A 144179-nucleotide genomic window follows, 5' to 3' on the forward strand; every position below is an offset into this window, starting at 1 on the left:
GACATTCCCATGGATGGTTCAGGTGCAGAGAGTTGGGAATCAGCCCCAGACATTCCCATGGATGGCTCAGGTGCAGTGTTGGGAATCAGCCCCAGACATTCCCATGGACGGCTCAGGTGCAGTGTTGGGAATCAGCCCCAGACATTCCCATGGATGGCTCAGGTGCAGCTCTGCCTTTGGGAATCAGCCCCAGACATTCCCATGGATGGCTCAGGTGCAGAGAGTTGGGAATCAGCCCCAGACATTCCCATGGATGGCTCAGGTGCAGAGTTGGGAATCAGCCCCAGACATTCCCATGGATGGCTCAGGTGCAGAGTTGGGAATCAGCCCCAGACATTCCCATGGATGGCTCAGGTGCAGAGAGTTGGGAATCAGCCCCAGACATTCCCATGGATGGCTCAGGTGCAGAGAGTTGGGAATCAGCCCCAGACATTCCCATGCATGGCTCAGGTGCAGAGAGCTGGGAATCAGCCCCAGACATTCCCATGGAGGGCTCAGGTGCAGAGTTGGGAATCAGCCCCAGACATTCCCATGGAGGGCTCAGGTGCAGCTCTGCCTTTGGGAATCAGCCCCAGACATTCCCATGGATGGCTCAGGTGCAGCTCTGCCTTTGGGAATCTCCCATCACACGAATGGTGCAGATAATGAAGGACCTGGAGATGCCCCAGGAAGGGGAGCTCATAAAAGGTCCCCAGTAATGTGCTTGGGTTAATTATTGATGGGGATGCTTGATGGTCTCATTACCAGGTCAGCCACGACCTCTGGGCAGTGTCTTCATCTTTCCAGATTAATAAATTATTGTGACACAAACAACACTGGCAATTACTTCCTTAGTGCCAGAAATCTATTTTTTTAGCTGAAGAGAAAGGTTGATTTTAACACAAGCAAATGTCCTTTAGAAATGGACTGTATTTATACTCAGGAGGCCAATTACTCATTTTCAGTAATTTTTTTAAAATCCTGATTTCTGCTTTATAAGACCTGGGCAAAGTTGTGAGGGGTTATCTCGACTGAGGCCCTTTCAATGTTGTGCATAAAATGTGTAAAGGGAATTTTAACATGTAAAAAACTTGTCAGACTGTTGGAAAATGCATGAGGCAGCACCTATTTTTAATTCTAACTTGATAAATGAAAATATTTTCTTATTAATCTGCAGAACTCCTCCATTCTGCACAGGCACTCCAAGGAAAGGTAGATTACAGGACATCCCATCCTAGCAGGTTTTTGTCCAGCTCCCCATTTGGGATTAAATTCTCCCATGGAGTGAGAGAAATATTCTCAGCAAGAAAGGCCTTGAGGGGAAAAAAAGGCAAGGACCCACCATAGGAAATTATCCATAAATTTTGGATATTGATATTTAGTTGTGATTATGAACACCCTAAAAATGCTGACCTGCAGCAATATGAAAAGATAATCAGGAAATAATGGATGGGAAGACACACAGTGAAAAATAAAATCCCTCAGCAGAGAGCGTGGGATGAACCTGGAAATTCAGGTTCTATTTCGGGCTGTGTTGTGACTAATCCCTCCCCTGTCTGTTCTCACCTTGCCTCCTCCTGGGACCAGGATTTTGGGTTCTGGCAGGGCGGGAACCTTGGGAGACGTTCCCCAGCAGGAGGAAGTGGCACCAGACCCCCGTGACCTCTCTGGCCCCTAGAAATGCTGGTTTATCAGTGGAATCCTTGAATTTAATCAAAACAAACACAGAATCATTGTGAGAAATGTCTAACCTGGGTCTTCTCCTCACGCGGAACTAAATCCAGCAGCACTGCAGAAAAAATCCAGGAAAAAGCTCTTTGACAGCAAACAAAATCCAGTAAGTAAATAATGTTTTCTCACATTTATATAAATTTCTATTTATTCTATTGAGAAAACTGTTTTAGTCTATTATTTGAGTGTAATTACAGGTGCTCCAGAACCTGTAATAAGGAAATATTTCCAGTTACCACATTTATTTACCTGAGAGGTTGGATGTACCCGTCACAACTGCAACGTGCTTGATGGGCTTTTCATAGAATCACATACAGAACCTTGTCTTTATCTCCATCATCTCAGCACACACTGAAACAGCTCCTCAGGACCTGCTTGGGTCTCTCCCATACAAATTTTTGGGGGACTCTCTTTTTCCTCCATGTTATCTCCTAATTGTCCCACAACTACTTTGGCAAAATTTGCTTCAGCTCTTTTATTTTCTGACAATAATGACAGAGAATCCCTTTTGAGCTTTCAAATGCAGCCCCAGATCAATCCCCCAGAACTCTGAGGTGATTCCTTTCACCCCTCCACACAACTCTTCCAGAAAAGGATCCATGAGGGAGTCACCTGGACAGCTCCATTCCCCTAGTAACTGAGAAAGAGAGATGTGAAGAAAACGGGCACCTGGATTCCAGCATCATCAAAGATTAGGACAAATCATGGAATCCTGGAATGGTTTGGGTGGGAAGGGACCTTAAAGCCCATCCAGTGCCACCCCTGCCATGGGCAGGGACCCCTCCCAGTGTCCCAGGCTGCTCCAGCCTGGCCTTGGGCACTTCCAGGGATGAGGCAGCCACAGCTTCTCTAGGTTCCTTGCTCATTTCTGCCTCAACTCTATGGAACAGGGATTTATGGATTTCAAACCTGCTTCTGTTTGAGAAGACCCTGATAAAAACCTGCCGGCGTTCAGCCCCTTGGGGCTGCACTCAGCAAGTTAAACTGTGCTTTCCTTCAGCCTCTGGTTCCGCTGGAGCCGTTCCAAGCCCATTGCTGCACCGGGAGGGTGGCGCTGGCTGTTGGAGCAGTGGGAATGGCAGGGTGTGGGCAACGGGGCTTGCTTCCCACAGCAGCGCAGGGTTGTCCATCCTCCTGCTGTTCCAGCCACAGACGATTCCTTACTGCACCGTAACACAGGCAAAGCCTGACCCAAAACCCGATTCTTTCCTTCCTAGAGCTCTGCGAAGCCTCTGCGTGTTGGTAAAGCAGAAATGGATTACAAGAGGCCATACAAAGAGTCAGTATTTCCCTCCCATCCCACAAAGGGCGTGAGATTTCTTAAAAACACCACCAAGAGACACTTGGGTCACATCGGCCTCACATCAGCCATGGACCAGCTCCTGCCAGGACTCACAGGGTCACACCAGCTCAGGAGTGCGTCTGGATTAATTAGGTTTGCTGAGACACAGATCTAATTAGCCCATGCACGATGTGGACACAGCTTCAGGAGACTGAAGCCAACATGGTGAAAAACTGGGGAGGGGCTGCCCGGGTCTGTCTGGGTGTTAAAAGGTCAACGATGGCCAATCCCAGCGGGTGGGGAAGAGGAGAAGCGGCCCCACAATCATGGATTCTGCAGATAACAGCGGCATTGATTCAGGTAGGAAATTGTAATTCTGCACATTGGAATTCCTGCTGGCTGCATTTGCCTCTCTTTCCTCCTCACCTCCCTGCCTGCTCCTGCTGCTCGGGTGAGGCTCCAAGCTGCTTGGCTGGACACATGAAAGCTTCATTTACATGCCTGCAGCAGCTGGAGTGGAATTAATATTGGGCTCATTATCTCTGCTTAGGAGGGAGAAGCCCCCGAGTTTGCAGCGCATACTGATGCAAGACAGAGAGGGGGGAAAGGCAAAAAAGCTGCTGTGTTCACATGGCAAAGAGCTGAGGAAACCCCAGAAAGGAGAGAGTTAATCTGGAGTAATCCCCGGAAGTTAATGGCACCATTTATTAAAGGAAGGTGTTGGAGCACACAGCCCATGCCACAGTGCTTTTAATTAAAAGGTGGAAGAAAAGTGAAATCATTTATCCAAATCACCCTGCTTAAAGTTAGGGCCCAGTTTTGAAATATCCATTTCCATACATCCCCAGCCTGGGCATTAGCAATTCCAAGATTTAAAAATTCAAGAGACTATTAAAAAAAGGATTTATTGGCTGCTGCTGTTTAATGAGGCGGCAGGATTCACCCAGGTCAGCTGTGACAAACCCCTGTCCTGCAGCCACACAGAGCCAACACAGCGTCCTGGGGCAGGGGGTTGGGTATCCAGAAAGTGATGGAACATCAGGAAAGTTCTCCACAAAGTCAGGGAGGGGATTCTGCCCCGTGCCCTGCTCAGGTGAGACCCCACCTGCAGAGCTGCCCCAGCCCTGGGGCCCAGCACAGGGAGGAGCCGGAGCTGCTGGAGGGTCCAGAGGAGGCACCAGGATGCTCAAAAGGATGGAGCAGCTCTGCTGGGAGAAAAGGCTGGGAAAACTGGGATTATTCAGATGCCTTAGGATTTCAGCTTTTTTATTTCCATCTATTTGTAACCCTGCAGTTCTTCAGTGCAGAACTCTGAACTCCAAACTCACTGGGAGCTGCTGCTTCCCCATTTTGGGCAGACACAACAATTCCTCTCCAGGCTGGGAACCAAGGACACCTCACTGCCTCGGGGCCCAGAGATGGAAACAAAAGTGACCTGGGGGCAGCAAACTTGGGCTCAATGACTTCATCACCTGAAGCTGGAACTGGGAGATGAACCCCAACATGCCAATGGACCAAACTTACAAAAGTGTGAAACCCGTGAGCCGCCGTCCATTTTTGGGTGTAGCCCCTGGGGGGCTTTGTCTGCCCTAAATGTACCTGAAGGCCCTTCAGTAAATAGAAATGCTTTTTATTCCCTGAATTTTGTCTGGCTCTGTTTTTAGGTAGCCCCAAAAGGCATCAGTTCAGCCTGGAGAAGAAAAGCTTCAAGGTGACCAAACTGTGACCTTCCAAGGAGACAGGAAAGATGGAGAGAGACTTTGGACAAGGGTCTGGAGTGACAGGACACAGGGAATGGCGTCAAACTACAAGAGGCGGGGTTAGATGGGATTTTGGGAAGGAATTCCTCCCTGTCAGTCTGGTGAGGAGCTGGGATGGAATTCCCAGAGAAGCGGTGGCTGCCCCTGGAAGTGTCCAAGGCCAGGCTGGAGCAGCCTGGGACAGTGGGAGGATGGAGGAGGGTCTTTACAGGCCCTTCCAACCCAATCCAGTCTGGAATTCTCTGATGACAGACAGGAGGGGAGTGCTTTGCTCACAGATCCCCCAAGTCAGTCCCCCCTGATTCCCATGGATCCAGCCCAATCCCACCAGCATGCTGTGAAACATGGAATAAAACAGGATTTAGAGCTGGCTTCACAATGAAGAACTGAACCAATTGTTTAATGATTGATGAGGGAAATGTCAGGTGAATTATTTGCCAGATGATACTGGTCCATCTGTTGCAGAATTTTGCATGTAATGACAGAAAGAAATTAATTATGTCTCCTTCAGAGATAGAAACATTCCGAATTGTGAATCTCAGCTCTCTTCATAAACAAGTCCAGCATCATTATCTCCACCATCCAAGTACAAAACCGGGAGCATCAGTGGAAGGGGAGTCACAGGCCTGAACTTCAGAGAGATGAGGAGCCTAAATCCACAGAAAGTGCTCCCGGGGTGACCCAAAACTCACTCCTTTCCCAGAGGCTGCAAGTCACAGAGGGACCTTCCTGTCTGCAGGTATTGCCCCTGAGATTCAGCCATGGGAGCGCCCCAAAGTTACCTGGACACCAGGCAGAGCCAGCAGAATCCAGGGCTGGGACTCCCTTCCCTCCCTGCCTCCTCTACAGCTCTGCCTTGTCCCCTGATTCTTCATGCCACTCCAGTGGCCTCAATTCCCAATTCCACTGGTGTGCTACATCAAAGGCAGTTGGATTTAACACCATTCAGATTTCAGCAACATTGGAACTGCAGCATTTAATACTTTTTGCCTCAAAGTTAACTCCTTGCTCACCTCCATCTCTGAGAGGACACCAAGCACACAAAAACTACATTTCACAGCACGTTCCCCAAACATATGGATCTTCCAATCCCTTCATCTACTGGGATTTCTCAGACTAAGAATGTTTTGACATTAGGGGAAAAAAAAAAAAATCTTGCAACAGGAGGAGCATCCTGTGGCACAGGGTGTCACACTCCGTATGGTGCCACATATTGACAGTAACTGGGAGGTGCCAAGAGGTAAAATACAAACATTTAACCTCTTTTTGGTTTAGTTTGGGAATGAAAATTTCATCCTGAGCCACATTCTGCCCTGATTTTCATTAAAGCCACATTTTACCCCTGATGATTCACAGAGGAAGGGATCTCCTCATCTCTGTGCTACACTTGGGTTTTGAGATCTTTACATTCAGGTTCCTCCAGGCTGTCTCAGCGAAATTTCTTTGCTGTATTTCACATTTCTACACAAATAAAACCCCCAAAGCAGCAACTTGACCTATTATAACCCAGCTCCACTCACTCCTCATTTTTAATTCATCTATCTCCTTTGACTCCAGAAGACAATCCTTCTTTACAGGCCATGAAAAATTCAGGAGATGTAGAAAGGGAGATTGAGAGCAGCCCCGTAAAGAACAATTTGGCAAAGCCAAGGTTTAGTTCAGGATTGAGGATGTCACCGGGCAGGTCGACAAATGCTAAGTGAGGCGAGTATAAGTCACTGGAGAGAGAAGATTTCACATAACAGATCTGCAGCTCCTGGGAGGGGGCTCCAGGAGTACGGAAAAGCTGGGAATTGCTGAGGTGGGTGCACTGAAGGGAGCAAATCAACCTGAGCATCCCAGTCTCTGTCAGCCCTCCTGTGGGTGCTCTCTGGGGGAAGAGAAGTGCTCTAAATCAGCTGCAAGCTGGGCCCTCTAAGCCTGCTCAGAGGCTTAAGGCTAAGAAAGCTTTGGGTTTTGGTTAAGCCTGTCCCAAAAGCCTTTTCAAAAAAAATGATGGAACTAATGACCATTTAGAAAAAAATAGAAATTTGTTTCCAATTGTACAGGCACGGCCAGAAGGCTCTGGGTTTATTTTGAACCCAGACTAAACATGTCAGATGAATTAATGTGACAATTAATATCAGATTAAATAAATTTCATGCACTGAAGATGTCAGGAAAAGGGTGATTCAAGAATTCGCAGGTTTGATCATGTGGTCTGGAAGGGTTTCTGCTTTGCCAGGAGCAAGGCTGAACTTTTAAACCCTCAGACCAAACATCAGAGTTTGTCCTGCTGCTGATGCTGAGGCAGCCTCTTATCAGCACATCTCTGCAATGCCCAAACACACGCTCCAAGCCTCATCAGCGCAGCTGAAAGGGGAAAGCCAGAGCCACTGAGGCCAGGCCGCCACAGGAGCTGTCTGGAGGCACCATCTGCCACCCAGCCCCTGCCACAAACCCATCTGCTCCTCACGTCCCCGTCCCCAGCCCGGGCTGGCCACAGCTCGCACACCCAGTGGCATCCTCTGCTGTCCCTGGCTCAGGTCACTCTGCCCTGGAAAGCAAGGATCTCCAGCTGGGAAATCCTGGAGCAGGTGTGGGGCAGGCAAGCTGCAAAAATCCACACAATATTTCCGTGCAGCTGTGATTTGGGTGACGCTGCCAGCCCTGGTGCACGGAGGCAGATTTGGGCTTGGTTTTGTTTCCTCTGTTGAGTGGCGAGGAGAGACACAAGGGAAAGAGAGGAAGAGCAGCAAGGAAGGAGGTGAGAGAGGGAAGAATGGCACAGTCTGGTCCTGAAATATTGAATCTAGGAGATGTAGCAGCACTGACAAAATCCTGCTTTTGTCAACTTAGCTCACATCATCTGAGCAGCTCGAGGAGCGGTGCCAGCACAGAAAGTTTTGCTGGCATATGCTGAGGTTCTACAGGGAGGAGCTGCCAGCAGGGCTTTGCAGAAATAATGACAAAAGCAAAGAACGAGGCTCTGCTGCCCTTCAGCTCCTTCGGGGAGAGCTCACATTTGTTCTCCCTGCTCCCTTCTCCGTCACCTCTGAACACGGTCCTGCAGCAAGAGCATGAACAAAAGCTGAAGAAGTTTGGTGTTCCCACCTGATTACTGGGTGCACATGGGATTTAACAGCTATGCCCAGGGATTACAGAGCAGTGGGAGAACCTCAGGCACCTCCCAGTTCTCCAGCAGGAGCTGAGCATCACTAAAACCCTTTCCAGGTGAGTAACGTGATGAGGAAATCTGGTTCCTTCCACCACCCTTGCCTTCAGAGCAAGGCACGTGGGACAGTCCCCTCCTTAACAATACCCAAGTTATTGCCTCTTCCCATCCTACAAGTCTATTGGAATAATTATATTTTGAAATATATTTAATAACACATAAGCCTCAAAACCAAGGTAAGGATGGCTGCTACATTCTTATCCATTTTTCCCCCCCAGAAATCATACAAATCTGTGTATCAGTGCAGGGAATTCCAGCAGCTGGAAGAGCTGGATGAGGTGCTGAGTGTGAGAGGTGCTGCACGTAAAGCAAGACCCCGTTTGATTTTCAGAGCAGGGCACAGGGAGCAGACAAGCAGAGCTCTTTGTTTATGAACTAATCCTGTTGCTGGTAATAGGATTAGCAGCAAGAACAGATGCAGAGCAATTCCTGGTGTCTCTCCCAGCCCCAGAGCTGTGCAGAGCTGTTCCTGTGCAGTGCCAAGCAGGTAAATGATGTCTGCAGGTACCTGCAGCACAAAGGAGCTCTCTGTTTGCAGTGCCCACCCTGCTCTCAGCACATTCCCAGCAGACAGGACAGCGTGGGACAAGGCAGCTGCAGGCACTGTCACATGACAATGGCAGAAGCACAAGAATTAAATGTTCCGTAAGAAATGCTGCTTTTTTTTTTTGAGAGAGGAAGCATATTGTTAAGGTATTTTTGGCCTGTGCTGGAGATAATGACACCTCTGCAGGCTGCTCAAACCTGCAGACAGGCACATTTCCATTAGGGCAGGTTTAACTACAGTATTTTTGCACCCTGGCTGCAGCTGCTCCCTAAAACCCACCAGCTCCAGGAGGATGTGGCCAGCAGCAGTGCGCCCAAATGCATTTCCAGGAAACCGCAGCCATGAAGAACAGAAATCACGAGTTTCAGAGACCTGTTTTCACCTCCTGCACAGCCACACCAGTGGAGACCTGCCCAGCTCTCCCCCTACAAAGCCCCACTCCTCTGCTATGGATTTAATCACCATTTAATGACCTGACACCCGGCCTGTGCTGTCTGGCTGCACAGGGCTGACACGGGGCTTGAATGAGGAGACGCGGCAGGGCCAAAGCAGGGACGGATTCCAGAGCGGCCGCAGAGGCACCGAGAGCTTTGCCTCGACCTCCGTGGCATCAGAAATCCTGGCCCTGCTGGCCCCCGGCTCAGGAAGGTGTCCCTGAGCCCCACAAGTGTCCCCCCATAGAGGTCAGGCTCCATCTCTCCTCACCCACACCAGAAGAAGAACCCATGGGCCAAATTCCGTGTCCAAGGAGTCTGGAATGGCTCCGGCCCCCACACCAGCTCTGTAGCCTCAGTACCAGTGCCAGGCTATCCCAAGTGCATTCCAGGAGTCCGGGTGATGCTGGAATTGCCTTCCCGTGCAGGATGTGAGGAAGCAAAGCCCAGCAGCGCCAGCCTGGTGTTGCTGCAGCAGCATCCTGGCTGCTTCAGGTCCTGGAGTTCCAGCTGGGAATCTCCAGTTAGAAATTTAGGAGGGAAAAAAAAAAAAAAAAGCTGAACTTCCTGTGCCACTAAAACCACTAAAAGGAAGGAGCATAGAGCTGGAAGAGGAATTTCCTCTGGATCATCCACATTCTGATAAAAAATATCCTTCCAATTTTGCCATCAGCCAGGAAGAGGGTGCAGAAGGAAACATTAATTTTGGTTCTTTAATTTAATCTCCCATTTCACGCCCCAAAGCCTGAGGAGGGTGAGGCAGCCAGACATGCTGTCAATAAGTGGAAATTGAGGTCAAGTTGTCTCACAGGGCATTTGAGTTTTCATAGACAAATCCTGTAAATTGGAATCACAAACTCAAGTTATTATCCCCATTTTCACAAGAGAAGTAATAAATAATATTTGGTGTTTCCAGCATGCTCCTCAGCGAGCAAGCTCTGTGACACATTCAGTGAATTTTAATTAATTAAGCCCCTCATGGGCTTACACACATTTTATGGCTTCAGTCAGATTGACCATGGCTAATTACATAAAGAACCTCCTGGGGGACCTCTCTGAAATCCAAGGCCAGGGTGCTCTGGGCTGTGCACAGGGCAATAAGTGACAGACCTTGAAGAACCTGGAATGTAAATGCAAATAAAGAGAAAGAAGAGAGAACTCCCCTCCCCAGTATTGCCCTTTTCTAGGGATGGAGAACTGAGTCTATAAAATCGTGCAATCAATAGGGTTGGAAAAGACCTCCAAGAGCCTCAAGTCCAACCTTTGGCCAGATCCCACCTAAACTAAACCATCATCACCAAGGGCCACATCCACTCATTTTTTGACATCTCCAGGATCTGGGACTCCACCTCTGCCCTGGGCAGCCCCTTCCAGTGAAGAACTTTTCCCTAAAATCCAACCTGAACTTGCCTTGGCATAACTTGAGGCCATTTCTCCTCATCCTAGAGGGGAAAAGATGCCAGGATTCTGGAAAAAAACACATAAATTCTCATGCAAAGAGCAGAAATTTGTGTTTCCAACTCAGCATTTAGGACTGTAACAAGTCAGAATTCCAAATGTGCTGAGCAAACACCAAATTCCATCTACACCACGGGCTTGTCAGTCCTGGAAAACGAGGCCGTGCATTCCAGCCTTCCCGTGGAAGCTTCCATTGTTCCATTTTCCTCACCCAAACAGCGGCTCCGGGCCCAGGCACTGCCAGTGGGGAAGGTTTGGAGGGGCAGTGCTGATCCCCCACCTCTCCTGCCTCAGGCTCAGCCTCCCAAGATGGATCTAATGCCTCTTTTTTCAGATTCTCCACCTCTCTGGAGCTGCCCAGATGGAGCCAGCAAGGGCTGACACGCTTCAAGTTCACCCACGACCCAAAGTGAGGAGCACACGGCACACCATGGAGAATTTCCATTTGTAGAGCTCCGGCACAGGCTGGTCATTCCCGTCCTTTTTAAAATTCCAATCATTTTGTTTAAAAGCGCGAGCTTTGTGGGGAGTTGGCTCCTTCTGCACTGGGATTCTTTGATTCAGAGCTGTGTGTTATTCTCTGGAGGAATGCCACACGTGTTCATTTTCCAGTCATTAATTTCTGCTAACAGTTCAATCTTTGCAAGATCAAAGGTAGTTTTGCTATTTAGGTCAGCCATATTTTTCCCCAAATGAACCAAATGAAAAGTTTATGTGCAGTGCTATTTAAAAATAACAATTAAAAAAAATATATAAATTAAGTATTTCAGGACATTTGCATGCTCTGTAAGGAAAAAAAAAATCAGTAAAAATATCATTTATTACAAAACTTGTTGGGAGTAAGAAGAATCCCAAGGAGGCACAACTCAAAAGCAAAGTAGAGGGGGAATGGCTTCCCACGGCCAGAGGGCAGGGATGGATGGACTTTTGGGAAGGAATTCCTGCCTGGGAGGGTGTGAGGGGCTGGGATGGAATTCCCAGAGCAGCTGGGGCTGCCCTGGATCCCTGGCAGTGTCCAAGGCCAGGCTGGAGCCCCCTGGGACAGTGGGAGGGATCCCTGCCATGGCAGGGGTGGCACTGGGTGGGCTTGAGGTCCCTCCCCACCCAAACCAGTCCATGATTCCATGAAATCCATGAATATTTCTACTTCCCTTCTGCCCTGTGGCAAGCACATTTCTCTCTCTCTGTCAGGATTTTTTATTGAGGTGCACGGAGAGAAATGTAAGGGAAAACAATTTCTGTTTCTGCTCCTTGCTTTTCTCTTGTGGAATGTGTTTGGAGAATTGTTTACCCAGAGTGAGCGCTTGGTGGGATCGTGGTGGATTGTTTGTTCCTGACAGCCAGTCGGATCCACCTATGTCTGGGCTCTGGAGAACAGGGTCACGAGTTGTGAGTGAGTGAGATATGATAGTCAGAGAAAGTAGCATGTAGTATTTAGTATCCTCTTTTATATAGCATATTAATGTATTATAACATAATTATAATAAAGAAATCATTCAGCCTTCTGAAATGGAGTTAGACTCCATCATTCTTCCCATTGGGTTCGCCGACATCTACAACACTGCCCACCCAGAGCGCCCCTCCAGCTCCCTCTTTCTGCCCCCAGGGTCCCCAAACCCAGGCTCCCTTTCCGCGTTTTCCCATTTTAAGACCAGTCCTTGTCAATATGCATCAAACTCAACTTTTAGCCACAGCTTTTCTTTAATATTTTATGAGCAGCAGATTTACAAATTATTCCATAAAAGTTCTGCTGGATGGGCTTTCTGATGTTGTAATGCTGTCAATTTATCAACTTGTAAAATTAATTAAAGGGAGCTCAATGCTATGGACTTTTTAAGGAAAAAAAAAAAACCCAAACCAGGCGTGCATTTTCCCAGGGATTTCACATTCTGTGTCTGTATCTCAAAATGGGGAAGGGAAGGGAAGGGAAGGGAAGGGAAGGGAAGGGAAGGGAAGGGAAGGGAAGGGAAGGGAAGGGAAGGGAAGGGAAGGGAAGGGAAGGGAAGGGAAGGGAAGGGAAGGGAAGGGAAGGGAAGGGAAGGGAAGGGAAGGGAAGGGAAGGGAAGGGAAGGGAAGGGAAGGGAAGGGAAGGGAAGGGAAGGGAAGGGAAGGGAAGGGAAGGGAAGGGAAGGGAAGGGAAGGGAAGGGAAGGGAAGGGAAGGGAAGGGAAGGGAAGGGAAGGGAAGGGAAGGGAAGGGAAGGGAAGGGAAGGGAAGGGAAGGGGGCTGCTGTCTACAGGCCTGGTCTCAAGTATTTCATTACAGCTCATGCAAAGAAATAATTTTGATTCCCTACCATTTCTCCTCCCCCACCATGAATATTTTTTTCCCAAGAATCCTCATCACTTTGCATTATTTTAATTACAGGCAATTCTCCTGTTGTCATTGCAGGAAGGAAAAGGCAATGAGTGTTCACAGCATTGGAAAAGGGAGATAATTTCTTTATTTTTATATAGACATCAACAGCCAAATGATTGTGCTTAGTAAACAGTGCTACAGAAATGCTTTTAGGAGTGGAAAGGACTCCAGACTTAATGAAAATATTTAATCTTCAACCCCAGGTGATAACACCAAAGTCACTGCTTCCACTGAGCTCCAGACAAGGCAAAGTGCTGTAAATGCACTGTGAGGGTGGCAGGGGCTGGGATGGAATTCCCAGAGCAGCTGTGGCTGCCCTGGATCCCTGGAGTGCCCAAGGCCAGGCTGGACGGGGCTTGGAGCACCCTGGGACAGTGGGAGGTGTCCCTGCCCATGGCAGAGGTTGGAACTGGATAATCTTAAGGTCTCTTCCCACCCAAACCATTCCATGATTCCATGAAACATGCCAGGTTTGGTTCCAACACAGAGTTCACAAGTTTTTATCTCTTCCTTCTGCCATGTTCTGCTTCACTTGCTGGGTGAGGAGGGTTCCAGAAGGGCTCGAGGAAATCTGTGTTCTGGAAAGGCAGAATCAGGAGCAGGCCCTGGGAAGGCTGTTTGTGTTTATATATTAAAATATACACTTTTAAAAGGCACAAGCGCCAAATGAGTGGCCCAAGGCTACAAATCCTGTAGGAAAGCCAGGACTTGCTGCCAGCCCTCCTGTAGCTCTCCCATTGCCACAAGGCCCCTCTCCTTGCAGAGCCAAATTCTGCTCTTAAGGAAAGAGAAAGATTCCTTTCAGGAATCCTTGCAGGGGAACTGCAGGATTTCAGAGCTGTTGTGCAGGAAGAACTTCCCATGGATGCTGGCAGTCAGCTTGGTGTCCTGTACAGACAGCAGCTTCCTTTGCTCTCATGAAAAATGTTGGTATGAGTTTAGTTTTGTTTACCTTTGGGAACAGAAAAGGGAATTCCTTCCAGCAGGAAATGCTGACAGGGATTTAGGTGCTCCCTGGAGTGACAGGAGCCACCAGGCTGGGCCTGATCCTGTGCTGGGTGAAGCCTCCCCTGACATCCAGGAGGAAAAGGAAAGGGAGCAGCGGTACAATGGGAATTGCTTTAATAACCTCACGGAATCATAAAATCATGGAATATCCTGAGCTGTGAGCAACCCCAGGGATCTCTGATCCACCTCTGTCCTGCACAGACACCCCAAAATCCCACCCTGAGCATCCTTGGTGCCCAAACACTCCTGGAGCTCGGGCAGCCTCGGGGCCGTGCCCATTCCCTGGGGCAGTGCCCGGCACCCTCTGGAGGCCCTGGCTGACTGGGAAGCTGGAATCTCAGATCGGGCACTGAGTTTCAGTTAAATTTAGGCCCTAAACACCAGCATAGATAATTTATGAGCAGCTGACCATTATTATCATGTTCCAACAAGGCCTCGAGCCAAGCAGAGCCTCCCTGTCGTGGATGCTCCCAGTGTCTGTGAGAAAGAGCCACAGGGACAGGGATTGGTACAAGGTACAAGCACAGGAAAAAAATCCCCCCAGGTCGTTTTAATCAGCCCAGAGTTTGCTTTTCATGGAATCCTGGAGTTGTTTGGGTGGGAAGGGACCTCAAAACCCATCCAGTGCCACCCCTGCCAGGGCAGGGACACCTCCCACTGTCCCCGGCTGCTCCTGGGACACTTCCAGGGACCCAGGGGCAGCCACAGCTGCTCTGGGAATTCCATCCCAGCCCCTCCCCACCGTCCCAGGGAAGGATTCCTTCCCAATGTCCCACCTGGATTTGCCCTCTTTCATTCTCACTTGGAGAAATCCCACCACGCTCTCCCTGCCTGCTCGGCGCGGTGCTGGTGTGTTACTGGGAGCACTGGGCGACTCTGCCTGGAGCCCCTCATCTCCTCCCCTGCCCGAGGACCAGGAACAGTTAAAAGAGAAGAAGAAAAGCCCTGACAAGGCCAGGCTGCTGCAGCTTTAAGGGCTTTGGCACAGAGGCAGAGCTGAGGCTGCTGAGCCAAATCTCACACAAGCTCCTTTTATTCCGTGTGCTGCTCGCTGAGGGGGGAAGGAGAGCAACTGTGGCAGAAACAACGTGTGACATGAACACAAAACAAACGCCTCAATTTCAACGGAATTCCCCAAATTCACGGGACTTCGGCGCAGGACGTGGAGAGGGGAAAGCGAGGGACAAGAAGGGTTTGTGTGCCCCACAGGCAGAGAGGAGAGCTGACAGACCAGCCCCAGGGTTTGCAGCAGGAATTCTGCTGGGGGAGCCAGTCCAGAGCTCACTTCCAGAAATGCGTACCCAGAGGAAATCCACTGCCAGGGGAATTGAGAGTGTCCAACAAGCAGCAGACCCAAAGGAACAAATGGGCCAGTCTGCCAGTGAGCAGCACAATGGAGATGGCAACAGATCGTGCAAATCCCTATTTTAGCCCCCAAAAAGGGCTAAAGATTATCCAATTCTGTGAGCGTTGCCAGCATTTATGTGCTTAATCTATTTAAAAATTCCAGCCGGGTTACTACGGATCCTTTGGCACGTGCTGGGGTGTAAAACACCACTTACAGATGATCGTGGCTAAAAGCCTTATCAATAACTGATGGACTCAAAGGAATAGAAAGCATTCCACTGCCTTTCCTCAGCCTGGTTTACCCACATGGGATGGATTTGGCTGTGACCAGGTCACATCAGCATCACCATGGTTTGTTTAGGTTGGAAAAGACCATTAAAACCATTGAATTTTTTTTTCAAAGAGATGGCAAAAATTCTGGCCAGGCACAATATGAGCAAAACTCACCCCACAGCCCAAAACCTCATGAATGTTGTGTTCTGAAAATCACCCAAACACTGGGCTTCGGTAACCTGAAGTGGAGCAAAAGGTGTTTCCCTGACCCCATTTGTACTTTATAACACTTAGTAAAATATATTTTATCAAACACAAAAGAATTTAGAAGTGACACCGTTTCAATGGCAAATCAACCTTTTCTCTTGCTTATCTTTCTCAAACACAGATTTAAAGATAAAACTTCTCAGGATATTCAGAACAGCTAGGAAAGTTATTGACATCATGTCAGAGAAATGAAAAGTACATTTCTGTAATCTCTGAAGCTGCTGATCATTAGACTTGTCATCTTATTACAAACCCGAATCAATGCTGGGTGGTTTTTTTGGTTTTTTTTTTTTTTTTTTTTTTGCTTTTACAGCATAATCTGTGCTGAAGAAGAATTCCACTGATTGCTTTGTCAATGCCTGATATGGAACCAGACAGGGACTTTCACAGGAATCAGCTCCCCCTTTCCCCTCCAAAATCTGTCAGACCCCCAGACCTGATATTAAATTCTTTGTCTCCAGACTCCCTGGCTGGCAAGGACGAGCTCAAACAGCAACTCAGGAATAAAAGCGATTTTTTTATTTGATATAAAACAAACAGGAATCTTTCTATGGATTTCTTTCTATGGATTTCCATGACAGTCTGTATTTTCAGCTTTGAGAAATTAGCTCAGTTCTATGAGCTACATGAGCAGAAAAATGTTTCAAGTGCTAAGTGTAAAAAAATCCTTTTGCCACTGGAGAAATGTCCTTCAGTACAAACCTGGGTCAGACCTTAAACTTGAGGCCTCTGGAATAGATCATCAAAGTCCAGCACTGTCAGTAAAAATCAATGAAACTCAGCAAAGCCCTCAAAATTCACAGCCACAACCACAGCACTTACACCAGGACTTCCAGAAATACCTGTGTGAACACACCCAGCCTGTGTGAAAAGGGAGAGGAACATCAGGAATTCTCAGGGATGCCACTTGTTAAAAAAAAATGTGGAGAAAAGACATGAGGAGATTCCCACAGGCCAAAAAACAGAGAATAAATAACATAATGTCATTGTGAGGGTGCACGGGTTTGAAAGATTAGGTCTTCCCTCAGGTGATGCTGGAGCCCATCATCTTCCCTTGGTCCTGTGCACATCCAGGGGCTGTCCCACATGGCAGAGGATCAGGAGCTGCTCCGTTTGGAATACAAGCTGTGAGAAACTGCAAGATTGACCCCGGGGCCTTTGGGGTCCGATCCGGCTAGCCCTGGACCCCCGGCCCCTCTCAATCTCACAAGGACAGAAGTAAAAGGCCAGAGGCACTCTTTCCTCTCAGGACCAGAGTCCCACTTTATTCCTTGATAGGAGCTGCCTGGGGATCAAGGCAACATCCCTGGGGGAAAGAGAGGGAATGCCTGATGGTGGGAGATTTAAACCCTGGGGAAAAGTGAGGGAATGCCTGATGGTGGGAGATTTAAACCCAGGGAAAAGTGAGGGAATGCCTGATGGTGAGATATTTAAACCCAGGGTAAAGTGAGGGAATGCCTGATGGTGGGAGATTTAAACCCTGGGGAAAAAGAGGGAATGCCTGATGGTGGGAGATTTTAAACCTGGGGAATGGGGCAAAGGAAAAGGACCACAGCCAGTGGGATACAAGTGAGGAACCACTACCAGTGGGGCTTAGTGGGGAGGGGAAAACCATATAAACATACTATTCAGTCCCAAATACAAAACCCAGTGCGAAACAGCAACTAAATAAACTATTTATTGAAATACAACAAGAAATGATACTCACTTTCAGAAAATTTGAAAGGTTTGTTAAAACCTTATAAAAAATGTTAAAAATGGGTTAGAGACTGTTGTGAAATAGCTGATAAGTGTTAAGCGTGCTCTGTTAGGTTGGTTATTAGAGTGTAAAGGGGTTTAAAGGGGGGTTGTCAGAAATACGGTACTCAATGTACCGCATTACACCTGAGTAAAACACACCACCCCCAGCGAAACGAGCCAGCCTGGCCAGAACTGGAATGGGCCAATCGAGCACCTTAAACCTTCATGCAAATGAAGGATCCAAACAGAAACCAATCCAAAGGGACAAAAAGTGGCCCAAGGCTACAAATCCTGTAGGAAAGCCAGGACTTGCTGCCAGCCCTCCTGTAGCTCTCCCATTGCCACAAGGCCCCTCTCCTTGCAGAGCCAAATTCTGCTCTTAAGGAAAGAGAAGGACAGGAGTCTTCCTTGCAGGGGAACTGCAGGATTTCAGAGCTGTTGTGCAGGAAGAACTTCCCATGGATGCTGGCAGTCAGCTTGGTGTCCTGTACAGACAGCAGCTTCCTTTGCACTCATGAAAAATGTTGGTATGAGTTTAGTTTTGTTTACCTTTGGGAACAGAAAAGGGAATTCCTTCCAGCAGGAAATGCTGACAGGGATTTAGGTGCTCCCTGGAGTGACAGGAGCCACCAGGCTGGGCCTGACCCTGTGCTGGGTGAAGCCTCCCCTGACATCCAGGAGGAAAAGGAAAGGGAGCAGCGGTACAATGGGAATTGCTTTAATAACCTCACGGAATCATAAAATCATGGAATATCCTGAGCTGTGAGCGACCCCAGGGATCTCTGATCCACCTCTGTCCTGCACAGACACCCCATGTTCCAACAAGGCCTTGGATAAAAAGGATAAAAAGGATAAAAAGGGGCATCTGACCCACTGAACCTGTGCCGCTCCACCTGGACCGTCGGGGACGTCGCTGCTCAGCAGACCCAGCGCCGGCGCTGCAGCATCCTCGACGGGAACGCTCCTGCTCAGCCCGGACGAGCCCCCTTGCTTTAGGCCTTTCTTTTTATTGTAATAAATGCTGAAATCACTTTTAGTACCGGGAGTGTGGTCCCGTTTTTAACAAAAAAATACTGCAGAAGATTGAATCCTCTGCCAGGAGCAGAGGATTTTTCCCACCATGTGCTCACCCACACGATGGAGGTTTTGCCTTTTAACCCTTTGGCTCCTCCCAAAGTTCTGTCCATCGACTCCTCCTTCGCTGCCCAGTGGTGGAGGTCACTTCCTGACACCTGGATTGGAGCTCAGCTGTTGCCGTGGTAATGAGCCGACCCTCCCAAATGTCCCAAACCCAGGGCACCCCTGATAACAACGCAAGGGGGGTAAAACATAACCAGAAATCTATAAAACTTCTCCTGACATATATCCATGATATTTGCCTTTTAATTATGACAGTCAATCATGGCATTCCTCATCTACCACAAAGCTGATTTATATTTCAATTCCTAATTGATAAATGAAAATAGTTATTTAGCAAAAACCCCCTGCTTGTGTTCCAGAGGTCAGATCCTGCACTTGAAAAGGACAGCAAAGAGGAAAAACCTCCAGTTTCCCATCCTGATGTTGGGAAGGAGCAGCAGTGACCTTCTGCAATGATTCCCATCTGAGCAGAATCCTTCTGCAGGCACGAGACCCCCAGGGTCGACATAAATACAGCAGTCAGAAAAGATCATAATTATTGCTGGCTTTTAATGATTTTAATAAGCTGGGAGAATGAAAGGCAGGTTAACCATTCATCTGTACCTGACAGATTTCATTAAAAGCGCAGAGCCTCTCCGTGCTGAAAGGTCTCATTTGACACATTTTGTCTGCAGGTCAGAACACAGCCCTTCCATCTTTCCAGCTGCAGTCATGTTGCATTTGCTGGATCTCTGCTCTCCATAACAAAAGAAGGTTTTAAGAGGCAAACACTGCCTGACAAATGAGCTTTAAACCAGGCATAATCCCTGTGGCACCACTGAGTTATTTGTTTCTCTTACTTTGGCATCAGTTGCTTGCATGGCACTGCTGGGGATGGGGAGGGTCCAAAGGGAGGGAAAATAAATCCAAAAATAAAATTAATCATCTTTCCACGATGAAACCATTGCCCTTTTTGTTGTATTGATAAAGCAGGGCAATATAGAGTGATGCAATAAATATCTTTTATTATTAAAAAACCCCAAGATGAACCACACCCAAAACCCCAAACCAAGCCCTCCCTCCCCAGTGACTCAACTCCCAACTCATTTCTGGCAATATCAAGGAAATCAGATATCAGGGAATGGTTTGGGTGGCAAGGGACCTTAAAGTTCATGTAATTCCAGCCCCTGCCATGGGCAGGGACATCATCCACAATCCCAGGGTGCTCCAAACCCCATCCAGCCTGGTGTTGGGCACTTCCAGGGATCCAGGGGCAGCCACAGCTGCTCTGGGCAGCTCAAAATTGGGCCCATAAAAGGCTCATCCGTGAGGAATTCTGGCCACAGACCAGAGCAGGAGGTTCTGAAGGGTGTGCTCACAATTTGAAAGGTCAGAAGTGACCCTAAGGGTGACCCCACGTGCCCCCAACACCGAAATTGCAATTGGGGGCCCAGGAATGCATTCCAGGACTTTGGTAAATCACTTCCCTACTCTATTCCATGATCTCCTTCTCTCCTTCAATCATTCCAAGCACAGGAAGTTTGCTGGCAAAGCTCTTTGTTAATGTTGACTGAGGCAAGGCATTCCGGCTTCAGCAGGAAAGAACATGACGGGTTCCAGGAATGGGAACACAGACACTCTCAGGAGGTGCCACCAGCAGCAGAAGGTTTTATTGGAGACGCTCTCTCAGTCCTGCAGCAGCTCCTTTTCCTTCCAGGAACACTGCCACAGTCCAGGCAGGATTTTTCCCTTTCTCGATTGGAACGGCAGAAGAATTCCATGAGGGAAATCAGCAGCCAAAGGAAGATGATGGCAGGGAATGAGCACCGTGAAAGGGATTAGCTGTGCTGAGCTAACAGGATCGCCGTCACCTCCCAGGGAATGTGGGCAAACCCCCTCTCCTGCCTCCCCTCCCAAGGCAGCTCCAGCCAGCCATACCCTTGGCATCTCCTCAGAATAAATGTGCCCATTTCAGGCTTCTAGGAAATAATGACTTGCACTAATTACTCTAATGAGGATTCTACTTTGACTTCCCTCTTGCTGGATTTCTTTTCTCTTCCACATAAAGCCATGCTGTTGGAAGAGCCGAGTTTAATGAGTTTCATGGTGTCAGTCCAGTTTCTCTTGGAGCAACCTCCATTAGCACCAACCCAATCACACTAATTAGGCCCCTGGTTGCCACTGTCTGCAGTAAAGCCAAGGACAGGAGGGATATTAACCCACCTCCTTTATGAGAGCAATCTCAGAGCGATCCCCACAGATTTAAACGGAATTACACTTGCAGAGGGCCGGGGAGAAAGAAATACACTGAGAGTCCTCACCTCAGGTTGAGGACAAATCAAATATTCTGAGGTTTGATGCATCCCTGCCCAATGCAATTACAGCTCTGGTGAAGGTCGTTATATTGATCTGAGACAGGGGAGAACAAGGGAAGATGTTCCTGCCCTGCTCAGACAAAACTTTGGAGGAAAATCTCCCAAGCAATGTGGGAGGGAACTTCAGTAATCAGAAAGGATTGTGTTGGCTTTTTAAATCAGAGAGGAGAAAGTTTCTGCTGTCTCCAAGAGTGAATTTTCAGCAGAGGGATGGGGCAGGAGAGGAATAAATCACCTTGGCAGAGTGGGAATGTGGGGCTGTTGAAGACATTCCCACTTGCTTCCTCACGCTGGTCCCAGGTCAGGAATGCTCAGGAAAGGAAGGAGAGAGCTTGATTAATGTCTAAGTTATCAACAGGGATCTTGGGCAGAGACCAAGATTTGACCTTACCTGGTTCCAGCCACCCACAAATAAACACCGCGGACAGAAAGGTGAGGACAGCTCCAAGTTCAAACCTCCCTCCTGTAAATTATTCCAGACTGGGCTGCCAAACCCAAAATAAAGCTCTGAGATCAGCAGCCCCTTCTGGAAGTGTCACCCCCCACTCCTCAGCTGCGCTGAGCATGGCAGGGAAGCTGAAATCAATAGGACAATGACAGAGAGTCTTTGCACACTTTGTGACATCCCCTTTGTCTGAACACTCCGAAAGGTATCCTGAGAGTTGCCTAATACCACTGTAATTTTTGCTGGTTCTTTTACAATAACATTTAGAAAATTAAACACAAGGGTAATATTGTGATCTAAATCCTGTTTTAAAGAACACTGGCTCTTACGAGGTCATAAAATTTGGAAAACATACAAGAGGAGAGTTCCCCAAGGAACTGGAGGGATCTTGGAGGATGAACTGAAGGCAACATGTGCATTTGCATTAATTAACAGTCAGCTGGTGATCGTCCTGTCTCTGTTTTTTAAACACCTCAGAAAGTGTCAGCAAACAGAGGGACACGACAGAGCTGAGCAGCACCACAGCCACGTTCTGCCCTTGCTCTTCATGGTCTCCTTGTGAAAAACGCCAATCACTTGGTTTTCAAAATTTTTAAAGTTTAATAATAATAAAATGGTTATAAAAATAGTAATGCAATTAGAGTAATAAAAATTTAGAGTTAGGACAATTACAAGACAATAAAAAGCAAAGAATTACGGACGTCCGGATGCTCTCGGGCACTTAAACCACCACAAGCATGCCTTGTGAACAAAGGAATCACCTTAAAAGCAATAGCCTGTTGCATATACAAAACACTTCATGATTATGCATATATTTTATTTAAAACAAGAAATTCATATGGTACTTGTCAAAAAGTTTCTGTTAATCCCCAGGCACCTTCAAGTCTAAGTCAGGCTTGAAGAAGTTTGTTTCTCTTGATAAGGAAAACCATAAATTCCTCTTCTCTGGAAAATTTAGGGGTTTCTGTAATTGTTATCTCTGTGTGAAGAATTCCTTGATTATCTTCTCCTTTTCTAAAAAAAAAGAATATCTCACACACATGGTTTCTATTTTAACTACTAATGCTTAATTTTGATTACAAAACTACATTTACTATATTATTAAAATGTTAATACAGCATAACTTTCAGCATAATACATATAGTAAATATCTGCGTAGAGCCATATAATATGCATTTTTCACATCCTCGAGTCCACAAAGGCACTGAGCAAAGGGCAGGTCCCTGCTGCAAACATCCAACAGCCCAGCAGGAATTCCACGGGGACATCCTGGAGCTGTTGACTCCTGGAGTACAGAGGGGCTGGGAACTGAGGTGCGGCAGAACTCAGGCCAAAGGGGGGAAAATCTCAATTGCTGCTGCTCGGATACAAACCCCCCTGAAGTCAATAAGGATTTTGCAACAAGAAAAGGAAGGTCAAGCAGGGAATGCCAGGAAGAGCGGAGCAGGGAGTGGTGATCCAACAGCAGAGGTTGGTCAGGGTTAGAATCAACAAGAAAGCACCCTGCTCAAGGGTATTTGCATTTTTGGTCAGATGTGCTTTGAGTCTTCCTTTGAAAAGGTAGATTAAGCCCAGGACTTCTTCGTCTATCAAGGAACTGGGGGGAAAACCCCTTGGAATGTAAGCATCCACCTTGGTTTAGGCTGTTTAAAATCTACCAGTTCCTAATCTCCTTTCAGAAGATTTAGTTGGATTTAGATGGAAGAAGGAAGAAAAGGGTGCAATGGGCACGGGAGGAGTGGAAAGAAAGGGAAATCTTTAAATTGCCATCGATGATCAGAGGAAGGAAAGCAAAGGCTGCTGCCCTCGGGGCAGGATTAGTTACAAATCCGCATTGGGAGCAGCTGCATCCTCTGGGGATTGGCAGGGGGAGGGGAGCCTTTCACCCTTTGGGGTCTGGTTCAAAGCCGGGGCACGGGTGGCTTTAAGCAATCACAGGGACAGGCTGGAAGCTGATTTTCCCTCCTAATCTCAAAGCACCGAGGGATCTGCTCCTCGCTGCACGGGGAGCTCCCCCTCCTGTCCTGCTCCTTGGATATTTGCAGGATATTCCCTCTGCTCCCTATGACAGAAGCTGGCATCTCAGCCCTTGTACTGAACCACTGTTTAATGGTTTTTGTGGTATTTCCATCGGCAAAAAAAATTCCAGTTACTCTGGAATATGCCATACAAGGCTAAACCAAGAACCAAACAAAACCTGCTCGCTCCAATGGTTGGATTTTTCCATCAGTTCCATGAATGACTATGAAAGTGTTTTTTTTATGTGAAACCGGTTCAGTTCTGCTCCTTTTTCCCCTCATGCTACTTCACAGGAAACTCTGATTATTCCCTATCATTTGGGACAGGAATTGTTTCAAAATACCAGTTTCCAATGGAACAGATCTCCTCAATTCAGCAGGGAGACAGAGATGAAGTAAGGAGCTGGTTCACAGAGGAAGGAAGAAAGAAGAAAAATCTTAGAGGCTTTTGTCCTACCCACATCCCAATTGTGGCAAGTATTTACTGCCCCACTGAGATCCTTAAAAGGCTCCTGTCACCCACAGAAACGCCCAGACCCCTCCCAGGCCCAGGCAGTGGTGGCTCCTTTCTTCCTTAGCAGGAACTTTTCTTGTTTTCATCCTTCAGGTTAAGAAAGGTTTCCCTAAACCCTTGGAGCTGGATTGTCCTTCAGTTGTCCAGAGGAAAAGCAACCTAAAACCACAAACCCACGGCAGCCAAAAGTAATGTATGAGCAATTGCATGGGATTCTTTTTAATGAGGGACACAAATTCCCAGGCTGACTGAGCTCCAGGAGCCAGGCTGCGGGGCCACCACACTCCTGAGCAGGAGCAATCCCATTCCTGGAGAATTCCAGTCCCTCTGACTGCCAGCTGCTGGAGGATGCTCCAATTCCTTTTTTTTTAGCCATTTCTATGCTGGAAAAGCTCCTTGCAGGAATGCAATTATTCAGCACAACAAGTTTCCCCTGGTTTTCTTTAGGCCCCTTCCCTCCTCTCCTTTGCTCCTGTGTGTTCTGGCAGCAGCAGAAGTATTTCCAACACCATTTTTCCAGCTTATGTTACACTTTATCAAAGGAGGAATTAGCAAACATCCTCAAGAAGAGCCCCTAGGGAATGTTCTCTGCATGCTCTCATTAGAGCTGGCTCCAACTTTTATTTTCATTTTGGTTGAGATTATTTTTTCCAGTTAAAAAGCACCTGTCCAATGGATCAAACGGGGCATGGAAGCGTCCAGAGCTTCCCATTTTTCACAGAGTCAAAGAGAAAGACAAAGGAGAGAAGGGAGATGGGACAAAGAAAGGAGAAAACACACAGAGAAACCAGGATTAACAAATTTAATTAAGTCAAAGGCCCAGAAGAAGGCAGAGGATCAGATTTATTCACAAAAAAAAACAGGATCTTCATCCTTTCAGCCAGGAATGAGGGCCACAGGTGGGGCACAGAAATGACAGCGGCACAATAAAGAGCATTTTGCTGCTATGTATTTTGAAGACATCCCACCGGCACAGCTGAAATTTCCACGTGGGGACTTCATTCAGGGCAGACATTTCCCTGCCCCACCGCAGCAGCCCACAGCTCTGGCAGATAACAAGCACAGCTCCCTGTGTTTTATCCCGTTTGCAGGTGTGGGAATCTTTAAAATCAGAGGGTTTTGGGAAAGCTGCAAAAGGCAGGCCTCAGAACCAGCAGAACTGCAGTTAGAGTAAGCAGCAGCCATAGGATTTGTCAGCAGGAAAGTTATAAAACAAGTAGAAAGTAAGGACAAATAGAACAATGGGCTGTGTATTAACGCTTGTCTGGAATAACTCCCTAAGCCACAGAAAAGTGTATCTAGCGAGATATTAGGAAGTTCTAAGCCTAAGAATGGAGCCCTGTGCATTGTGTTTTAAGGCTCACAAGCAGGTATTGCATTCGAAATAAGCGAGCGTTGTTTTAACCAAAGGTACGTGTGCTTGCAGTGGCGGGATAGAACGGGTGTCAATATGCTTTTGCTTCGTGTGATTGGTCAAAAATCTTAATGTTAGGATTTACATTAAAGTTCTTTGTCTGCTGCCGGGGACATGAGCTGCTGGCATCTTCCCATTGCCATAACCATGGCATGAGAGCGATGCGAGAAAATGAACCAGCTCGAGACGCCTTCCTCAGCAGTCCCGTCCCGTTCGTGATTTGTACATAGACCCCCAACCAACAGCAGCAGGCACTGAGCTCCCGTGCAAGCAGCTCCAGGGGATTCAGGCTGGCCCAGGGCGGGGTGGGCAGGTGGGAAATTCACATCAAGATTTTTTTCTAAGCATAAAAATGCAGCAGTCGCAGCCTGTGCTCTGATCACCGGGATCGCCGTGATCTGAGGGATCGCTTTCTGATCTCAGCTGTCCCTGTGCTGCTTTTCATGGGGAGAGCAACGCTCTGAGAATTCATGAGGCAGATTTTGGCCACAGCCACTTGTTTGCTTCCCACAGGGCAGATCAGGGAGGTTATATCTCCAAAGACCCCAAAGTGGGACATGCCCTGACCCCTGTCATGCCAGTGCAGTGCAGGATGAACCTGCCCAAGCACAAGGGACTGGAGAGAGGCACAGTGATATTCCTGACCACAGAGATAATACAAAGAAATCAGTCCCCAGAATAAGGGCACAATTTCACATGGACAGATCTGAGGACTGAGTTCCTGCACACCCAAAATTCTCAGAGATCCCACAGAAAATTGCAGGGATCCTGTGGGATAATCCACACCTCACACCTGCTCCCTACCCACTGAATTGTTTTCTACTTCAAGAACTCCTAATAGCCTCTGAAACCCCAGCTACCCAAATCTTGTCCCTTTTTTGGAGGCCCTGCATTAATTCCCATGCAATTTGCACTGTTGCCTAGGACAGAGAGAATTCCTAATGATAGGCAAGGTTTGTCGAAGGCAGCAGCTCATTTAGGCCTGGATCCCCTTAACAAACCAAGGCTCTTCATCTGTCCTTTTAAGTTATCCTCAAAAGGCCTTATTTCAACCGTGCAGATGAAGACTAAGTCTTTTTAAGTAACTGCCTTATCCTCTTTGGGAGGCAATTAAAGAGTGCAAGAAATTACCACCTTCTGTTTCTATTCTTGTCAGGCCTGGATAATTGGTTTGTTTTAAGGGAGGGAAAACCAGTTAGACATTGCCAACTTCAACATTTCGAGCTGCTTGGAGAAGAGCAGGGCAACAACAGAGCTGCCAAAGCAAAGGACATTTGGGAGAGGTGCCTGCATTTCCCTGCAGGCAGGTGAACCCTGTCAGCTCTGGCATCACCTGGATCTTCAGAAAAGCAAGGAGTTCCTGTAAGAGCCAGAATGAGAGATGTGGGACCCCAGGCGGCTCTTCAAAATGCAGTTTATTGTACCCAAGACGTTACAGCAGTCCAGGGTCGTGGGTGACAGAACCTGTGCCTACAGCTGTCAGCCCCAGCTGCAGACAAGCCTGAAGACCCTTTAATTTTGGTTACAATGCATTATATACTTTTCTTTGCTGAGCATCTTAATACAGAAGAACCAATCTATACCTTTACTTTTACCTACAGCCTATCATAACTACTATAATCACCATATTCATGTTGCTATTCTCCAATCACTAGAAGTTAGTTTGTTACAGTTTAAGCTAGAAGTTGTTTTTCAGTGGAAAAGTCTGAGACCTTTTTTCTACTTGCAACACCAGCAGTCTTGTGTGCCTGTGCTATCTTTCTGCTTGGTAAAAACATCTTGTTTGAGGTGGGCTTATCCTTTGCTCTAAGCCACAGAAACCCCTTCTAACTAACACACCCTTTGCCTTCTTAGTTATCCAGTAGGACTGGCTCAGCAATTCTTTTCTTCTATATCAAAACTTGCTCCCATCTCTATTTCATTCTCAGGTTCTGCATTTCAGAAATCTTTCTGCCAAGCATACGAGTATCTGTGAGACTTTCTTGTCAGACTTCCATCTTTCCCAACGAGTTCCCTCATCAGCGTCCTGCCATCCTCTCCCCGTCCTGCCTCTGTCTGGGACACGCACAGAGTTTTCGAGCACACTCAGGTAAATTTTTGCATGACCAGGCCCCTGGTGAGCTCTCCCTGCCCTGCTGTGCTGCTTTCCGTGCCTCTCCTCAGGGCTGGGAAATGCAAAATAAAGCCCTGTAGGTCCCTCTGGATCCCTGTTTCCCTGCCAGCCCGCTCCAGGGGCTGGGAACACCCTCCCGTGTGGCAGCAGCCCTGCAGGCTCCGGCAGCAGCAATCAGCAGCCTGACCCCCCTTAGCTGGCTGCCAATAATGCAGCTCCTTGAGCTGCTGCTCTTTAACTACAGGCTGGGAATCAACTGCTGGAAAGACAAATCCATACAATCACTAAAATCGATCAAGAGTGGATGAGGGAATGACAGAAAGTATTCTGGGCTGAATGTATCCACAGTGCACACGCCTCAACTTGAAAGCTTTGAAATTCAATTACAGAAACTGAAATAAATGACCATAATGTTTTCTATTATCAGATACATACAAATCATCTTCCCTTCCTTCCCCTGCCCCAATAAAACAAATTTCAATTACTTTTTCATAATCAACAAGCTTGACCTTCTATCAGAGTCCTTTGGCAGTGCAGAACTTTGGAAGTTGAATCATAGATCAGAATAGGACAACACAGCAGAGGATCTGCAGCTTCCAAGTGCAGCATCTTGCTTTAAAAAAACGAGGATCAAGTGCTTAAAATGCAGCTGGGGCAACCAGAGGAAAAGCTGAGCCTGGCACGTGCTATGGAACACCAAAATCCAGGATAGTTAATGGGTATATACAGAATTTCTCATGTTTATTCAGTCTTTGTGTGAGACTGCAAAACTCTGGGGTGTCCACAAGAAATCCCCATCTTTGCCAGTCAGCTAAAAAGTCATGGATGTGACTCCCCCTTGGAATCTGCAACTCTCAAAAAGGAAAAGTATTTATCAGGTGGCTAAAGCCATGGCCTTAATGGAATTAATTAACTGAACTAGTGCTTGGTGCAGATGTTTGAGCTGGTTTTAGGGCTGATATTGAGCTGGTCCTAAACCCCCCCCCATGCTCAAATCAAAGAGGTTAATTTACATGTCTCAATAACGTGCTGCCAGAAATAGCAGAGCTAAAAATAAGATTTTTCCTCTGCCAACTGAAATGAACAGGGCTAACGCCTTTATTGATGTTCAGCTCTTTATTAAAAAGATCAGCTGGGCAGGGGGCTCGACGCAGAGCTCGCCCCCGCGGTCGTAGCTTTCCCAGGCAGCCGGAAGGAAGGAGGCGCGCAGAGCCGGTCACTGGAGTCCCGAGCAGCAGCTGTCCTTTCTCCTTTCCTTGTGGCACACCGGTGGCCCGAGGATGAGGAGGCGTGGTGTGCAGAGTCTGTTGCTGAAGTCCAGAACAACAGCTGTCCCCGCTCCTTCCGTGGTGGCAGCACCAGGGCTCTCTGTCTCTATCTCCCTGCTTCTCACAACCTAACCTAGTCTGTTCTTTCTTAGGTGATGGAGACGGTTAAAAGCCAGTCAGGGGATGTGTTTCCCTCTTCCTCAGCTAGGGTATTTATCTAGGCCCCTCTACTGTATTCAGTTTTTGATTTATATTCCTCTTTATCTCCTAAAAATACTCCCATGATCCTAAGGGGTTTCTATTTGCATGTTAGTCCCAGAGTGGCAGTGTGGAGGGGTGGGGGGCCGGTTATCTCCAGGTAGTTTAGAGAAAACAAACAGAGCAATTAGCTAATAAGCATTTCAGTATCGGTACTTAGCTAGAGTTAGTAGTTTTTTTTTAGTGTTGCCATGGGAACTAAGAAGGCCCTGCCCACAGAACACGTGGAAACTGTTCATTACAAATCCCTCCTCTATTTCTTTGATCGGGCTTAAGCATCAACTTACAGTCTTTGGCTTTTGAGGGCTAACTTCTTTTGGCATTTGTATGCTTTTACTTATGTCTGATGGTAATTCTCGTGTTCTTTAGAAACTAAGACTTAATAATATTCTAATTAAAATCTTTTCAGTTAACTCCTTTGGCTAAAGGACACTTAGTCTTATTAAACAATTGCCAAGTACTTAAACCTTTACTATGGTACTTTAACTCAGAAACAGTTATTAACACCTTACTGTATGTCAGTCTCTAGCAAGTCTTCTTTAAAGTTCATTTTAAGTCCTCTGGTTTCTTAATTACTGTCCATGCACAAGAGGAGGTGGGTGACACTGTTGGGTCTGGTCTGGCGTCCCTGGGTGACTCTGGTGACCTGGGTCCAGCCTTTTTCACCGCAGTGTGTGTGGTGAGTAGCACCTGGAAAGGTCCTTGGAATTTGGGGGTTAATGGAGTGGTGCTGTTCCAGGACTTTATCAACACCCAATCCCTGGGACTGATGTTGTGGGGAGTTTGGGGGAGATACCCCTTCTTTCTGAGGCCTTCTAGGGATTTTCCTGTGACCTCTAAATATTTCTGAGTTGCTGCCTCCCCTTCCAGATAATCTGCTGTACTGAAAGGGGTGATTAAAAAAGGGAGTCCAGAGATCCTTTCACAGGGAGAGACCCCTCTGTTGGACCAAGGTCTTGTTCTGAAGATGAAGGACCCCAGCTGGGCTTGCTGCAGCCTCTGTCTTCACATCCTCACAGGCCCACAGCTCTGCTGAGTCCGCGGTTTTGGTATTGCTGGGGGATTGGAGAATCATGGAATGGTTTGGGTTGGAAGGGACCCTAAATCCCACCTATCAGTTCCTCGAGGTTGGGATTGAAGGCACTTGAGACGGCATTCCATGTTCGGACTCAGGTGTTTATTATTTCTTACCTTTGTTACAGTCTCACAACCATGAGTTCGGCAGCTTTTCATTAGCAAGGCACAAAATGGCTAACTAGCTCTTGTTACAAGCTCTTGTAAAACTAAACTATCCAATTAAGAAAGGACACCTGGATTGTTTTCCCTTTTAACCCAATCACTGATCCCTGGAAGCCTGCAATGCGGACCCTTCTGTCCAATCACAAAGCATCGCCAAACCCATGAAGAAGAAGGTAAAGAAGAACAACCTATCTCCACCCTAAAACCTCCATCTTGCTTCATATTTATTTCTATATTCTAAACCCCCAAACTCTAAGTTTTCCACCCTGTGATATTTCACACTTCAACCAACTCCATACCCAGAAATCCCAGTGCTGTCAGAGGCTAAGGAATAGTGGGGACTGATGGAGACCAAGCTCAGGAATAAAGGGAGTGCGAGAAATTCAGCGTCTGCAGGGGACAGAGGCTTTGCCTTGTGACTCCTCTGATCTGAAATTCCCCTCTCCAAGCCATGATTCAGCATCCAGCTCTCGGATTCCTCTGACTCAGCTGCCTGGGAGTGAGAACACTTGGAATTTGATGCCTTTTTTCTGCCAAGTGTCACTGGAGGAGAGTCTTGTCCAACAGCAAGATGAAGCTGTTCTTTTTCCATTTCCAGCTGCCTCTCCCAGTGCCACTCCTGCGATTCCTCTCTCAGGACTGGCAGAGCACACGAGCTTCAGGCACCTCTTCAATTCCTCTCTCCTAATGTGTGCTCGTTTCTGGAAAAACTCTTTTTTTTTTTTTTTTTTTGCCTGTTTAACTCATGTATTAATCTCCATTGAACTCTCCAAAAATAAATTTCAATCTTCCTGGTACAAAAAAAAAAAAAATCATTTTTGATTCACACTCTCCTTGATTTTCATCAATCAACCTCTGCTGCTCAGGTACTGTTTAATCAAAAAAAGAAAAAAAAAAAATCCCAGATGGCTTCTAAGATTTATCACTGGAATGGAAAATGCTGAGTCTCAGCTCCCACATAGAGTGGCTCCTGAGACCAACTTAACTAATCAAAATTACAGAAAAAGAAATAAAAGCCCCACTAAAACAGGGAAAAACCCCAACCCTACCTCCTACCCTTGTGTGTGCCAGACTATTGGATATTTCTATGCAGCTGGATGGATTTTATAGGGACACCGGTGTGTCCAGCAGCATCAAAAGCTGCTCCCAGTTAAACCTGGGCTTGCACATTTCTTTAAAAATTTCAGGAACTGCAAATTCAAGGCCTTTTCCAAAGCTCAGTGGAGTCCCGGAGCTCATCCCTTCTCCAGATCCATGGGGCTGAGTTGTTACAAATCATCAGAAATCCAAACTGGCAGCTTTAATAGTGCCCAGGGGATTTGAGCACTCAGCTGCCATTAAATCTCAAATTAACTCGGTTATCTGAGATCCTGATAAAAACTGTGACATAAACAAGGTCCGAGGTGTGTTAAAGCACAACAGGAAACCCAAAGAGAGAATAAATTAATGCCAGATAAGTAATTTATACAGCAGGTAGTGCCAGGACAGCGGGGAATGGATTCCCACTGCCAGAGGGAAGGGTGGGATGGGATGTTGGGAAGGAATTCCAGCCTGGGAGGGTGGGGAGGGGCTGGGATGGAATTCCCAGAGCAGCTGGGGCTGCCCCTGGATCCCTGGAAGTGCCCAAGCCCAGGCTGGAGCCCCCTGGGACAGAGGGAGGTGTCCCTGCCATGGCAGGGGTGGAAAAATGATCTTTAATGTCCCTTCCCACGCAAACCATGCCACGATTCCATGCGTTTATTCATGATATTGGAACAACTGGGATAATTTTCAGCCCCTCATCTCCTGCAGAACACGTTGGTGAGGCAGCAGAACCTGTCTCTGGCCAGAGATGTGTTTTTGAAAAGTCACATTCGTTGATTTTTCCTTGAAGTTTACCACTGAGAATTTCAATTTAAAAATGAAAACCGTAGTAAATTGACAGAAAATGCAGCACTGAGAGAATTAGAATGAAAAAGAAGCCCAATAATCCTGCAGCTCCAAATGCTGCACAATAAATAAATGGTGACCATATGCCACAGGACTATGCCCAGCTCAGGACATCTACTGCAGGGCTTGCAGGTGCTAAAGACAAACGGCCTTTGGGAGCCCCTGAATTTCATCCCAGGACTGGCTGAAGATTCCAAAGGCCCATCCAAGCACTCACAGATGGACACACACACAAATGTTCCTCCTGGGGGCAACTCTGATGGCCAAAAAGCATCATGCAGGAGCAGAAATTTTGCCTGTCTGAGTTAAAAACGAGGGAAAGAGCCAGCAAGATGCCTTAAATCCATCTTGGGAGTCTCCACAGTTTAAAATAAATGCAAATTAATGTTAACATTCACTACCTGCCATTAAATCAGAACAAAAATATTTTCCTACCTGCATTTATTTATTATTGTCTACACCTGATCTGCAAACCCCCTCCCAATGGGAGATTTGCCCCCTGAAATCTTGTCCTTACAGCAATGTCAAAATGTTGGGAATTTCCAAATTGCTTAACCCCCAGTGACATAATGGTGAAAGTTGAAACAAATTTCATTTTCACTCCAATTCCTGGACCCTGAATGAGGGAGTTTAACACAAACCCTGTGTGGGAACAGAACAGGGAAGAACAAACAGAGAAGAACAAACTGTTCTGCCAAAGGTTCTTCTGACTCCCAAAAGCTCCTTTCCCCCCCAAATCTGCAAATGTTGTTTTATTGCTGGACTTTCCATGGAAATATTATAATATCCATGGGAAGCAATATCTGACTCAGCAATCTGGATCCATTTTATTCAGTTAATCTGAATAAAATATTACAGGTTCGGGCTTAGAAAGGTAATAATTCACCAAGTTTTATGCATTCCTTACTAAGCTCTAAAGCTGTCCTTCTTAAAAATTATTTTTTAATAAATAAAGATTCCCAAGGACTGACCTCTCTGTCAGTTTTTGTCCAGCTCACTCTGAAATAACTTCCTGCCATCTCCTGGAAATGAGAATTATTAAGGCTGGTAAGAGAGGAGCTCACAGCTACCCCCATCCTGCCTCTAGCAGCACAGAGAACCCCAGGAATGAGGAGAAAAGCAGGACAGGGCATGGAGGAAATGGACTTTGCCTCCTCCAGCTGAGTGCCCCCGGATCACTGCTGTACCAGGGACCTCCTGGGCCAGCGGTGGCCGCTGGGCTGTGCCTGGAGTAGCCAGGGCTGCCCCTCTGGGCTGCTCGGTGCTGCTGGCCCAGCCCCAGGGATGGAAAACACCCCAAACTCCAGGGCTCCTCAGTGATCCCAGTCCTGACCCTCTGCCTGGAATTCTGCCATCAGTCCATGAGTTTTGCCTCTGGAATTTAAGATCTCTTTGCCATTAATGCCACATATTCTTTAGCCACGGGAAGACAATCTCCCATCCATTTTAATTCTATAAACATCTCCCTTCTTGGAGATGTTTTTGTGACCTTTTTCCCCTTCTACACCACTTCCTATCACAATTCTTTGCATATACAGAAATCAGTCTGCCTTAAGCTATGCAGCATTGTCCAAAAAGAGACATTTTGCTTCTCACTTTATCATTAGAGACCCCCTTGTTTCTCAGATTTATTTATGGCATTAAACCCCTCTTTGTTTTCATTGGCACTAATTAAATAATTTATGGCATTCCATGACAATAAGAGCTGTTCTGGATTTTTTTTGGTTTTTTTTGTTCTGTTTAACAGTTCTTTAAATAACTTTCATCAGCTGTGCACTGCTTTTGAAGACCTGTATCAGTGGAAACTGTCAACCTCCAAGGACAATTCCCTTCCCTTCCCAGGCTCCTTGCTCGTAGTGGTGAAGTCAAGTGGGCCATTCCTCCCAGCTCTGACTCTGAGCTCAGCTCACGCCTCTCAAAGCCCTGCCCTGCCCTGGACAGGTTTTTTTGCGTGGCCATCACTCAGATAATGCCACAGGTGATGCATTAGAGGATCCCAAACCAGGATCAAAGTGCTCCATCCTGATTTTGGAATATGGGGATGCACAGAACCACAGAACCAAAGATGTTCTTAAAATGAATCGATGGGCACAGGACAGAGTCATGAAACAGAGCCACAAATGCCATTTCGTGGCAGAAATTCTTTTTTGTGCATTAATCTTGGGGGTCAGGAGTCCTCCAGTCATCTGCCACAGTCGGGAATAAACTTAGCATGAAACTTTACCTGAATTTACCTTGATGGGGACAAGTTTTCCCAGGGAGAAGACACACGAGGTCCTGGTGCTGAAGGACACACGAATTCCAGGATTAAGCCTCAGTCTCCTCCTCCCTGACCCCAGGTTTGATCAATACCTGGTCCTTGACCAGATCAAACATTTTCACAGAGATTTCCCTCCTCTTTTCCCAAGGGTTTATCCAGGGACAGGGGGTTTGTGTCACTCATGCCATTAATGTGCAAATCACCGGAGGCATCCCCAGGTCAGCCTGGGAAATCAGGCCCTGCATTCCCAGGATTTCACCGAATTCCTGCCATACCTTCCCACCTGGATCAGGGTGCCCAGGTTAACTGTCACCAGAGGTCACCACCGCTGCTTGAAGCGGAGGAAAGAGAAGCAGCACCTCTGCAGCTCTCAGGTGATTCCCAGCCTGCCTTTCCCATGGATTATCCCATGGAAGTCCCTCCCCAAAACAATAATTCACTGCTGACAGTTCACTCAGCTTCAAGGTAAATCCCTCATTCAGAACTCACGATGGGGCAGCTCCAGCTCAATAAAAAATACAGGCAGCTTTTAAAAAATACAGGATGAAATCCATTTTCAAAACAAGAGCAGGAGCTTTTTAGCTTTGTACAAACATGGCATGTGGAGTAAATCCAGTAAAATTCTCTTTCCTCTCCCCAACAAAACACACCAATGGCAGCAGCCGCTTCAGATGTGTTCCTAAAAAAATAAAATTTGCAGGTTTTTTTCTCCTTCCTTATGTGCCGAGCCTGGTGTGTCCCAGAAAATCCTCACAGATTTGCATGTGCCCGGATCAGAGCTCTAAAAGCCCGTGTCATTAAGTGATATAAAATAAAGAATTCCATTATCAGCACCACGTTCCAGCAGGAGAAAAGAATGCAGAGCAGAACTGTGAACCCTGACCACGAGGAAGCATTGAGATTATTGGTGCTGATTAATTTAGAGGGAAAATGACTGAAGCAAGATATGATAATCACCTTTAAATATGAAAAAGATTTCTGCAAGGAGAAAGAGAATTTATTTTCTAGCACACGTTTATATTGAATTAATGGAAATGTAAATGAGGCACTGGGAAAAAACTTTTAATTGCTCTGACACTGGCACTGAAATGGGCCCTGGATGAAATGCTGGGGAGACAATGAGCACACAAATCCATGAAAAATGCCAGGAACAGCACATGGACACCACTGACCTCAGGACCGGGACATGGCTGAGTAATTTCCCACATCCCAGCACCTCTGTTCTCCATGATTCTGCAATAGGATCCGCACAATTTCCCTCCAGAGGAGCTCCAGAGGCTGCTTTCCGTGGGAACTCCCCGTGGAGGAGGGAGGTGGATGGCCAGCACAAGGGACGGGGGCAGCTCAAGGAAAGATTTTGTGGAGAGAAGATTTTGGTTCCTGCTGCCCTGGGAACCTTTCCTAAGCTTCATTGATAACCCGAGCTACAGAAGTCAGTCCTGGATTCCCCCCACACCCCATGACCACAGAATGATGGCAGGCATGTGACACGTAGAGAAAGGACAGTCCAGTGGCATTAGGGGAAGGTCTGGGATCTCTGCACTCTTCGTTCCCTAAATGTTGAATCACCGTGGGTCACTGAAGTGCTGACACTTCCATTTGCTTTGGGAAGTGCTGAACACCTGCCCCTAGCATGGATACAGCTAATTTTAAATATTAGAATCTACAGATAACCCAGGATTTATTTCAGTTATCTGAGCGCAATATTTCACCTAACTTTTCATCTGACTGAGGAACTTCCCATCTGTACTAAGAAAGGCTGCCAAAAACTTGAGTGAATTCCCCAAGATGAATTATTAACATGGCAATGTGATCAATTGATCAATTGGGAATTCTCTTTTCTAGCAGAACACACCTGCCCATCACAGATTCAATAAATGTGACACCAAGAAGCAGAAGAAGAGGCAGGAGCCATTCTGAGCTTCTGCAGCAGGGGGGTTATGTGCAAGGACATCCAGTGGCTTCATTCAGGTTCCAGGGCTTCCAAAGCAAAGCTGGAAAAATACAATTTTTATTGATTGGAATCTTCCCCCAGACCAGGCAGGTGAAACGCCAGCAACACCTGAGGTTTGTTAACCCAGCTGGATGAGTCAGGGGCTGGAAAAAGCTGAGGATTTCATGGCCCTGCAGAGGAACAGGGCATTTCCCCGGGATCCATTCTCCCTGCTCCAACCAGGAATTCTCCAGGAATTCCACCTGCAGTTGCACCTTCACACACACACACACACACATTCCCTCGATGCCTTAGGATTTCAGCTTTTCTATTTCCATCTATTTGTAACCCTGCAGTTCTTTAGTGCAGAACTCTGAACTCCAAACTCACTGGGAGCTGCTGCTTCCCCATTTTGGGCAGACACAACAATTCCTCTCCAGGCTGGGAACCAAGGACACCTCACTGCCTCGGGGCCCAGAGATGGAAACAAAAGTGACCTGGGGGCAGCAAACTTGGGCTCAATGACTTCATCACCTGAAGCTGGAATTGGGAGATGAACCCCAATATGCCAATGGACCAAACTTACAAAAGTGTGAAACCCGTGAGCCGCCGTCCATTTTTGGGTGTAGCCCCTGGGGGGCTTTATCTGCCCTAAATGTACCTGAAGGCCCTTCAGTAAATAGAAATGCTTTTTATTCCCTGAATTTTGTCTGGCCTCTCTTTTTAGGTAGTCCCAAAAAGGCATGACCCTGGAAGCAGAGGAAAATGAGAGGAACTCAATAATTCCGGCGTTGTTTCGCGGGCGGCTCAGCCGGAATGTGCAGGGGTGGGAACCAGCCCAGGGTAACTCACGCTGGAACGTTCCTCCTCCAGCCCAATTCCCCCTGGCACCATAAAACACGGCCCAGGAGCATTCCCTGGCGTTATTAAATGAACACTGGAGAGGGCTGCATGTGTCAGGATGCGGGAGCCTGGAAAATCCACAGCTTCCCTGAGACAGCATCCGGAGCTGAGCCTCCCAACCCATTTAGGACTTTCCTTTCAACCTCGGTGGGTTTTTAAGCCTTATCTGATGAGCATAATGATATTAAAGTGTTTTTCATTACCCATAAAAAATGAACAAAAAGGATAAAGCTGCTCCAGACTGAGGCTGTTTGAAAGGAATCAATAGTCTGAATCCCTCAGTAGATCCTGCTCAGAAAATAAAGCTTTTGCTTGAAACTAAAAGGAATTATTTGGATGTGAGAAGGAAGTTTCACCAGAAGTATCTTTGCGAAAAATAAAAATCCTGCAAAGATTTAAGAAACAAATGGAAAGAACTTCAGATAAATAGTTAGTAATAGGTATATTCATGGATATTCCTGTTTGTATGTGTGCAACAAAAATCTCTGCACAGAGAGGCACAAAGCCCCCAAATTCACCACCCTGGAGGAGGTTTGGAGGCAAACAGTTTTTAGTTGGAACTCATGGAAATCTGATGGAGTTAGCACAGGGCAGAAAAGGATACACTGAGCCTGAGGCACAAGGCAAACAAAAAAACTGCTCTGTACCTGAAAACCTAAAAAAAAAAAAAAAAAAATCCTTACAGTTTTGGAGCTCTATGTTCATTTTGCTACCAGGCAAACCCACGATCCCACAGGGGAATATCTCAGTCAGGAACAAGACCCAGGAGCAGCACTAACTGTGAATTTTCTGCTCTTTTTTTTTTTTTTTTGTTGTTGTTGTTGTTCAAAATATATTGATTTTTGGAGCTGCAGCTTTTCACGGGGATGTCTCCACTTCAAGGAACACTTGTCACAGAAATTTGTTCGCACCTGACAAATTCTGGGCGAAATGTGAGAAGGAATGTTTGTAGCAACAAATCCTTGTTTGGAGAATTGTGGATTCCACATCCCTGCAGTGCCCAAGGCCAGGCTGGACGGGCTTGGAGCAGCCTGGGACAGTGAGAGGTGGTCCTGCCATGGCAGGGGTGGCACTGGATGGGATTCAAGGTCCTTTCCAACCCAAACCAACCCAGAATTCTGTGATACTTCTCAGATCTATAAAGAAATCAGGCTCTAAACTCTGCTCCTGCCTATTTTTCACATTATTTGCCCAACTTTGGGCTTCAAGAATGGGTTGGGAATCCTGGGAACCTTCTGGTGTCAGCTTTCCTGAAATAAATGTTCCTCTCTGTTTACAGCAGGACTGCAGTGGATTAATTTAGTTTTGATTCGGCGTGGGGAAGAAACGTTTTTCATGAAGAGAACAAGAGATTATTTCTCATCATAATCAGAGGTGTCACCTTCATTGTGACACGGGCCACGCTCTGCGCCCGTGGGGGAGGGAAATGGGGACAGGCCAGGAGGCAATTAGGGAAAAAATCAAACCTGTGCGACTGGTACAGGATCTGTGCTGCTCCAGCTCCCACCTCAAAACTACTGAACACCTCCTCCTGGAAACACACCCTGTTGCCCACTGAATACTGAATCTCCCTCTTTGATAAAGAACTTGTCTATGGCAATTGAAGACATCCAGATCTGAGCACAGCGAGGATTAATTCTCCCGTGGTGTAAGTAAAGCCGAGCCCTTTCAAGCTGCCTGAGCCAATTTACAGCAGCTCAGGATCAATCCTGGCCGCCCTCAAGGCTTAATTAACCCCGGGCACCTTGGCTATCGGGAAATGCTCTCCCAGGCGTCCTGCGGAGCTGTTATCACCTGTGGGATGCACTGCTCTGCTCAGAGCTGCAGGAACAGGATTTTATTCTCTTCACAGGCCTGGCGTGGCATCCCAGACCCAGGATGAGCTTTCCTTGGGAGGAGCAGCAAAAATTGTTGTATTTATGTGTTCAGTTTAATAAACAAGCACAAAAAAAAAAAGGAAAAAAAAAATCACTGAGGAGCCAGCCTGCCCATGGGTAGTCCTCCCAACTGAAGCACTTCTGGGGAAAAAAAAACCAACTCCAGCCTCAAGTTTGCAAACCCAGCTCAAAAACCAAAAATGAAAAAAGAGTCCTTGCTGCCATGCTATTGGAAATATCCATAATGGGTCATTTTGCAGCTGGAGGGTGGGGGCAAAAAGCAACAGTAAATGCAGTTACAGCACATTTTTTTCCCTGGCTTAGGGGGTGGGGTTGGGGGAGTTAATTATTAACTTCTAGCTATCAATACAGCTTACTGAAAAGTTCATCAAGGCCTTTATTCAGCCCCTGGTGTCCCTCCCAGTGCCAGGGAGTGGCTGTGGCTGTGGAAGGAGCTCTGGAACATCTCTCCTGTTTTAAAGGGGTTTAATCCTTATTGCTCCCATCTCTGGTTAATTCTGGAATATTGTCTCGTACCAGAGGGGAAAGCACCTGTCCTTGTGAGGCTGGATAATAAATGTTCATCCCCAGCTGTTGCAGACGGGTTTATAAACTAATTAAGTACAACAATCTCCCAAGCACCGCTTGTGTCTGAAGAGTCTCGGATCAAGCAGCTGAGTAATTCCTGTGGATAAAACCCCAAACTATTCCATGGGAACGCTCCAGAACCAGCCTCAAATTATTTTCTGACTGATGCAAACCAGCCCTCGTGCAAACCTCTTCCCAAGTGATTAAATTATTTGATTTGGGAACAAAACCCGTTGGAAATGTTCTTTCCCCTCCCCTATTCCTGTCAGCCCTTGGTTTTTCTAGTTCAGCACAATGAAGTTGCTCCAGACAGCACGAAGTGGCATTTTCCACCCCCCAGAGCTGGGATATTTTGTTAGGCTGGGCATGGGTTGGGTACAAAGAGCATCTCAGACTATTTTTATTCCTGTCTCTGTTATTTTTCCCCTGTGCAGGAACACACCAGCCTCAGTTTGTTGCCTGTTTGCTCCCGTGTCTCACACATATTTTCTGCCTCCTCAATCACTTCAATTTGCTTGTTCCTCACACAAAAATTCCATAGCAACCTGTACTTAAGGAACTTTTTTTCCTCCTGCAATTTTAGTGCAAACAGGCATAAAAACGAAAGTTTTAAATCACAATTAGCTGATCAGAAAACAGCTCAAGCTTAGTTTTTTCCTGTTGTTTTTCCAGTATTAAAGACAGTCTTTTATGATTCCCTGTTGTGGATTTTGATGGTTTATAAGGAATTTTCCAAGGGGGAAAGATGTTTTCTCCATAGAATTTAACTCAATATTATTGCTGTGGATGCTTGGGAAAATCTGGAGATTTCTGAACTCCCACATTGAAAATGGGCTCAATTCTGCCCAAGGCTGCCCTGACAGCCCTCCCCTGACCCTTGGAATGTGCAAAAATCCTTGGATTTGTCGTGACTTGATCCAAGTCTCTCTTCCTGCATCCAATGCCAGTGGGAATACAGAGATGCAAACATGCAGGAGTGCAAGAAGTTATAAATCTGCTGTCCTGGCAATTCCTCTGGAGCTGGGGCAGCTGAAGAGGTTTCTCCCCAATAAAAATCATTTAAACTCGAGCTGGGTTGTCCCACCCCGCTCCAGGGCTGGCTGGGGGAGCTTCTCTGTTAATAAAATAGAAATTATCACCAGCAGCTGTGTGTAACACCCTGACTGGAAAAGGCACAGGACCACACGTCTGGCCTTTCGACAGGCATGACTCACTCAGCCAATACTGAGAAGTGTGACTCACTCAATATTGGTAAGCGTGACTTAGTAAATATTGATAAGCATGACTCAGTAAATATTGATAAGCATGACTCAGTCAATATTGGTAAGCATGACTCAGTCAATATTGGTAAGCATGACTCAGTAAATATTGATAGGCATGACTCAGTAAATATTGATAGGCATGACTCAGTAAATATTGATAGGCATGACTCAGTAAATATTGATAAGCATGGCTCAGTCAATATTGATAAGCGTGACTCAGTCAATATTGATAAGCATGACTCAGTCAATATTGATAAGCGTGACTCAGTCAATATTGGTAAGCATGACTCAGTCAATGCTGATAAGCATGACTCAGTGAATATTGATAGGCATGACTCAGTAAATATTGATAGGCGTGACTCAGTAAATATTGGTAAGCATGACTCAGTAAATATTGATAAGCATGACTCAGTCAATATTGGTAAGCATGACTCAGTCAATATTGATAGACATGACTCAGTCAATATTGATAAGCATGACTCAGTGAATATTGATAAGCATGGCTCAGTCAATATTGATAAGCATGGCTCAGTCAATATTGGCAAGCATGACTCAGTAAATATTGATAAGCCTGACTCAGTCATATTGATAAGCACGACTCAGTCAATATTGGTAAGCCTGACTCAGTCAATATTGATAAGCGTGACTCAGTCAATATTGGTAAGCCTGACTCAGTCAATATTGGTAAGCATGGCTCAGTAAATACTGATAAGCATGACTCAGTCAATATTGGTAAGCATGACTCAGTCAATATTGATAAGCATGACTCAGTCAATATTGGTAAGCATGACTCAGTCAATACTGGCAAGCATGGCTCAGTCGATATTGAGAAGTTGTCACGGTTTGACACTGGGACAATGCCAGCGCCCCCATGAAAATGCACCTTCCCCAACTGAATGCTGTGAGATCCAATCAGGAACAGAGCAGAGCAGGCCCAAGCTTAATAACAAAAGAGAAAACTTTATTATCCTACAACTACACTGAAATCAACACACAGAATCCGGAATGAAAACCCTCCAAAACATTCCTCCTCCCCCCCCCACCCAAACTCCAACAAACCACAGTGAGACACAACAATCCATTTCAATATTGGTGCAGCAGAGAGAACAAAGCTATTTCTGTGATCATCAGTCCCCGTCCCATAGATGCTCCCAGGACAGTGGAGTTAGTTTAATTCAGTTTATTTGTTTCTGTTTATTTCAGTTTATTTATTTCTGTTTATTTCAGTTTCAGTTTCTTTCAGTTTCTTTCATTCCGGGGGAGCAGCTGACACCAAACTCAGGCATTTCAGGTCTGGTTTGTGGAGCTGCAGCACAGAGGGATAACAAAGACAGATTCCTCTTCCCCCAGGAAAGGCGCTCCCAGGTAGAGCACCCAGCACAGGGACAGGAACAGGCCAGGGTGGTTCCAATTCCTGATCGCATCTGCGATATTTAGACAGCTTTTCTGGATTTATTAGATATGAGGAGAACAGAATTTGTCCCAGAGTGCCTCAGATGCAAATAATTCGATGATGATCTAACATCTGCCCTCTTCCCCAAAAGCCTCACCTGGTTATTTAAAGCCAATAAATGGAATAATGCACAACTGTAATATTTAATTGCTGGGCATTTGTTTATTGTAAATCTGCTTGGATGATAATTTCCTATCCCTTCAGGTGACACACTGAGTGGAGTTTCCAAATTCACATTCTTAGGGCAGAGAGTTCTGCATCCTGTCCTCCCTCAAGGTCATCTTTCACTCCTGAAATGTGGCCACAAATCAGACATTTGGCAAAAAAACTTCCTAATTTTGAAGAGGAGGTTGGCTCTAAGCAGGTATTTGGATTTCCTGCTCTCAGCACTCTCAGGAAACCTGGGGATTGGGAAGCAGATGGGCAACCAAATTCATCCTGAACCTCCAAAACCCATTTTGGGCAAGGTTGAAGTGTATAAAGCAAAGTAATTGATCATCATTTCATCTTACCCATTGCTGAAATTAGTTTTAAATAATCTTATTAAGAAAGGGTCTTAAAGGCATTTGGGTTTGGGGGTTTTCATTTAATTCTTTATTCTTTGGGGGGACATGGGGAAGAATTCTGAGTTTAATTTTTCTGCTCCACCTTTTTTTTCCCGCTAATTAACATAAAACATTTATTATATTAGAAGAGATGGGGAATTGCTCACAGAACACTCACTTCTTCTGGCAGTGAAAAACTCTTTTTTTTCCTTCCCTGCTAATCCTCAGTTAATAAAAAAGTCTTTGAATATTTCTATTTTTTTCAAGAGCAGATTGAATCCATGAACGAAGAGTGAGAGCAGAGCTGCAAACCCCTGGATTTGCTCCTCTGGGCACTATCCCTCCTGTTCCCCTCTGTCCATTCCCAGGACTAATTTAATCAACTTCCCCACATCTGCAGTATTTATCATATGCTCGCCGACTTTAAGCTAAAGACTCTAAAAAAGACATAAAATCGTGGCATTACATTAATCAGAAATAAAGCTTGTTTAAGCCCGAATAGCTGTGATTTAAATGCTAATGAGGCTGACAGCTCCGGAGTGGCAGAAGGGGAGCAGGAGCACCCCGAGCTCGTCAAAAGGATCTCAGAAATGGACTCAAATCAAACCCTAAACTCAACTATTACTCTACAGACTAATATTATAAATTTATCTTATTTTTAAGAACGTACCAAGATTTATTTAATTTTTCCCAGATAAGGTTTGATGGTCCCTAAAAGAAGAATTCGAAACACTAAAAGCTGTGGATACTTTAAGGCTGTGACACCAACACCAAAACTTTCCAGGTTTTTCCTGGCTCTGTAATTGATTTTTTTATATTCTTGTGCTTGTTACTTGAATAATTTCTTTTAAATCTTGCTTTTGAGAAGGCCTACAGGGTTTGGTGAGGGACTGGAAGCCAAACTGCAGCAGGCAGTGGATGCAGCACAAAATCAGATCACCCCAAAAGGCTTCCAGTGTCAGTGAGAAACACACACAACAAAATCAAAAGTATTAATGAAACTCTGAAAAATAAGGAAATTTTTTTAATGTTCTGAAAAACTTTCTTTGCAAGCAAAATCTCTTGTTTGGAAAACAGAATCAGAATAGGAAATGCGAGGAGAAAGTAATACTGATTTTCCTGTTTTATCACTATTTCTTCTGGAAGTTCCTAGGCTCCCTTTCTATTTATTCCCTGTTTTTAAAAAGACATATTCCAACCACCAAAAGGCAGTGCACAGAATCCTGGAATCACTGAGGTTGGAAAAGACATCCAAGGTCACCAAGTCCAACCCTGACCGCGCCATTCAGTTTGGTTTAAAACCCTTTAGTGAACATCCCTGCAGGCGATGAACATTTTCTGCCCCTAAAACTGTGGTTTTGGGAATAATTTACTGAAGAGAAAAATTAACTCCAGGTGCAGCTGAACAAAAAGACAGTAAGGCACAGGTGGAAATATTCAAAGGCTGGAAAAGTCAACGCCTTCTAAATTCCAGGTATTTTTTCCAGCAGTGATTTATTCCTGGTGTACGGACATTTGACTCCCGAAAAGCATCTCCAGGTCCCAGGGATCCCCTCTGGTTTTCATGGATCTGTAAACGAGCAGGGCTCAACTGCAACCCGGTGCTGCCTTTAAAGGGAAAAATGTCTCCTCTTGCCACTGGAAACATAAAAAGAGACTGGAAACATAAACAGAGACTCAACTCCAGCAGATCACACTGGGGGAATTTTATACACAGCGCTGGAAAAGGAAAAAATTGAGTTTCAGGTACATCCAGAGCTGAGCTGCCCTGCACAGTTTGGTGTTTAATTAGTAATAAACACCCTTTGATGACCCTGGCAGGCAACTTCACCCCCATTAGGCTTTTGAAGTCAGAAAATAGTATTTTAAATGGAGAGCTCCAAGCCTTTGGCCTCCTCCCTGACCTCCCACTCCGATCCCTCCGCAGCGCCTCCGCTCCTGCTCACCTGTGCACTGTCCTTTCAGCCCTGCTGTTAAATGTTTGTGTCACCTGCAGCCCGGGGCTGGGGGCAGAGCACGGCCTGGGGACTGCGGCACCTCCCAGAACAACCCGGAGCAGCCCTTAATTGGCCCGGTAATGACCAGGCTGTAATGCGTGAGCCACACGGCGCCGCTGGAACAAGGAAAAGCCCCTTCAGCCAGCGCTAATTAAGACAAAGCTCCGGGGAGGTGCCAGAGCCGCCGGTTCGCAGAGGGCGCCAGGAGCCAGGGGCGCCTCCCTGCAGGGGCAGCAGTCCAACATGCGGAGCCAGGGCCGCGATTCTGCAGCGGGACGGGCAATTCCGTGTCCCCAGAAACCCTGCGGGTCTGGCACAGCCCGGCAGCGATGGCGTGCAGCACGTGTGTGCCACGGGGCAGCGGGACACGTGTGTGCCACGGGGAAATGGGACACGTGTGTGCCACGCGGCAGTGCGACATGTGTGTGTTATGTGGCAGTGGGACATGTGCTTGCCACATGGAAATGGGACATGTGTGTGCCACGGGGAAATGGGACACGTGTGTGCCACGGGGAAATGGGACATGTGTGTGCCACGGGGCAGTGCGACATGTGTGTGCCACGTGGAAATGGGACATGTGTGTGTTATGTGGAAATGGGACATGTGTGTGTTATGTGGCAGTGGGACATGTGTGTGTTATGTGGCAGTGGGACATGTGTGTGCCACGGGGCAGCGGGACATGTGTGTGCCACATGGAAATGGGACACATGTGCCATGTGGCAGTGGAACACGTGTGTGCCATGTGGCAGTGGGACATGTGTGTGCCCTGTAGCAGTGGAACACGTATGCCAGTGGAACACATGTGCAGCGGGACACATGTGGCAGTGGAACACGTGTGCCATGTGGCAGTGGAACACGTGTGCAGCAGGACACGTGTGCACAGGACATGTGTGCACAGGACACATGTGCAGTGGAACACATGTGGCACAGTACACGTGTGCACAGGACACGTGTGCACAGGACACGTGCAGTGGAACACATGTGGCACAGTACACGTGTGCACAGCACACATGTGCACAGAACACGTGTGCACAGGACACGTGTGCACAGGACACATGTGCAGTGGAACACGCGTGCACAGCACACATGTGCAGTGGAACACGCGTGCACAGCACACATGTGGCACAGGACACGCGTGCACAGGACACGCGGGCAGAGCACACATGTGGCACAGGACACATGTGCAGTGGAACACGCGTGCACAGCACACGTGTGCAGTGGAACACGCGTGCACAGCACACATGTGCACAGAACACGCGTGCACAGCACACATGTGCAGTGGAACACGCGTGCACAGCACACGTGTGCACAGAACACGCGTGCACAGCACACATGTGCAGTGGAACACGCGTGCACAGCACACATGTGCACAGAACACGCGTGCACAGCACACATGTGCAGTGGAACACGCGTGCACAGCACACATGTGCACAGAACACGCGTGCACAGCACACATGTGCAGTGGAACACGCGTGCACAGGACACATGTGCACAGAACACGCGTGCACAGCACACATGTGCAGTGGAACACGCGTGCACAGGACACATGTGCAGTGGAACACGCGTTCACAGCACACATGTAGCACAGGACACGCGTGCACAGAACACGCGTGCACAGCACACATGTGCACAGAACACGCGTGCACAGCACACATGTGCAGTGGAACACGCGTGCACAGCACACATGTGCACAGAACACGCGTGCACAGCACACATGTGCAGTGGAACACGCGTGCACAGCACACATGTGCACAGAACACGCGTGCACAGCACACCTGTGCAGTGGAACACGCGTGCACAGGACACATGTGCAGTGGAACACGCGTTCACAGCACACATGTAGCACAGGACACGCGTGCACAGAACACGCGTGCACAGCACACATGTGCAGTGGAACACGCGTGCACAGCACACATGTGCACAGAACACGCGTGCACAGCACACGTGTCGTGCACAGCACACGTGTGCACAGCACACATGTGCACAGGACACGCGTGCACAGCACACATGTGCAGTGGAACACGTGTGCACAGCACACATGTGCACAGGACACGCGTGCACAGCACACATGTGCACAGGACACGCGTGCACAGCACACATGTGCACAGGACACGCGTGCACAGCACACATGTGCACAGGACACGCGTGCACAGCACACATGTGCACAGAACACACGTGCACAGCACACGTCGTGCACAGCACACGTGTGCACAGCACACATGTGCACAGAACACGCGTGCACAGCACACATGTCGTGCACAGCACACGTGCCGCTGGCGCTGTGCCCCGAGGCAAGCAGGGCTGCTGGGCCGGCTGCCGCTCGCGGCCGCGGCCGCACCTCGGGGTCAGCCAGGGCCCAGGGCTGTGTGAGCAGCAGCCGCAGCCAGGGCACGCCAAGCGCGGGGGAAGTCACGGACGAGGCAGCAAAACCCCCGGCACAGCCTCTGCAGTCCCCGCTCCCGGGAAGGGCTGGCTCCCTGAATCCCCCAGTCAGGGACTTGTGCCCTCCATGCCCCAGGCCAGGACGGAAAAATCTCTGCCTTGGAAATCTGCAGACTTGTTTCATTTATTCCTCCTTGCTCCTTATTCTATTTAATCGAAGTTCCTTGCTGTCCTGGGGAATTCCTAATCTTCCTCCTCAGCGCTGGCAAGGCTGGACAGGAGCACAGATGGGTTCCGAGGATTTGAATTTCAGTAGGAGTTGCTAGGTGAGGCACAGGCTCAGCTCTCGAACAAAAAGCAATGGCAGATATTAAGATTCAATTGCTCCTTAAGATGTTCTTGCTCTGCATTTAAATATTCTCATCCTCTGGATCCCTTTTTCCCATCCTTCCCATTCGTGTCATCTATCCCATTACAGAGATGAAATTCAAATGATCCCAAAATCAATACAGGGACTTGTCTGATGCTTTCCAGCCATTTTCAATCACACTGCCCCAGTCCAACTCTTCCTAACTTGTCTTTCCCAGGTAATTCCCCTATCGCAGATTCAGCTGAATAACAAAATATAATAACCCATCTAAATGTATTTATGCTCTAATAATATTTGAGAATAAAGCCCAGTCACTCCCTGCTTTAATCCTCGCCCTTTCCTTGGTGTTGATTTCCCATATTTGGGGGGAAAAAGCAAAAAACCCCAACTCTCAGCACCCTGAGGGGAGGAAAAATTTCTATTTCATGCTTTATTAATATATTTCAAATTCATGGGAATTACACTGCTCAGGGTGGATAAGTAAAGTGGGCTACTGAGGTTTGTATTTATAGAAATCTAAGTACTGAGGTAATCTTTAGAAGCTGAATTTCCTTGCAGTGAATGGTTTCTTTTCTAAGCAGGTGACACAATGGCTTTGAGACCTTACCACAAAATATCTGATCCCAGAGTCACTCGGAGACACCTGGAGCATATCTAAAAACCCAGCAATCCCCTGCAGGAAGTGTTTGATTACAGATAAAACTTCATCTGAGCAACCTGGTCTCGTAGAAAGTGTCCCTTGGAATTCCAGGGGGCGAATCAGCTGGAAAGGGGAAAAGACTTTGATCCCAAAATGTCATTTTTGCCTGATTTCCTTGGCTGTAAAGCCCAGACGTGTGACAGCCTCAGCGGTTAGTGAATAACTCCCTGATAAATGGGATGGCAGCCCCTGGCTGTCAGCAGGGACATCCTGGGCTTGCAGGAACAGCTGGATTTGGACATTTGGCTCTTTTATTCTCTCCAGGCAATTAGAAGCCAACACTGCATTGCCTGGCACAAAGCCCAAGGGATTATTTCTCCTTCATGACGTAGGAATGGATTTATTTTCTCTCAAGGTTATATTCTGTTTATACTGATTTTATTCTGCACAGAACCGAGATTGGACACTTTTATGAGCACACTGATTTTTGGGGCTATTTTTATGACAGTGATTGGCCGGGACCTGGTTTTCCTCCCTCTTTGATTTGCATCTTATCAATTCCAGGCTACTTTTTTTGAGGTCATGTAAGAATGGGACAAAGAGCAGAGTTTGCACAGTGGCCACTCATAGGAAGGTTTGAAAACTGCCATTGTTTTCCCCCTAAAATGGATTTTATGGAATTTATTCCAGAGTTAACCATCCTGGTGGAAGCCAAAGTTTCTAAACTCCCTTTCCTCAGCCCCAGAGAGCGACAGGAGCAGGGATTGTGCCCCTGGATGAAGGTATTTGGCATCAAGGAGCAAAAACTCCTCCTCCTCCAAATCATGTCCAGCTCCCCAGTCAGAACATTCCCCTTCCCAGTACATCCCTTTTCCCTCCCCAGGTCAGGGAGATGCTGAAAAGAATTCCTTCTCTGTTAATAAGGGCATTGGGAATTCAGTCCAGAATTTATGCCTCCTGTTTTAAAGCATTGGAAAAGATGTTCCCTCCTTCATCACCAAATGGGTTTGATGGAAAACCTCCAGGAAGATTTTCCTTACATTGCTGATAAACCAAAGAGCTCCAAATGCTGAGCCACGAGTGGAAACAGTGACAGAGCCAGAGAGCTTCTCATGCCAAAAGCCCAGAAATTGGACAAATTATGAAACTTTAAGGACTTAAATAACAAATGAGAATGAACTTTCCTTTCTTTTTTTTTATCCAGAGGTGTTAATGCTGCTGCAAAATGCCCTGAGGGCACGAAAGAGCTGAAAAACAGCCAGCCAGTTTTATTTGTAGACTATCTGGTGCATATTTGGAAACAGGACAGGCAAGAAAATTGATATTTCTTTGTCAGCCACTCCCTCAGCCACTGAGAACACCAAACAGCTCTGCTTTAGTTACATGTAAGGAACCAGAGTCAGCTCAAATGCATCAAGTGATGCTGTTTTTAACAAATATTTACAGCAAAGCTGTAAAAATCAGTTCAGCCTTTTCAGCACACACCAAGCAACAAGCTGAAATTTCTTTTAGAATTTAAATTTATTTTTGTAAGGTTTTTAGGATCATATGTCTTGAAATTTTCAGAAGAAGGCGAAAATTGAGGCCCAGAATGTCAATGCCTTCTTTCTTTTGTATGATGGGGGCTGCCATAGAAATTCTTGCAAACGTGGTGAAAACACACAGCGGAATTATGCTCCTACTAATGAGAAGCTGAAGCAATGAACATTACCTTGATTTTTGAAATTGTTGTTAAAACAAGCTTGGATCTAACTCAGTTCTACTCAATCACAAAGTGATTTCAGTACAGAATTGGCTTTAGTTCTCCCAGTTTTCCTCTGGGGAGTCTCTCTGAGCAAAGCCATGGACACAAGGATCCCATGCAAGTTTGAAATGACAGAAATGAATGGCAAAATTAGTGACAAGAAACTTGATGGAAAAAATCCCAACTATTTCCCTTGTGAGCAGGATTCCAAACTAACTATGGAGAACAATGGACTATAAACGTCATCCCAACTGCAGGGAGAGTTCTGAACCCATCCAGGGCTGTTCTGGCAATGGAATCCTGGAATGGTTTGGGTTGGAAGAACCTTAAATCCCACCCAGTGCCACCCCTGCCATGGCAGGGACACCTCCCACTGTCCCAGGGTGCTCCAGCCTGGCCTTGGGCACTGCCAGGGACCCAGGGGCAGCCACAGCTGCTCTGGGAATTCCATCCCAGCCCCTCCCCACCCTCCCAGCCAGGAATTCCTTCCCAATATCCCATCTAAATATTTCCTATTTCATCTTAAGGCTATTCCCCCTTGTCCTGTCACTTCATCCCCAGTGAAAAGGAGCAGGAAGGGTTGGTCTAAAATGCTTGACAAACGTCAGTCTTTAACCTGGGAAAGTAAAATCTCTCATTTAACGATCATTTCCACCAACTGCTGGATGAAGGATCATCTCCCTTTTGCTTCCAACCACTCCCTCCCTCTATCACACATCTTCTGTCCCTCGGAACTCTACTGGAGAACATTCCAATGGCACAAGGAAAGGCTCACTTTGGGCTCCTCCAGTGAACAACCTGGGCCTTGCAGTTTGAACAGGAGGAAAATCCCCCCTCATGTCAGGCTGAAGTTAAGAACACACAGTCTCAGGTGCTCTTTGGAGAAAAAGTAGGATGGAGGGGGAAAAGGCTCCCTTAGGATTGTTGTTCCACGTTTTGATAAAAGCTTAAAATGCAAATGAAAAGAGAGAGAATGGGGATGAAGCATCTTTAAACTTACAACAAATCATTTTTTATTGATAGAGTCCTGGGCTTAAATCCAAGCCCAGCTATTGCCTTAATGCAGACTGATTTCAGGAGACTTAAAAATAGCCAAGATCCTCTGGTGACTGGCAGCCATTGTGGAGACAGCTGCCAAAGTCAAATTGATTTTTTTTCTTGATTTCTTTTTTCTCTTTTGAAGGACTCCACATAATTTAAGCAAAGCTGCAAATTAAAGCACGCACAGAGATGACTCCTGGATGATTTAAACCATGCAGGCCCTGGGAGGGGATCTACTCCTTCAGCCTCACCTTTGAGGAGCACGGGGAAACCATGGATAAACTGACCCCAAAATGCTGGGAAAGGTCCAAATGGGTGATTTTGCTGTGTGATTGTGCCCAAATCATCTGCCAGGCTGAGCTCTGACAGGGATGAACTCCAGGGCTTCAACAGGCAGCAATTCCAGGTATTCCTCACTGTTAGCAGCTCGGGGTTTCACAAAGACTCAATTAAAGCCTGAACCCACTCCAGGTAGAGCTGCCCCACGAGGTCACAGAGGCCACACACAAAGAGCAGTTCAGGGCAGTGGGAGCAGGGAAAACTCCAAGTGGCTAAACGGGAGAAATCCTGAGAACAGCAGAGGGCACAGGCTCAGGTGTGCTGGGTTTGGCCTTTCCTGCACTTCAGGTGTGCTGGGTTTGGCCTTTCCTGCACTTCAGGTGTGCTGGGTTTGGCCTTCCCTTGAGGTTTGGCCTTTCCTGCACTTCAGGTGTGCTGGGTTTGGCCCTGAGTTCAGGTGTGGTGAGATTTTTACTTTCCTTGGGTTCAGGTGTGCTGGGTTTTGGCCTTCACTTGGGTTCAGCCCTGATGGATTTTGGTCTTGAGGTCAGGTGTGGTGGGATTTGGCCTTTCCTCCACTTCAGGTGTGCTGGGTTTGGCCTTTCCTCCAGTTCAGGTGTGCTGGGTTTGGCCTTTCCTCCAGTTCAGGTGTGCTGGGTTTGGCCTTTCCTCCACTTCAGGTGTGCTGGGTTTGGCCTTTCCTCCACTTCAGGTGTGCTGGGTTTGGCCTTTCCTCCAGTTCAGGTGTGCTGGGTTTGGCCTTTCCTCCAGTTCAGGTGTGCTGGGTTTGGCCTTTCCTCCAGTTCAGGTGTGCTGGGTTTGGCCTTTCCTCCAGTTCAAGCCTGGTGGGTTTTGATTTTCCTTCTATTAAAAACTCCAGTTTGCCCCAGAACCTCAAGTGGGCAAAGACAGAGGGAGACTGGGGAGCACTGAGAACATTTTCTGCTTCGTGGAGAGCTCTGTGAGCTCTCAAAACACAGCTTCCAGAAAATACAAGTGGATTCTGCCGTGGAAGCCGGGCCTGACCCACTCCCCGGCGGTGCCATTTGAACCAAAGCCCGCCAAGTTTCTCTGCCAGGTGGCTCAGGGCACATCTGCTCCTCCCACAGTGCAGCCTCCCGCTGCTGAGGGCTGGGAATATTTCAAATAATCACTTCTGGGCCTTGTTTGGTGCTTCAGCAGCAAAAACGAACACTAACCCCTTCAGCCTGTAGTTATTTACCCTGTCTTGTACTGCCTGGGGTGGAGGTGTTGCAGGTGATGTCTTGGCTGCTACAGAGGGGCAGCAACCCTTGCTGGCTCCATCTGAAATGCCTAAACACACAATACAATGTCTGAAAGAAAAGTTCACCGAACTCAATTCATCTGTGAATCCACAATTCAGGATACAAAATATTTGGGTTTGGGGCTTTTTTTTTTTTTTTTTTTTGTCGTAGTTTTTCTACAGTGCATCTGCTTGGGATGTATTTCTCTGGCAAGAAACAGACAGTTACGACTCTGGGCTTACCACTGACAGCAAATACAGGTGCCAGCTCTGAAAATGCTCCTGGAATACTGAAGACAAAAAGCCATGAAGGATGGTTTGGTTCAAACTGTGAGTTTGCACAGGCAGGATTTGATGTGCTGAGGTCTCATCCCCCACCCCTCCAAATTTTACGTTTTTAAAAATTTCTTCATATTAGTTTAGTTTCATTAGAGATTTTTAGTATTTTTATTGTATTTTTAGCTGGATACCCTTTGATTTCACTGGGGGTTTTGGTTCGAACCTCAGGCCCTCACTCCCCTGGGCCTGGATTTCCCTTTGCAGCCCAAGCCTGGACTCTCCCACTCTTCATTCCAGATTTCCCTTTTTATTACAAACCTTTACCCAGGGGAGGTGGGGAAGGAGCTGCTGGTCCCCATTATACATTTCCCAATGCTAAATACACCCCTGGCACAACCAGGTAGATAGGATCCCTATTTAAAATCCCCTTTTCCCAGTCCTCCAAGACCATGAACGCCCAAATATCCAATATAAATTAGGATCAATATCAATATAAATATCAATATAAATTAGGAAGGTCAGCTGTTGCCCAGCAGGTCCCTCTGAGCTCCAAATGGAATTACTCTTCCTGAAAACCCCCCTGCTTGCATATTTTCTGCAATCCATGAGGGGATTTTCCTGCAGAAGCAGCGCTGTGGGAATGGTAAACGCTTCACAGCAGCCCAACACTGCAAAGGCACAGCTTTGTTTGGTTCGAATTCGTGGCAAGAAAGGAAAGTCAGAGAAGTTAATTCGCAATATTCAGGGATTTGGCAAAAGAATCCATCAGCATTTAATTCATGGAACACCATTAGCTCTCTTATTAATTTGAAAATTATCATTTAGAGGGATATTAAAAAAAAAAATAATAATTTCACCAAGTTGGAAATCTCTCATTCTTGTCAGATGAGAAATCCAGGCAAGCATTGCCAGCCAAAAAAATAAGAGTTTAAAATTGCTGAAACCTTTCATTTACAAGTTTATAAGTGATGAAAAAAATTGCTTTTTATTTGGAAAGATCTGTTCCAGGGAAAATTTAAATACAATTATTTAAAAACCTCTTTAAAAATAGGGAAAAAACCAGATTGGTTTTATTTCTGTTGTCAAACTGCATCCATGGGTTTTTAGCCAGCATTCCCTGGATTCTGTCCTCCAAAAATCCTAATTTTTTTTTTGTCTAGCAAACAACTTTTTAACCATGATTTGCTCAGCTCTGCTTTGCTCAGCCAGAGAATATCAGGCATCATTTTTAAAAGAATAAGAATATTCAGAGGTTTTTCTTACCATATAAGGCAGGGAAAATCCCAGCTAAAATGGCCTTGGCTGACTAATTAATACCTTCCATCCCTTTGACAGACAATCCAGCCAAGACTGACAGGCAGGAGATAAAGTTCAAGGAATGCCAGTGGGGAGAGAGGCAATTGTTAATTTTTTAACATCTTAATAGCTCTAAAAAGACAGGATTCAATATCAGAGTCCACCTCAGAACTATTCCAGAGCCTGCTAATCTCAGCTGGAGCTTGGAGCAACGCTGCAGTGGAAACAAGGAGAGCAATTTAAATAGGAAAAAAAATTATAGAAATAGGAAAAAAAAATAATAGATATAGGAAAAATAAATTCTTGAAATAGGAAATAAAATTAGAGAAAGAGGAAAAAAAACCTGTTGTAAATGGCTTGTCTCGAAAATCTAGGTTTTGGATTGGCTGTGTAGGGGGGGAGGCCTCTGACTATATGGAAATAAAACTAAGATGTGGAATTTCCTAAAGATGTTCCTCAAAGAGCAAATATTGCACAGGCAGGGCCTGTCTGAACCGAGAATATTGGAATTTGTGATAGCCCTGGGTAGCCAAGGGGATCGCAGAGCAAAATTTGATATTCCCAAATGTATTCCCTGATCTACAAACATCTCTTACTCATTTTCAATGAAAATTGTGAGCATTTCCTATCAGTCCTCAGCAAGCATTTTTCCCCCCTCTGTTGTTTTTTGTAGGCCAAACCCAAACTTACCAAAGAAGTTGCTTTAAGGGGCACTTTGCTGTCCCTTATACCTAAAATAAAGCCGAGTCCCCCCAACTGCAGCCTATTAATGCAGCGTTTCCCCTCTCCCATGAATGTCACAGGCTGCCCTGAGGAATTCCCCTTCACTTGCTGTTCCATCACAGATGAAGTCTCCAAAGTGACCTTTTCAAGCAGCTGGATGGCAGCGGGGAGGTGCCACAGCCAGATCTTCGGGAGGGATGGTCAGATATGGTTTCCATTCCCAGGCGTGTCAAAAGGGATTTTCATCCTCATCAAAGGACAAAATGCTGGAAGTTGAAAATAATGCTGGGCAAAAAAAAAAAAAAAAGGAAGTTGTTCAGAACTCCCATCAAAAAAATCCTCTGGAAATGTTTCGGGTTCTTCATATTGATAAATCTTGTTGTAATAAAATATGGATCAGAGTTAAAATGGGAGGGTTTGAATTTCTGTAGCTTTCAGGTTGAAAAAATGGCATTAACATGATCTGAGTAATTCAGTAGCAAAAATCTTCCCTTAAAAATTGTTCCAACTGTTCCAAAAAGAAACCCAAAATACCCACCAGCTCCACAGAAACCAGCCCATTTTTAACTGTTTTTTTATATATTACTGTTGGAGGTTAGGGTTTTTCCTTTTGCTTTCCTTTCTCTTACAGAATTTTCTCCCACTTTCCCATCTCACTGTGCTGGTTTCTGTTCTGCTCTGACCTCAGTCACGTTGTTAATAAAGCTCTTTCTCCTCCTTTCATAGGAGTTTTTTTTTAATGCCAGGGCTATTTAAATCATAAAAACACAGAATCAGGGAATCCTGGAATGGTTTGGGTTGGAAGGACCTTAAGATTATCCAGTGCCAGCCCTGCCATGGCAGGGACACCTCCCACTGTCCCAGGGTGTCCCAGGCTGCTCCAAGCCCCGTCCAGCCTGGCCTTGGGCACTGCCAGGGTTCCGGGGACATGAAAGGTCCTTCCAGCAGAAGTTGTCCCTTATTCCACTTTTATTTTTAGGTGGATAGAAGAGCTTCTGTAAATGATTTTGGGTGCTGAATGTAAAGTCCAGAGTCTCGTGCCAGTGCTGCTGCGCTGGGAACATTCACAGGAAATCTCCCTGGGCTCTACAGCCATTCCCTCAACCACTCCTTTTCAGTGGAAATTCTATTTCCATCACCCATCCAACTGTATAATGATTATCAGCTCTGGATTATTAAACTTCCACCCCTCCTCCAGGCTGCTGGATAGAAGGGAGGGGGAAAAGAGCCCTCTAACTGAATCCAAGGCCAGTATTTAATACTCTCCTTAATACCAGCCTATCAATGTTGGAGGCCTCAGTAATTCTTTTTAAACTGTCAGTTAACAAGAATTATCCTTGTAAACAAACAAATCCTTGTGTGAACAGGCTCTTTTGATACTTAGGAATGAGGCTGAACAAGCACTGAGGAACATCTGAAGTCTGATGTTTTAATCAAAGCGTGGCTTCTGAGCTGCTCCTGCGCTGGGAGCTCCCAGGCACCTCCCCACAGGCCTTTATTCTTCAAAGCTTTATTAAAAGACAGTATTTTATTAAAACCAGGGGGGGATAAGGCTTTATTGTGCCTGCAGACTTCCCTATCCACTCCCCTCTACGAAGGAATTCATTCTCAACTTGCCTGTGAGTTTTGGAGAGCTCCCCTTCTTCCACCTGCTTTTTACTCCAATTAAAAGAGCTGGAATCAGTTAAATCTGCTGAGGTTTAACTGTTACTTCACAAATTCATCAACAAACTGAACCTCCACTATCCAAAAATTGGGATTTTGGTGCTCTGAACTCGTGGGCTTAGGTGCTTATTGTGCTTTGCAAGTCTTAATCCTGCTGCACTTTGTATTTGGGTGATGCAAATTCACTATTTATTAACAAAAACCAGTTCTAGAATTCACTTCAATAAAGCCAAACCATTCTTACACCCTTTCTTCTGTGCTTGGTCAGCATTAACATGCAGTTATAACTTATGAGAAACACAGAGAAATTACATTAATTAACATTTGAGATCAAGGCAGTAGCTTTGAACAAGATTAAGTAAAATATAGAAAGTCCCAACATAAAATCTCAGATGTTAAATGTCTAAAATACTCTGTAGAAACACAAGCACTGTTCTTAAGAGACTCAAAACCCCACACACTACTCTTGAAGGACCAGCTGCCCCAAAGCTCATAACAAATGTGGAGTTTTGGTGTTATTGGAGTGCTAAATTTGGAGGAAAAACTCCTTGTTCAGGCTGGGAGACGATGGGAGATTAAATCTCTATTAAACTATTCAGATAAAAAGTAATATATTCCCATAAACCAGAAAACCTGCTGTCAGGAGACTCCTCTGAGGATGAGGATTTAAGGTCAGAAAAGAAATGGATCCTATTAGCAGTGTCAGTTCTTGGGGGGAAATACTGGACAATTGTGTGAAAATGGCATTTAAGGGGGGTTTTCATTAGTTTAATAACTCAGCTGAGACTGGACCTGCAGAGCAAATCTTCCTCAGGGGTGCCTAAAATCCAAACACAGATCCTGCCTGGCCTGGGAGTGCTGCTGGGAGTTTTCCTTGAGACTAGCAGAAACAGACAACACTTCCTGTAAAAACACATGTACACTGTAAAAATTACAACCAAAAAAAATGCCTTTCCAAGACAAACAACCCACAGGACCATTACCTGTGAGAGTTCAGGTGTGTCTTGTCAAACATAGGTAAATCCTCTTTGCAGCTCTGAATGACTCACAGATTAATGACTTTAACAAAATTGCAACCTTCCATGAAAAGAATTACGCCAATTTCTTTCCTTATCACATTCTTCTCAATCACAGAAATCAAAAACGCTGACATTGCTTCATCTGAGAATGTTTTCTTTCCTGAAATGAATATTTAGACAACACAGTGGCTTTTTACAGACAGGACAACACAAGGCTGCTGATGAGCCCTGACCACAAGCAGCAGTTGGGTCCAACCAAACAATTCCTCCTCATTTCAGGAAAATCCAAGTGGAAACATGGCCAGGTGTCCCTGCTCAGCTTGCAAAGGGAGGCAGTGCTGGATTTTTGGGAATGGCGGAACTGGTGTCCTAGATTGCAAGGCAATATGTATTCTATTCCCATCTGTCAGAGGTGGGGCAGTTATTTCTGCTCACTGGGCAGTTTTTTCTTTATCTCTCCCACAGCCAATCCTCCCTCCAGGAGATCTCTTCTGTTCATGGCCAGTGAGTGTCCCTGCATGGCTGAGAAAATTCCATCATCCCATGGGGAGAGGCTCTGCCCAGGGGAGCAGCCAAGCATTCCTACCTGGATACAATCTGAGGCTTTGGGACACCACAGCAGCCTGTGCCCACTGCATTCCCAGAGGAGCAGCTCTCTGCCCCACTGCATTCCCAGAGGAGCAGCTTTGTGCCCCACTGCATTCCCAGAGGAGCAGCTGCCTTTTCCACTGGACCTTCAGAGGGAAACTCCAGCCTTGTCCAGGATCCTGCTCCAGCAGAAGCACAGCTGGCACTGCAGGAGGGCTGAGCCCCCATGGAATGGCACTGCTGCCACCACCCTGACCCACAGCGTGCCAGGGCCTGCTCTGACTCTGGCAGGGTTGGTTTCTATTACTGCACTGTTTATTTCATTCCTTATTTTCTTCCCTAGCAAAGAACTGTTATTCCTGCTCCCATATCTTTGCCTGAGAGCCCCTTAATTTCATATTTATAACAATTTGGAGGGAGGGGGTTTTACAGTTTCCAGTTCAGGGGAGGCTCCTGCCTTCCTTAACAGACCCCTGTCTTTTTATACCAAGAGAACTGGGAACACTGGTTTAGGACAAAGCCACGCCCAGAGCACTGAACACCACAGGACTGGGAGTCCTTGTTTATCCCTTGGTTTCAATCTGGTCTAACGCTCGTTGAGATCAAAGCTAAATTTAGACTTCCCCCAATGTCATTAAGCTGGGTGCTGACCTGGCCCGGGAGCACTGGGAGCTTCACACACCTGAGTGACAGGGACATGGTGACCCTGCTGTGACTTTATGGGCGCATGAACAGCTCCCACAGAGCCTGCCAGTAAATCCTGCTCCCAAATGACACTGCCCAGTCCCTGCGCCTCCTGCAGTCACTAGAACCTGGGCCTGACCCTGGAAATGCCTTCCCTCCAAAGCCTGGCTCAACACATCCTGGCCCATTCTCCTTAAAATTCACTAATCCCTGTGTTGGAGGTCCCAGTCTGGGGTCCAGCTCTAATGTGGTGTTCCCAATACATCAACGCAAAACACAAAAATCACAGCTGGTCCAGTTTCTCTTGTTTCACCTTTTATTTTTGCTGTAAAATTTGGTTAGAGAAATAAATGGAGAAATACCCTGCAATGTGTTGGAGCATCCTGCAGCTCCCAGGTGGTGGAAATGCAAACTTGGCTCTCCAGGGCAGTTCTATTCATCTTTTGAATGAATTGAAGCACAAAATATGCCAGGGCAGCGCCTCAGTTGGAGCCAGAGGGCCTCAGCACCTCCTGCTTGCCTTGGCCTTTCCTTAAGCCGGGGCCTGGGCGGGTGGGAGAGCTGGAGGAAAAGGATTACAGGGGTTTGTTCCGGGCTGGCACAGAGAAAATCCCTGTCTGGCTGCCAGATGCATTAAACTCCTGATCCCCCCACGGCATGAAATTATCACTGGCATCAAATCTGTGCTAATTCACCCTCAGCAAGGGGAGGTGATTGAACCCAGAACCTTTCCCAATGTCATGCACAAGCCCTAATTAGAGAAGTGCTCCTCTGCTGCCCTCCCTGGTCCATTAGTAGAGGTATTATTTTAAAATGTATTATTCATATTAATTAAGCAGAATGAGGATAACAAGTTATAGAGATGAGGAACTGTGCTCAGACATGCCTGGTCCCACTTTATTTTCTTGGAGAAACATTAAACTCATGTGGCAGAGGTTTGTGTTCAGAGTTAATAATGGAAACAGCACAAAAATGTTCTAAAATGAACATTACTTGGAACATACAAAATTTCAACCAACTGAAGAGCAAATTTTTTTTGCTATTTGTGCTCCTCCCTCCTACACTTCTGGAAAATCAGAATTTTGACCAATGAAAGAAAATTCCTGTTGAAAACATGGCCTGACATCATCAGAGCAAGTCAAGGAACATTGTAGAAACACAAAAATGCAGGAAATATCTGAATTGTGCTGAGAATGCAGCCGTGTTTTATATGGAACAGAACCTGCAGAGCACTTTTATGTGTAGGTCAAGAACCTTTTATAGATAAATAAGTCCATATTCTATCTCAGGCCTCTCCATTCCTGCTTGGGAAGATTTTCTGGCTGGGCAGATCAGTGGTCTGGGCTAATATGGCAATTTCTGTGTTCTTAGGGGGAAAACATAAAATGCAGTGCAATAACACACCCAGGGGAAAGATCTAGAAAAATCTAAAAATTAAAGTAAAACCATAAAAATGGCAATAAGTTCATTTTCCCCTCCTTCGTTGCAATAGGGTTTTATGGTCAACATTAAAACTGCAACATGAGTTATCCTTGCAGGACTTACTTGGAAGTATCTGGGCCTGGAGCAGGGACCTAAAATCCACCAATCCTGGGAGTGAACCCACTCTATATCCCCCTAATTACATTCATAATCCACTCATTTGAACCACCATAGGTATTATTTAGATGTATGCTGGACATTCTGGCTAAAATAAATTGAAATAAAAATATAATGCAGAGCTGGAAAATATACTCTGTGCAAAGTACTGCATCTCAGTGACAAGTACTTAAAAAAAAGGCGAAAAGTAATAAAAATTACTGCTAGAAAAATCGAAATGTTCCATTCCTAGATTTTATGGGGGTAATAAAAAATGAAAAAGAAGCTCTAGTTAAGCTGGCCTGATGAAGTGATATACAGCCAGAAAGGCAGTCAAGGTTGTGTGGAAACAGATTTAAAATTGATATATATCAAATACAATAATTCTGGTGCATATTAAATAGAGCCTAGATGGTATGTTTGTGCAGACTTGCACCAGATGATTGTAAATTAAATAAAAAAATAAAGTCCCAGCTGGACAAAATTGGGATGTAAAAGAGGTGGGATGTAGCTGTTAAGAGCAGCGTTACCCCATTAAAAGGGGGCAACTGAGCAACACTGTAAATTTTGTTTATTTTATTTTAGGAGTTTCAAGAAGGACCTGTTTGATTTCATTTTTACCATCATGGGAGCTGAGAACTAATGAGGATTTTGTGTTCATTCAACACAAGTGGAAAATCAACATCCATTGGGTTGGCATCCCTGGACCATCAACATCCTGGCCACGTTCCAGAGGGGTTCAAATTGTGGCTCCTGGTTATTCTCTGGAGGAAGTTTCTGGGTTGGGGAGGCCCTGGGATGGAATTCCCAGAGCAGCTGTGGCTGTCCTACCCCTGGAAGAGTCCAAGGGCAGGTGGGAGCAGCCTGGGACAGTGGGAGGTGTCCCTGCCCTGGCACGGGTGGCACTGGATGGGATTTAGGGTCCTTTCCTACGCAAAGCGTTCCATGATTCCATACTTCAAAAAGTTCACTGGGAAGAATGAACTGATCTTTTCAACACTCCCCACTATTCATCTGCCTCCTCCTGGAATGAGATAAACTGGAGAACAGACTTCCAAACTTCCCGGTGTGGCTGTCCAAGATAACCACAGAAAAGGGTTGAAATTCAGATTGCAGTTTCTGCCTCTGAAATTCCCCCTGAGCCAAGGACCAGCACAACACTTACACGGCTCTGGGAATAAAGGAACTGGATTTTCATAAATCAAAGGTTTTTCTGGAAGCAGCCAGGCTTTGCACTCTTGAGGATTTGGGTTTCCACTCGCTTTCTGGAGAATTTGCTGGTTTCCCTGGTCAGGATCATGAGGAGCTGTCACTTGTAGGAACAGAGCAAACACAGCAACACTAACAGGATCTTCCTCGGGGTGGGAATCCTGCTGTGGCTCTGCTACACACCACCACCTTCCCTACCACTCCTAGTAACTCATCTAACAAGCGAGTGACTCACAGGGAGAAGTCGAGAACACAAACCAAGACCTCAGGGACCAGCGTTTTACCCCCAGCTGGAAGTGCCCAGCCAGGGTAAATCCAGGTACACATGGGAATGATCCAGATACACACTGGAGCTATGGAATGAGCTACCACCAATTGTTTTCCACCTGTATCCCACCCAGAAAGGTGAAACAGCCTGAAAAAATGTAAAAAGGCACTGAAGACAACAGAACCTCACCAAATTGCTCAAGGTGTCCATATCAAGGAGCTCATGTGATTTGTAGAGAGCAGAAGCTGAAAAGCACTGCCAAGGATAAAGCAGGCTGGGATGTGACAGGCTAAGAAATGTTGTCACAATTTTCCTGGAGAAATTGGAATTCCAGACTCTTACAGGGCACTTGGGTGTGCCAAAGACAAAGCAGGAGCCTGTTCTGGAATGTTCTATAAATGTTCACAGCCCTGAGGAAATGAGCTCTTTGTGAGTTGGGCATGGGCAGCTCCCAGGTCCTGAGTGCCCCAGGAAAGCTGAATTATCAATAACAGAGTCATAAACAGGCCTGTTTGGCTACTCAAGGAGCCACCACCTGTGGTAGTCGGTGTTTTCAGGTTTTATGTGCTCAGGTCTTATGTGGTTTCACAATTGCTTTGTTATTTATCTAATGTTGGCCAGTTCAGCTGGTTCATTCCGTGTGCCCCTATTTCTGTCCCTCGCAGCTGGTTTCTCCCAAGTTGTTTACCCCAAGGTTTCCAGCCTCTTGCCTGTCCTTCCACCTGCCAATCTCCCTGCTCCTCCCCAGTCGTCCATGTACTATGTCAATCCAAGTTGCACGACCCACCTCCCTTGTCAATCTTTATCCCCCCACCCAGCTTTTTCTGGAATGTTCCCTGTCAGTTACCCTATACCCCACAGATGATTATTTGTCCCCGAGACCTTGTCCCCGCCTTGTTTGTTCCCCATTGGTTGCTGTGAGCCCTCCACTCCTCCCCAAGTTTTCCCGCACTGGTTGTTCCCAGAGCACTCCTTTACACGCCTACCCCTTTATAAGTTGTTACAGAGCGTTGTTCAGTTGGCACTTGTCCCTGACCCCCGTGGGGAGTACAGTTCCTTGGCTTGTCACACAAGTGTCCTCTCCCTCCTTTCTTTGTTTCGGGATCCTCGTCTCTCGCTCGGGCAGCTTCACCCACGCAGCTGCCCTCGCCACTACCAGCTGCTCTCATCTGAGACTCCAGAGTGGCCACCCCCGTGGCTCTCCCCGGCCACCAAGAGACCTGCACCGTCCCATCTCTGTGGCCGCAGCCCGAGAGCGACAGCCACCTTAGCTCCTTCCCTTCAGGGGCTACGGGGACTTTTCCAGGAAAATTCTCAAGAAATCCCTGCGTGATCAATCGCTGTGTGTCCAGCTGCCTCGAGGAGTTCAGACCCAACACTTCTGACCTCAGAGGCATGGAGAAGAGGGAAGGAGGCTGTTTAGAGGGGTGGAAAACAGGAAAAGAGGCCGTGTAAAGGGATGGAGAAGAAGAAATGAGCCGTTCCCTGTTGTAGATGTCGGCGAACCCAATGGGAAGAATGATGATGTCTAACTCCATTTCAGAAGGCTGAATGATTTCTTTATTATAATTATGTTATAATACATTAATATGCTATATAAAAGAGGATACTAAATACTACATGCTACTTTCTCTAACTATCATATCTCACTCCCTCACAACTCGTGACCCTGCTCTCCAGAGCCCAGACACAGGTGGATCCGACTGGCCATCAGGAACAAACAATCCACCACGATCCAACCAAGCGCTCACTCTGGGTAAGCAATTCTCCAAACACATTCCACAAGAGAAAAGCAAGGAGCAGAAACAGAAATTGTTTTCCCTTACATTTCTCTCCGTGCACCTCAATAAAAACTCCTGAGAGAGAGAGAAATGTGCTTGCCACAGTTCCCTCCCTTACCTCAAAAACCTTCCACTTATTGAAAGTTTTAAACAAGTCACCCTCAAATCACACCAAGCCACCCAGGCTCCTTCTCCTCCAATGAAATCCTGGATTAAAATACAAATATTTACCATGGACACACAGGGGGTGGCATGAGATGGAGCTGTCACAGGTAGGAGAGTTTTAAGAACATGGAAGGCATTTTTGGTGCTGTGATTTACATGACAATTATATAGGAATGCTTTTATAACAATTTTCCTCCCCTTCTTCTTCTTTAGTGTTCCTGAATCTCCTGTGGTTCTATCACAATGTGAATTAATTTATTATTAAAGCTCAGGTTCCAGAGTTCTTTAATAGGAGGTGGAAAAGAGGCCACTCCTCACAACTGCAAAAAAAAAAGAAAAAAAAAAAGAAAAAAAAAGATTTGAATCACAAACCTCCAGAGACCATAAAAGAGAACATTTCCATGGCTCTTAATGCAACCTTAGAAAGATTTGAGCCGTGCAGAGAAATCACTAAACAGCAATTTTAAAATAAATAGAAGGTTTTAAAAAGAGATTGGGCAAATTCCTGGAGGACAGATTCACTCACAACATGGGCAATAAAACCACGATTGTCTCCATGGCTCCTTCACCTCTGGAAGGGTCTGAAAGCTCTTTAAAGAGAAGTTTCAGGAGCGGGATCATTCATTGCTCTGTATTTGCCAAAATCTCAGGTTATTTTTCCTTAACTTCAAGGATTTGATGCTGTCACAAGTGGGACAAAGATGGACCTTTATTTATGAACTCATCAGTAATGTCCTTCAAGCAGTAGATGCAAGGTACAGGACAGTTAATTTATAAATTATATATTGATATAATCATAGTAATATACATATTACTTGAATAATATTTGTTTAAGATCAAAATATTGCACAGAAAAATCCATTTCTTAGGCAGGAATGAACTTGGACCACTCTTTTTCCAATACTGTGCTTCTTGTCCTGGAATATTTTTTTAAAAGCTGAAAAAATACAACAAAATCCTTGGCCAGCTGAGAGCAAAAGGTTCATATTATTAGGACAAAACTTTACAAATCAGCACCATACAGTCATTAAAAGGACAATTATTAATAAGATAGTTTGTCATATTTGGCAGTAAAGCAATAAAGAAAATCAGATGCAGAAAATACAGCCAGAGAAAAATACCTTCTGCAAAAATGCTTCACTTGTTCCAACATTTTGGGATGTCACAGAGTTGGAAATAACTTTGCAGTGTGTTGTAAATTCCATGTACAACTGCAGTGTGCTACATGCAAAAAGAAAATACCTTAAAACCCCAAAGTTAGACAAAGATAAGAGATAAAAGTGACCTGATTTTCCTGTGGTCATGCAGTGATGGGGTCAGGCATAAATCCTGGATTCCACACATTAAATTCACACCACATGGAACCATTAACGAGGCAAATATCCACAAAAACAGCTGGAAAAAACAGCAGCAGCACACAAATCTCCTGGCCTGGACACAGCTTGTAAAATTTATTAATTTCTTGAAGTTCCAGCTAAAGGAGGTTTATATCCCAGTATAAAATAAGTATTACAACAAGGAAGATGCAGATAGACAACACAAAGGCTTGAAGGTCCCCGAGGAGCAAAGCAGGGAGCAGCTGAGAAATCAGCTTTTAAAGGGAACCAAAGGGATTAAATCAAACTTGGAGAGAAGACAAGGAGATGATCAATGACATGAGTCTGGAGTGTTTTATTGAAATATAGAGGAGATTATGCAAATGGAAATGAACTGGCTGAGTCAGGACTCAGAGCTGATCCTGAGCTCTGAGGCCAAGGGGATTGTACAGCCTGGGGTGGGAGAGCTGGCCCATAAAGGATGGGAATTGTCTTGGGCTCCGGAGCTCTCCAAAAGCAGTGGTGCAAGGAAGGCAGGAGAGGGTCCATCCTCACAGCTGCCATGCAGGGTTTGGGAGGAGGGGCAGGGAAAGAAGACAAAAACTGCACAAAACACAGATTCTGATTGATATACTTCAATGACTGAGTTCTTAGTGAGCCAGGTGAGATCCCAAGGCTAAACAGAGTCAGATCCTTCAGCCACAGAACCTTTGAATTGCTACCGCAGCTGCTTTGCGCTGAAACTAGAGATTGGACTCGACGCTCCCGAAGGTCTCGTCCAACCCTGTGTCGTGGAGTCGTGAGCTGGGGACAGGCGCACGACACAACACCCAGAGTCATCAGCAAACAGTGTGAGTTTGCTATGGCTGCCCTTTTCACAGGGCTCTGGGTCTCCCGGGCTCAGGCAGCTGACTGGGTGGTCTCTCTCCCCCCAGCTCCCCGGCCAGTGCTGTGTCTGCATGTCAGCTTGGACAGGCTTGGCTGAGGTCTTTGCTTGGATTTGAATCCAGCCTACCCCCGCCTCATCCGGGAATTGTTTTCTTCTAGGTTGGTTGAGTTCAGGGGGCAGCTTCAGATCAGCTGCAATGTGACACAACCCAGGTGATGATGTGAGTCTGTGAAATTCAGTTCTGGCCTCAGCAGAATTGCTCACTTTTGATAAAATGGTCCCAAATCAGGTTGTTGTGCATTGTTAGGTCACATCGCTACACCTGGAATTCAGGGCTGAAATTTCTGACAAGAGTCCAGAGCTCCACTTTTGGGTTATTTCTCCTCTGTCACCCACATCAAGTACATCCTACTTGTGAGATAAGCTCACCCTAATAGTGGGCTCAGTGTGTTACAGTGGTAACAGAACAGGATAGAGTCAGTAACACAAGTTAACAATGAGTTAAATGACCCCAAATGATGCTGTATTTATTTTACTCCACATCACCAGCAATTACAAATCATAACAAGAGAGTCTTTTGACCTTTAGAATAACTGACACCATCTTGTGCAAGCTGAGCAGAGCAGCCTCCCCAAGAACACAGGCAGGGGAAGGACGAGAGTCAAGAGCTGTAATTAGCTGCATAATTATTTTCCAAAATAAAATGTGCAATCTTCACCTCTTTGGCAGAGCGGTGTCATTGGGGCCTGTCATTATCTGCCATCTCTGCACTGTCATGATGGGGCTGATAAGGGAAGACAAACACCTCGAGATCCACCGGAGGATGCGTTCATTTCCCAGCTTCCCCCAGTTCCTGTCTTTATGTCCTTCTTTGGGGCTGATGGGGTTTTGAGGAGGGGAAGGAAGGTTGCTGACATCAGAGCCAGCGGGGAGAAGGAGCTCTCTTCTCTCCAGGAGCACAGTCTGGTGCTCTGATGATTGCTGTGTGTTAAATTCTGGGGTTTTTTCTCCTTCACTCAATGACAAAACTCTCCTCGAGTCAGGGTTTTACTGCAAGCTCCACTCAGAGGGCACAGGAACAGAATCAGCGCAAGAGCTGGAGCAGGAAGGAAGGGAAGGAAGGGAAGAAGGAAATCCAAACCGTACAGAAATATTGCTAAAGTGAACCTGACTCTACAGGAAACAACTCTACATTCAGAAGACCTGAACGAACAAATTGATCTAAAAATCAGCTGGATAATATTGTTTGTGTAGTGAAACAAGAATAATCGAAGTAATTTAATTATTTTTGCCCCAGAAATCTGTCATTACACAGTATCTGTCTGTGCTGCTGTTTTCTATTTATCCAAAGCCAAGGTTACTCTTTTTATTATAGCAGCAGGAGGCCTTTCCCTCCAATATTATTCTCATTAATAGATGTATAATATTATCATTATTCCAAAGCAAGCATGGATTGGAGATTGGGCACTAAAACGTAATTTGGGAACCCTGGGCATTCTTGGGACCAGGGGAACTCCACTGAAACTGCAGCAGGAGCACTCCTGAATCCCTTCTTTTGCGTGGGAAACACCTGCAGAAGCAGGACCACAGGGGGATCCAAGTCCTTGCCAGCCCTAAAAACCTCAGGGAAGTGCTCAGTGACATTTTTTCTTGAGGCAATGAGACAAACAAGAAACTCATAACCCACAGCTGCCAAGGGACAGACACAGAATATTCACAGGTTTGGTGTTTTTTGATGAAGACAGAAAGATTTAATTATTCAGAACAAAACAGACCTAAAGGAGCCTGTCAATTAAAGTGACTGATAAAAGTTTAGGGTTGCTGTGAAATATTTAACAGGGAATGCTGAATTTTTTATGGAAGAAATATTTGTGCTTGCCAGAGTCTGATGTTAATATACAGAAATTATTACAAACATCAAACCTGAGCTTTTCAGAGAGGTGCCTTAGGAAAGGGTTTGTCCTTTACGTCTGTCAAAATTAACACCAACAGGGCCAAACCCAAATGTGGGTAACTACACTCTTATGTCAGCCTGGGTGCCCAGAGTCGTCCCTGCTGTGAGGAGTAGCTGCTTATTAAAATCTTTGTCCCCAGACTGAATTTATACCTATGTCTGCTCATGATTTCTCCAGTCCTAAAGACCAGAAAGAGGCAAAAATTGACTCCAGGCTCCCCATTCTGTGGTTTTAATTGACCTTGGGTTTCTGGGCACTTTTAAAATTAACCAGGCTTTTAAATAATTATTGCAGCATTGCATTGTTTTAATTAGCAGAATGCAAAGCAACAAAAAGATGATGTGTGTGTATTTTACAATCCGAAGAGCCAGAATGTTCCCTTGTATTCCATTTTTCCAACGTTTTCCCACCTTTCTGGGCCACGTTTCCAGTCTCCCCTGCATGAGTCTTGTCAAACTTAATCAACAACATTAATTCTATACCTGGACTCTTTGGGTAAATTTATACTTCTCTGGGAAAAGGGGTTCCTGGCCAGTTAATTAGGGAATAAATGACTTAAGTACCAAGGCAAACACTCTAATTATTTCCATTTGGGTGTTCCATCACTGCCACATCGTTATCCGCCTGTTTTCTGAGGCAGTAATTGGGCTTTCAGTGCCCACAAATGACTCACCCCAGCCAGATTACAGGGCTGGAAACTCAAAAAAAAAAAAAAAAAAAAAAAAAAAAAAAAAAAAAAAAAAAAAAAAAAAATCCATTTTTACCACACCAGTTTCTATTTCCAAAAGGATTCTCCAGCACAGGTTGGAGCTTCACCACCAGAGTTCTGTTAATACTCAGATTATTGCAGGGCTGCTCTTTTGAACAGAGCCATCAGCATTTGATGAAAAAGGAGCAATATAAAAGCAAACATCTTCCAATATTGAGGGAACAATATGAGGATTTTTTTGGGGAAGATTCAGCTTTTTTCTTCTTCTTCTCTCATGTAGCACACAATGGGGTAAAATTGGGGACTGCACTTGGTGATGCCAAATTCTGAAGCAAAGCCAAGCAGAAATCAGGGCACTCCTGGTGTGATCCACTCAGCTCCATCTCAGCTGGAGCCCAAACGTCCAGCCTGGCAGTGATCAAATAAAACCTTTGAGTTGAAGTAAAGGAGAAGTAAATGTTAGCACTCAACTCTAGCTGTTACGGATCCAGACAAAGTCTGGAAGGCAAATCTTGCCAACATCCCTGGAAATTCAGAGCCTTCCAGGCAGGAAGTCAGGTCTGAACTGCTCCAGTTACTCCTCTCTGGAATTGAGAGCTGGTCCCTTCTCTGGCTGCTTGCTCATCAAAATCTCAAATACCACCAACACATCAAAAGGGTTTGAAGTGTGAACAAATAAATCCTGTAACTACAGCCCCTGACATTTTGTTCCTTCATAAAACACCGTGAGCTCTCTTAATTAAAGCCAAACCAGGTATTTCTCCCTGGGTAGTGCAGGCCACATTTATTTTGAAAAAAGCAACGTAATTTCGAGACTCTGGAAGGAGTCTAGAAATTCTAAACTCGCTGATTTTCTTCCACAAGAAGAGAGTCTCACCTTCCCAAGAAGCATCTTCCCACATCCTCTCTGGCTCCAAACCCACCTTTCCTCTCCACTCTGCAAAAAGGAGCTGGGGAAAAAAATACTCAGAGCAGTGAATTGCTAATTTTGCAGGTTTTTACTCTTATAATCACATATTTCCTGAACTGGTAACTGAATGTTACCAGAACTGAATGTTACCAGAACTTAAACAGCATGGATTACACCAGAATGTGTGAGTTTGTCCATTCCCTTCATTTGCTAATTAGCCCTGATATTGCCTTCTAAATCTCAGGACAGGATTTTTGTTGCTTCTCTTAGTATTTCACCAGGTTTTGATTCTCCCCAGCCCATGTTTCTCTGACTCTGCACATTTAGTGACAGTAAGACATGGAATGGCTTCCTCCAAACTTCTGCTGGCTGTGCTTCACATCCCAAACTTTTCCATGAGCTTTATGCTCATCTCTATTACAACATGAACTGCTAGAAATTACTATTACTATTATTATTATTACTATTATTATTATTATTATTATTATTATTATTATTATTATTATTATTTATGGTGGTGGTGGTGGTGGTGTTTTGTTGTTGCTGCTTTGCCTTCTGTTCCAGGAAACAACTCGGACTGAGAATCTGAGCCTTCCTTGGTAGCCACCAGGACTGAGGACATATTTTAAATTTAAAAAAGTCTTCCCCACAGTCACACAACTCTAAAACCCTTCAGATAAAAGCAGGGAAGTTCAGGGCAAGAGTAATTAAAAATCAACAGTGCTGACCAGGATTTTCACAGTTACACAAACAGAAGGACAGGAGAAACCCAAGGTGAGCAATAAATAGGACATAACAAATAAAAATAAATAAATAAACAAATAAATAATTGAGAGAAGAGCTGCTGTTTTTAACTGCAGAAGCCTCTCTGACACAGCCCCTTTTCACTTCTCCCACCTTGCCAGGTGTTAACATTCCCAAACAAGCCCTGGCTGAAGCTGCCAGACCCCACCTCTCACCTCGTGACCATGGAATCCTCACCATATTTTGCCCAAACTGGGCCCTGGCTGAGCTCTTTAAGGGTAACAAACATCAAAAGGAGGGACAAAGCAACAAACCTGCAGGAAACCTCCAGCCCTTCCTCCAAGCAGCTGTTCTGTCCGTATTTCCAAAGCACAACTTTCCTCTGCTGCAGGGAGAAAGTTACTGCTCAAAGCCTTTCCCAGCCCAAATCTCCACACTCAGGCAAGTAACTCCTTTCACAGTCTCTCCTCCCTTTCTGTGCAAGTTTTTCCAGTAATAAAGACAAGTTCTCCTTCCTTTGGACAGGACATCAGTGCAGGCACACAGCCCCTGTCCTGGAGGGCTCTGGCCACCTCAAAGTCCCTGTGCAGCTGAGCTGACCTGTGCTGGTCTGGAGATGATGAGGGGCCCACCAGGCCCAGTCAGGAAAAAGTGGATGAACCCTCTGTTCTGCAAAACTTCTACACATGCAGGTGAGACTGAGAGCTCTTTCTTAAATGTACATAGCACAAAATGTTCCATCCCCAGGACCAAAAAGCATTCCAATACAGACTGATGTGATCACAAACCATTCCAGCACAGACTGATGTGATCACAAACCATTCCAATACACACTGATCCATCCCCAGGATCACAAACCATTCCAATACACACTGATCCATCCCAGGATCACAAACCATTCCAATACACACTGATACATCCATCCCCAGGATCACAAACCATTCCAATACACGCTGATCCATCCATCCCAGGATCACAAACCATTCCAATACAGACTGATCCATCCATTCCCAGTACCACAAACCATTCCAATACACACTGATCCATCCATTCCCAGTACCACAAACCATTCCAATACACACTGATCCATCCCAGGATCACAAACCATTCCAATACACACTGATCCATCCCAGGATCACAAACCACTCTATCACAGACTGATGTGATCACAAACCATTCTAATTCAAACTAATCCATCCCCAGGACCACAAGTGACACATCTCCCTAATCATATTTCAGTCATTCCAGTCTCCATAAGCTCCTGGAATAAACTAAAATACAGTGATTTCCTGGCAGGAAATCTTAAGCACATGAAGGTGAAGTTATTGCTGTCATTATGAAAAACAAATCATTACAGGTGCCTTTCTCTCCCTGGCCCTCCCTGGAGGGTTACTCATGGCTGCGGGGCACTGTGTAACAACAGCACTTCTATCACCGGGCTGGGAGAGGAATAAATGGGTTTATTTATCCAGAGAACCTTCCCCCAGGGCAGGGAAGTGTGCTCGACTGTGTTCAGGGAAGTGCACCTCTCCCAGCCTGGGAAGGAGGGCTCAGATGTCCTCTCACACCAAACACGTCTGAAGGAGCACAAAGCAAACTGTGAGTTCTGGAATGAGAACAAAACACTCCACGTGAAGAGCTCTGTATCATGTTACGGGCAGTAATTGCATTTTGGAGTGGACTCTTTCTCAGGAGGATCCTGGGCACTGAATGTCAAAGGTTTGGGGGAGATGACTGAGTAGGGGCTTGATTTCTCCTCCTGCATCAAGGAGAGAAACTCCTTGATCCCGGGCAGGGAATTTCTCTGGGTCTGGATGAAATGCAGCTCCCACCTGTGTGAAGTGTTTTACACAGCCAGGCTCCAGATGCTTCCTCAAGGACTGAAAATCAGTGAAAGCCACCCCTCTTCACTCAGAAATATGAAATAAATGCCAACACTGGCTGCAGCAATGTGCTGTGCTCAGCATTGCAGCTTCAGGATCCCACTGGGAATGAAGGAATTGAGGGAATTCCATGAGGAAAGGCACTGATGGAGAGCAAAGCACCCAGGAGCTGTCAGGAGGAGAGCTGCACTCACTCAGGCTCATCTACAGCCAGTTTATCATTGCACTGCCATGCCTGGGTTTGGTTTTTATTAGGAACTGGTGAAGGGAAAGCCCTGGGCCCTGCAGGGGCTGGCAGCAGCTCTCAGACCAGCATTCTGGAGAGGAGCAGGGTGACACCCTGGCAGTAAAAGCGACATGGAGAGGTTTCCCTACACGTCAGGGGGTGCAGAAATGCCGTCGTTTGTTGTTAGAGGTGCCGCTGTGGCACCCAGAGGTTGTGCCCATCACCCAACAGCCCCTGGAGCTGGACAACACCCAGTGCTAAGGAGCAGCACCCAGTCTGGTGGCACTGCAGGCAGCACCCACCCCAAACCCTGCTGGCAGGTCTCCAGCACTTCCACCACTGCCTCAGGTGTCCCCAGAGCCTGGATAAAGGCCTCATTATTGAAATTCCACTGCTTGATCCTGACTGAAAGGCCAGGCAGACAATTACAGCGTTTCCCCTTGCTGTCCTCTGCCAGGGAGAAGCAGGGATGATAATGACAAGGTGCTTGTGCCCAGTCACATTCCCTCCTCCTCCTGCATTACATTCTACCTTCAATTCAAAACTATAATTCCTTCTCTTGTCCTGTCATTTCCTATGGAAACATTCCCTCTATGCTCTCATTTTGCCCTTTCTTTCACTAAATTCTTCCCTCTACTTCTTCTCCCTTTCCTTACCCTTTAAATTAAAAATTTTGAGCACTGACACTGCATTAACACAACTTCATCCTGCTCTCAAAGGCTGCTCAAGTTCTTCTCTGCACCAGGCAATATTTCATCTTTTCTGTGAATTTGTCTTTAAAAGGATGTCACCTAAAAAGAAGATAAAGTTGTTTTCTTGAGCATTTGATATATGCAACAGTGCTGCTCACCTCAGTAAAATAAAAATGCATAATTGCCAGCCTGAAAGCCATAATTTGCATTAATATTGTGATTTTAGAGCTCTTGAGCAGGCAGGGATGGAGTGGTGGCTTCAGCATTTGTGCCTCCTTTAGGTGGGCAGGGAGAAATATTGCAGCTCCCCCATCCTCCCTGAGCATCCCAAGCAGAATATCCCTGATTAGATTTGGGAACTGGCTTGGAATTGGCTTTATCAATGAACCCCATTTCCTGGATAATGGAATTAATTTATTCATTAAAATGTTATCTAATTATTGAGAAGAAATCTTCATCCTGAATGTGAGATAACAGCAGCTCTGCTTCCCATCTTCCCCCTTAGCAGGGACTTTTAACTGGCAATATTGGGTAGTGATTTTATTGTTGCCATTATTCAATTCAGCCAAGCTTCTATTTTTTTATCTTCTTTGTACTCTGTTTACACTTTTTAATGAGGTTTTAATCTTCCCTGACGTGTTTATTCAGGTTATTTATTTTACAAAAGGAAAGGGACTTAAGTATAACTGAGGAAATCGATGCTTTGGGGTTTTTTTTCAACCTGGATCTGAATCTCTTTCTAATTCTCCTTTCCAAATATTCCTCAGTCTGAGGGGAAGAAAACACACAGGGTTGTGGGGGATGTTTGAGAAAAGGATGGAGATTTTTAGATTAATTCAAGTAGAACTCAAATTCTTAGGGAAGGGTGGTGAATTCTACAAATTCCCCTAAGAATAATTGATTGCAAAATGTTAACTTGAGCCTTCAGAGATTTTAAATCAAAAAGCATTAGAGTAGCAAGGCAAACCTGGAGCTGGCACTGGCCACAGCAAATCAGCACTCCCTGAAATTCCAGCAGCGCTGTGTTCTTCCCCGTGTGCTCCTGCAGGGATTGCACTCCTTGTTTGGGTTTGGGTTTAGAGGGGACAGCCTGGAAAACCAGCAGAGAATGAGTGTCTGGGTTTGCCAGGGAATAGCCTGGAACTGGCTGTGGATTTAGCAGCTCTCAGAAATGCAGTGCTGGGGCTGAAGGGTCTCGGAAGGGGAGGAAATTCTGCACCCATGGAAAGCCCCAGAGCAGAGAAGCTGAGGCTGGGGCACTTCAGCCTCGACCCACCGAGGTTTGAAGGGAATTCTGCCCTTGCAGTGTGAAGAACAGAGGGAGAATATGGATTGTCTGGAGGATCCTCCACAGGATCCCCTGAATCCACTCCCCCAGGGAATTCCTGCTTCTGTCCCTCCTCTGGCCACACTGAACCCGAGCAGGACTGGGGGATTCCTCCCCTGGGGCTGGGAATTCTCTGTCATTTGGGTCATTCCATTCACATCCCACATCCCACATCCCACATCCCACATCCCACATCCCTCATCCCACATCCCTCATCCCACATCCCTCATCCCACATCCCACATCCCTCATCCCACATCCCACATCCCACATCCCACATCCCACATCCCTCATCCCACATCCCACATCCACAGGTCTGTTTCTGTTCCCTGGAGTCCCATGGAGAGGGTTTTGGGGCTGGAAGGACCCTCAGTGCTGATCTCAGCAGCATTTTTAGGTGAAATGAATTTATCTCTGAACTGCATTTATCCCTGTTCCTGCCCAGGGAATTCCCCATCCCTGGAAGTGTCCAAGGCCAGATTGGAGCAGCCTGGGATAGTGGAAGGTGTCTCTGCCCATCTGAAAGGGATTTAAGGTGCTTTCCAACCCAAACCATTCTATAATTCCACTATTCTTTGCTCCAGACCTGCTCCAGCACCTCTGCAAGAAGGGAGGGTGAAAATTAAGAATTTTAATCCCTTCCCTACACAACACCTCAGAAGGATTTCGGCCTTTAACTATTGTCATGCTGAATATCCCCCTCCTCCCTTCTGGAAGGAAGGTAATAAGATGCTTCCCTTTTAATTTTTGAAGCAGCAGAAGTATTTAAAGAACATTAATGGAGTCAGACTTAATTTACTCTTTTTCCTTTTTTTTTTCCCCTGACTTGCAATCATTTTTCCCCCTCCTCGTGCTTGTTAGCTATTATTTTGTAAATGAATGACTTCATTTCATTTAGTCCCAGATTTAATTGTTCCTTATTGGAAATGTCAGCTTTCACAGTTCATTAATAAGGCACTGGTGGAAAAAAAAAAGCCAAGGAAGAAGTGGGGATGGGGAGACATAAACTTGCCTGGCAAGGAATGAGGAGCTTTAGTTACTGCAGTCTCCACAGATCGGTTGGGAAATCCAAGGTTTTTTTTCTGCAGGCCTATTCCCTGGATCAGTGGCTGCATCCTGCTGGATGGAACCACCTCATTTAATTAATAATTACTGCCTTTAATCATTCCTGTGCCTCAGATGCTTTGAGGAAAACATGAACAAAAAACACTCCCTGTTTTTCCAGTTGGAACAACACCAAAGCCATGAAGCCAGACCATGAAATCCTGCAGGAGTTCCTGTGGTAGACCAAAATTATCTTTTTTTTTTTTTTTTTCCAATTTGCTCATGAAAACAGAGAATGAAAACATATTAATTCTTTCTTTGCCATGTAGAATGTGACTGAAATAATTAATTGCTCTGATGATTTTGTCCTCAGTGCTGACATTAAAGGGTTTTCTAAGTTTATCAGAGGCTTTGCTAAGTTGTAAGCCAAAGTATTGGGGTTTATGTAAAGCAGGGGAACAGCTGTGACAGTGATGGAAAAAGGCAGAATAAGGTCATATCTGCCCATTAATTAAATTACATTAGCTTTATTATTAATAATAATTATTATTATTGCAATTTATATATTATACTATCACACTTACATTATTACACTAAAATTATTATTACTACTACTAATATATTGCTGTTATATTTTAATTACTATTTTATTACTATTTTAATTACTATATTACATTACTATTATATTAAAGTTCAAGTCTGGTCAAATTTTGTCACTCCCACCAGTTAAGAAAGAAGAAAATCCCTAAATAATCCATTAATCTTTATGATACAGAGTTTTAGGTTGCAAATGCAAGATGTGGCTGGGGGTGTGTGTTCTGTTCCCATCAGTCAGAGGTGGGGCAGTTATTTCTGTTCACTGGGCAGTTTTTTCTTTATCTCTCCCACAGCCAATCCTCCCTCCAGGAGATCTCTTCTGTTCATGGCCAGTGAGTGTCCCTGCATGGCTGAGAAAATTCCATCATCCCATGGGGAGAGGCTCTGCCCAGGGCAGCAGCCAAGCATTCCTACCTGGATACAATCTGAGGCTTTGGGACACCACAGCAGCCTGTGCCCACTGCATTCCCAGAGGAGCAGCTTTCTGCCCCACTGCATTCCCAGAGGAGCAGCTCTCTGCCCCACTGCATTCCCAGAGGAGCAGCTTTCTGCCCCACTGCATTCCCAGAGGAGCAGCTCTCTGCCCCACTGCATTCCCAGAGGAGCAGCTCTCTGCCCCACTGCATTCCCAGAGGAGCAGCTCTCTGCCCCACTGCATTCCCAGAGGAGCAGCTTTGTGCCCCACTGCATTCCCAGAGGAGCCCAGGCCCATCTCCAGCAGCCCTGGAGCTCCAGAGGAAAACTCCAGCCTTGCCCAGGATCCTGCTCCAGCAGAAGCACAGCTGGCACTGCAGGAGGGCTGAGCCCCCATGGAATGGCACTGCTGCCACCACCCTGACCCACAGCCTGCCAGGGCCTGCTCTGACTCCGGCAGGGTTGCTTTCTCTTACTGCATTTTTATTTTTCCTAGTAAAGAACTGTTATTCCTGCTCCCATATCTTTCTCTGAGAGCCTTTTAATTTCAAATTTATAATAATTTGGAGGGAGGTGGTTTGCATTCTCCATTTCAAGACAGGCTCCTGCCTTCCTTAGCTGACACCTGTCGTTTCAAACCAAGACACACAATCAAATTTAAACTTCTTTATAAATTCAGCAATGCTCCAACACTGCATGAGTCCCTCACCAAGGGGATATATCCTGCAATCTGTCCTGTAATTGGGATATTTCCTCTGGAAAATGCTTTTTAAGCCCAGTTTGGCTCATTTAGAATTTATAAACCCCTTGCTCTGAAATGCTTTCGCCTCCATGTTTTTGGGCTGCCTTCTGCTGCTCACACATGTTTAAGTTAAAAGTTCCCAACAGATTTGGGGGGGTGGGGGGGAAAGAGCAATTTTATTTTTTAAAAATTAGTAAATAGTGCAAAGAGAATTGCAGAAGAAAAATAAATAGAAATACACTTTTGTATATTTATGCAGAACCTCCAAAGAGACAACAGCTGAAAGGAAACAGCTTTGGTCTGGGGAATTTATTACTCATCAAAAGAGGCCAAATTGGCTCAATTTGCCATTATAGAAAGAAAAGGAAGATCTGCTGTGTTTTCCATAGACAAAGATATTAAAAGCTGGACTGAAACCATGGAAAATATCCCCACTCTGAGGCTTGCAGATGGAGAAATCCCTTTTAACAGAAAATATTTGATTTTTAAGGTCCCAGCTGACCTGGACCAGCAGATTTGATGTCCGTAATGGGTACCCATTCCCAGAGATGCAAATCAGTCACTGCCTCCTTCAAATGAGAAACAAAAAAAGACCCAGAGCAGCTCCAGGAGGTTTTTCCCTCAGTTTCCCCAAGGACACAGTACTGGGATAATCTCTCCTAAGAGGAGATTGATAGCGTTAAAGCAGGGTTTTAAAACCACATTCAGATTTTAAGAAAACTACAATATAAATGCAAAATATTTCTATAATAAACACTCAACTGTACAAACTATAATAATCTTCATTTTTTTCCTTCAGAAGCAGCAAAGGCAAACATAATGCACACACTTATCAAGGTGAAATTATCCCATCTTGGAGAGGCTGTGAAGGGAAAATTCTAAGGTGGTATTTTCTTGGATGAAAGCTCCCATGCAAGTGTAAATTATTATCATTAAAATAATGAATTCTTTGCCCAGTTTAAGCTTTGCAGCTCACTCTGGAATTGAAAAATGCTCTGTGCTCAATGAAACTCTGGGGTGTAATGTAAATTTTCCACAGCATTTGCTTTTCAGCTGAATTGTACCCGGACAAAACTCCATTCCAAGAGGTCTGGGAGGGAGCACCAGAAGCAGCTGCCTCTCCATTCGAATTCCTGGAAAATGGGGAGGTTGGTCACGGTCAGGAAGTGCTTCCACACCAGCCCCAGCTCAAATCTGGCTCAGGCAGAGCTCAGCTCCCAGATGTCCTGGACCAGACGCTTTTTTGGGGGCATTTCAGAGAATCCCAGAATGGTTTGGGTTGGAAGAACCTTAAACCCCACCCAGTGCCAGCCCTGCCATGGCAGGGACACCTCCCACTGTCCCAGGCTGCTCCAGCCTGGCCTTGGGCACTTCCAGGGATCCAGGGGCAGCCACAGCTGCTCTGGGAATTCCATCCCAGCCGCTCCCCATCCTCACAGCCAGGGAAGAATTTCCTGTCACTATCCAAACTGAATCTGCATGTGCCGCCTTTCATCAGTCCCAAGAACCAAGCCCAGTACCCTGTTCCCTTGGTGTTAATTCTTTAACACCCATTTGTAAACAAAATCTAAATCCAGACTTTATTATGAGGATTTCTGGAAAGTTCTTTCGGCATTGAGAACAGTTCCTCTGTCTTCCTTCCATATCACATTGACCAAGTTAATTAATGCAGAAAGAGCTGTTTCTTGAGGGACTCTCCCACCCTCTCCCCAGGGATTTCTCCCTTTTGGTGGTTTTTATCCCACCGCGTGTGCAAAGAAGGGCTCTCCCCTAGGGCAGGGAGTTTACAGACCTTGCTAAAGGAATGGACATTGTTCTCCTGTTTCCTGTTTGTGTGGGGCTGTATCTGCTCACCCGTGGTCTCAAACTGCCGTTGCTTGACTGCTCTGGGTGCTGGAAACAACAAAGAAGTTAATTAAAAACAAACAAACAAAAGCCAGACCCCTGCACCATCCACACACAAATGTAAACTGAATATTCAGTGTAACAGAAGTAGCAAAAGCCCTTTGAGATGTTGCTTTGGAGCTGCTCCAGCATCTCCCCCGAACACGAGGTGCTGCTCCGAAATGCCCAAATATTTTTGTTGGCCAAAGGGGCTGCATCAAGGAGAAGACAGGGAACTATCCAAGAGATACTGATAATTACTGCCAGTATTTGCCTTGAGCTGTGTTTGGTGCAGTAAGTGCTGGCCTGGCAGGAATCCTCTCCTTGACTCCAGGGGGAATTTCCAACCCTGGAAAATGCCAGTGCTCCCATTCACCCGAACTGGTGCAACTTTTCTGCCCCATCCCTTCCCCCGGGGGTTCAGAGCCTTTTCCCGCTGGGTCTGAGGTGTCCCGTGGGCAGCAGGAGTCTCTCCACTCTCAGCTCCAGGGCACTCCTGCTGGGAATTGTAACATCCGAGGCTCACCTCCCATTCAGGACAGAACCTCGCTGCACCTTGTTCTGCCCTGGAGGATTCCTAAAACTGGGAGAAACGCTGCGCTGGGTAAAACTCCTGAGATTTCCAGGCTGAAAATCTGCAGCAGGATGGAGCAAACCTGGGGACAGGGCAGGGAGACCACAGAGACAAAGCTGATTTCCTGATTATTGATTTATTGATTACTGGTTTCCTGATTACTGATTTACCTGGGTGTCCAACCCCTCCCCTGTCCCAGAATTACCCTGACAAGGAACCTGACTGTAGGCAGGGGAGGAACATCCATGGAGCCTCCCTGCTTTCCACAGGCTCCTTCCTCTGCCAGGCCCCTCACCTGCAGCAGCAGCAGCTCTTCTGCCATTAATAATAATAATAATAATAATAATAATAATAATAATCCTGACCCAGTATTTCTCTATTCTGGAAAGTTAGCAAGAGAATATCCCTTGGCATCCAAAAAAGTGCCAGGCAGAACTAGAGGAAAGTCAAGTAAATCAGCAGGGCAGGAGAAAGTCATTCTGAGGAGTGTAAAAGGCGTTTTCCAGTGATTAGGAATGAATAAATCAATGGATTGCCGGGCTGCAGGTGTTCCTGGGCAGCTTGGGAACGGGCAGAGCGAGGCTTTTGTGGGCTACTGAACCTGTGCTCTCTGGCCTGTGGCAAGCGAGGAGCTCCCGGCCACGATGGCAGCGATTTCACTGCCTCACGTGGAGTGCGTGCTCAGGGTTGTGGGGCAGATGATCAGGGTTTGTGTGGCAGATACTCAGGGTTTGTGCAGAGCAGATACTCAGGGTTTGTGTGGGGAAGATACTCAAGGTTTGTGGGGCAGATGCTCAGGGTTTGTGGGGCAGATACTCCAGGTTTGTGGGGCAGATGCTCAGGGTTTGTGGGGCAGATGCTCAGGGTTTGTGGGGCAGATACTCAGGGTTTGTGTGGGGAAGATACTCAAGGTTTGTGGGGCAGATGCTCAGGGTTTGTGGGGCAGATGCTCAGGGTTTGTGGGGCAGATGCTCAGGGTTTGTGCAGAGCAGATACTCAGGGTTTGTGTGGCAGATACTCAGGGTTTGTGGTGCAGATACTCAGGGTTTGTGCAGAGCAGATACTCAGGGTTTGTGAGGCAGGTGCTCAGGGTTTTTGTGGCAGATATTCAGTTTTTTTTGTCACAGATACTCAGGGTTTGTGTGGCAGATACTCAAGGTTTGTGGGGCAGGTGCTCAGGGTTTGTGGAGCAGGTGCTCAGGGTTTTTGTGGCAGATACTCAGGGTTTTTGTGGCAGACACTCAGGGTTTTTGTGGCAGATGCTCAGGGTTTGTGCGGAGCAGATACTCAAGGTTTGTGTGGCAGATGCTCAGGATTTGTGGGGCAGATACTCCAGGTTTGTGGGGCAGGTGCTCAGGGTTTTTGTCGCAGATACTCAGGGTTTGTGTGGAGCAGATACTCCAGGTTTGTGGGGCAGGTGCTCAGGGTTTGTGGGGCAGATACTCAGGGTTTGTGTGGAGCAGATACTCCAGGTTTGTGGAGCAGGTGCTCAGGGTTTGTGGAGCAGGTGCTCAGGGTTTTTGTGGCAGATACTCAGGGTTTTTGTGGCAGATGCTCAGGGTTTGTGCGGAGCAGATACTCAAGGTTTGTGGGGCAGGTACTTGGGGTTTGTGGGGCAGGTGCTCAGGGTTTGTGGGGCAGATACTCCAGGTTTGTGGGGCAGATACTCCAGGTTTGTGGGGCAGGTGCTCGGGGTCGCTGCCCCCCAGCCATGCGTGGGACTCCCCCCAGCTCCGCGGCCTCAGGCACGTCCCGTTCGCGCTGCCGGCACCCGAACTCATCTGCACACGGCGGCAGAACTGCCTGCAAGCAAAATGCACTTATTGCCTTCTCTAAATGCTTTTTCCTTATCGGCTGTAAAATGTTGCAATAATAAAAATAATAATCTCGGCGAAGGGGGGGGACTGGAGTCCCAGAAGGTGCTTGTCAAGGAGAAAAATAATTGTTATCCAGAGCTGATTAAAGAGCAGTATTTTTGCAGGCTGAGAAGTCATCCAGGAGATGTTCATCCCGGCATCCCGGACCTGTCAGGAATGGTTAATTTGCTCGGGAAGCCGTTCTGAAGGAGCTGGTGCCGCTCTCTCCCCAGCCACACTAATTGTTTATTAACATACAAAAGAACCGATGACCTTTAAACGCAGCTTTTTGTCCCTGGTAGGCAGAGGAAATGAGCCCCGCACAGCAAATGTGCCTGGGCTCCTTTTTATTTTTAGGAAAGTAACCTTTTAAGCAAGGAACTCTTCATCAATAGCGTTTTCACACTCTATATTTAATAATCATGGGATTAAGCAGAAACGTGTTATTTGCTGCTTCATTTAGGATTCAAAATTTACCCAAAAGAATTGAGGGTATTTTGAGTGTTAAGCCATAGCTGTAAAATGGGCAGAATTTGGAGAACTTAAAAACATATAAAAAAGGTTTGAGGTGTTCCATATCAAGCACCAGAAGCACACATTGATGTGTAAACTTTTGGAAGGGTGAATGGAACAAAACCACAGTTTTTTTCCCTGGGTTTTACATCACTCCCGCTCTCAGAATTGTAACTGATGTGGGAGCTTGACTCTCACTTTACAATGCCATTTCAAAGTCTGGGACATTTACTGCCTTTCCCGATGGATTTGGTTCTTAAATCTCAGAGGCACGGAGCAGTTGTGGGTTGGAAGTGGAGTCCAAATCCTCCTCTGGAAATCCTCCATCCAAAGCCCAGCTGGGACAGGCTGCCCATGCCCACGTCCAGGAAATGTGGGGCATCCTCATGGATGGAGAGTCCACAGCCTCTCCGGGAAATGTATTCCAGGGTTCAGCCTCTCTCAGAGCACAGAACTTTTCATTACATTAAATGGAATTTCCTTTCTTTCAATCTCCACCCTCTTGCCCTGTGGCTGGGAATGACTCAGGAGAGCCTGGATCCACAATTCCAACCCCTTCCCATCAGGGATCAGGATGATAAAGGCACCTTCATCTTTATCTTATCCTTATCTTATCTTTATCTTATCTTTATCTTATCTTTATCTTATCTTTATCTTATCTTTATCTTATCTTTATCATATCTTTATCATCTTCTCATGGCTGAAGAGGCTCAGCTGCCTCCAGAGAGCTCCCCTGGTCATTTCCTGGGGACACAAAAGTCCAAAAGGAGATTTTTGAAAGGTCTTTGGGTGACCACAAGCACTGGATGTCACAAGGACAGAGAAACCCGTGGAGAAACTGCTCCCATCCAAGTTACCCCGGAGGGTGTGTAAAAATCAGGGTAAATGCTCTAACAATGGACAAGTCTCATTTTTTTTTTGAGTGAACCAGCCTCATGTAGGGGATAATTTTTATCCTAATTTGAAATCTGAGCCCTTTTGCTACCAAACCATTCCTTTTTCTCTCCCAAATCCATCTGAACAAAGATTAACCAACACAAGAGAAATGGAATCTTTAAAACACCTGAAAATCCCTTCTTGGCTCAACTTTTGATTACTTTTTCCCAGCAGCAGCAGCAGCAGAGCTGCTCCAGCATCATCTCATACAACATTTTTCAAGGGTCATGAGATGTTTTCATGAGAAATTTTGTGTCTTTTTAAAAAGTATTTATATAATTATTTATATTAATATAAAATACAATATACTTACATCATTAATTTTATTTATATATAATATAAAAATATAAAATATATATATTAAGCTCCAATCTGCAGATTTGGTTTAAGACATCTCTGGGAAGTTGTCCAAAATTTGGGACCTCTGTAAGACCCTGAATCTCCTGCTCTGGCCGTAGCCACGACAGGAACGAACTTTCCACAGAACCTCTTGGGTGCATCTCAGCTGAGAGAACAGCAAAGGTGATGATGTGGCTTTATTCCATTTATCCTGCAAGAGGAGGCCTGGTTAAAGGTATCCACGGGAGGGACAATTTTCAGGACCTCTCTGAGCCTGGGCAATCTGTTAGTGGTGAGAGTTTTAGTCCATTAAGCTGCTGAGCCAATTCATGAGAATGTTATTTAGTGTAAATTTTCATTTGGATGAATAGCAGCGAGCTTGATCTCTAACATCTGTAATTGAATTAGCAACCTCTTTGTTTCCCTATTCTCTTTATGACTGGGCCACGGATGCATTTTGTGAGCATTCAGAATTACAGCAGTCAAGCCATTACTTGGGAAAAGTGCCACATAATGCCCTTCTGGAAGTGCATTTTTATTTCACTTAACTTTTTTTCCCTTCCCAGGGAAGCAATGTTTTGCCTTTCACTGCTGTTATTCACTGGCTCCTCTTTAAAGCTGGTTTTTTCCACCCAAATTTGATTAGATCCCATAGATCTTCTTTGCATGGCTGATACAGTTTGACCCCTACAAGCCTGGAGCCAGAGCTTCAGGATTCATTTGTTTTCCCATTATTTTCCTGCACAGGAATAGTAATGGGAGATTAGGAAAGAAAAATATAAGAGACTAATTTAACAAGGGATTTAAACACCTGCTTAATTACATCTCTGCTGAGGGCAGCACTGATTCAAGTGCTTAATTGGGTGTTGTTATTTGAAAATATGGAAGAATTGCATGGCAAGAGGTTTGTAAAAGTGCTAGAATGTGGAACAACATCCCCCATTTATTATAATGCTCAGCATTAAAACAGAATGCTGCATTTTGGGTTTAACCAGTGGAGCCTCAAGCTGGGTTAAGGCTTACTGAGGAAAATGGGTGAGTACAGAGGATTTTCTGCTTTAAACAACGTAAAGATGCTCCTCTAGAGCCTCATTTCAATCTTTAAACGTAATTTGAGCATTACAAAGCCTGAATTCTCCTGAGGTTTGGGTCCATTGTTCCACCAGGAACGGCTGTGCAGAGGAGACTCTGAAATGTTAATACCCTTGGACAAATTGGGGGAAAAAAAGTGAGATTCAGCCAAAGCTTCAACTTGATCTTGGAGGTCTTTTCCAACCCTAAAGATTTGGCAGAGTTTAAATTCAAGGGGGGGAATGCAAATGCTAAAATACACCTATGTTTACTCCAAAATAGTGAAGGTCTGTCATCTGTCCCTAAAATCCTTGAGCTGTCTCCTTGGTGGGGCCCTTTGACCCCATGTGGAGCATCCAGCCCCGTGCAGCAGGGATCTCTGCTCTTCCAACTGCTGAGGGCTTGGCAAAGATATCCCTGCAGGATTTCCAGCTCAATTTGAGCCCAGTAAACCCCAAACCCAAGCACCTCCACGTGTTTACAGGGCCACATAATTATACTCATGGAAATAGAGCAAAATGAACTATAAAGGTTGAAAAGCAAGTAAGTGACAGGTGCCCAGTGCTGGCCAACGAGATCCTGGCAGGGAATTCCCGCTCCTAAAGGGAATTTACAGAAATATTTGGGTTTTTTTTTTCCCCCCCATGGGGATATTCCCACTGAACTCTGGATGATCTGAGTCCCCCTCTCCTCCTCCTCTGGGGTGTCACTCCCCAGGGCTCCTGCCAAGACCCAGTGCTGGGAGGCAGCTGGAAAACGCAGCCAGCGCTGAGTGCTCGGCCAAGAGAGCAGCTCCACAGCCAACTCCCCAGGGCCCCAATTATTTGCCACAAAACTGAAGGACAGGGATACATTTCCGACTTCATACACTTCCCAGCCCACTTCATTTCTTCTCCCTCATTTCACAGTGTCAGAAATTGAGGGGGGAAAAAAAGCAGCCTGCCAAAAAAACGCAGTGGAAGAGCCTTTCCTGAAGTTGAGGCTGTTTAATATTCATGCAGAAAACACTGGATATTCATGTAATCATCCTGATTATCCTCAATATGATGTTGCTAAAAGCTAATCTCTGTTGGGCAGAATTGTTTAAAGTAACAGCAATGTCTTTGCAAGCCACAATAATTTCTTAAACTCGTAAACATTGGAGTTCCATGGGCTATTTGGGGATGGAGCAGGGGTGGAATCTGAGATTTGGGGATTTAATGTTCTCAGTGGGAATTAAAGGCAATACAAACAAGAACCTTACCAAGTGACTGGGCTGTTGCTACAGGAAAAAAAAAAAAAAAAGGACTTTTATACAGCAAAGTTTAATACAAAGCAGTTTAACACAGCAAAAAAGGACTGAATCAAATGACAACAAACTGCACAGATACTGGGGCACAGACAGAGGAGATGAAATCAGGCTGTGGAAATAAGTCACCACACTGGCTTATTATAGCAAAGGTGGACTCGAAAAAAATCCTGGAGCTTGTGTTGAATGAAAAAATGCACATCTTGCCAGTGGTGTGTGGTGTGAAATGCTGGCCAGGACCATAATTACAGGTTTAATGTCTTTGAATGTCTCCCCACACCACTTCAGGGACTCTGTTTCTAATCAGTTGTGGTGAAAAGCATCCACTCAGGGCTTGCCCTGTCTCATTAAATAAATGACTCAACATGACAACAGGCAAATTATTCCCCAAGGGAAAATGCTGCAGGGAAGGACTGAGCTCTGTGGTGTGAAATCCTGTCCTGAGGGAAAGAACTGGAACAAGGAATGATCAAAGCAAAGGAGTTGGGGTGAATTTGTTGGGCATTTTAACTTCCAGAGCATCTGGCAGCTTAAACGATGGCCAGGAAAGGAGGACAACGACTGCATTTCCATGGAGAGAATCCTGGAGTGGTTTGGGTTGGAGTGGACCTTAAAGTTCATGTAATTCCAGCCCCCTGCCCTGGGCAGGGACACCTTCCATGATCCCAGGCTGCTCCAAGCCCCACCTCAATCTGGGACTTCCAGGGATCCAGGGGCAGCCACAGCTGCTCCGGGAATTCCATCCCTCCCCTCCCACCCTCACAGGGAGGAATTTCTTCCATATATACATACATATGTACATGCATACATGTGTGTGTGTGTGTGTGATACACAGGAGTGCACCCAGGTGGATGTTTGGTTTTGCACGATTTTCACACTGGGGAAAAAAACACAGAAAATGGGCCAACAGCATAAAAAAATCAGCCCTTTCAAAGGAAATCTGTGATGTCCATAACTACAAATCCAGGGCTGGTAGAAGCACTTTGGGAAGTGAAGAGGCAGGACGGTTAAGAGGAATCGTTCACCCATTGTTAGAGCTTCACTCCATATTCAAGTTATCTCAATTAAACAGGACACTCGGGGTCAGCTCCTGCCAAATGCCAAGAGTGTTAAAGCACAGATTTGCACAGAGTGAAGCAAAAGTTGCCAGGATAAAATAAATCCAACAGTTCTCCAATGAGGCTGCCAGGTCCCAGGCTGGGCATGGAAATTCAGTGAGCAGGGCTCAGGAATTCAGGAGAATACTCGGAAAGGCTGAACCCACACAGCCCCTCCCTCCCTGGGTCCCTTTTCCTCTCACACAGCCCTACAAATCCGAGGAGAGAACATCTCGTGCTCACATGCAGAATTCAAACTTGCTCCAACAGCACTTGAAGTTTTATCCTGAAATTTCAGCATTTCCCATGGCATGAATCTCTCCATCCTGAGCCACAGCAATTACATGATCCCAATTGCTCTTTGAGACAGGAACAGTGAAAATCTTCCAAGCTCCTTCCATAGATCATTAATATGCTTTCCTAAATAGCCCAACTTCGTGCTCCATAGTGCAAGGAAATATAGATATTCCTTTCCATCCATTTTTCCAAGGGAAATTGCCCTGAGGCGTCCTCATTTCTTTTTCTGCGTAGCAGATTTTTATTGTGATCTAGAGGTTATGGCATCTTTTCACTCTGTAATTTATACACATGAATTTATCTCATCTTGCTGCATTTTGCTGAGTGAAGGGACTGACGAGAAAATCAGATTGTGCAGGTCTGGAGCAGCTGTTTTGGACTGTGTGACATCAGTGGATGAGAGTGAAGTCCTTGGAGCCCATTTCTGCTCCGTTTGGGCTCTTGCACACTCCTGTGCCAGGAAAGGAGGGCACAGCAGCTGGAATGATGTGGTTTAGGACTAAAATACTTGACATAGCCTATACAGAACCATGGGATCATGGAATGTTTGGGTGGGAAGGGACCTAAACCCCACCCAGAGCCAGCCCTGCCATGGCAGGGACACCTCCCACTGTCCCAGGCTGCTCCAGCCTGGCCTGGGACACTTCCAGGGATCCAGGGGCAGCCACAGCTGCTCTGGGAATTCCAGCCCGGCCCCTCCCCACCCTCACAGGGAGGAATTTCTCCCCAGTATCTCATCTAAACCTTTTAAACCTTCCCACCTTCTGCTCAAGGCTATTCCCACTCCGTGTCATTGTGAAAAGTCCTTCTCCAGCCCCCTGTAACCCCCTTGAGGTACTGGAAGTGCATCCCACTCTTCCTTGGATACACTGGGAGGCACTGCCAGGTTATCCAGTCTCTGTGCCTTCATTTCGTTTTTTGTTTTTCCCTCTATTTTTCCAATCAAGTCCTTTGGAGAGGGAACAACCCCATCATGGATAAATGCAGTGGGAGCCATGGCGAAAGCCCTGCAGAAGGAGAAAGTCTCTCCTGAGCCAATGTCCCCATGGGAACGGCACCAAATTTGCCCCCAGTCCCAAAAGGTCTTCTGTTGACTCAGGTCATGCTGAAGACAACTCTCAGAGGATGACAACGAAAAGCCTGGGCGGGAAAAAGCAAATCTGTGCAGCAGGTGACTCCTGGCTGCCTTGGGGCCACGGGAGACAGTTTGAATTCCAATGGAAGCGACTGAGGAGAAGCGGAGCGGGCTCAGCTGTCACATCCCACCAGCTGCACGCCCTGCCCGCGGCTCCAGGCTTGATTTGTTGTTGTTGATTGCTTGATTCATGTTAATTCATCCTACTGTACCACAGCCTGGCCGGGGCTCATCTGCTATTATTAATATTAATAAGCCCCAGCACTTTCATCCAAAGAGCTCGTGGCACTGACAAACATTAATTAAGCTTCACAACACCCCCGGGGCGGGGAGGAAACTTTGGAGATCTCTTGGAAAGGTCACAGAGGGTTTGGTTTAAAGAGGCAGCGCTGGGGGGATCCAGAGGACTGAGGAACAGGGGGCACGAGCTCGAGTGGCACTGTCATCACAGATGCCCTTCCCAGAGAAGTGACACAGCGTGGTTGTGCCTGTGTTCTGGGTGCAAAAGATGGATTATGGGATGGGTTTGGCTTACAACACCTGCTGGCAGGACAGGCTCACAAATTACCAGGAGAAATACACGGACACTGGAGACACAAGCAGAGACTGATGAGTGCCCGGTGCTGCTCTTTTAAACCATGGGCTCCATGAGCCACAGAGCCTGCAGTTCTCAGCTTTCAGAGAACATGGAATGGTTTCAAACTGAAAGTCAGTAGGTTTAGAATAGATGCCAAGAAAAAATCCTTCCCCGTGAGGGTGGGGAGGGGCTGGGATGGAATTCCCAGAGCGGCTGTGGCTGCCCCTGGATCCCTGGCAGTGTCCCAGGCTGGACGGGGCTTGGAGCAGCCTGGGACAGTGGGAGGTGTCCCTGCCCATGGTGACACTGAATGGGCTTTAAGGTTCCTTCCACCCAGCCCAACCCAGGAATCCCTGATACAACAGCAGATAAAGGTTCTGTGTTTCCGTGGTCCAAAGGCAATGAGAACAGGCCTTTACAGCCTCAATCAAAGCGTTCCCACTCCGGGCGTGGCTCTCACTCCCAGCATCCCAGGGAACAGCTGGACGTTGGAAGCCCCTTCAGCAGCCCAGACAAGGAAAGGGAGGAACTCCTGCGGGATGGGCACTGCCCCAGCAGCAGCTCCCAGAGAGGAGCCACACCCAGCTCCCAGACCCCAGCGCTGTGTGACATCACCCTGGGAAAACAGGCACTGCAGGAGGGGTCCATGCAGATCCCGGATCACATCCAGACCCAAACCCAGACCCTTGGTGTGCCCCGTGGGCTCCGAGTCTCCGAAATGCAGCTGCTGCTCCTCATCGGGCTGTGCCCTCCTGGATTTCTTCCCTAAAGCAAACAGCCCCTCCGTTCTCCCCAGCAGCATTTCAGGGAAGGAGATTTTGCTGTGATGGGAAAAACTCCGATGCCAGGGCGATGGGCAGAGATAAAAGTGAGATAAGTGCACACTGAGTGCCACAGAATCCATTAGGGGAGGGAACACTGAATGACTGCAAATAACTTTTTAATATTTCCTTATTCCAGGAAAAACTCTCTGATGTCTAAAATGTGAGACATCACATGGGCCAGTGAATTAAGAGACAAATCTGGGAAAGATGCAGCAGTGAACTATAGATTTCTGAAACCAACATTAGCTGTAAGAATAAAACCCCTAAATGAGATTGTTTTTCAATGATCCAGCAGAACCTGCCTTGAAAATCAGGCTGCACTGCCTCCAGTGAAATCCCTATTTATCTCTTTGAGAATCCTGCATTTGACCACCTGTAATTTTTATTTTCTTGGGATGTTTTCTGAACAGGTGGAGGGCTCAGCTAAATTTAGGTTGGATTTTAGGGAGAGGTTCTTCCCCCAGAAGGTGCTGGGGCACTGACCAGGCTCCCCAGGGAACGGGCACAGCCCCAAACCTGCCAGAGCTCCAGGAGCTTTAGGATGTTGGGGTATCTGTGCAGGGCCAGGGTTGGATGGATGATCCCTGTGGGTCCCATCCATTTCATGATATGATAATTCCATGATTATGTGGTTCTACTATTAAAGACTCCAAGAATTTTCTGAACTTGCGAAACACTTTTCTTAACATTTAAGATGGAGAATTTCTCATTCATCTGAAGGACACAACCCTCACTCTCATTGTGAACAGAGGAACCGGGAAACCTGAAGGGGTCTGTGTGAGCGCCCAGGATGAGAATCTGGCCTTCTCTGTATTTTTATTCTTTTGCCAATCCTATTTCGTTAAATATATTGCAGAAGTGGTCATGCAGGAGTGGTCTGGTCTCTCTTTAGTGGCTGGTTTATGGTTTTGAGCTCTGGAACTTGGGTATAAGCACGGGGACCACCCCAACTCTCCATAAAAAAATCCTGAAGCAGCCCACGCCTCTGAATGAACACAAATGTTCTCTGCCCCAGTGCAGAGCCTGGCAGCTCCAGTCACAAAACACTCTCCAAAAGAGCAGCAGCCCAGAAATCAAAGGTTCCTGCAGGATCAGAGGTTTACAGTGAGAAACACGGAGTATTTCCGTGGATTTCAAATGGAGACCTGGTCCCAGCCCTCCAACAATTCATTACCAGGGGCCAGGTAACCACTGCAGAGCCAGAAACTGCACGGCACAGGGGCAGGGCCCAGCCACCTTCTAAATCACTGTAATTACCTCCCCGTGTGTAATTACCTCCCTCCCAGGAGGTTTTTATTCTCTCCCTGCACAACTCCCCTGCCTCCTGCTCCAGGATAAACTGCAGCATAATGAAGACAACAAAACCCCTGAAAACACTGTCTGTGGTTTCATTAAAATGATCACTTTGATGTCTTTTTTTTTTTTTTCTGCATCCAAACCACAAAACAGTAAAACTGATGGACGAGAGTAAGCTGCTGTTTTCAGATTTTTCAATGACGCATCAATTTAAAAGTTTCAGAAATGATCAGACTCTGCAGTAGCAATTTAGAGAATGGCAAGATACAGAAAGAACATTTTGAAAGGTTCTGTAAAAAGAGGACATGTCCCCATGGCCATCCTGCTGTAACAGGCACCATTTGAGCAGCCCAGACCCCCCAGCCATGGGGTGCAGGACACAAACCGGGGGCCCCTTCTGTCTCAGAGGAATTCTTTGTCACTGCTCCCCCCTGCAGCACCAGAAATATCTGCAAATTCACTGCAACTCCTCCTCAGAGGGCTCTGGGTCCATTCTCAGCTCTAGGCCTGTTGCTCTTTGGTGCTTCTGTGAGATGGAAATACAGAAATAAGGGAAAGAAGTTGGTATTTATGCTGAAGATCTGAGCACAGGGAGCTCAAAAAGAGAAAAAGCTTCCTGGGCATGCACGACCTGTGCCATGATCCGTGAGGGCTGATCCTTCTCTTCTCACGGTGTGCTGAGGAAGAGGAGAATACCTCCAGCAATATCTGCTCAAGTCTGAGCCCTCCACTGCCAATGGATTGCATTCCTTCTTTCTGGATGTATAAATCAAAGAATCTTGGAATGGTTTGAGTTGGAGGGGGCCTTAAAGATCATCTCCTTCTAATCCCTCCTGGTGCTTCGTTCAGCTTTAAACCCAAAGGCAAGGAAAGCCAGACTTGTTTTTTTTTGCCGTTGTTTCCCCCCCAAGTGGTTATTTGTTGTGTCAGAGCAGTGCCCTTTCCCCCATTCCCTGGAGCCCAGAGTGGATTGTTCCTGCCAGCTGGAGACAGGGAGCAGCTGCACGTGGGGAATCTTCCTGGCTCACCTGGGCTGGTAATCCTGGGCAAAATTCAAACAGGAGCAGCCCAGCCAATGCAAATAAAAGGTGCTCTGAAATCCAGGTAAGCTGCAACTCCTCTGTCGATCCTTTATTGTGTGACCTTTAAAGTGCCAAGAACCAATCTGAGACTTAGAGGCGAGAAAAAAAGGCAAAATTTGGCCAATACGTAGGAAGGGGCATGACACTTTCACCAGCAGGGATGGTGACTGTTGCCAGCACTGACACTCTCCTACACAGAATCCTCTTCAGCAGTCCTGAATTACTAATCACCAGAAATAAATGATGATGTTGATGATGATGATGAAGATGATGATGATGATGAAGAAGATGATTATGAAATCTGATTCCTTATAACTAACTCAGAGCTCCTGCAAATAGATGGGTTCTAAATCTCCACACTGGGTTTTTACCCAGATTTTCTGCGTCCTCCAAAACACAGAATAACGGAAGTGATGGGGAAAAAACCCCAAGATGCTTAGGAACCGTCAGACAAGGAACAGAACTGAGTCTAAACCACAGGTTAAGTGAGTGCCCAACCCTTTCTTCAGCACAGGTTGATTTTTGAGGAGCTAAAATAGTCCTTTGCTGACCCCTCAGGTTTCTCCTCCCTCCCTTTTAGCTTGGCTGTCAATTTTCTGATCGTTCCATTTGGAGGGGTGAGAAAGAGCTCAGTGGTTCCAGGACTGATGTGGGTATTTCTCATTTCAAAGGACACTCTGGGAAATGAAGGAAAAATTTAAGTAATTTTCTTAACCTCCTGACTCCCAGAAGGCAGAAATGGGAGTCCCATATTTTTGTCATCAAGATGATAGCAGCAATCTGCAGACCTGTGTGAGGCCACAAACATTTACCTGGCAGGTTTTCTGTAAGTCACAGCAAAAGAAAGATGAGCCCAGAGCAAAATCCATTTCCCTGATAGTGTTTCTGTACCGAAGCATTGCAGAGAAAATGTAAACAGGAGCTGACTGTTTAAACCCTTCCAAAAAGGGGCAAAAACCGAGTCTCTGTTGTGTTCTCAAAAGCCACAGCAGAGAGTGAGCACAGCCAAGGTGATGGAGTATTTTACTGACGCTTCTAAATGTCTTTTCACAGGTTTTGACGTGAATTTTGGGTTTTCAGCAAGACCCTGCAGGTTTTGAGGTACAGACACAGGTCTTTTAGGGGTTTGTTTCACATTTCCGAGCTCCGCATCGAGCACCATTTAAGCTGCACCTTACACAGGTGCCAACGTGGACAACTTGCCAGCACCTCACTCTGTTACTTACCTACCTGGGATGCTTCTAGTGTTGGAAAAGAACAGGGTAAATATTTTTGTATAACTTTAGTCAAAGGGTTGTGTTTGCCTTTGCCCCCGGAAAAGAATTTTAAGTTTCTTTCCAGGGCATTGTTCCGCGGGGTGGGGTCTGATGAACTCAAGATATCAACAGACTGGGAGTAGCCCACGATAAAGGATTATCAGTGGCCATCTGTGAACATCCTCTGGCAGGGCAGGAGACATCTCCTCCGGAAAAGACTGATAAGAAAATCAAGGAATCAAGATCTAATTAACATCAGAAGCGAAGAAATCCGGATCCACTAGGAGACCAAATACTAAGAACTACACAGCTTGGGACCAACGGACCCTGACTCAATTAATTTCTAGGAGTTTTAACTGTATAAAAGATCTGGAAAATCTAGTAAAAGCCATGTGTCAGGGAATGAGTCTCTCTGCACAGCCGGGCTATGTGTGGATGAGATGATTTCTGTGGCACATCCTGGTCAGATAATAAAGTAATGCCTTGACTCTCTAACATAAAAACATTGTTGGGGTTATTTTTTTCCCCGCAGTTTCGGTGACACTAGCCCTGCTTTTCCCTTCCCGTGTGGTTCCAGGGAAGCCCCAGGGCGGCTCTGAGCCTTATTCTCCATCTCTGCCAAGTGGGACTCAATGCTATTTCCCTCCCCTAGAACTGATCAAAATCCTTAAAACCCTTTATGGGCATCATTCACTGCCATGGAAGGAGTGAAAGGCCTGGAACAAAAGCTGTGAAAGATCTTTAAATTCAGCTCCCCTGGAGCAGAGCCCATGGCAGCACATGTCAAGGAAAGGCCTGGGGTGGAAAGGACCTCAAAGATCACCCAGTTCATTCCAAGGATGCACAGTCTGGGCATTTTCATTGCTATTCTCATCTATTTTCCCTTCTGCCTCTTCCCATCACTGGGAGAGAACAGAATTTCCAAAGCTCCACTAAAACCCTCTTTGTCTTGTATAGAAATGTTCAGGAAATGTTTACATCGGTAAAACCCAGCACATGTCCTAATAAAGAGTTAACCCTGAAACAAAGCTAAAAAGCATCAGCCCATCTGAGGCCTAAGCACAAATGACAGCATTGCCTCTCACGTCTGGAACTGCTCTCAGTCCTGGAAAGGAAAAAAATTCCATTTTCATTTCCTTCTCCCAGTAGCTCCCCAATTTCCCCTCTGTGAGCTCTGCATTTACTGATTGCACAGAGCCCCCGGGGTTCCATCAGCCCCTGCCCATGACTAAGAGCCAAAAAGTTCCTCAGTAAAGAAGAAAGTGAGGAAAGAAGCAGGGGAAAGGAACCTGGTAGAAAGCAACTCCAAGGGCAGATTGCCTGGACAAGGAGTTCGTTACAGATACATATTATAATATTGGCTTTTCGCGAATACTAAAATGGATTTATATGTGTGGCGTTAAAGTAACTTTGTTATAAGATACAGTTTTCATTTCTGTTGTTAATTAAGCTCAGTGCAGTAGCTGTGTAAGCGTGCCTGTGTTAAAATGCCTGCTGGGCTGGGATAACATCCCACGAGCACAGGATGAGGACACCTGCACAGATCTGCCAGCCATCAGCACTCACCCTCTGGAGGCAGTGTGGGCCAGGGCCCAACAACTGCAGGGGATAGAAAAGGACCAAACCCACAACTAGGGAATGTGCATGCTCTAAAAAGGCAGAGCCAAGGAGGAGCCGTGCTAAACAGTTCTTGGAACACGTAAACTACTTTGGGGAAGAGTTTACTGTGCATAAGGGCCTATGAATGTGCAACAGGCTGATGCAATTAAAAGGCATTTAAGGGGTACCCCCGAATGGAACAGGGGGGTCTTGGCTGGGGCCGTAATCTTTACTGTCTTTGTCTCCTGTTGTCCTTTACTAAATTTTTACATTTTCACAGGAGAGTGAACGTGTTTTTCACAGGAAGACGATGACCAGGCTGGAGATGGCGCCTGCCTGCTGCACCAGATGTTTCTACACACATGGAATATTTAACTTACAGAGGAACAGGGGTTTGGGACAAGCAGCAGGAAGGGAAGGAGCTGGGCTGGGCTGCAGAGCTGCTTTGGGATGTACTGGAAATATCCATGGAGCACAAACGGCCCTGAGTAATTTCCTACCTCTAAGGAGGAATTTCAAGAGCTCTTAGGAACAGAAAGAGATTTGAGCCACCTCCACAATGAATAAAAGATCTGGATCATTCTGGAAAGGACAGAGGAGCCTCTGGTTAGAGAAAGGTGATGGGAGAAGGAAAAGTTCAGCTCCTTGGAAAAGCCTTGGAAAAGCCAATCTCTCCATCATTTTTGTAACTATCCCCAGCAGCTTCTCTGCCTGCAGTCCTGCAGAGACAGGGGTTTATGTGCATGATCCACAAGCCTGTCCCAAGTGCTCCCTCTCTTCCAGGGCCGGGTTACAAAATCCAGGTGGAAGAAGGAAGGGAACAGAGAAAATCAGTGCATCAATACCAATATATTTGGGTATGAACGTGCTCATGGACAAAACCAGCCAAGTTGAAGTTATATTCACATTTAGGCTGGGTTTGGGGCTGAAAGGGGGTGGAAAGGACACAGCCGAAGGGAAGCCCAGCCGGGTTTATGATTATTGATGGAATTATTGCACATTTTGCATTCTGTCATTCTTCTGACCAAGTCCTGATGGCTGCACCAGGATTTACTCCTGGTGACAATCTTGAGCTGCTTCCCAGCCTTCTTCTCTCCTTTGAAAAAGGTAATAAAGGAGTCAGATGATCAATTTTGCAATTTGCAGTTGCCAAGCAGCTTTGAAGCAATTTAGTGATTTGGGTACTTATTTCCTGCCTGTCCTGATGGCAGGAGATGATATAAGGATATTGAGCCTTAATAGTCTATTCATTCCTCTGATAAAACTGAGGGAATGGGAATCAAAAGTTTCTTTGGGTTTTATTTTTTAATGCTAATTTTGGTTTTGCAAGAGCTTGTTGTGCATTGCCTTTGCATTCATTTAGGAAAGCTCTGAAAAATAAGAAGCGCAACTTGAAAAGTATGAGACGCCTTCCACCATGCAGGTCTGAGCACCCATTCAGCCGGACCTCCGGAGATCTGAGATGCATTAATTAAAACAATGGTGTTAATGAACACAAAAGGAGTGTGAGCATCGCCATGCAGCAGCCAAGTGGCTCCTGTTCACTGAAGTCTAATCCTCCTCCAGGGATTAATGTCAACAATGGAATTTAAATTCACTAAACACCTTATCAGATTGGCATTTACACCCTGCTATTAAACGTTTATCAGGACAGCAGAAGCCTGGACTTCATTACGTTCATCCTCACATCTCCAATTCTTTGGGGAAAGAGCTCCAACAGATCATTCCCTTCCCGGCTGGATGCCCAGGACGGGTCCAGCAGCACTCCAGGGAAGTGATTTGGGTGCAGCCCCCTCTCCACAGCCCCCTCCTGCTCTTTATCTGCCGGGACTCAGCACCCTCAGGTAGGTTCAGCTTGGATAGTGACAGGAAATTCTTCCCTGGCTGTGAGGCTGGGGAGGGGCTGGGATGGAATTCCCAGAGCAGCTGTGGCTGCCCCTGGATCCCTGGCAGTGCCCAGGGCCAGGTTGGAGCACCCTGGGACAGTGGGAGGTGTCCCTGCCATGGCAGGGGTGGCACTGGCTGGGATTTAAAATCACTTCCAACCCAAACCATTCCAGGATTCTGTGATTCAGTAACTCAGTTTGAAGTATCTGCAAAGTGCTTGAAGCTGAAGCTCAGTTCCTTGGTGTGGAACTGGAAGGGGGAATGAACACAATGGATTGGGGATGATCCCGTGTTTTAAGAGTTGCCTGACATCTCCTTCATGATTTTAAAATAAAACTCTCCTCTTTTATTCTCTCTGTGGCAAAATCCTCTCAAAGAGCCGATGGATTCCTTTCCCAACATTTCTTTGTGTTCTCCTCTTTGTGCTCACTCCCTTTGTTCCCGCGGGCCAATTGGGAGTAGCGAGGGCTGAACAATCCAACTTTGGAACAAAACTCAGGAGTCCAAAGCAACTGTGCTACTCTTCAAACAGAGGAGGAATGTTGAGCCGTGCACAGCCCCAAAGAGGTGATGCTCTGCAGAGACACCATGCCCAAATCCATCCCATTTGCTGGAACTCCCTTTTCCTACCCAAGGATTTGCAGGTGGCTTTCAACCAGCACATACAAGCTGTAGCAAACCCCTTGTAGCTCCATTCCATCTGCCCAGCTGCACGAGTACAGGGGGGATCTTGGGGCAGAGCTCTCAGCATTCAGATTTCAGACAGATCTCAGGCAGATTCGAGCTCTCCGTGTCCTTGTTCTCACGACCACAACTTTTCCTGACAAAGCCCTGGCATTCCAAGTGGGAACTTCTGGGCACTGATCAAAGTCCTTCCATGACTGAGCAGGCCCAAGGCCCTTGGTCTCCCATGGGCTGATCCAAATCCCACGGACAGTCAGGGAGGGGCAAGATCACCTTTTACAAAAATTAGCATCGGTTCTGCCGTGGCCATGAGTGAAGAGGCAGATCTGCTTCCATGAGCCTGGAAACCACGCCAGGTGCCAAATCCAACCTGTATTTCACGGAGAGAACAGGATGAGGATCAAATCCCAGCCTGGCATCCCTGAGTTCTCTTTGCTGCTCCTTTGAAGGTCTTTCAGCCCCTTAACCCCACAGCCAGCCCAGCACCCTCCTCCCTGCAGCTCCTGCTGGGCTTAGGAGGCACCAGGAGCTGCAGGGTTGACAGAGCTGATGGTGCTGGAACAGATGGCAAGGACGAGTTAATTGATCTGCTGGGGCAGCTCGAGGTGGCCTGCTGGAGCACAATATGCAAAGAGGAGAATATGCAAAGATCCATCATGAACTTTCATTAGCAACAGAGAAAAAAATCCTGTGACAGAGACCTGTGTGCTCTTCCCAACACAAATCCAAATTCCAGCTTCATTCCTGCTTGTAGCCAGTTCAGGAAACTTCGTTCTCTGGGATGACTGCAGGAAAAAAAGTGGTTTCAAGTTTTTTTTTTTTTTTTTTAGTCTTTTTCCCAAAGTGAAATTTCTTCTGCCAAGCCACCCTCCTCAGTAGGAACCATACTTTTACACTGAGGAACAAAAAAACTCCCCTTTGCTCTTTCTGGGTTTTCAAGTCTTTGTTAGAAGAAAAGCATTTCTGCGTTTTCTTACAATCTGTCTCTGACTGAAGAGAAAGAAACCTCAAGGAGGGATGCTAAAAAATCAGAAAATCAGAGCATTTCCAGCATCAGAGTTACCCTGGAAAATGCCACAGGCACAACCACCTTTGAAATTACAGCACAAAATTACAGCACATTATCTGAGCACAAGATGGCTTGGGTTGGAATGGACCTTAAAGATCTTTGTGTTCCAACCCCCTGCCATGGACAGGAACATCTTCACTAGATCAGGTCTCAGAATAATTTACCAATTGCTGGCAATCACTAAAGAAAAAGTTGTTCAGATATTTCGAGTAATATTCAATTGTGGGTGGATTTTTTTTTTTTTTTCTCCTCAGAGCAACAAATTAAAGAATAGCAAGAATTAAAAGAAAGTTCTGGAAATCTGAAGCAGCAAAAAGAAATTATATTCCTGTGAATGTTATCACAATTTTGAGGAATTAAACTTAAACCTTGCCCTATTTCATGTCAGGAAGAAAATGCAGAACCTTTAGAAGAGTCCCTGCAGGAGCCCTGAGCCACTCCTGGGCATTCCACCCCCTGCTCCTCAGAGCAGCCCTTGAGCACTTGAGCCATCCCAAAGTCCAGGAACAAGTAATGAAAGTTTGGCTATTTCCCTTATTATTTTTTAAAAATTTTGGAATTAGTTGCAGATTTCTGTAACTCTGGATGTATTAACTAAAATTATTGTGCTAAAAATACCAGGACATCCTCAGCGTGCAGTGTGGGCTGCAAACCCTGCTTTCAATACATAGATTTAAAATATCACAAACCATGCAAATGTGTATTTAATGATAAGGAAATGTCCCTGAGGTCAGGAGATTTGAATTTGCCTCCCACAATTAAAATGCCTCTCTAAACCTAAAGACTGCCAAAAAGCCCCAGCCAAAGCCCTGCTGGAGTGACAGGAACTTTTAGCAGACATAGCCATCAACAGGGTTCTGTATAAAATTAATTCTATAGAATGAGGCTTTAAATAGCTGCCCGTGGATTAGGAAAAGAAAAGCCTTGCACAGATAACATGGAGAGTTTTACTGCTAGCTTAGAGAGCAGATCATGCCAGAGGAGGGGCTGGTGAGGAGGTCCCACTGTTTTCCCTTTGGGATCAGAGCACCAGGGCTGCACAAGATTCTGGGCAGCTGCAGATCCCAAACTTTCATTTTAACACCAATTTTTGTGTGCATAACACTCCTTCTCCTTCTCCTTCTCCTTCTCCTTCTCCTTCTCTCCTTCTCCTTCTCCTTCTCCTTCTCCTTTTTACTCCTTTTCCTTCTCCCTCTCCCTCTCTTTTTCCCTCCAACCTACACCGTGCTGCAAATCCCCATTTTCAGGGTCACAAGCCCTGAAATTCCAGAACAGCCAGATGCAGAGACCTCCCAGGAATTCTGAGGTGAACATCATTCCTATAAAATGATATCAATTTAATGCAATATTCCTTTCTGCTCCCAGCTGCTCCTGTTTCCCATTTCCTTTGTGCTGCACCCACCACCCAACTGGCCTGGGTGCCCTTTGAGAGGCGATCCAGTGTTCCTGTCAGAATTCTGGGAAGGAGGGAGGGCAGAAAAAACCCCAAAGCAACCATCGGAAGAGCTGGATTTGTAAGATACCTCAGCAGGAACATCACTCGTAGAAAAATGCAAGATGCCAAAATAGATGTATTTAAAATGGATAAATTTTCGTTTTACTTCTATTGGAACCAGGCAGTTTTTCATTTTCCCATCTGGGGACAAAACAACTCCTCTTAAGAGCTGCTCATCACCCACAGCTCTTCTGGATACCACCAGAGGGGAGTTGTTAATCCATGTGCTGAGGACCTGCTCCCTCAGAGGATGCTGAACTCAGAACCTCCAAAAAAGGGACATTCTGAGAATATGTGGAGGATTCTGAGGCTATTTGGGCAATTCTGGGGATATTTGGGTCATTCTGAGGATCTCGGGTCCATTCTGAGGATATTTGGGTCATTCTGAGGATCTCGGGTCCATTCTGAGGATATTTAGGTCATTCTGAGGATCTTGGGTCCATTCTGAAGATATTTGGGCCCATTCTGAGGATATTTGGGTCATTCTGAGGATCTCAGGTCCATTCTGAGGATATTTGGGTCATTCTGAGGATCTTGGGTCCATTCTGAGGATCTCGGGTCCATTCTGAAGATATTTGGGCCCATTCTGAGGATATTTGGGCCCATTCTGAGGATATTTGGGTCATTCTGAGGATATTTGGGCCCATTCTGAGGATATTTGGGTCCATTCTGAGGCTATTTGGGTCATTCTGAGGATATTTGTGTATCGATGTTTGTTTTACCTTGGGCCCTTCTGGGGGCTCCCCAAATGGGGGGAAACCTCCTGTAACAGTTCTGTGCCAGGAAGAAGGAGACGCATGGGACGTTTTCTGTCTTCAGCTTCTTGTCTCTTGTTATCTATCTAAAACTTGGCACGCTGTCCACTACAGGCTCAGCGCGCCGTAAAGCACCACAAAATGGCCCCAAAATATGATTTCAAGGTCTTTTAAAGTTGTTTAATCCAATTAACTCTTAAAACATACATTATTTCTGCTTATCTGCCAGTAACTCATCCCTTGACTGTCCTGTAACCTCTGCACTGCGCTTTCCTTGACCAATCACCCTGTGCCACCAGCACTGCAGGAAATGGAGAAGGTGAAGAAGAAGACAGGGACTACACCCGAATTCCTCCATCTTGCTTCCTATCCACACCACAGTAAAAATCCCAGAACCTCAATTTCTCCCCCAAGTGACATCCTGTACGACTCTCCATTGTGCATTTCACGCTTTCCTAGACTCTAGTCTGCCTCGAGGCCTTGGAAGCCCTCTCCATGGGCGAAGGTTAAAGGCAGTGTTTCTCGGGGGCTCAGGACCCCTCAGAGCAGACAGAGAAGTATCCCCTGTGCCCTGGGTTCCCACGTTTGTGAACTCCAGCAGGGTGCACAAAGCCCCAGAGCAAGGCGAGGGCCGGAGCCCTCTCAGAGCAGAGCAGAGCAGGGAGCAGCAATGCAGGGATTTCTGTGTCCCTCTGGCTGCAGCACTGGCTGCTGGTGACCCAGTAGCACAATTCACTTTCCCAAGTCCCCAAAATCTGCACCATGGGGGCAGTGATGCCAAGTCCTTCAAAATCCGCTCATGGAAAGGACCCTAAGAGGCATTTTGAGCTTCGTGAGGAGCAGGAAACTTTTCTCCAGTCAGCCACAATGGCTTGGAGCAGCCTGGGACAGTGGGAGGTGTCCCTGGCCATGGCAGGGGTGGCACTGGATGGGATTTAAGGTCCTGTCCAACCCAAATCATCCTGGGATTCCCTGACTCTGCCTATCAGAGGCTTCTGTTCCCATTTTACACCAGTAAAGCAACATTACAACATCTCCCGACCTCCTACATAATGCAAGCGACATGATTTCATCTGGTAGTTTCAGCACTGAACTGGATTTATTTTTTAATAACACCATATATATTTTATCCAAACTGTCATTCAGGCCCTCAGAGCTGGGAAAAGTAAGACAAACATTACAGAAAAGTTTATGATTCCCTCACTCAGAGGATTTCCACTCTGCTCTCATTATTTCTGGCAGACTCGCTGTGGGGAGTTTTGCTTCTTCTCCTCAGTTATAAATATTCCATGCAGATTTTTAATTAGAGCAGCATGGGTTTTTTTGGCTGAGACAAAAGAAATTGGATTTCCCCCCTCACCATTTGGGCTTCATTCATGTGGATGGACTTCCAGTAATGTACCCACATCAAATCTCTGCATAAACAAACCAGAGGCTGTTTTATTGAACTAAAACTCTAATTGCTTTTACCAACAGGTGTCTTGGAGCTGGAAAGCAAAACAAATGTTTGATCTGGTCCTTCCTCTAATTAGTAACAGATGAATTAGCAGCTGAAGGGAAAGATGCACTTTTTAGCCCATTGTCTGGGTTTAAACTGCTCTTGTGGAATGTTTCATTCAACAGGAATTTGCTCATGAAGGAGTCAGAATTAGTTGCAGGGAGCACTGAACCATAAGGAAAAGCAAAAAAGGAACTCTAGGGGGAAGGATAAAGCAGAAGGAGTAAACAGCAGAGTTCTGATTTCTGCCTTTCAGATCTCCTTCAGAAAATGTTTGCTGTGCTCTTCTTCATCTGCTTGTGGATACCTGATTGAGGATTTTATTGGGATTTTTCAAACGAGCTGCTTCGTTTAGAATCAGTCCCAGACTGCGTTGGGTTGGGAGGGACCTTGAATCCCACCCAGTGCCACGGGTAGGGAACCTTCCACTAATCCAGGATGCTCCAAGGCAGGTCCAGCTGGGCCTGGAATTCGTGTAGGACTCCTCAAAACAGGCGGTTTAACCCAGCTGAGTTTCCAGGTGTTGCTGTCTCGTCCTCACTCCCTTGTGCCTCCAGCCTCGGAGCAGCTCCCAGGATTTGCCGCTGGTGTTGGCAAATCTGTGTCCCTGCCTGGAAAAAGGACTAACAGAACTCCCCACTCGGCCCTGCTGCCAGTTCAGCTTTTTCTCTCCTGATGTGGCCAATTGATTTACAAACTGCAGCCGTCAAAGGAATGCCGCGGTTCCCTCGAGCCATTTAACATGCTGCCCTGCACACAGGGCTTGGGGCAGGGACGACAACCAGGCAGAGGAACGGCTGTAAATGGTTCTGAATTCCACATCAAAAATAAACTGGAAATGCAAGCAGCAAAATAAAGCATTTCTACAGCACATGAGTATGGGATGCTGTCACTGAGACCCTACGGTCCTGAATTCCAGCACTGGGCACAGACCTGGATTTCACAAGTGGATGAACCGAGATACGACAGGTGAAGGGATGGAGTCCTCACCCATGATTTCAGACCTTTTTAATTTTTGTTTTTATTTAGTAGTAGTAGTAGTAGTAGTAGAAGTAGTAGTAGTAGTAGTAGAAGTAGTTGTGTCATCGTTATCATTATCAATATTATCACTATTATTATTATTGTTGTTGTTGTTGTTATATTTATGCTTATTTGGGGGGGTATTTTTGGATTGCTTTTCATTGTTGTTTGGGTTTTTTCCTCATTTCTCAGCCTCCTCTATTTTCCACAACTCCAAAGCCACATTTTTGCTTTTATTTTTCCCCTCTTTTTTTCATCAGAGACCTCCATGCCCCACAGAAAAAGCCATCGGAGGGATGGGGAGAAGGCATTAGCAAGGCATCCTTCCAGTAACAGACACAATTCCCACCCCCAGACTGATGCCTCATCCCTCTTTATTCCCTGCATTGCCTCCCTTGCAGCCCCAAGAGGGGCTGAATTTGGAGCGGGATGATTTTCCAGGAGTTTCCATGATGATAGCTGGGCTGTGAAGTGCTCAGCTGGAGAGTTCCAGAGGGCAGGAATGCTCTGCGTGCTTGAATTTGAAAATAATGAGAATTTGAAAAGGGTAAGAAAACAACAGTTTCCAGGGATCACCGCCTGAGCCGCATCCAGCCGGGCTCCCAGCCCCACGGAGGCTGAGGAACAGCACCTGGAGGTTCATTGTCCCCCTCCCAGCCCCACGGAGGCTGAGGAACAGCACCTGGAGGTTCACTGTTCCCCTCCCAGCCCCAAACCCCACTGGAGGTTCACCATTTCCCCCAAATCCCCCTGGAGGTTCACTGTTCTCCCCAAACCCCCCTGGAGGTTCACCGTTCCCCCATGGCTGCCCCAAACCCCACTGGAGGTTCACCGTTCCCCGTGGCTGCCCCAAATCCCCCTGGAGGTTCACCATTTCCCCCAAATCCCCCTGGAGGTTCACCGTCCCCCATGGCTGCCCCAAATCCCACTGGAGGTTCACCATTTCCCCCAAATCCCCCTGGAGGTTCACCGTTCCCGCAAACCCCACTGGAGGTTCACCATTCCCCCGTGGCTGCCCCAAATCCCCCTGGAGGTTCACCATTTCCCCCAAATCCCCCTGGAGGTTCACCGTTCCCCCAAATCCCCCTGGAGGTTCACCCTTCCCCCGTGGCTGCCCCAAACCCCACTGGAGGTTCACCATTTCCCCCAAATCCCCCTGGAGGTTCACCATTTCCCCCAAATCCCCCTGGAGGTTCACCGTCCCCCGTGGCTGCCCGGGCTGCGCAGACGGACTCGGAGCTGCCGCTCCGTATCCAAACCGTGCTGGACTTTCTGCATCGCTGCAGGAGGAAGGGAGCAAAAGCAGCTGCTGAGAGGACGATGTGTCAGGTTATTTATTCACAAGCAGCTGGATGGAAAAATGGATGGGCCTTGCACTGTAAGCAGTGGGATAAATCCCTTTATTTTTAACGTGCAAAATAAGGCAGCTCGGCACTGATAAACTGGGTCTTCAAGCCAGGCTTAGCAGGGCTGTGCAGGAGGCTGGGCTTGGCTTTGTGCTGGCAAAGCTCTACAGACCAAACTGGCACCCAGGGAGAACAGGGCAGTCACAGGCAGCAGTAAAATGCCACCAATAATTGCACCTTGCATGGCACAAAACTTCATTTAAGAATTAGATCATGAAACAAAACAGAGAAATCAGTGCCAAAAAACCTCTGGACAGCCTTAGACATAATTTGTTTCACCTGGTTCCAAAACTTAATACAGGACTGCCTTTGCTCTGCCCAAAATTCCAAATATTCTGGAAATTTCAGAATTTCCAGAGCTGTGACAGTTCTAGGAGATTAAAACAGCTATGAGAGCCAGGATCGTCTCGTTCCACCTCGTGTGCACTGATTGAGTTTGTTCCTCTCTGGAAAGGGCTTTAAAGGGACCTATTTGAATTCCAGTGAATCCCAAACATCAGAACACCTTGAATTTTGCAGCTGTCCCATTTTTTAATCTCAAATCTGATCAGATGGCCACAAACAGCCTCATTTTTCCTCCCTGTGCCAGGTAAAGCAGGCCCAGGTGCATCTCTGGTGTGGAGGGCTCCTGTTCCAGCTGAGCTTTTTCCAGTTATCACTAGAGCAATGCAAATTGCAGGAATTTCAAAGATTAACTGACTGGAGGAGGTCAACTCAAGTAGTTAAGGACTAAACCAGACCAGGGTGGGTTGTCCCACCCCTGGAAGTGTCCAAGGTTGAATGGGGTTTGGAGCAACCTGGGATGCTGGAAGTTATCCCTGGTTTTATTAAGCAAAGTGAATAATCTGTAACCAATCCCTTCCAATCCATAATTATTTAACAAATAGGGACATAAATAGATGAAATTAAAAAAAAAAAAATAAAGGAAATATTATAAGTTGTGCCAGTGCTCCTTTTTACCCCTTCAACAATGCCAAACTGACTTAAAGCACAGAGAAATATCCATTAATTTAAAAAATCCCACAATAAACTCAGAAAATGGATGAAAATTATCCCATATCCCATATTCATATACAAAATTACAGCCCTAATGTGCAATGATAACACTGCGCTGGATTTTTCAGGAATCAAAAGCAGAACTGTGAGTTTACACCGTGTTTTCATTTCTTTCAACACAATTTTCAGTTCTTCCAGGGCAATTTCCACGGAAGGTACGAAAGTGATGGACCTCGAGGCCAGCTCAGGGGAGTGAAGCAGCAAAGACAGCTGGAATGCTCTGCAGCCCCTGGAAGGGAGCCAGGCTTGGGGCAGGCTGAGCCACCCCACTTCTCCCAGGTGCTGAGGGAAGCACTCGAGGTTAGATCCCGTCCCTGGGAGCGCCGTGTGCTCTCGTGAGCCTCAGCAGAGCCCCAGGTTCCACCACCTGAGCAGGACCCGGGGCTGTGGAGTGCCAAGGATCCTCTCAACTCCACTGTGCCAGGGCAAAGGAGGTCAGAGAAAGCAGCAGCTCCAAGGCTGTCCGAGCACCAGCCCTGCTGCCCTCCCACAGCAAGGAAAGGTGGGAGGTGTTTTTCCCTGGAAAGACACCAGAGTGGCAGTCAGGGACAGGACACTGAGCTGTCCCAGTGTGGCAACACATTCCTCTCTCTCTCTCAGGATTTTCCATAGAGGTGCACAGAGAGAAGAAAGAGAAAACCGTTTCTATTTCTGCTCCTTGTTTTTCTCAGGTGGAATGTGTCTGGAGAATTGTTTACCTGGGGTGATTGCTTGGTTGGATTTTGGTGAGGATTGTTTGAGCCTGGTGGCCAATCCAATCCAATCCAATTCAATCCAATCCAACCCAATCCAACCCAGTCCAATCCAATCCAATCCAATCCAATCCAATCCAATCCAATCCAATCCAATCCAATCCAATCCAACCCAATCCAATCCAATCCAACCCAATCCAATCCAATCCAATCCAATCCAACCCAATCCAATCCAATCCAATCCAACCCAATCCAATCCAACCCAACCCAATCCAATCCAATCCAATCCAACCCAATCCAATCCAATCCAATCCAGCTCACCTGTGGCTGGACTCTCAGAGAGGGTCACGAGCTAGGAGTTAGACATGGTAGTTAGAGAAAGTAGATTTGTAGTTTTAGTATCTCCTTTAAATAGTATATTGTTGTATTTTAGCATAGTTATAATAAAGAAATCATTCAGCTTTCTGAACTGATGTTGGACATCATAATTTCTTCCCACTGGGTTCGCAAACTGTTTTCTCTTTCTTTCTCTCAGTGCACCTCTATGGAAAATCCTGAGAGAGAGAGGAATGTGCTGCCACACAGCCCCAGCCCGACTGCAGGGTGTCACTGGGACAGTCCTGGCCGTGCTCAGAGCTCCCCAGGGCTGCTCCCACGTTCAGCTCTGAACTGACTCCCAGCACGTGCTCAGGCTCCAAACTCTGTTTATTCAGCCAGCCTGGGCTTGCAGGCTCGTGTCTCCTCTTCACTTTAATTGTTTCCACAACCTAACAAGCATTTCACAGGAGAAAAAAAAAAAAGGCACGCTGGAAAGTGTAAAAACTCCTCATGTCCTTGTTCTCATATTTTTCCTCTCAGTGTTGCACCCCAGGCAAAGAAATTCATTTGGCTTTACAAGGAATTCTGCTGTAAGTCATGTGTTATTAAGGGCTTCTTCATATTGTTTATCACGGGAATCTGAGCTGATGTCTCGCTGAGCACTCCTAGGGAAGCTTGTTTATTAAAAGGTACAAGTGTTCCTGCAGCCCTACAAGCACGGCCCTGACAAGCTCTCTTCTCACACAGCTCCAGAATAAATAACTCGAGAGCCGAGGAGAAGCTCAGGCTCTGCCCTGGCTGACAGCAGCTCGTGCCTCCTGTGCTGAGCAATTAGGGGTGCAGCCTGATGCTGGAGAGCAAAATCAAGCTGAACCCACACTGCCTGCAGGGCTCAGGAGCAGAAATTATTTTCAGGCCCTGTTAGCAGGTGCCTTGCCTCGCACAGGCATTGTTCCCTGCACCAGCAGTGCAGCTGAGGCTCTGGAGCAGGGGTTTGATGTGCCTCTTGCTGGGGTCAAAATCTTGCTGTGAGAACGTCCTGGTGCTGACAGAAATGCCACATAAAGGAAAAAACCCTGCACGTGTGTCTGAGCAATGTGGGAAAGCCCAGCAGCAGGACACTGTGACCTTTAGAGTTGTTTCTTTTTTGAGTTGTTTCTTTATGTTGTTTCTTTTCTATGTTGTTTTTTGTGTGTGTGTTGTTTCTTTTTTTTTATGTTGTTTCTTTCTTGCAGCTGCCTTCAAATCCCTCAAACTGAGACAAGTATCATCACCCCAGTTCATATGCCTAACAGAAGCAGGCAAGCGAGGGTCAAAGACCATTCCAAAGGCCCCAGGGAATGTGAGATCTGCAAGTTCCAGCCTGGTGCTGTAGCCCAGAGCCGATAAATGAACACACCTGTAGCATCACTGCTGACAACCGTGGGATATTTAAACAATGAGGAGCCTTCACCTGTCCAAATAGGCCCTGGCACAGGTGCTCAGAGCAGCTGTGGCTGCCCCTGGATCCCTGGCAGTGCCCAAGGCTGGGCTGGAGCCACCTGGGATAATGAAAGGTGTCCCTGCCTGTGGCAGGGAGTGGGAACTACGTGAACTTTTACGTCCATTCCAACCCAAACCATTCCATGGCTCATGATTCCAGGATAATAGTTGGTCCTTCCTCTGAATCCAGATTTTAGGCTGGCCTGAAGTCCTCCTGTTAAACCCTATTCCCACTCAGGATTTTCCTGACAGGCACAAAAAATCTGCAGCTCCAGCTGGTGCAGTGTCCATTCCCTCTGCTCACATTCCCTGCGATCCTTTCCTGATGGGCTTGTAAGGTATTAAAGAAACAATTCCAACTCTCCATAAAAAAAGGAGCAAGTTTCTCCTGAGTTAAGAGCACATTATTTCATGAGCCAAAAAAGAGAGACAATTTAATCTCCCAAAATTAGCATAACTTCCCTATTATTCTAGAGACTGCTTGATTAAATTAGCCTGTATCACTTTAAAAGGGATGAGGGATGAATTGTAAAGGAAGAGAGCTTAAAATTGAATTTCAAAGAATAAAAACCTCATAGGGACACATAAAAGTGAAAACACACAGCATTGCCAGTACCAACCAACACCATGAAATGCCACAAAAGAGGGGGAGTCAGGCAAGGGGCACAAGACCCTGCCCCACTGAGGCTGAGCTCAGCTGGTGCTGCTGGGACTCTTTTGTCCCGCAGGGAATCCCGAGAGCTTGCAGGGTGACTGGTTAATGGCTGCACTGGGTGGTCCTGCATGGTGCTGCAGCTCCATTTCCAGTCTGTTTTCTCCCTCTAGGCTCCCTCATTACCTGCACCAGGGCGTTCTGAAGCTCAGTCACTGCAGTCCCAGCACTGGTGAGATACAGGAGGGGAACTGGGCAGCACTGGGCAGGGAGGGCAGAGGCACTGGGCAGCTGAGCCCTCCCCGAGGCTTTTCTGAGAAACACTTGGGAGGTACCACAAGACTGAAAGGAAGAACCTGAGGCTGATCAGGAGGTTTGTTGGTGCTTTCATGTAAAACATGTATAAAATAAATTTTGAGTACCACACTGCTGTGATTTCTTTACAGGGATTAGAGAACATGAAGCAGGAATTATAATCTAATTTTCATGCAGAATTATGGAATAGCCTGAGTGGGAAGGGACCCACCAGGATCATTCAGTTCCACTCCTGGCTGTGCACTGACACTCCAACAACCCCACCCTGAGCCTGTTGACATAAGTGTGAATTTATATGTAAATGCACTGAAGCACATACGGGTTTAAGGGATTAAAAAAGGTTTGTCTACACAGTGTAGCACAGGAAATTGGGAATCAACAAAGTTTATATGGCAAGGAGGGAATATCTTCCTGTCCAGAAATCACCAGGGTGACATCAGAGCAATAATTCTCTTTGAAGAAAGAGCGCAGGCTTGGCCCTGTCTCATTAACCCACACTCAGTGGTGCAAAAAGCCACGAGAATACAAATCCACGTGAAAATACAGATACATACGTGGAGGGGCAGCAGGGGAGAAGCAGCAATATTTCCTTCACTTTGAACACACTCCAGCACAAATTCCACCACCATTGTCCTGCCCTGAATTACCCCCAGTGCCCTCCTCACCCCCAGCAAAGTCCCCAACCCACTGCCCCCTCTGATGCCCAGTGGTGGTTCAAGGAGTGGAGGGAGAAGAGATTTCCCTGGAGCAAAGCCAGTCAGGAGCTGTGGTGCTTTGAACATAAAAGATGCAGTAACTTTTGCTGCTGTGATCATTGTTGCAGGGGCTTCACTGGCCACCGCTGCCAGTGGCCATCGAAGGGTTCCAGCCGGGGCTGTGAGCTGCAGTGCCTCACTGTGTGTTTAGAGCTTCCCATTTGTTCCCTCACACCAGAGGATGCCAAAGGGCCTGGAAAGCTGGACTTCATTCCGTGGGAACAGTTCAAACACCCAACAAGCAAATCTTGCATAACTGGTGGCTTTGTAGGCTGTAGTCACTTGCCTTATCTTTGTATATATCACAATTTTTGTGGGGTTTTTTCCTCACTCCTCACTGTGGGAAGCGGTCCTGAGGGGAGCTTGTAATTATAGCTGCAGTGAACCAGTGGGGATTTGTAAGGCTGAGAAACATTTTCTTTCTGGGATGCTTCACTCTTTGGCTGGACACCAAACCTCAGCTGCCTGGAGTTCAGCAGGGAGATTTCACCTCCAAAGTTTTATGAAAATGAACAACCAACTTAAAACCCAGCCTGTTAAAAACAGGGTGCTTGAATCGGTAAATAGTTTGGGATTCTGGGGTAAAAACTTGTCTCGAGTCTTTTCCAGCCTTGTTAGTTTGGAAAATAATACATGAAATATCAATTCGATCTTATTTGTTATTTTTGAGGTAATGGAACAACCGAACACAGGTCAGGCTGCAGCATCAGAGGTTGCTCAAACACAGAGAGGCACAATCCTTCCCAAAAAAACCCATCCAGGGTTAAAAAAGCAGGATCACATGCAGCAGGGGTATGGCAAAGCTCATCTCTGATAAATGTGAGTCCAGGGGTTTGATACCTTCACCCTGGATAAGAACCAAATGGTGCCAGCACCTCTGCTCACATTGCACAGTCTTATTTATTTGCTTCCTTTTTAACAACACTGCATTTTATTATAAGCCACTGCACAGAAAATACATCACAAGTGTAGGAATTGACTTTGTGCTGGAAGAGAAAAAAAAAAAAAAAAATAAAAGCGGGAGACACAAGCAAAGATCTGTAAAAGAAAATAAACCCAGTGCATAAATCACTACAATCCCTGGCTGGAGGCTGCACTTCATAAAATCTGACACTGTCACCTCCGGTCTGCAAAAAGGAGATGCTAAATTTGCCCTTTATATCGAGTTTGAAAATTATAACATCATAAAATCAGAATAAATCAGTCAACTTCAGTCCCTGGGAGTGTGTTGGGGATTGTCCATTAGGTACTGAGGATTTGGGAGCTGAATTTGTCCTGCATTTAGAGCCTGGACATTTTAACTTTCCCCATTTGAAATGAATCAGACACCTCTGGTCCCTCGCACCACAGAATTTCTGTTTTATAGATCCCACATCAGATTCTAACCCTGACAGAAGATTTATTCCCCCAGGAGCAGTGTTTTGTGTGCTCTTCATTATTTTGCACAAGGAGCTTGGAAAAGGCAGCAGGGCTGGCTTTGTCCCTGGGATTTCTACCTCCAGCCAGAGCAACAAAAAGGAAAGGGAAAAAAATCCAGTCCTTGACCCTCGGTCAAATTGGAAAATTATTTTTAGCAAATCCTGAAAAGTGCAGAAAGCAGCAGGGGGAGGGAGGGGATGAACACCCAACCAGGTTTCAGACATGCCTGAAGGGTATGGCAAATATCCAGGGCGAAATGCATTCATTTGCATAAATTATGGCAATTTTTGTTTGAAGAAGTTTCTTTCTTTTTTTTCTTTTTCTGTCTGTCGGGTCTTAGTTGTTGGGGGTTTGTTTGGGTTTCTTTATCTAAGCAAAAAAAAAAAAAAAAAAAAAAGACTAAAAAGTTAAATATTAGGAAGAGGAGGGGATCCAACACCTGGGCAAGAAATGAAGTCATTTCACTTTTCATTTCAGCCACCACCCCACAGAAGTCCCAATTTACACTCAGCTGCTCCTTAATTTCCAGTGAACTACAGATGCATCACCCTATTGATAAAAGTACATACAGGGGGAGTTATAACTGAAAACTTTTATCATTAAAACCTCCCCCTCGGGAAGTTAACAAAATATGGGAAGAAGATGTGAGGTGCAGCTCACATTTTGTGCACTGACTTTCCACAAGTCAGAGAGAAATTAATTAGGTCTACAAGGAAAAATATCCCACAGGAACTCCTGAAAACCCTGCATTTGGACAGGCTGCCCAAACAGCATCACGGGGTTTGCACGATTTTTGGATACAAGTGCATAAACTCCTCTTTGTGCTCTTGAAAATCTGCTTAAAAAGGGACCAAAGTAACTGTGCTGGACTCTAAAACTTTTGCACAGATAAAGCTGGGAAATAGCACTAATGAAATAATTAGCTGCATGGTAAAGCTTTTAAAAAATAGAAAAACAACAGAACTATTAGAAGATACAGAAGACCGGCAGGTGCTCAGTTTAAGTAATCTGGAAGAGGATTCAGCCCAAACCCCCAGAAGCTTGAGGCACTAATCCGACACTTTCAACTCCCAATTAAGCACTCCTTGAGGATCAGATGTTAAAAAGCACAAAATAAAACGCATTCACGTTTCCTTGCAAACTATTTTCACCCAAATGTTCCATTTTTCTGCACTGACAGCAGATAATGGTGGGGAAATGCTCTCTGAATTTGTAAAGCAGGTGACTGTAATGTGGCATAAACATGTTCATTATGCAAATCTGATTGCTTAAATCTTCAGCTGGAGCTCATTTGTTTGGATGAGGCAGAAGATGCTCCATTTTTCGAGTTTCCTTGGTTTATTCAGCAGCAGATCTGTGAGATAATTGTTGATATTCCCCCTAAGGCATTCACAGTCCGGGGAGAGCTCAGTTCTGATAAGGGAAGGAAATGTTACATGGGCTTTGAGCTTGAATTCGACTGCCTAATTCAGAGGGAGGGGTTGCAATGATAAGAAAAATAGCAATGCCTCACCTTTGAGATATTCAGAGATATTTTCACTTAATTCTTGGAATAGCATTGATGTTGTGTAGAAAGGAACTGATTGTTCTTGGAAATTGGAGGGTGGATATTAACTAACTGCAGGTCAGGAGAACAAAAACCCCCAGGTATTACGTTAGGGGTCGTTGGTTGGAGACAGACACAACAGGGACTCACCGAGGGTCCTCAACAAACAGCACAAACAGCGTTTTGTTGTTCAGAACCTCCCCACCTAGGGAGCTCAGAGCTCGGGCTCGAGGGAACTCGTGGGTCTGGGTCTCACACTGCCCAGCTCCCTGCAGCTGCATTTGGGGCTGACAGGGATTGATCGAGGTCTCTGTTTGAGTTTAAGTCTATCCTATGCTTGTTCACCCAGGGACTTGTTTATGGAACTAGGAGAGCCAGATTGGGTTTCTTATGATAGCCAGATTTATCTGTGCTTCCGGAGCCCCGATTTTATCCCCCTCTCTCCGCTGCTCCGGTCACCCACACCCCTGGGCAGAGTGGGGGTGCCCCGGCCCCAGTGGTCCCCGCTCGACTCCCAGACCAAGAAAGGGCTCTGCAAAGCTCAGAAAAGTTTTGGTAGCGACAGCAAATATTTCAAGGGACTGTTGAGGGCCAGTCTTTCAGGAGATGTCTTAGCTCCTGCGGATCTCCGTACACTTTTCTCGTGCTTGCTGTCCTCAACGGAGTTTTTGGTATGGGAGGCAGCGTGGAGAAGAGAAGCACAGTCCACTTTACCAGCACGATGGGCTGACCCTAACGCAGCGGTAGATGACGACGATTTGCTGTTGTCCATCGATCACCTTTGCGGGGAGGCGGAATGGGCGGAGGGGGAAAAACAAGGCGCAAAAATGCCTAGGGAGGCTCTCCGGGAGAGCGTGAGGGCGACAGAAGAGGCGTTTTCCGGGTTGTGCCCGGATGTCCCCACTGATAATTACCTGTCTATAACTCAGTTTCCCTCTGAGTCTTTCCTTAAGTTCTTTGAGCGACTTCGCAGGGCGGTGCACCTTCAAGTACAGGGCCCGGGAGTGGGGCAGGGAATCCTTACAGAGATCGCTCGGCAAAACGCCAAGGAAAAGTGTAAAGCCACAATCCTGAGCCTGTCCCTCGACCCACCGCCGACCCTGCAGTCCGTGCTAGAAGTGTGCCCGAGGAAGGTCGCAATCGCATCCGCGGATCAACAGCACAATCGGGACTGAGCAGGGCGGCGGCACGGCGGCAGAAAAGCAGCGCTTCCACCCCTTGCTGGAGCACGGGGAGGGAGGAGTGTTTAAAAATTGTTCTTATTTATTAAATTGTTTGTTTTTCTGGCAATAAGGAGAGCACAAAACGGGCAGGGGATTTGGGGCACTCGGGGGACTGCAGGTAGTGCCACTAACCTTGGTGGGAGCCCCAGTCTGTGCAAAGGGAGGAAAATATCAATCAGGAACCTGCCCAGAGTTCTTCCAGGAGCCCTTCTTTCTCAGCAGGTCGGTGGTTCCTGCATTTCACACAAATCAGGGCCTCTGGCAAGGATTTCCTGTGTGTGAAGCTCTGTGTTAACTTCAAATGCCTGTCGTCAGCAAAAGCTGAGACCAAAAACCCTCTAAAACAAACTGCAACAAGGAAAGAGCTCAGGAAATGCACAGGGAGCTCCTTCAAGATGATCCCACTGTTATTTCTGTGGATGTTTCTTATCCAAATTGAGACTATGAGCAAAGGGAAACCTCAGGTACAGCTCCTATGTCTGTGGGTAAGGTTAATCATCAGAGTTGTCACTGCCTTACAGAACGTTTCCCTGGCACTTGCAGCCATCAGATCCCCCAAAATACCATTTTCTTCTCCCCTGAGCACCCCTCTACAGCTCTGAAAAAGGGTGAAGAGTTATGGCAGTGTTGATGCCAAACAAATCCACTTCCATAAAGCCACCTCCTGTCCCAGTTTGAATTAGGAAATTCTATTTAAGAATCTGAAAGTCTTTTCTGGGCAAATTTGTAACAGGTATTTAACCACATTCGAGCCCTAAGTTTGTCGAAAATTACAATTATTGTGATTCTTGGAATGCTTCAAGGAGAAACAGCACAGGAAATCATCTCCGGCTGTGGCTGGGTGCAAATTTCAAATGCTACACTTCATTTTCAAGGTGGAAACCCCCCATGCTTTTCCCTCCTCTTTGCTTTTTTACACTTGAAACCCTTGATTCTATTTATCCTTCTTTATTTGTACTGGAAAGACCAAAATCTGAACTGAGCTGATACTTCCAGATCTTCAAAAAGCTTTGTCAGAGGAAGGAAATCAACCAAATTCTCATCTAGAGGGATTTGTTTAATAAAAATCAATCATATTTAATATCTAGCTAAATCTGCTGCCATGAAGCAGCTCCACATCTATAGAAACACCTCCAGATCTTGTAATTTTCTTTTATTTTTCTATTTACAACATAATTCTGTCATTTGAAAGTTGCTTTTGCAGCAGTGAGGGAGTTTATTGATATGTAATTCCACATTCTTGGGCAGGTTTGAGTGGAAATTTGGGATTAATGAGCATGGACTCTGGTGGACCAGGGGCTAGAGAATTCTACTCTTTATTTCCAGGTCATTTCCAGTAAAACCTTAAAGGTTCAGCCAGAGCAAGGCCAGAGCACCTGCAATTGAAGCCAAATGCTTGAAAACACAAGTTTGGGGTTTTTTTAAAGGGTAGATGCATTCAAAATTCATTTCTGCCATTTTGTCCTGAAAAAAGGCTGGGTTGGACAGGGCTGGGAGCAGCCTGGGATAGCAGAACTGGATGGGTTTAAGGTCCCTTCCAACCCAACCCACTCCAGGGTGCTGTGATTCTGAAATGTGAATTTCTGTTATGTGGGGTCGCTGGCTGGAGACAGAGCCAACAGGAACTCTCGGAGATCCGTGCGACAGCGACAACGGTTTATTCTGGAATAATAGAGGAATAAGATATTCGTCTACAAGGGGTTTAAATGCTTGGGCTCACACAGCTGGTTGGTCTGGCCTCCACACGGGCCCAGCTCCTTGCCCAGCGGTATGGCTGCAGTCTAGAAGGAACATCACTGGGTGAGTCTCTGTTTGGGTTCAAGTCTAACCAGTGGCTGCTCACCTGGGGACTTGCTTTACTTCTCTTCTGAATGAGCCAGGCTAACGCAGCTGGGTTTGTGCTACAGCCAGACTGACCTTGTCCAGCTACAGAGCAGCTGTACTGAGACAAATCATCGTTTAAACCCATCCTTTGTTGTGACATTCACGTTCTCTGGACAGAGGGACACGATTCTGTCTCTCTGGAGAAGCACAGAGAGAAGAAGTGAAAGCAATCTTTGTCTCTGCTCCTTTGTTTTCCCCACGTGGAATGTGGTGTGGAGATTGTTCACCTGCAGGGATTGCTGGGCTGGGTTCTGGTGAAGGTTGTTTGGGGTCAGTGACCAGTGGGGTCCAGCTGTGGCTCGGGCTCTCAGCAGAGTCACGAGTTTGTTAAGTTGGTTAGATAGGTGAGTAAGAAGTAAGTAGGTAGAATAGGATAGTATATCTTTAAATAGTATATTAATGTAATGTAGCCTAGTTTTAATAAAGCTATCCTTCAGCCTTCTGATCTGGAGCCAGACATCAGCATTTCTTCTCATCGGGGGTCGCCTAATTTCTGATACTTTATGTTTTATTTTCAAAGACAGCATTGAAAAGAGAAAAATACTTTCACAAAATGCATTCCAATTTCTGATTTTTCTTCAATTTACCAAGAACTAAAACCACACCAGATTTTGACAGGTTTTTTTTCACTCAGCTCTGAGTGAGCCGCTTGTTTTATTGCAGATCCTTCATTAAACAAAACAACAGCTCAAATGCCTTAAAAGATGTCCTGTAAATTTTGTTACTGATTTACAAAGGCAGCAAAAAGGGGTCCAGAGGCAGAAGAACCCTCATCCTGTGCTGAAGGAGTTACTGCGAGAGTGGCCCAGAGAAGAGCAGTTCCTCAGAGATGCGGAACCACAGGATTGTGGTAGAAAATAAAATGAACCAAGGGCTCTTACTGATCAAACCCCTCATTGGAATGGAAGCATTTGGAGATTACTTTCAGCTTCTGGAAATTACTGACAATAAACAAATATCCAAACAGTGCCTCTGAAGCCATCACAGAGCTGTTCATGGGGTTTTTTATGCATCAAGGCAAGAGAGAGAAATAAATTTTTTAAAAAGGCTAAAAAGAGGTGAAATATTACTGCCAGGTCCTTGAAGGAATTTCAGCCCACAGGATGCTCTGGCTGCCATGAATAAAGGAGGTGACAAGGTCTGAGACAAGGTTTCAAAAGCAGGAGGAAGAGAAAGTGGAAAAGCCAAGATTTATTTGATTCATCCCAACAGTAAGAGGGGCTCTGTTTGCCAAGGTTAGCTGACACCAGCACAAAAATGGAATAGCCATAAATTTGTCTCCAACAAGATCTATTGTCACTTGGAGATGATGAAACCTGGTTTATCATCTGACTTTTAAAATACATGCACACAGAGCAGGACATGCTGTTAACAGATAAAATAATACTGTCTCTGATATTTTGAGAGGATCCACAAAGCTGGTGTGGATTAAAGTGGAAATAAAGGAGTGTGTGGCTATCATTTCCCCAAATCATCTCCTCTTCCTAAAAGGTGTGCATGAAGCCTGCAGGCCATCCTATTCCATGCAAATAATCTTACATAAATTTGCTGATTTGAACATGCCAATTTATCAAAGAGTGGGGGGTACCATTTCCCAAATCCATGCCATGGCACGTGCATTGTGGGAAGAAGCACTTCAGGAATAGGTTCCCTGCTGTATTTTCCTAATATACACATGCCAGAATGAATCTTTTGTGGCATTGGGTCTGAGCTCTCTGTGCTTCAGCCTCGACCCATTTCCATGGATCCGTGCTGAAAGTTTGGATGTGCTTCACGAGGGCCAGGGCAGAATTACACCAGCTCCAAAAATCTGACAACTGCCAGAACAGCTGGCCCTCAGTCCATAGGAACTGATTCCAGTCCATAGCAGCTGCTTTCAGTTCCATAAGAACTGCCTCCAGTCCCACAAGAACTCCTTAAATCCATTAGAAATGTTTCATAAGAATTGCCTTCAACCCGTAAGAATTTCCTTCAATCCCATAAGAAATGCCTTCAATCCATAGCAACTATTTTCAGTCCCATAAGAACTGCATTGAATCCATAAGAACTGTTTTCAATCCCTAAGAACTCCTTCAATCCCATAAGAACTGCTTTCAATCCATAAGAATTTCCTTCAATCCCATAAGAATTGCTGTTTATCCATAGGAAACGCCCTCAATCCCATAAGAGCTCCCTGCCTCCTTCTCTGTACATCCCATTTTATAGAGAGACTAAGGAATCATTTGGGAGAACTCGTAGACCCACTAAACACGTTACACCCACTAAATATGTTAATCCTGAAGGAAATAGGAAGCCTGTGGGAAAGATAAACCACCAGGGAGGAGACTGCTCATCCTGTTGGGACCTCACAAGGCCAGACCCCTCAGGGCTGCACTTGGCTGTGCCTGAGCTCAGGGAAATATCCTGACACTCCATCCCAGCCTCTCTCACCGAGGACACATGGGAAAAGCAGCTGGATTTTCTGAGCAGCTTCACTGCTGGTGATTTTACAGGGAATTAGGGCTCTCATGGGCAAAGGAAGTAGATGAATGCCCCAAGAACAGGCCAGAACAAGCGTTGGAATGAAATCCTGATGAGCAGGGAGCAGGAATTTGAGCTGGCACAAAGTTTGGGAGCTCCCAGCCCCGTCCCATCCCCTCCCCTGTCAGGGTTTGCACAGCACATCCCAGCTCAGCAAGGACCACCCAGGAAACCACAGCCTCTCTGCAGAAGGAAATGTTTCATCCTGACTTCTTGGCATTTAGGAATTTCTTTTTCCTGACTTCACCTAGCCCCACCCAGGACTCCTGTACTCAGCGTAAATCCCTTACCCTACTCAGGGTTTAATACTCCAATTTTTAATACTCCTCTAAAAAGTGTTCAGGGAAGGTCTAATCCCAGTTTTGAGCCTGGATTCGTTTTCCAGTCTTGGACACATCAATTCTCTGCCTCGGTTCCCCACCAGTGAGAGGATGATGGCCCAATCCCAAATGTTATTGGAGTGAGCAATGGATAGAAACAACCCAGGAGGTGCATTGTTACCCTACAAAACACTCAGCAAATTAAATCATTCCTCTGCAAGGTCAGGATAAACCTACAAATCTCAATTTTCCTGTAAATTGAGTTGAATAAAGGAAGGAGGGACTTCACCCCCGTTACTTCTTCAGTGGGCTCCTTAGAATTGGTTCTAAAAAGGAAAGAAAGAAAAAGAAATGGGCCCTTCCCAGGCTGATTCATCCCACTCCAACACAGGGCAGATAAATTGCTTTTATTCCTTCAAATAAAAGGAGCCATAAGAACACTCACAGAGCAAGACTTTAAATGTGCCTGCCCACTGACAGAGATTAATTTCATTCTAACTGAAAATCCATACAGACTTTAATTTTGAATGAACCTTTGATTCTCAATTAATTTTTTTTCCAAGTCCTTTATTTCACTTGGAGATATTGGTATTCCCTCAGAACAATTCCCGACCAGCTTTAACGACGGAGCATAAACTGCAGATTTATTTTATTTTCAGGGAGGTTTCTTCCACAATACAAAGCAAATTTCCAATTAAAGGCAGATCCTGTTGGAGGCAGCATCCCCAAACCACAGTGTGCCTCAGGCTTTGGGAAGAAACCAAAGAAACAGCCACATAACCAACAAATACCTCCAAAAATATCATTTATGGTGCTCCTGCTGTTCTGCTTTGGTCGGCAGAGCGCTTTTGCCCTAATGAATAATTTGAAGCATTAAAACAAATCCCAGGACCAGCTCAGAGGTGATGAGGGACCCTGGATTTCCTGCTGGCTGTCCCACAAAATGGAGACATCTGTACCCAGAGGGGCTGGAAGGGCTGAGCTTTAGTAAAAATCTAATGATTAAAAAAACATAATAAAATAATAATAATAATAGCATCAATGTAATAATAATAATAATAATAATAATAATAATAATAATAATAATAATAATATCCAATAATATCCTGATGGCACCAAGCTTTGCAGGTCCCAGCCAGGCATTAAAAATGGGGCTTTTCACCCAGGTAAATCTGAAAAACCCACTGCAAAAACAGGGCATGGAAGGAACTGGAGAACACACAGACGTGACACTTGTAAAAGAGGACATTTTAATTGGAAGTGACACAAAAACATAAAAATAGACAGACATGAAAGTCCTGTGTGATTAGCACGGCCTTTTCCAGGCCCGGCTGGAGGACTGGAGCCTCTCTTTGCAGCAGGAATTACTCCACAGCCGTTTCCTACAGCAATAATCTGAAATAACCCTCAGCTTAACCTTTCCCCAAACACAGAGTGAAATTCCTGGGTAGAACAAGTGTGGAGACCGCCCAGGTCAGCGTGGCTGCTGCGGAATATTTCAGATGAAGCATCAATTCAATATCACCTAAAAACTGTAGACTAAACCTTTAAAATAAACTGTGTCCTCCAGAGATGCTTTTGAGGAACCAGGGGAGGCCAGCTCCCAGTCCTCCACTCCAAACCCAGGTGAGCAACCCCAGCTTGTTCTGAGTTTAAAAAAAGGGAACCAGGGCAGCTCTGAGGGCCCCAAAGAGCCCAGGGCGCGGGGACAGAAATGGTTGAGCTGGAGAGGAAAGGGGAGGGATAAAGTGAGCGGGGCTGGGTGTGGCGTGTGGGGTCAGCAGGTGGAATACAGAGACCCGGGGTGGGATGTCACCTGTGCTGTCACCTGTGGTGTCACCTGTTGTGTCACCTGTGCTGTCACCTGTGGTGTCACCTGTGGTGTCACCTGTGCTGTCACCTGTGGTGTCACCCGTGGTGTCACCTGTGCTGTCACCTGTTGTGTCACCTGTTGTGTCACCTGTGCTGTCACCTGTGGTGTCACCCGTGGTGTCACCTGTGCTGTCACCTGTGGTGTCACCCGTGGTGTCACCTGTGGTGTCACCTGTGGTGTCACCTGTGCTGTCACCTGTGCTGTCACCCGTGGTGTCACCTGTGGTGTCACCCGTGGTGTCACCCGTGGTGTCACCCGTGGTGTCACCTGTGCTGTCACCTGTGCTGTCACCTGTGGTGTCACCCGTGGTGTCACCTGTGGTGTCACCTGTGCTGTCACCTGTGCTGTCACCTGTGGTGTCACCCGTGGTGTCACCCGTGGTGTCACCTGTTGTGTCACCTGTGCTGTCACCTGTGCTGTCACCCGTGGTGTCACCTGTGGGACTGGATCAGCCGCTGCAGCGCCTGATTTACTCCAGCCGAACCCGGGGTCCTGCCTCAGAGCCCCAGCCATCAATACAGCCCAGCAGAATCCCAAAAAGCAGCCCAATAGATCGGGCCTCAGGTTAGGAAGGGGTTTTCAAGGGGAGAGGCAAATAAAATCAGGATTTTCAGCCATCTCTCAGCTGCGAGGGCATCTCCACGTTCTGCTCCCATGACAAAACACTGCCGGGCTCACCCCAAGCCCCACACAGGGCAAACCCCTTCGTTCCAGGGAGCTCCTCCCGCCCAGACGCTGTGGTTAAACTCACAGAAGAGAATCGCCCCCTTCCCTGCCCCTTTCTCAGGACGAGCTTCTCAATCAGGGGGAAGAAAATCGCTTTTTAAGGATGTTTAAAGAATGATTGTAACGTTCAGGACTCGTTTCATCAGCACTGCAGTTGTTGTGAGCACCTTCACACAACAGCCCGAGGAAGAGCAGAGATAATTCCACTCTTTTTGGAGCTGGGCTGTTCCCCATCAGCGGTGAACAAATGAAACCTGATTGCAAATTTTGAATCCCATCACCAGATCCCTTTTATCTCCTTCTCATCTCTTACAACGGCTTTGAAGAGTGGCACATGAATGACACCAGTCTGTGGATTAATGAGCACTGGGAAATACTCTCACATGCAGAGGCTGAGAACATCAGCAGAGCTGAAAACAGAAAGGATATTAAACAGGGAGGGAAAGGGGAGTTGTGGCTTTCATTTACAGCTCTAAACTGGGAGGCTCAGAGTGTGAGACACCCCAGAAATATCTTTTAAGCCAGGACTTGTGGCACAGCATCTCACCAAGAGCCACAGGAGACGAGAAGATGCTCAAACACAAGGGAGAGTCAGTCAGCAGTGCAGTGAAATCCCTCACATGGGCCTGAGTTATTCCTCTCTAATTTTTCTTTCTGCTGTTTATTGCCGCACTGAAATTTCTGCCCCCTTTGGAGCCCCCTACCCACCCTCTCCCTGGGGGTGCAGGTACCTTGTGCCTGCCCTCAGACAACTTTTATAGCCCAATTCAAAACCTGTTTAGTCAAGCCATTCATCCTTTGTCACTTTAATCTCTCCTAATAAATCAAACCCTCAATCTTCATCATTTTCCCCGTCCTTCCACAGCAATCTATTCCTGAGCTTCAGTTCCCTTTGGCAAGTTGATAAAAGACAATAGCAAATATTTGGACGTGTCCTGCAGTTTGCAAATTGTAGCAGCAGCTTTGTTGAGATCTGTTCTGCTGTTTACTCTGGCTGTCCCCTGCATGCTTGTGCTTAAAGCCCTCCCCAGGCTTCCAGCAGGGAAGAGATCACCAGATAATCAAAATACTGAATACTGAAAAGGTCAACATAATACTGAACAGAACCTGAGCTACTCCAATGTATTGGGTATTAAAATTATTGCATCTTGCACTTGTGAGAAAGAGCAGGGAGAAAAAGAGCAAAGGCTGGAGCATTAATCCACTGAGGTGTCACAGGCAGCAATGAAAAGGAGAAAGAAACATTCTGAACCATTGATTTGATCTGATTTCTTTTCCTAAAAAAAGGGATTTCCCCCTTTCCATTCCAAGGTAAATATTCAGAATGAAGCAGCCTTACAAAAATCTTCACTAGGGAAGGAATTCTAGCCTGGAATTGAATAAGTTGGAAGATTCTGCTACAAAAACCTGAAATACTTACTCCAGTGTTTACACCCTTAAGATGCTGCTGACGCCTTACCCCAAAATGAGACATGGGAAGAAACTTTTCTCACAGAGGTTTCCACCAGACAGAGCAGTCGGTGATGGAAGAGGTTTTGTTATTCATGCTCAGGAAACAAGGGCTGTGAATTTGCTGAAATTCCTCCGGAGAGCTCCAACAACACAGACACAGGAGCTGCATTTGCATTAAATACTGGCTGAATAAATAAATAAATCAGCACTGCCAGCAATGAGGCAGCACTGGGACGTTGCCTGGTGCTGGTAATGTTGCACCACGACTTAGGGTAGAGCTGAAGTTCTCCCTGAAAAGTCGAGGCAAAGTTCCTTTGCTATTTTTTTTAAAAAGGGAATAGATGTTACCCCACTCTCAAGGTAAAGAAAGAAATGTTTTTTTCACCACTTCAAACTGTTACAAAAGAGTTGAGGTGTGTAAACATCAAACAGGAAAATCTCAAAGCATCTCAGTGTTGGGATTCCAGCTTTTTGTTGCTCATATTTTTCTTCCAGAGAACAGAAACAAGTTTTTTTAGCTGTTGAAACTCACAAAAAAAAAGTCGATTTTTAAGAATGTTTACAGAGGAGAATTTGTCCACAGCTTTTTGGACAGCCACAAGTTCTAAGTGAAATAAAAATTAATGATTCATGCACCAGAAGAGCTGCAGGTTTTTCCGCCCCGCAGCAAGGGAGGTGTGATTACATATATGTTACATGCATGTTCCTTCCTACAGCCCTGCCCCTTGTTTGCAGGGTTTGCAAGGTCAGAAAATGCTACAAACCGAGATTAAACACATTTTTGGGGGGTGGCAAGGCAAAGGAGAGCTCTGATGATGAAGGGAATTCATCGGAAGGATGGATTTAGCCCCTGGGTCACACATCTGCAACACCCTGAAGGCTCTGCCAGGGAATGGAAAGGCAGCAGCAGCAGCAAACCAGGTCTTCATTCATCAAATAATTTAATTTTATATAATATCATAATGAATATCTCAGGGAGAGTTTAATGCGAGGCACAGGAATTACAGAGGAATAAATTTCCACCTGAGACTGAGAGTCTGGAGGAGCTTTGCAAGCTGCAGGTCGCTGTTCCCTCAAAAATCCAAAGATCCATCACTGACCCGAGGCTGGGGCTGTTTCTGGGAGAGGAAGAGGTCACAGTGTGAGAGGATCAGCAAAGAATAAGCTGCTCTGAAGTTTGGCTCCTTAATATTCCCCCTGGGTTTTATCTGTATTCTCTAAACTTACCAGAAAAGCTGACGGAGCCATTCCTGAAAATGGGATTTAGGGGACACAACCAGGAGCACCCCTTGCTGAGATCTGACCCTCCCAGTTCCCCTTGGCCGCCCCAAGGCAGGTTTTAGCTTCTATTTCAGATAAATCCAAGCAGGAAAATCCAGCCTAGAGGCACCAGCTCAGGTCTGCAGGGGGGAACAGCCTTGTTCAGGTGGGTGACACCTGGAGAAGGAATTCCTCTCCCTCTCAAACAGCAGCACAGGAAACACTCCTGAGTTCCACACCGAGCTTGTGGTGCTTGGGCGAGTTTGGGATTTACCTCCAGGTCTCAGAGGGGTCGCAGCTTGCCCACAGGCATCCCTGAGGTCCTTGGCAGGTGCCAGGCTAAGGTGGCTCACCAGAGGTGCTCAGGGTGTGTGAGACTTCCCCTTCCCACAAAATCCTGGAGTGGTTCAGGCTGGAAAGGGCCTCAGAGCCCACCCCGTGCCACCCCTGCCATGGCAGGGACACCTCCCACTGTCCCAGGGGGCTCCAGCCTGGCCTTGGACACTGCCAGGGATCCAGGGGCAGCCACAGCTGCTCTGGGAATTCCATCCCAGCCCTCACAGGGAGAAATTCCTTCCTCGAATCTCACCTAAACTTCCTCTCTGTCGGTTTGAAAATGGAAATAATTTGTGCTAAGAACCCCAGCAGAGTTTAGTCCCTTAAGCTGGTTCCTCTCTAAATTTTTCTTTGTTAGAATATTAAAAATAAAAGACAAAAAGCTACATTCTCCTGATCTGTGTTTGCCTTTGATGCTTTGATTTAAATCACATCCCCCTTGACTTCCCAGATAATGACTCATTAATTGTTTCTGATTTCTGGAAATCAGGGTTAAATAAGAACGGATAGAGATACAATAAATTTCTAGATAAGAAGATATCCTTAATAAAACCCTGGGTGGCAATGATGTTACCATATTAAATTCACAGCATCTGTTTAATAAACAATCTTTTCCTCCCTCCTCTATTGCAAATGTTGCTCCAGGAGATCTTTTTATGGAGGATAATTTTTGACTTTATGGTGGGACTGTAAACAAGCAGGGAAACCAATATTTTAGTCCATTCCTCATGCTGGGCTCCACTCCACAAAGTCCTCCACTAAAATCTGGTGCCCTTTTCCAGCTTGAAAGCTGGAATTTGGGGAATTTCCTTCCCACTCTTCCCAGGATGGGTGTTGCACAAAGAAAGGTTGGGATGTGGTAGCAGCACCCAGGGAAAAAACAGGAACAGGGGCTAAAGACCAGAGAAAAATCCCGGTGAGCCAAAATCTTTAATTCTGGGGAAAAAAAAACAACTCTGGGGAAAGGATGATTTTTCCTGAAAAAGAAATATATTTGGGCTTCTCACCTGGGGGGGAAATTGTATGGCTTTAAAAATGCCAAAAAATTGAGTTTTGTTCCATCCCTGCTCCAAAACCAGCATTTCCTATGACAATTTTGGGGCAAAACCAGTGAATTACCACCCAGTCTTAAACAGGAACCTAAAACCAAGAGCCAGGATTTGTGTCCCAAGGAACCTTGTTGCGACTGGGGAAAAATTAAAAGGAAACGGGAGATATTAACAGTTTTTTATTTTTATTGTTCTGATTGATCAGGGAATTAGGAAGGGAACCCTCCTGGCACAGCTCTCAGGATTGCTCTGGGTGTAGGTCCTTGGTGTGCCCTGCCCCAGCTGGGTGAATCCTACAGAACTGAAAGGAAATTAAGAAAAATATAAAATCTGTGTGTAACGCAGCTTCATTTCATATTCACTGCCAAGGTCTCACACTTGGCTTATAGGTTGAAAAAAAAATATGCAACCATGCTTTATTTACAAAATAACTGGGTATTTCAGCAGTTCGAACAGAAGTCAGCCAAAAAGTGCAGATGTTTGGAAATTTGGAACAAAACTGTCTCATTTTAAAAAAAATTAAAGCTGAAATATAGGCATGATCATGTTTACATCAACATTTTCCCCCATCTGACACCTCCAGTTTCAGTGCCCCTGTTAGACCTCTTCCTGTCATTAATTTGAGTCTGGGGATGCCATGAGAAAAGAAGGAGGAAAAAAAACCCAATGGCTACTCCTAACTTTGTAATTTGTTGTGGTTGTTAGCAACCTGAAAGAAAAATCAATTTCCTTATTGACAGTTTTCTTTCTCCCCAGTGTGGATATTCTGCTTTATTGCCAGTGGTTTGTCCGTTGTGGGCTCTTGCATTGATTTTTCTGGTTTTGGTGAGGGTGAAAAACATCAGTTTTGGGAAACCACCATGAAATATTGCATTAAAAATACCATAAGCCCATTAATTTTGGGAAACCAGCATGAAATATTGCATTTCAAATGCCATAAACCCAGGCCATGCTTTGGGGACAAGGCTGGATTTGTACAATATTTCTAAGGAGAAAAATTAGGTGACTATTTAAGAATATTTGAAAATCAAAGAGAAGCATTTATCCAGTGCCTGGGCAGCTGGAGTGCCCTGGATAATCAGGATGCTGGGAACGTGCACAGCCACATTCCATGGCAGTGGTGGGGTGGGAAGGACCTGGCAGGTGACTGAATTCCCTGGGTGTTCACCCCAGGGATTAAAGCCCTCAGGTGATTTTTCATAGTATTCTAAACTAAAAATGCACATTTACGCCTCAAGGCCACCTGGTGATTTGAAATTCAGATGGAATTTGGATCCCTCAGCCTATTTTTGTCCATCCTGTGCAAGTGACCACAGGGTTTTGTTCCTCAGGCATTGCAATACTCCCATTTTCTCCCTTTTTCTTCCCAGCCCATCAGGCTCAAGGTTGCACCCACCTGATTCTCAATCCCCCTCACACACAGACCCCTCTAAAATCCCAACTCCTGCTCCAGAGTGTTTGAAAAGCATTGTCAAAGCTGCAAGCAGCTTTTTCTTCCTGAAATACTGATTTTTTCCTTTAAAAATACAGACGATAATACAATCTTTCTTGGATTTGGCATCATTTGGCATAAAAACATTTCTATTCCATTTACTACCTTTTGTTTGTTGGTAAATAAATCCAAGGGGTTATATCCTCTATTAACAACTATAAGAAGTGAATGTGCTAAGTAAGAACTGAGTTCAAATCACTTTAATAATTTACCAAAAGAAAGCAGGAAGCATAAACAAATTATAATGAAACACTTGTTAATGAATTCACATCCCAGAGCACTTGTTCCCACTCCTAAGCAATTTCTCCTCTGTTTTACTTGAGCTCGTAAGGAGTGATGAAAATTAAACATTATCATACCTACACCTCTCACCTCCAAATTAAAGTATTAATGAACTGCAGTTGTTTCTTCTCCTCCTGACAATTTTAACACCGTTTGACCTGGATACTTCTGGAAGTCTCAGAGTGGATAAATCTCATTTCTGTCATGTCAGCAAAGCAGCAGGGACAGACATTGCACTCAGCAGAACAAGGCACTTGTGTCAAAAAGAAGGGAAATGAAAGCAGATTAACAGGGGACCTCAAACATGGCCAAAGAATCCCAGGTCTAACATCACAGCAGTGAAAAAACCTAAGTAATCATTTCTTTTTAAAGTCCATTGAACACTGAAATGCCAGTACTGGTCCCTCCCACACGGGTGGCTGCAGTGAGCACAACCCACACTCAGCTCCAGCAGTGCTCCCTGCCACCACTCCCCAAACCCAAACTGATGCTCTGAATAATGCAAAAAAATGACAGGAAACCAGACAGACCTGACAGCCGAGAAAACAATCTCTGTATTAATTTTCAATGGAATCCTGTCCCTCCTTTGAATTTGGCAGCTCAGCTTTTGCACGGAGCATGTAAATAATAAACACAGGCTGCTTGATCTGCCTCTGCAACCTCCTGCCTCCTCAAAAAACCAAAGTAGAACTAAAAAAAAATAACTCTATTTGGCAATGAAATGACAGCGATCTTGTCAGGGGTGTGACACAGCCACCTTCCCTCATTTGTCACTTCCTGGGGCTGTGAGAGCTGCGTGTCAGCAAGCCCAGAGCCACCACATGTGATTAGCAAAGATCAATATTGCTTTACAAGAAATATTGATCTTTGCTAATCATTGCTTCACAAAAAAAGGCCACCTGCAGGTCCCCTCCAGCCAAGGGAAGTAAGGAATGTGCATTTTTCCCGAGGAGGGAGAACAGAGAACACTTGAGCTCCTGCTCCCTGCCCAGGCTGGACGCTGGAGCTGGAGGCTGTGCCAGGCAGGGACTGTGTCCCCGTGGCCACTTCGGTGCCAGCCGAATTCTTGCAGGATGTGCCGTGGTGTCCCAGTCCAGCCCTGCAGCAGATTTAGAAACAGATGGGCCAAATGCATTTGTAGGGGTGAGCTGTGGGACAGGCCGAGCTGCTGATGTGGGCAGAGGGCCAAGGACACGGAAATCTCTGCGAGGAATCCTCTCTGAGGCTGAGCTGGAGCAGCTCTGCAAGGGCGGATTTCACAGAACCAGAGAATTCGGGAATGGTTTGGGCTGGGAGGGATTTTAAACATCATCCAGATCCCCCTGCCGCAGGCAGGGACCCCTTCCACTACCCCAGGCTGTTCCCACCTGGCCTTGGATGCCTCCAGGGATCCTGGGGCATCTCTGGGCAATTCCCACAGGCTTCAGAGGCAATTCCCACATTCTGAGCCCAGAATATTGGCCTGCAAGACAAAGAGCGTGCCCCTGGTGTGGCTTTGGGGATCCATCCCCAAGGTGAGGGGTTGCACTGTCGGGGTGGACGCGCAGAGCCAGGCTGTGCCTGATTCCATGGGAACTCCTAGCAGAGCAGCAGCACAGCCAGGACCCCACCTGAGCAATGGCCAGTGCTCTCCAAAACAGGCTGGGAAGAGGCTGCAGGAAAAGCCAGAAAGAGCCCACTCCATGCTTTCCCAGCTTGGAAACACGGGGCACAAATAAAAGAAAAATAAAGTTAATAATTACATTTTACAGTTTATAATTATCTAGATCTATATGCAGAAAAAAAAAAAAAAAAAACCAAAAAAAAACCAAGCCTGCTTATAAGACCCGGAGAGCTCAGGGGTCTTTGATCTCCAGCTGATGGGTTCAAAGCCAATTTCTGTTAACAACCACTTAAAGCTCATTTCCACTGCAAAGCCATTAGGTACGGCAGACAGGGACAAGCTGTGACACGGAATTAGTGGCAGAGGTGAAAATTACCTTGGAAATACCTACAAGAATCATAGTGGCACTACATTGTTCCTAAGTGGGTAATTCCAGTTTATCATCTCTGCGGAGGGTGTGCTGTGGAACGAGAGTCTTTTGATGCTCTGGAGATGAAAAGAAATTTAAACTAATTCCTGGAAACGTGTGGAGTTTCTGCCATGAGTGGGGACACCTACTTCAGTTACTTCCAAGGGATTAAGTGAAGGAATCAGTGCACATTATTCTTGTTTTGGTGGTAAATTACATTCAATTCCTAATCAATACTGTTTATTTTTCCAGCTTTAATACAAGCACCTTGATAGCATGCACTGGTTTATGTTCTGTTGTAATCTACTGGTAGTTCTTTAGCTTTATACTGTGTGAGTAATTCTGATTGAGACCTTTTGCCTCTTATCTGTTGTCTGCTTTATAAAGAATTCATTTTTACAAACAGATCTGATTTGCCATCACTGGAATTCGAGGGACAAAGTGATTCCTTAAAGTTAAACTTTTGCCAAAATCTGAGGTTAAGGAATGATTTCCTTCTATTTCAACCCCCTTCTGTGAAGGAGTTTAAATGCACAAATGAGTCTTTCCTGCCCCTCAGACATGGCAGAAAGGCTTCTTTACTAAACTCTGTCTGTAGTTAATTCTTCATGTGACAGCTGGAAAGCTGGAAAAGGACCGGGGGTGCTGCGAATGAGCCCAGGTGGGCAGAAAGGCCAAGGGCAGCTGGGCTGTACTCGCCCCAGAGTGGCCACAGGAGCAGGGCAGGGATCCGTCCCTTGTGCTGGGCACTGCTGAGGCCACTCTGCAAATCCTGGGTCAGCTTTGGGCCCCTGACTCCAGAAAAACCTTTGAGGAGCTGGAGTTTGTCCAGAGCTGATGGGGCCACGCCAGCGTCCCTCGGACTGCAGAAGTGCAGCCGCAGCAGCTCTGCCTGCTCTGCCACTCAGGCTCTGCTCTGTGCACAGAAAAACCTCTTTGCCCTCTGGTGATTTATTTTTAACCACCCAAAACTCGCTCCCAAAGCCAGCAGGGACAGAAATGCCGTGCTGTAAAGAACAGGAGGCGCATGGAAGGCGGGGCTGGACCACACATTCCTCGTGTTTGGGAGCACCAGGGTGACTGGGTGGCATCCCTGGGGATCCAGGAGTCATTTCCTAGAGCTGGATTTATGTTCCTCCACACAAATACAGATGATTTGGAGCGGGGGTCAGATTTCAGAGCTGGGGGCTCCAGTCCCGGGAATTTTACTTATCTGTGGGCTGTGACTGTGTTCTGTGACCTGAAGTGCTTTGAGAATTAGCTAAAGAAAGAGAAAAAGAGGGGGGGAAAAAAGAAGAAAGGGATACAGCCAGCCCGTTAATTAATGTTAAATGTACAAAGATCCACATTAAACAGATATTTTTGTACATAAACAGGCCTCCGACTGTAACACAAATGGGAACAAAAATAACTCCATGTCAACTCTGTGTTTCCAGCAGGATGCTGTGGTGCTCTGCTCACCCCCCTGCACTAATTAACCACTTTATAAATGCCTAGAATAGATGTAAGTGACCATCCCGCTGACAAAGATGAAACACAACTTACAGGAGTAGCTCCTGACAGAGGACAGGAGATCATTATGAAATTACGGAAAACAATGGCATAAATCAGAGGAAATGCAATTTCCAGTCCCCGCTCATGCCTGGAGGCACATTTCACCTTTCTGTGGAAATATTTTCAGCAGCAGGATCAGGATTTGGACTTTCCCATTCCCAAGAATGGTTTTTCCAACGCTGTGCTTGGACACGAGGAGGGGAGTGAAGCTGATGGAAGGGATTTACACCAGAGGGATTATTTTTTTGCTGCTCTGCACTCATAGGTCATGCAACTCTATCCACAATTCTCCATCTCAAGGTGATGGTGAACAAATGTAAATAATAGCTGGGGCCCAAGCTAAGAAATTATGCTTAATTCCATCACACTAAAAATGCCAACAAATCCTAATTATTATTTTAAGTTTCTCTTGGAATAAACTTTATTAATGATTTCTTCCTCTGCATGGAAATTTTTATGACTTTCCCACTGTAATTAAATTAGCATTGTTTATGCTTTGGAGTGTTTAAAGTCTGAAATTACAGGCAATAACTATAAAATAGAGTGATAATTAATGATAATAACTCATTCCTGCAGAAACTGGGCTGATGCTTTCGCAGTTACGACACTTTTTATTCCCAGCAGCTACTTTATGGTACTTGAAATTACTTAGCAATTCTCCTGAGCTAATTTTTATTGCTAGGCAAAAACTTTCAAGAGTGGAGAGGTAGAATTTGGTGTTCGCCTTTGGATTGATGGAGTTTCTGGTCATTTCTGGGTGCTCTGTCTGAGACACTGAAACACAGCAGAGAAATGGATCTGACTTGTCCAGGCACTGGAGAGCAAGGAGGGGGGATTTCTCATGGAATACTGGAATATTTTGTGCTGGAAAGGACCTTAAAGGCCATCCAGGGCTACCTGCTCCATGGGCAGGGTCACCTTCCACCATCCCAGATGGCTCCAGCCTGGCCTTGGGCTCTCCCAGGGATTCTGGGGCAGCCACAGCTGCTCTGGGAATTTTATGTTGTGTGCTGCTCTTGGCCCTCTGTGGTTTCACCCTTTGCCCTGGGAAAGCTCTGGTCATTCCCAGCCAAGCCCAGAATTTCCCTGAAGAAAACTTCAGTCAACAACACCAACAACACCAAAAAGTTGGTGGGAAGTACAAGCCTAAATCCTCCTTGTTGTAAAAGCTGATGCAGCACCTAAATCTTCACAAGTTTTTTGTGTTTTAGCATGGAACAAAGCTCTAAATCACAGCCACTACAGTAGAATTGGTTTTGCTTTTTAAAAAATGGGGCCTCATCCACCACAAGTTTGAGGGCAAGGGATCAGCATGGCAGTAGCAGCAGCTGAGGGATGACTCAAGGGAAAAACTATTAACTCTCCAAGCCCCACGTTCCTAAAAATCAGAGGACTCGAGGATTGCTTGGCTCTGGGTGCCCAGAGCAGCTGTGGCTGCCCCTGGATCCCTGGCAGTGCCCAAGGCCAGGCTGGACAGGGCTGGGAGCACCCTGGGACAGTGGGACATGTCCCTGCCAGGGCAGGGGTGGCACTGGATGGGATTTAAGGTCCCATCCAACCCAAACCATTTCAGATTTTAAGTGATCAGTGTCTCTGTTTTGATAGAGATCTGAGGTATTTTAAGCTTCTGTATATGGAGAGTAAAGAAGTTACACCTCGAGAAGAAATCTCAGCCCTCGCGGTGTTTGTGCTTTGGCTTTTTGAAACCAATATGCGATTGCACACCCTCAGAAGTAAACAAATCCTTCTTCAAAATAAGTGGCAGCCACCTGGAAAGGTGGAATTAGTTTATCCAACACCAAGATCAAAACTTACATGGAGAATTTTCTCCAAAATAGTTTTCTATTTCAAAATCCAAGACTGCTAACAAGACCCTCATATGAGATGGGACTCTCAGGTGATGTAATTCCATGGAGTTTCAAATGAGTTTGAAAGGGGCACAATGAGCTGGTCTGCCATAATACCCAAATTCATACAAAACCACCCAAATTCCACTTCATTAACTCTGTGAGGAAAACGATGCTCACTTCCAAGAATTTTAAAGGTTTATTAAAACTTTATCAAGAATACAACAGAAGACTGAATAGAGAAAATATTATGGCACCGGGAGCAAAGGTTTTTTTTCCACCATGTGCTCACCCACACGATGGAGGTTTTGGCTTTTAACCCTTTGGCTCCTCCCAAAGTTCTGTCCATCGACTCCTCCTTCGCTGCCCAGTGGTGGAGGTCACTTCCTGACACCTGGATTGGAGCTCAGCTGTTGCCGTGGTAACGAGCCGACCCTCCCAAATGTCCCAAACCCAGGGCACCCCTGATAACAACGCAAGGGGGGTAAAACATAACCATAAATCTATAAAACTTCTCCTGACATATATCCATGATATTTGCCTTTTAATTGTGAGAGTCAGCCACGGCATTACTCATCTACCACCACTCCACTTTCTGTTCCCATCCCTAAGGTGAGAGCTGCTCCAGAGGACCTCCCATCCGCTGTTCTTTCAGGGGTCTCCAATGCCCCCAACTCCCACAGGCAGCTGAGAGCCCAGGGAGAGCAGGAGACCGCCTGCATTTAGGAAAGGAAGCAAAGTGGGAGCAGAAGCTTTGGAAGCGGCCAGGATGGGCTCCGACGCCCATCCGTGTGCTTTGTGTGACGAGGGCAGGTGTGGCCCTGCCCTGGGAATGCCCCAGCTGAGCCCAGCACTGGGGGGCTCAGAGCCCGAGCAGAGCAGATGGACGCAGGGAGAGGCCCCTCGTGGAAAGTGAGAACCAGCTGCAGGTGCCAGAGGCTGCTCACTCAGCCAGCAATCTGTGCTGCTCCTCCTGCACAAGAAGGATTTAAATCCAATTAAAGTGCCCGTTTTGCTGGCAGTGTCCGTGTATTTCCAGCACACTCCTCATCGTGGCACCTCAGCCCCTGTTCCAGGAAACCTCTCCAGGCACAGCCAGGTCACTCCATGTCCCTCCAGCCAATTCTTTTAGGAGCTCTTTGAGATCTCCACTTTTGCAAAAGTAGTTTCTTGGCAACTAACAGAGCTCTGAGGAGACATCCCTCCTGATTAGAGCATAGATCTTCCCTCTGACACCCCTGAACTTTTTGTGGTTGGTTGCAAAGTTCTGCAGGCTCAGGAGAGAGGAAAAATTCCAACCTTTATGCGCCGAGGGAGGAACATTTTAAGCTGCTGCTGCCACCTTGCTTCTCAGCTGGACACAAAAAACGTGCTGGTCCAGTCGTTGGAAATGATGAAAGGTTTAAAATGTTTCTATGTAACTTTAGCTGGGGTTTTTTTTTCGCCCTTTGCCCAGGAGGAAAAGGATTGAAGTTTCTTTTCAGGGGCGTTTCACCACTCGAGGCCTGGTGAGCTGAAGATCTCAGCTGACCGGGAGTAGCACAGAAGTTACACAAAGATAACAACCATTAAGGAACACCAACTCCAAACATCACCTCTGGCATGGTCGGAGACTCTTGATCTGGGGAAAGATAGATAAGAGAACAAAGAATGAAAGCCTAATTAACATCAATTAAGTTGGGATCAATAAGCAATAGGAAACCAAATACTAAGAACTGTGTAACCTGGGACCAAGGAACATCGAAGCAATTAATTTCTATGGGTTTTGACAGTATAGGTATGGGAAAGATCTAGTAAAAATCAGGTGTGATGGAATGATTTTCTTTGCACAACCCAGGCAATGTATGGATGAAATTATTTCTGTTGCACATCCTGGCCAGAACAAAATCCTGGCTAGAAAAAAAGTAATGCCTTGATTCCCTAACACTGAAACAACGTTGTGAAGTTCTTGTTTTTCCCTCAGTTTTGGTGACAAAGTGGCCACAGCATCTGTGCCTTTGCGTGGCTGGGAGAGGGAACTCTGTGCAAGGAGCACAAACAGTCCCGGGCATTTTTTGGTACCAGGAAATGACACCAAAGCTGGGGTTGACACACCCCGGGACATCAGGAGGTGCCATTTCCCTTCACCCTGTAAGGAACATCCGGGATGCTGCAGCACAGCTGCTCCCAGGGCTGAGGGTTTGCTCTCTGCTGGGAGAAACCCTCGGTGGTTATCGATCCTCCTGCCAGCCATCAGCTCCTCCTTATCAAACCCCACCTTGGTTTGCCTGGTTTGTGTGGCACTGCCGGGCCCTGCTCTGGCAAGCGGGTGAGCAAAGCCGGTCTTTGAATCTCTTCCAGCCCATTTAGGCTGCAGAGGGTGTAAAGGGCACTTAAACAACAGGCACTTGACCGATGTGTCAGGGAAGAGATTCTGGGGGCGAGTAAAGGGCTTTAATCTGATCGGCCAACACACCTGGAGCTCCAGGAAGCCCAGGGGGAATGAACCTTCCAGGCATTCCCTCGAACTCCTGCTTTCCTCCTCTGCTGGTGGAAATTCCATCAGTGCCTCAGCACAGAATCCTCTCACAAATACCAGTTTAACCAGAGCCCTTTGCATCACAGCATGTCCTGAGCTGGAAGAGACCCACAAGGATCCTTAAATTCCAGCTCCTAATGGATAAAGGGGAGTTTGTGACCAAAGCTCACATCACATCTGCCCTGCAGAAGGGCAGGATCCTCTCCCAGACACCCTGCTAATGCTGGTTTGCCCAAAACACATCCCAAATTCCTATCTCTTCCTGTAGGACAATGCCTGTAAAACACAGACAATTCCAGATTATTTCCTGTGTGCAGCTGCTGAAGCTGTTGGGGTTGCAGAGGAGAAATAAATGTGTTGTTTATTTGCAGAGGAGGCGCAGAATGAGCTGCTCTGGTCCCAGTTTGCCCACACTGTGCCTGCCAAGGTGCTGTCCCCCATCCATGCCTGGGCTAACTTCCAGCCAGCCAGGGGAGAACGGATGGGGCTGACTCCTACCACCAGTACTTGGACGCACACAATCCCCCTGCTTCATGAGCTGTGACACTTGTGCCTCGTGGGCAGGAGATCACATCCAGAGATGAGATCCCCAGCTCTGGGACCAGGCCAAGGGACGTTTCTGGGAACACAGGAGGGGCCACAGGGCTGGGACAGGGACACAAACAGCACACGGCTCCTCTGCCAGCAGGGATGGAGGGAAACACATTTCCTGGCATTGCTTCTGCTCATCACATGGGAGCAATAACTGGGTTTTTAAAATCATTTCTTAACTGCCCAACTAAAAATTTGATGCAGGGCAATTGTGGAACAATATTATTTATACCAGGTGTCATTCTAAATGTTCAAAAGATTGGCAAAGCTCTAAACCACACATAAATGATGTTGTACTCCTCAAATCTGCAGCATAACCCTAGCACTGGGTAAATTTTTGCCTTTTAGCACTTTCCTCCTCAAACCTTTGAAAATTTCATGCCACTTCCGCACAAATGTTACCAGCTGGCTGCACAGAAATCAACCTCCAGAGCAGAACAAAACCCAAGCATTTGCCTTCAGTTTTATAGGAATTCATCTCATCTCCCTTTCCAGAGACAGTGGGGAGAAATGACATTATCATATCTCCTCATTTTCTTGCCTCCTTATAAACAAAAGGAATTTAATATTCTCAGCCTGCAGAACCATGAACTAAATTACTGGAAGTGAAAAGAGGCAGAAATAAAAGGCTGGAATGTAAAGAAATAAAGAAAGCCTGTCCAGACCTGTAGTTTTTTTCAGGTTCTGTCTCAGAAGAACAGATCTTGGGCCAAAGTATGAAATCCACATGGGGCAAGGAATCAGCTTCTGCCTCACTGAGGCAGAAGACTGAGGGAAACTGAGCTGTCCAGAGGAAACCCTCACTACAGAAGGGTGACCCTGTGAATCACTCGAGAATTTGTCATATCCCACCTTAGGACAAGTTTTGTCTGTTCCAGCAGGAGCTCTGAGGGTAGAATTCATTGCTGGAAGTGTTTCCTCACCAGGGGCTAGAGGTTCCCTGGAAAATCCAAGCTGCAGTTCAGTAAAACATCATCAACACACATGAGCAGCTGTCCCTGGCCTAATCCTTGCAGTGAGGATTTAACAGCCCTGGGAGAAACAGAGAGGAATTCCCGTGTTCCCGTGCCAAGGGCACATCAAGAGCAGCTGATGGGAGGAGACATGTCCAAGTCCCAGACCTCCTGCACCTGCCTACTCAGCCACTCAGCCAAACATCCAGCAAATGCTGTGGACTCAGGGCCAGAACCATGGGATTGATTTCCAGGTGTCCCAGTCCGTGCTCAAGCATCCAAAGAAAGTCAAAATGGTCTAAAATAGAGAATTTTTGCAAGGGATGGAGGGACAGGACAAGAGGGAATGCCTTCCTGCTGCCAGAGGGCAGGGTTAGATGGAATACTGGGGACGAATTCTGAGGGTGAGGGTGGAAGGGGCTGGGATGGAATTCCCAGAGCAGCTGTGGCTGCCCTGGGATCCCTGGAAGTGCCCAAGGCCAGGTTGGAGCAACCTGGGACAGTGGGAAGTGCCCCTGCATGTGGCAAGGGTTGAAACTGGATCATCTTTTAGGTTCTTCTCACCCAACCCATTCCATGATTCCATGAGCATCTTCCCTCCTCCTTTTTCCTACAGTAAGTGGCATCAGGAATGCTTCATAAATAAAAGATTCCCCAACTTTCAAGTTTTGTGTATAAAGCCTGTGATAAATATTCATTCCCAAGGAAGCTGCCTCCCACAAGTATTAATTCCCCTTTTTAACATGAAGAGCTTCCTCCTTTCCATGAAAAGCAAACAAAAAAAGTGACAAAAATGACAGCACAGGAATGGATTACCTGGAGCACAGCTGCACACCCTGCACCAGCTTGGATATTAATTCCAAGAAAATGCCAGGAAAGTTGGGAATGGGTTCCTTTGAATAGGAAACCTGGACTCAGGCACAGCAAGCAGAACCTTGGCTGACACAGCAGCAGCAGTTGGGTGTTATGGGTTGCCCACACAGGCTCCTTTGGCCCAAATCCAAACCAAAAATTCCTTCTTCCAGTTTCTAATGCGTTTTCTTTCTATTGCAGGAAACATCAAGAGCTTGGGAGCTGTTTTCCTGCTGCTCCAGGAGAGCCCAGTGCTGAGGGTGTGACTAAACCAGAGATTCTCCACGTCCTGCTTTGCTGCTCCCTGACCACCCCTGGGGTGTCCTCACAGCTCCTGCTCTTTGATCACCATCCCAGACTCATCAGGGAGTGAATCAGCACCTGCCCAGCCCCAGGCAAGAGGCTGAAGGTTCTGCTTGATGATAACCAGACCAAAATGAGCTGAAATGTTCTGCTTATGGATAACCAGACTGAAGAGAGATTAAATACTCTGCTTTTGACAACCAGGCTGAAATGAGCTCAAGGTAAAATATCAGGAGCTGAAAAAAATCACAACTCATCGAGATGGGTGGATGTGGCACTGAGGGACAGGTTTAGGGGTGGATTTAGCAGTTTGATGGTTGGACTCAATGATCTCAAGGGTTTTTTTCCAGTTGTCACTGTTTGACGCTGGCGCAATGCCAGCACCCCCATGAAAATACACCTTCCCAACATAAATGCTGTGAGATGTGATCAGGAACAGAGCAGAGCAGGCCCAAGCTTAATAACAAAGGGAAAAAAAAAAGCTTTATTAAACTTCTACTATAAAACACACACACACACACTAAATCCAGGATGAAGACCCTCCAAAACACTCCTCCTCCTCCCACCCAATTTCCAAAACAACCACAGTGAGACAGCACCCGGGATTCCTGATCAAGTTGCCACCCTTCAGATAATCAATACTCAGTCCATCAAGGGAGAGAGAAGTCTCTCTTGCACCACAGACCCCCCAGGAAACACAGTTGCCACCTCCTGTGTTTCCATGCCACACCTGGCAACCGCCCAGAGAAAATCTGCCAGTGTGACACTCTCCATTCCATGTCACAGTGCTCTCACCACCGTGCATGGACAGACTGCCCATAGGGCTCCTTTAAGGATGCTTTGCCATGGACCCAAAGATACAACAGTTCAGTTTCTCATCCTGGGACTACAGTCCCCCCCATTTCTTCCTACCCTGGGGCCGAGGGCCCAAGAACAGAGATCATCTTCTTCCTGAAGACAGAGGGCATCACCACACCCTCCTCAACTCTTCTCTGTTCACTCCATTCCTGTCCTGGTGGTTGCTGAAGCAGGTCTCCTTGGGTCACCACTGCATCCCCCTAAAATACAGTCTCTGTTGCAGGAGAATTTGGTTCAGTCTATGGCTAACAAGAAAAGTCCAGCCAAAAGCTACTCCATCATCTCCTCCCACCTAAATATTTCTTCTTCTAACATCTCAGGTCCCAGACTGTCTCTCTTCTACTTCAAATATTTTACAAAGCCTTCATTTTCCAGGACAGGGTTAAACGTTCAGACTCCCCGGACGGATGAAATCTCTGCCCAGAACTCCAGCTCCCACACTGGGCACCTTCCCCCTGCCTTCTCCTTCTCCTCTGCCAGCAAATTCCAGGTGCCTTCAGGCTCTCTGTCTCTTTCCCTCTTGTGGGGGGAACAAAGGCATCTCCGTTTCTCTGCACCCTTCCGTCCGCAGGGGCCCGCCCGGTTCCAGTCCTTCAGCCCCTGGCCTACCTCGACCAGGCCCTGGCTTCCCCTCCTGCACCCAGCCCGTGGCCGGGCAGGGCAGGTCTGCACTGCACTCTGACCAGAACCAGAGAGAATTCCCCTGGGAGTTCCTGCTTTTAACCCCCTGTGTGCTCAGAGCCGTGCCCATGCCTTCAGTGGTCACTCCAGCTGCCAATATCCAAACCTGACCACTGCTTGGTTTGACCCAACTTCCTGAAAAAATTCACTTCCATGTCAAACCACGACCCCAGTGTAAAAAATTCTAGGATTCTAAGAAGTCAAGCTAAAGAAACTCAGCTTCACTCCTGTGCTCTCTGGCTGCCCAAGGTCATGACAATTAATCCCAAAAATGATGACACCAATTCACAAACTTTTCAGCTTTGCCATCAGCAGCCACAGCAACGCTTTTCCAAGGCTTGGATTCCTCATCCAACCAGGCCTGTTGCTGTCCAGTGACCTTCAGAGCCTCAGGGAGCAGCTCTGGAGGAGGAGGAGGACAGGACACGGAGATTTAGTGCTGAGCAGCCACTGCAGATGTGGGCAGACAATTACAGCTCCTGCAAATGGCACTGAGAACATCGATGGAGCAGGGCGCTGATCCAGAAAAGCACTTAAGCACGTGCTTAACTTTAAGAGCTCCTTCCTCCCCGGCCTGATCCTGCACCATTTTACATGGAGAGGAAAAATTCCAGCAAGGAAAAGCTCTTCGTGCTGCTCCAATGAGCAGGAAGGAGCATGAGGTGATTTAGAGTGAAAGAAATTGTCACAACACTCTCTCGGTTGTTTACGGGTCAGCCTGCAAATCCCTCATCCTGAGGAGGAGGAATCAATAGAAAACTCCTGCCCACAGCAGCACATCAAGGGACTACAGGAACTAGAGGAAAAGCACACCTTTAATTGGCATTAAAGCAGTTCAGCAGCTCCTGAACATGACAGATGTGCAATATTAAAAATAACGCTCTGGTTTTGCACGTGTGGACTTTTGGTGGAGATATCCAAGGGCTCCAAGGAAGTTCAGCTTCATAATTCATGTGTCAGATTCTGGTGTGAGAGCACCAAAGTCTCCCTGTGTCTGCTGAAATGCCTGATAGATGGGTTCTGAGAATTCCAGCATTTGGAAGTGTCATTTCTTGTAGCCAAGGGTTTATTTATGGGATTGGCACTAAAAGCAGAGACAGACCAAGCTGAAATAGCACAAACTTGGACAATGGGATCTGAAAGTAAAAGGGTAGTGAGGGGAAAATGTTGATCTCATATTTAGTGGGAATTCAACACGAACTTAGCCTCACAAATTCCAGCCTAAAATTTCTAATTCTGCCATCTATTAATAAATTGTCCATATAAATATTCCCTATTTAAGCATTTTATCTGATTCAGAATGGCTCAGTGTGATTTATCACATAGATCTCTGATTACCAATTGCTCATAATTATTTGTTGTCACCACTAATTGCAGCAGTGACAACGAGCAATGTGTTGCCTGAGTCGTGATCCTGCAGCCGAAACTGAGAACAGAAACAAGTCTGGAATTAATAATAGAAAATAAAAATGTTCTGTGCTGTGAACTCCTTGGGGCAGGTTCACCTCATGCTAACACTCGGCATTAATTCATCATGCAGAATTCTGGTCCCTTGGAACTTGGAATCTGGCTCAGAAGCAGGTCTTAGAAGGCAGGGATTTGGTCATGACAGAGCAGGACTGATTTTTTTCCTCACAAAGTCTCTAAAAATGCTTTTTCCTCCTCTTCTTCCTTCCCCCATTTCCATTTCTTGGGTAACAGAGGCTTCCAGGAGGTGATTATTTTTCTGGAAGAAGATCCAGTTTTGGGGATGCTCTGCTTAATGCACCAGGAATTATTTCTCAGGTGTGACATGCTGGGACCATCTCTACCACACCAAAACCACAAGACAAGTTTTGAGTGCAGATACATGAAATGAAGGCCTGATTGAGTTTATTTCTGACAGCAGAGTGGAAACTTTGGGGTGTTTCCACCAGGGATAAACAACTTTGCAAAGTCAGTATGAAATTATTGCCAAAACAGTGCCAAGACTCCTTGTCCTGCCATCCCTCCCCACTTCCAACCCTTCCAAACAACTGCTTCATTCAACTGAGAGCCAGGAGAAATACTGTCAGCCTATACATCTGTAACACCAAAATAGAATTAAAAAACCCTACTCAAGCTCTGCTTTGGCAGGGAATCACTGGAGGAGATGCAAGGGGAGGCTGAGGAGCAGAAATCCCCTCCCTGGAGCCCCCAGAGAGTCCCAGATGGAGCAGCACATCCATGTGGAGCCACTGGGCAACAAGAATTTGGTGGCACCAGCCAAACCCCAATTGCTCCTGGCTCTCCATCAATGTCCCCCTGCCCCCAGCACCAGGGAACTGCATCCATGTCCTTGTCAAACCTTTGGGATATAAAATATGGACACACACAGAGGCTTTATTTTCTCCTTGGAGAATTTATGTTCCGTTACATTCCATTATGGGTTTTTTTCAGCTGTACATTTAAATGATGTTGTATCAGTGATCATTAAACCGAGCCCCTTTTTATTCAGCAAGGTTGTGATCTTTGATCCCCCAATGCCTCTCACTGTGAGCCAAAGCCTTTTATAACGCTGGTAAATTATTACTTTCCTGCCCTGAGTTTTAATTAAATATATGGAGTCAGCAGGTGTCAAATCACAGCTCCCATATCAGCTACAATTTCTACATGACACTGCACCTTCCAAAAGTCAGGAGCCATACATCCTAAAAACACAACAAACTCGTTATTCTGCCCATTTGCAATTCAAGAAATGGCTTTTTAGGTCATTTTCTGTTCAGAAGGGCCAGACTACTGGAACATATAAACTCATGATGCTGCTCTGCTGCACTTTTGATTTGTTGATGATATTCTGAAACAAACACTTCTCAATTTGGAAATTTTCTGCAAAACACTTTCCTTCAGCCATCCATTAATCAAAGGAAGTTGTAGCAGTTTTCTTTTTTAGCAGTTTTACATTTTACACATCCTCAGAGGTTTCAGGCAAAGAAACTGTGCCTGGAATCACACACACAAATGGCATTTCTCCTTCCAACCCTTTAGAAAACCATATGCTGTTCCCAAGCTTCTGCAGTGGAGGGAGGGAAGGCAGCAAGAGTCACTTCCAGATATTAAAATAAAACTATGAAAGCAAATTTTCAGCAGGGAGAGCAAATAGAATTTGTTATTGCCACATGGCTGGGTTTCTTTACACTGTTTGTGTGCTGCATGGAGTGGAAAACAATTCTACCTTTATAAGTTGGATAATGGACTAACTATAATTTGCTAATTAAACTCATCAAGTTGCCCTACACGCCGAGTTAGGCAAAAGTGTGACAAACGCCCAAACCTGTCCTTGTCCTTTCTCTGCTTTGCTGCCCATGGAGAGAGAGGCTCAGCTCATTTCCACAGGACAATCTCCTCTCCCACCCCTTCTGCAGAGGATTTTTATGAGGGAGTCTCCTACTGGAAAACCACATTCAGTAAACATCGGGTGATCAGGGCTGGATTTGGGTTGGACTGGAGCCATTCATGCCATAAATATTTATTAATCACTTACTTTTCAGAAAGCAGAGCTGCAGAGTAAAGCTCATGTGTTCAGTGGAAAAGGTCACCCAGTAAGAGCAGCAAACTCGTAGCTGCTGGGAATCCCTCAGTGCAGCTGTCTTTGCACATTATTAGCCATGAGATGGGTGTGAATTCAGCTTACCTGTGACTAATAATACTGGAAATTAAATCCCTTGGAAATAATTATGTCTCTTCAGGGAAAAAACCCCAAGTGCCTCAGCCAGTGAGACAAAGGACAGCCCAGTGCCTCTGGACTGAGGCAGTGTGGTTTGCGTGCAGAGCAATGTATTCATTTTAACTCTTGGAAAAATTAAAATCCCCACAGTTTGCTTGGTTAAGAAAAATCTACAGAGAAAATTCTTGTGTTCTCCTGCAGACTCTTTTGGAACTCAGTAAGGAAGTTGTGATTGCCCAGCATGCACCCAGTTACCATCACATCTCAGTGTTTTCCTAAATATTACTGATGTCACAGAATCATGGAATCATAGAATCTTGCAAGTTGGAACCAAAGGTCCCCAAATCCAACCATCACCCAGCACCGTGGTCACCACTAAACCATGTCCTCAAGTGCCACACCCACACATTTTTGGAACACTTCCAGGGATGGGGACTCACCACTGCCCTGCACTGTTCCAGTGCTTCACAACCCTTTCCATGGAAAACCTTTTCCTAAAATCCAATCCAAACATCCCAGCCACACTCTACTTTTGATGCACAATATCCCCAAGTCCCCTAGGAGGACCCAGCAGTGAAACCAGAACTGAGAAGGAACAAATTCCCTGTGGGATGGGGAAAAAATGGGAAGAAAAAGACATAAACCAACTTTCCACAGATTTTCAAACATTGCAGTGCTCAGTGAGGCTCTGATTCACTGATGGAAATTCTTGTTTTCCAAAATAATTAAACACAGTTGGTAACTACCCAAGCCAGGTTTGTTCTCCAGAAATGGTCCCACATTGCACAGAGGGTGTCAGTTCTTACTCCAGGTGTAAAAATGGGAATGGCACCCTTCTTAAAGCTGCCCTCTTAGCTGAGTCTGTAAGGAAATCTCTGCTCCTGTGCCATAGAGGGGGAGTCAGAAA

The 144179-nt window shown here is 46.2% G+C and overlaps 1 protein-coding gene and 1 long non-coding RNA gene across 2 annotated transcripts; one reads left to right on the plus strand and one right to left on the minus strand.

Moving 5' to 3' along the window:
- Window positions 1-7094: 7094 nt before the first annotated feature.
- LOC128800835 (putative protein CRIPAK) lies at window positions 7095-46791 on the minus strand. The gene is given in 4 exon segments (XM_053966279.1): window positions 7095-7103; window positions 46086-46148; window positions 46484-46588; window positions 46591-46791. Coding segments are annotated over 4 exon segments (378 nt in total).
- A 4902-nt stretch (window positions 46792-51693) lies between these two features.
- Window positions 51694-55482, plus strand: LOC128801026 (uncharacterized). Its single transcript, XR_008435116.1, has 3 exons — window positions 51694-51819; window positions 52799-52956; window positions 55005-55482. It is a non-coding gene; the product is annotated as an uncharacterized LOC128801026 (long non-coding RNA).
- Window positions 55483-144179: the final 88697 nt, after the last annotated feature.

Source organism: Vidua chalybeata, chromosome 28 (assembly GCF_026979565.1).
Source record: "Vidua chalybeata isolate OUT-0048 chromosome 28, bVidCha1 merged haplotype, whole genome shotgun sequence".
In the NCBI taxonomy this organism is placed as follows: Eukaryota; Metazoa; Chordata; class Aves; order Passeriformes; family Viduidae; genus Vidua; species Vidua chalybeata.